The 121,896-nt window shown below is 39.6% G+C and overlaps 5 protein-coding genes across 8 annotated transcripts; 1 reads left to right on the forward strand and 4 right to left on the reverse strand.

Moving 5' to 3' along the window:
* Positions 1–10,475: 10,475 nt before the first annotated feature.
* On the reverse strand, positions 10,476–20,473 carry LOC309398765 (Golgi apparatus membrane protein TVP23 homolog B-like). 4 transcript variants are annotated; one of them, XM_081965958.1, is made up of 7 exons: positions 20,371–20,473; positions 17,937–18,019; positions 17,230–17,374; positions 14,813–14,902; positions 13,566–13,697; positions 13,345–13,473; positions 10,476–12,348 (listed from the first exon to the last, which is right to left on the reverse strand). In XM_081965958.1, the coding sequence occupies exons 1-7, from the start codon at positions 20,380–20,382 to the stop codon at positions 12,316–12,318; spliced, it is 624 nt and encodes a 207-aa protein (XP_081822084.1). In that variant the 5' UTR covers positions 20,383–20,473; the 3' UTR covers positions 10,476–12,315. The 4 variants fall into 4 exon arrangements, with proteins under 4 accessions (XP_081822084.1, XP_081822085.1, XP_081822086.1 ...); XM_081965959.1 differs by having other exon boundaries at positions 20,272–20,404; XM_081965960.1 differs by lacking the exon at positions 20,371–20,473 and adding an exon at positions 20,243–20,262.
* Positions 20,474–25,397: 4,924 nt separating this feature from the next.
* Positions 25,398–68,491, reverse strand: FBXW10B (F-box and WD repeat domain containing 10B). The gene is made up of 14 exons (XM_081965577.1): positions 67,813–68,491; positions 65,798–65,911; positions 64,596–64,799; positions 63,211–63,338; positions 59,981–60,094; positions 59,247–59,392; positions 56,433–56,636; positions 56,102–56,223; positions 55,069–55,217; positions 53,518–53,660; positions 50,442–50,600; positions 44,801–45,072; positions 38,463–38,618; positions 25,398–26,561 (listed from the first exon to the last, which is right to left on the reverse strand). The coding sequence occupies exons 1-14, from the start codon at positions 68,348–68,350 to the stop codon at positions 25,699–25,701; spliced, it is 3,312 nt and encodes a 1,103-aa protein (XP_081821703.1). The 5' UTR covers positions 68,351–68,491; the 3' UTR covers positions 25,398–25,698.
* Positions 33,626–35,737, forward strand: LOC309398734 (uncharacterized protein). Its single transcript, XM_081965896.1, has 2 exons — positions 33,626–33,783; positions 34,000–35,737. The coding sequence occupies exon 2, from the start codon at positions 34,024–34,026 to the stop codon at positions 35,230–35,232; it is 1,209 nt and encodes a 402-aa protein (XP_081822022.1). The 5' UTR covers positions 33,626–33,783; positions 34,000–34,023; the 3' UTR covers positions 35,233–35,737.
* Positions 68,492–70,294: 1,803 nt separating the features above from the next.
* On the reverse strand, positions 70,295–82,671 carry LOC309397581 (cytochrome P450 2C23-like; the record flags this gene model as incomplete). Its single annotated transcript, XM_081963709.1, has 8 exons — positions 70,295–70,482; positions 72,960–73,101; positions 75,458–75,645; positions 77,343–77,478; positions 78,989–79,165; positions 79,797–79,957; positions 80,528–80,674; positions 82,458–82,671. The coding sequence occupies 8 exons, from the start codon at positions 82,669–82,671 to the stop codon at positions 70,295–70,297; spliced, it is 1,353 nt and encodes a 450-aa protein (XP_081819835.1).
* A 22,140-nt stretch (positions 82,672–104,811) lies between these two features.
* On the reverse strand, positions 104,812–121,421 carry LOC309383064 (cytochrome P450 2F2-like). Its single transcript, XM_081935207.1, has 8 exons — positions 121,277–121,421; positions 119,056–119,202; positions 117,530–117,690; positions 116,388–116,564; positions 115,253–115,388; positions 112,848–113,035; positions 110,897–111,038; positions 104,812–105,110 (listed from the first exon to the last, which is right to left on the reverse strand). The coding sequence occupies exons 1-8, from the start codon at positions 121,386–121,388 to the stop codon at positions 104,923–104,925; spliced, it is 1,251 nt and encodes a 416-aa protein (XP_081791333.1). The 5' UTR covers positions 121,389–121,421; the 3' UTR covers positions 104,812–104,922.
* Between the last annotated feature and the right edge of the window lie 475 nt (positions 121,422–121,896).

Genomic DNA, 121,896 nt, shown 5'->3' on the forward strand with positions numbered 1-121,896 from the left:
TTTGCACACTGGCTTGGCACGGCTACTGCACATGCGGCAGCTGTCATCTTCGCCTTCTGAGCTCTCAGCCTCTGCAGCCTTGCGATGTATGCATGTGTTCTTTTGCGCATCTTGTGGAGTGCTTTGGCACTGCAGGGTTTCTATAGACTTGACGACCGATTCAGATGCCCTGGCTTCGTCCAAGGCAATTTGTAGAGTGAGGTTAGATTTGGCAAGTAACCTCCTCTGTAAATTAATGTCTCGCACACCACATATGATGCAGTCTAGTATAAGTTCTTCTAGGTCTCGGAACTCACAGTACACTTGCGGCCTTCGGTAGTGCCACAACATACTTGTTGATCGACTTGCCTTCCTTTTGTTTACGAATATTAAATTCGTGCCGGCGGATGTGCTTAGACGGCTTGGGAGCGTAGTGTGTCCTCAGTGTCTCTTGGAGCACTGACCAAGCGACCGATTGTAGCAGCATTGGCTCAGAGAGGTCTTTGGCTGTTTCAAACACTTCCCATCCACAGTAACCAAGGAACATGTTCTTCTTGCGGCCTTCAGAAAGGCCCATGAGGTCGTTGGCTTTGAGGAAGCAGTCGAACCTCAGCATATAGGAGTCCCAGTGCTCGGTGACTGGGTCATATGGAGTTGGTGGGGTGTGCATGGCCATTTTGTGTTCTGAGGGGGTTTTGAGTTTGCCGCTCAAAAATGGCTGCTTGAAGCCGCTCTGGGCTCTGGGCTGGATTTACTTGCTGGATTGCTATGCTCTTTTTGGTTCGCCTAGTCGCCTTCCAATCCCACTTTCGTCGCCAGTGTTAGATCGGGTAATGGAAAAGGCACACTCAGGCTACAGGCAACAACAGCTTTTTATTTTAACAGAACAAGTATGTACAATCCAGCGAAGGGTGAGTCTGACAGCAGCTCTTTTATAAGGAGCTGTCAGACCCTTCGACCAGTGAGATTAAACCTCTGTTCCCGCCGAAACAGAGGACCTTGGTAGAAACCATTATAGCTGTAGCTAGCATCTAACAGTAACATCCTCTAAGAAATGTCTCAAGGGGTATAAAGTCAATTAGGTTTCACTACCTGTTATCTTGGTAGCTAAGTCAGTTGACCTGTGGCAGGTAGATGCTTATTGGGTGTTTGAGATTGATGCAAATATGCTACTTCCATTCAGCCTCTTCTGTTGTCATTCAGCAATTCTTTCCCAAAAATGTGGACACAATTTGGGGTATGAAATATCACAAAACCTAAAAAATAATATTAATTACAGGAAATTGTTTTATTGCCAAGAAAACTAAACAGACATGACTGTGTGGCTGCAGGATTTAAACTTTATTTAATCAAGACTTTTAGGTTACCATTTACATGCAGATAACAGACTGGAGTTGGGGCGGATTGTCCTGAATAGTGCAGTAGTGCTAAGATCCTCCAGCTTGCTTTTACTCTATAGCCTTTTCTGGTTTTGCCCAAAGTTGAAAAAAATGTAATACTGAATTGATGGAAAGAGGAGGAAATTCTAAATAAAAATCCTTTCTCCCAGAAATAATTGCTAGTGGCACAATTCCCTTCTTGATTCTTTTTTCTTTTTTTACCCTTAATTCAATTTATGTTAGTGTTGGAGGAGGGACATACAAAGGAAGCTGGAGATGTACAAAGGGAACAGTATATATTTATCAAACTCCACCCCACCCTATCCCAGCTGTAATGGTTATGATTGTTGCCAACTCAGAAGATACGAAGGATGGAGAGGCACTAGAGTCAACCTATCTCTTTGCTAGCACAATGCCATTATGCAGTGGTTCTGAACAGAGGCAAGATCACAAGCAGTAATAGAAATAGGACAATTCATATTTTTTTTAAAAGTGGACTCAAGGCTAGAGTGATATCACTTTAATTCAGCAGTGTAAAAAGGCTATTAAGCTTTGAGATGCAGGCAGCTCCGAGCACTCAGATTGTACGTTCCTGATTTAGATAAGACAGCACAACGTACAAATAATCATTCAGCTATTGGACTGGGGTTCTTCAGAGCTTACCATAAATATTTGACTCTAGCTATGCCTGAATTTGCACATAATATAAAACAAAGCGTGCAAACCACATGGAGACTGGTGAGAAGTACAGAAGTTCAGGTTGGCCAAAAACAGAATTTGCAGACACAGGCTATGAAAATTGGGAAGTCTGAGCGCCTATTTCCACAACTCCAGATCTGCATCTGTTTTTGCTGAGTTAGATGGATTTTAAAAGCAGATCCCTGGAAGATAACCAAACCGCTCTGGGAAATGCAGAGAAAATTAGTCTCCCCTCCCCATCTTGCTTCTTGGTTTGTATTGAAAAAAATCTGGTCAAATAGGACTCCAGCCTGATTTTTTTTAAAAATAAGCCCTGTTAAGTAGGGAGCAGCGCTCCTCCCTGAAACTGGCACCTAAATGGGATTGAAAGCAGCTTGAAAGTCAAGCCAAATGTAGGTCTCACTCTCACTTACACCCTTCTGGTCCCAATTCGCTTCTTTCCACTCAACCAGTAAGCTCCAAGTTATAGCTTCACAAGCATTTCCTGCTTTGCCTCCATCTCAGCAGGAATGAGCTAGTCTTAGAGATGACAGAATATAAATAAAGACTATTTCTCTGCTTGGTATGCATTTCCTGTAACGTTCAGCAGCAAATGAGTGGGAATGGGATAGAGAACGTTAATACAAACCGACATATATTAAGCATACACTCTCTCACTACTTTGCTCTCAAAGTAGTAGCACATTTGTGTATGCCCCTTTTTTCTGCCACTGCGACTTCCCCTCTTCTTCCCAGAGAAATAAAGTTGGGACTGGCATGATTGTCTTTTGACACTTCTCATATTTCAACAGATCTGTGGAGCCATGAGTGAAAGAAGGAAAAATGCCTTCAAAAAGTCTCTAGGTATAAAACGTCGCCATTTTCTAGCCTGCTCTGTCTGCAAGTTAGAAAGGAGGAATGTGGTTCCCCCTGCTGGTAAAGATTTTAAATGACTCTGGATCTAATGTGACAAGAGAATTTACCATTTGGAAAATAAGAAGCCAAACAATAGTTTGCTTGTTTCTTCCTCAGGAAAAATCTTGTAAGAACTCTTGGTGGAATCCAGTCTACTCTGTTTCTGATGGTAGCCTTTTGCGTGTCTGGAGACGCTCCTTCCCTCCCTCAAAAGATTCATCAAACAAATACTGTGCAGATCTGACGTAAGCAACATCTGTACTTGAAGATGGGCTCCAGCCTGAATTGGAAAGATAGGAACGGTAAATCTCTGGTGACCGATCCAGATTCGATCTTGCAACGTTTTTACTCTCCCCTCCTTTCATTTTCTGCTTTCCAACTATCTTAAAGTGCTTTGGGAAACATGGATGCTTGTGCCTATTGTGTCACCTTTCGGTTTTGCCTAAGATGTTGGAATTTTCTACACAACCTGCTTCCTGCCATGCAATCAGGGGTGAAATGCTACTGGTTTGGACCAGTTCGCCTGAACCGGTAGTAAAAAATATTTCCAATGATCCGCTGTGACGCGTGATTTATATTAGCTAGAATCGTCAGATTTCCTGGTTTTTAGCTAGTCTAAATCATGTGGCACAGCGGATTCCCCCCCTGCTGTTCTACTTACCTTTGCAGACTCTGAAGGCTTCAAAATGTTCCTTTTTTAGCGCTGCGCGGATGTGTCTCAGGCATGCATATTCTGCTTACCATTTGCTGGCGACATGGAGCAACCAATACAAGGCCAGCCCCTGCTGAGGCAGGCTGAAATTGATCTAAGAGGTTCTGGCAAGATTGAAGCATTTTCCATCTTATGCCAGCAACCAACCTGCCATTCACAGACAATTCACAGGGAAGTGGAATGGTCTTCAGAGGTCAGTACACTGGCTGCAGATTGCTCTTTCCTGTCTAAACACTAGGCTTTGATCCTTTGTAGCCATTTGTGCTGTGGGCTTCTAAAGATACCAGACATCTCTCTTTGTGGCTGTTTTATTTCTCTCTCATGGTGCATGTGTGTATGTGTGTCAGAGAGGAGATGCTAATCGTATATATGTCCAAATACAAATCTTCCTGGCAGATAATATTGTGACATGGAATTAAAGTCTCGAGTATCCTAGTGTTCATATTGACATGCAAGAAAAAGAAATTCTTATATCCTCAAAAGACAATTGGAAGTCATCTTCAGAAGGTCTTTTTTAAAATTAGTATTTGTGCATTTCTCCTGACGTGTTACCTTAGATCAGGGGTGTCAAACTCACGGCCTGAGGGCCAGATGTGTCACAGGCTGGCCCCGCCCATCCCGTTTAGCGGAGGAGAAAGTCATGATACATCACATGACAATGTGACGCCGCAAATCTGACACCCCTGCCTTGGATGCAATCTAGTATGCTTCATCAATAACATATGTGATGAGATTGTCATTGGCCATTTGAGATTGCAGTGGGCAGGACACTCCCTTCCATTTTCTTGGCATTACTCTCCTTTTTGTCTTGAGATTTAGGACTCAGTGGACACCTGGATTCCCTTGAGGCTCCTTACTAGTGCTTCCTGAAGCCGTTGTCAGGGCTTCCATAGCATCTTTATATACAGAGGTTTAGCACTTTTCTGAGAAGAGTGGGTTGGACCTGTTTCTCTTAATGACACGTTTACTGTTCTTTAGAGAATGCTGCATAGGTAGATTGCAATTTGGAAAGAGAGCCAGGGTCTGGTAGGTGTGTATTGCTTGTTGTATTACCAATGAGTGCATTATAGATTTTCCACTGCCTCTGTTGATGTGGCTGTACTGTTTAATAATTTTATTACTGGGTGGGAAGGCTGCCGTTTAGTTCACTCATATTCCATTGCCTTCTTCCTGAATTACTTATAGGAAGGTTTCCTTGCTGCTCACCTTGCTATTCCTTTGTGGTACCTGTTGAGGACAGTGCTTGCTCTCCAATGATTGTTTCACCTCACACACACACAAACACTTTCACTTTTGGCTGCCTATTTTTGGATAGCACTGTTTCAGCAGCACAGTAAACCTGTGTTCAGAAATAGCCTGATAGACAGGTAACAAGTGCAGGGCACTTCTATGCTTGTAATTTGTTAGTCAAGCCACTTGACATGTGGTCCCACTAGTTCTAAGCACCTGATTACATCCATCCATCCCTATCTCATCATGATTGATGGTCACTTTTTCCACTGCCAGATGTAACTTTCAACAGGAAGAGAAACAAAGCCAGGGGACCTCACCAATCGCTTTCCTTAACATGTCCCGCATTAAACCTGTAAGGACAGCACCAGTTGCTGGTTTCTTTCCGAGTTAGAAGAGAGATCTGCAAAGAAGGCAGTGCCATTCATCGCAACATGCTTTTCTGCCTAATTCATGCTTTTTCTAATTCAAAGATAGCATTTGGTGGCCACCTAGCTGTGCTCTTAATTTATTTGATGCCAAGAGAAAATAGACAGGAGTAAAGAGATAACAGGAAATTTTTACTTTATGCTTTTTATATTGAAAATCCAACCTTGCTTATTTTGTGTGTTTTTTACTTCTTAAAACTGCCAGAAGTCATTTTGTTTGGGCATGATGATTCTTGTACTCTTAACAGATTGAGTGACATCCAGTGGGAATAGTTCATGTAGCATATTCCTTGCTTCACTCTTCCTCTAGGTTGCCGCTTCTGATGATCACATAATGCCTTTGAAAGCATTGCTTCTATTTCTATTATACCAAAAGTTCACCCAAAATCCGTTTTAATGTTTACATTCCATCAACTATCAAATTGGGTGGCAAATAAAGGCCACTGCATTCTCACATCATAATGCGATGTGTTGCTTTCCAATTGGCAAGAAAAGCAAGGTTAGAAAAAGGCTATAATTAGCTGATGTTATTATTACGTGGGTGGGTTTTGTGTTTTGCTCTGGGGGGAAAAAGTACTCCTAAGGAATTAAGTAAACACCACCACAACAAAAGAAAGAGGACCAAAGCCCTTCCCAACATGCCTTCACAAGATTATACTACCGTAGAATTTACCATATATATTTGCAAATGAATCCACCCATGGATAAACAACTCAATTTTGGGAGAATATTCTGGCACCTAAAATTCTCAGCTAATCTACAGTTACCTGCAAGGTATTAAGAACATTCAAAATCCATAGGCATGTGGGGGTCTACACGTTAGGGCTCAGCAAAAAAGATGCTGGTACTCTTTCCTTTCACGTAATGGTATTTATGGTCGTTACACATTTTTGGTGCACAAATTCCCCAATATTTAATCTATTCTCTAAATTTAGCTAAGAATGCTGTGGCTCAGTGGCTAAGATGCTGAGCTTGTCGATCAGAAAGGTCGGCAGTTCGGTGGTTCCAATCCCTAGCACTGCGTAACAGAGTGAGCTCCCATTACTTGTCCCAGCTTCTGCCAACCTAGCAGTTCGAAAGCATGTAAAAATGCAAGTAGAAAAATAGGAGCCACCTTTGGTGGGAAGGTAACAGCGTTCCGTGCGCCTTCGGCGTTTAGTCATGCCGGCCACATGACCACAGAGGCATCTTCAGACAGCGCTGGCTCTTCAGCTTTGAAACAGAGATGAGCACCGCCCCCTAGAGCTGGGAACAACTAGCACATATGTGTGAGGGGAACCTTTACCTTTCAATTTAGCAGCTTCAGCCCCATCATGGAAAAGTTTGCCAATCTGATATCTATTTTACCAGAAGTGCTATCAACTTAATTTATATACATCGATTCTTAAATGGAATATAAACATATTGTCTATGCAGTAGTTTACAGCTGCTTAACACCTCAGGGTTTCAGGGTCACCTTGCCAATTTGCAGTTCCATCTCCAGAACTAGGCTCCCTTAAATGAATTTAATCTGCCAATTCATTTTCAAACACCAGCCTCTCTGCCTGAGGCCAATCCAGAAATCTACATCTTCAGCAGCCAATGATAGTAGGGATTGCTTTTTTTAAAAAAAAAATGTGTAGAGGGGCAGCTGGTGGAACTTCATTGAAGGCTTCCAGGGCTGACTATCCTTCCCAGCTAAGAAAAAGCAGGTGGTTGGAAATAAAACTTCTTGTTCTTCTCAGCCATCAACTTTTCAAAATCTAGGTCACAGCAACACATGAGATGCAAAAGTTCTACAATATCCCCCCCCCCCTCCAATACTAGATAGAATAAAGCAGGGATGTCAAACTTGGATCTGCCCCGCGGAGACACACTGGAAACAGCAAAGGACTGGTGGTGCCTATGCCGTCCCAAGCTCCGTTCTTGGCTGCGACAGCCTCCTGCAGCCCTCTGCCAATGAAAACATGTGCGGTGTTCCTGGGCTCAATTTTTGCTGGCAGAGGGTTGCAGGATGTTGAGCTGGCCATGCCTACCCATCCCCACACCCACTCAGCCAAGGTCAAACACAACCGTATTGTGGCCCTGAATGAAAAAGAGTTTGACACCCCTGGAATAGAACGTGTGATGGCTCAGTGGTTAAAGACACTGAGCTTGTTAGCTGGCAAGCTGACAGCCTGGGTTCAAGACCAGAGTGCTGCACAATGGGGCAAGCTCCTGTTACTTGCCTCAGCTCCTGCTCACCTAGCAGTTCAAAAGCATGCAAATGCAAGTAGATAAATAGGTACCACTTAGGTGGCAAGGTAACAGCATTCTGTGTGCCTTAGTGTATAGTCATGCTGGTCACATAACCACAGAAGTTACTTCAGACAAGACTGGCTCCCTTGTTTAAGAAACAGAGATGAGCATCGCCCCTAGAATTGGATAGGGGAAACCCTTACCTTTACTAGATAGTATATCACAAATTTAAGAACTGGACTTTACCAGAAAACTGTACCTTCTGTTAATAGAGAATTCTCAGCACAGCTACCAAACTGATTTCTTAAGAGAAATCAGGGAAGTCAATGGACAAATTTGACCATTGTGAATCCGACAAGTAGATATATTCTGAGAACAGACTATAATAGGAATATTCTGGCAAATGGATGCCCTCTAGAAACTTTGAACTATAGCTTCTACAATGCCTTGCCATTTGCCATAGTGGCTGGGATTATTTAGGGAAAATTCCTTTTATGTTCAGAGAAAAATAAGGTGGAGGTTTTCACACATCTAGTTCAGAAAGTGCAGTTGTACAGACAATACAAAAAGTGTTTTTAAATATTCATTTGTAGATAGCTCTCTCACCTTTATGCATACAAAATATTTTTTTTTTCTGAAAGTGAACAAAACAGCTACAAACCTTATTTCCTAAATGATTTAAAATTTGAAACATTTGCACACATATCGAAAAGAACCTGAATTCTCAGAGATAGGGGCAAAATATCATGCTATCACTGCTGACATTAATTTCCTAACTCCATCTTATATAAAGAGATGTACGGCACGACTAACATTTCAGACATACGTGCTTCTGTTTCAGGGCTTTTCATCTGAAAAGATTGTCCCAGAACAGAAAGAAGATGGCGTGTTGGGATGTTGACAGAAGAATAAGGCTGTCTGGATGCTTCAGGAAATAGCTGTAGAGGGAAGCATGCACTGCATATGAAGATGTCCATCTAGAAAGAGCCAGAATGAAAAATGCTACCCATAATTAGTGGAAAATGTGGTGAACCATCAGGGAAGGCAATCGTCTGTGATCAGGAAACACAAATGAATACTAATCTTGAAAAATTTCCAAAAGTAAGAATTAAAGCAAAGCAACAATTATAGCTGAAAAGAAGCACAGCTTTGCCTTCTAATTTACAAGGAAGAAAGGCACTTTAAACAAAACTGCTCATTTTGCAATGCCTTTATATACTTTACAGGTGCAATTATCTATGGAATACTATCTGCCAAGCCCCAGACTCTCTGCTAGTAGGATTATTGGTGAAGGTGCAGAAAATGATTGTGAGGCTGGAACAGATTACTTAAGAGGAAAGGAAGGTGACAATGTTCAAGGCTTTTTACATAGAAATGAAAGGTAAAGCAGGAGGCAATAAGAAAAAAAATCAACTCAAACTTGACTAAGTGACTTCATTGGTAAAAACCGCCCACATAGTTTTCCTAGCAACAAATGGAAGCAAAAATTCAAAATATTGTTTGTTGTTATTGTTGATATCCTAATGTAGCCCACATCCCTATTATTTCCTGGGGGTGGGGTCTCCCTTGTAAGTAAAAATCAGATCTCATTTGGCTTAGATTTTGGTGATCAACCAGATTAGCTATGAAGAAGATATAATTACAGTGTAAATTTAGACATGCAGGCTTTCAGGTTTTTTTCATTTAATATAACAATTGATTCATTCCATAAATCTAAAACGTGGAAGAATCATGACAGAAAAAAAGGATTCTACAAACATCTATGCAATTTACTACCATATAATACAGCTGGAAAGTTAATTAACTTTAAAAGCAACTGGATAGATTTATACATTATAAGGTTATCAATGACTGATAGCTCTACATTTATTATGTGAAACAGAGGCAGTCTGCTCTCTAAACCCAGGTTTGGATGAAAGCTGACAATCATTTGATGGATATTTGCTTGGCATCTGATGGGCAAGTTTGGAATATAGGATGATAGTTTATTTGTTTATTAAATTTATATGCACCCATCTTGCTAGTTCAGCATGGTCCTTCACGTCTTACAACTATTGGGGAATTTGCCAGTGATTCAGTTTGCTATGTGAAAACTGTTGCCGGGAAAGGTTCAGCAATGAAAAGTTCTTTGATTTATTAGATGACTTCGTATAGAAGAATAAAAGGTTTAAGAAGAAATTATGTTAAACCTTAAGAAATGCAAAGACCAGAAAGATTGATGAGTGAGAAGAGATGATAGGAAATATAAGCAGCAAAAAAAAAAAACCCCGGCAAAACTGGGAGATTCTCAAGAATAGCAGCTTATGTACATTGTTACTTTAAAGCTTGAATACTGTTGATACAGTATAAGCAGAAACAAAACATCTCAAAGGTGATGTGATTCACACCCATGTAGGCAACAACCCTAACTTACTCTCTCAGTTAAATGGGTGAAAAGTTTTCCTAGAAACATTACATGTGCAGTGGTATGAATATTGTCTTTATGATATTCAATCTATTGTGACTCTTTTCAGGTAACAATAAAATTATTAGAATACGGTAGTTAGTGGGAAAAATGGATTTGCAATCTTAAGTCATTTTACAGTAGTGTCTACTGTTTGGGTAACCGGGGCCATTGAGGAACGCCGGCAACCAAAGTGCTCAACTAGACGGCTGCAATGTCCAGCTTAAGGAGATAAAGCTCAAGTTGATTCGCAAAATTATTAATAATGCACTTAGAAATAGACTTGTGCATCTCCGAAATGACTGCAGCTGCTTTCCCGGAAGATGCAGTTGCGAAAAATGGAAATGGGCAGAGCTCAAAAAGGCAAGGGAAACAAAGGCAAAGAGGGAGGACTATATGAGAGTAATGTCAAGATGTAAACTTGTCAATTGACATGACTGTAGTGTATCACCCGAGGCACATGATATTGGCACACTAAATCAAACCCATTCACAATTTCACAGCTTTAAAAAAATATATTTCTTTGGAAAACAAGTTAATTTGAAAGGTCCACAAACATGCACAATGCAAAACAAGAGATTTTAAATACATTATGTCTGTATTCCAAGAACCTTCACTTTTCATATCCAAATATGAACATTAACTATCAGTATTCATATAGAAACTTGCCAACCACTTTTCCTTTTAAAAATGAACAATAAACTGCCATTAGGCTTACATTAAGTTTGCTTATAATCGATACTTCTTTCCTAAGCTTAACTTATAAACTATCTGAACAGTAACTGTAACACAGCTTTAACTCCTGTTTAAGCATCTTGAGAAATATACAAATTGATCATGTTTGAAATGAAGAATTGGATGTCCATCCAGTAAACAGCAGTAACTCAATAAACTTTAATTCTGATTTTGAAAAGCAACCCAACTACCTGTAGCACACAGTGACAAGCTAGGCCCTGTGCATAGAACTCACTCTATTCAAAGCAGGACAGTTTGTAGAAATCTACCACATTCTTAGTAGCGTCTAAATTCACTGAAGCTTTGCTTACACTTGTAAAGATATATTTGCAGATGGGCTAAATCAGTGGTCCCCAACTTTTGCAGCTTGATGGCCTGACTGGAGGGGAGAAGAGGGGAACTGTCCACAGAAGTGGTAGGCCAATGCACATGCTCAGGCAGCTTGATTTGCGCAAGTTGATCTGCGCACACATGTGCACATGCGCCGGCCCACCAGTTGCACAACTCAAGCTGCACCCACATGCAGGCGTGCTGGCCCACTGCTCACACAGCCTGGTTCCGAATAGTTCACAGCCCAGTAGTGGGCCACGACCCAGGGATTGGGTACTCCTGACTTAAATCATTCCAGTGGATTACCTGGGCTGATTTTTCTAGTAACATGAGCCCCTTAAATAGCTCAATCTCTTATTTCACCAGTTCTGAAGTTTCTTGTTTGGGTTCATTATGAATTGGCACTAGGAATTTCAAAAGAGTTCTTCTATAATATCAGTAACTTGTTATGTGACACAAAGGAGCACACTCAAATCCTTCTTCTCTCTATAGGATGCTATGAATTGAGATCTACATCCTTGTAGGCTACCATAGTTGTAGCCTGAGAATTCTCTTTTACTCAGATAGTAAGCTGAACGGAACTTGCTCTTGCTTCTCGGGAAATCTCAATAAACAAGGCGGCTCAGATCAAAACCAAACAAGAAAGTTAATTTTTGCCAATCAACAGGCATCAGTGTTTTTCTATTCTGATTGTGAAACTGGAACCCTTAGTTCTTCCTCTCAATTCCTGATCTTTAACTGAAATTATACAATTGTCCAAATTATCTAATTGAGATCTAAAATACCTGCTTAAAAATACCTGATCTCGCAATAATGTAGACAGACATTAAATCGTGCATTAAAGGTTATATTCCATACTTCTCACACGAGGAAAGGTTGCTCAAGTCCTCATCATGAGATTTCTTGAACAAGCTGGTTTTGAAACAGCAAAAATATTTGACTGCAAAGTTCTTGGGGACAGTTCAGGCTAATTCAGGAATGCAATGTTATAAATAGTCACAGATGTCATCACTATTTTTTTAACCTACTTCTAAGTGGAGAATTAATTATTTGATTAATTAAAGAGTCCAGCAGTCAGTTGAGTTAAGAAGAGCTCTGTAAAATCTAAGTTGTAAGAAATGGTAACAATTAACACTTCTATGAGATATTTAATTACAAAAATCCATACACAATTATAAATTTCCTGTACAGAGCCCAAGATATAGTGTTCGTTCCCCCCTCCCATTCTCCTTAAGGACTGAAAATGGCAGGTAGCGTTTCTTCATGAACCTCAAGATACTGTTTGGTCGTCCTTGGGCGTGGTCTGTAAAAGAAATGTAAATAGCATTAGATTAGGAATTATACTGACTATAGTTAAACTCTTGAAAAAAAAGTCTTGTAAGCTACACTTGCCCCAATTCTGGAAAAAATATTCTCTGTCCCACTTTCTGTGGAAGATACAATGCAGAGGTGATATTCAGCAGGTTTTGACCAGTTCTGGAGAACCAGTAGCAGAAATTTTGAGTCCCACCTGATTGGGAGGGAATGGGGATTTTGCAGTAACCTTCCCCTGGAGTGCGGAAGGAATGGAGGTTTTACAGTATCCTTCCCCTGCCATGCCCACCAAGCCACGCCCACAGAAAACTGAATCCCACCACTGATACAATGACTGGACCTTTGCCTAGAAAAGGCTATTATCAAAGCAGAGTTTTTTCAAGGAAACAATACCACCTAAACAGTGTCTCCTAAGAAGGTTAAATGGAGCAAGTAAGGCTATTAAAGTCATGAGGATTGTCTAAGCTAGGGGTCCCCAAACCTCTGGGTCGCGGTCCACCTCTAGGCCATGGCCCATTCAGAACTGGGCTACGGAAGTGGCGGTGAGCACGAACGCAACCCCACACCTGCTGCTTGCGCAAATGGAACTGTGTATTCACCTGCTACTCACGCGGAACCATCCCTTCTCCCTCTGACACTCCACCAAGCCAGAAAAATTGGAGACCACTGGTCTAAACTTCAGACCCTCAAAGTAAAGATTTCTCAAAGTTAAGTCATACGTATTCAAATTAGCAGGAGAGAACACTGTGAAAGCTTATGTGACATCTTTCCTCAACAGGCCAAGGCAGTGCTATAATGCATACAACTGAAACAAGCACCCATCTCAGTTGTAACAGAACCTGAAGAGGCCAGTCTTGGACCTTTAATTCTTTAAATCTCTAGGCCTACCAAAAGTAGCAAAATCAGGAAATGAAGAGTTAGGTAAGTACCAAGGCAAATGCTGGGAGAAGGGAAAGAGAGTTGCATAAATAAAATTCCGACGTACCTGCCGCAGGAACTGCCTTCCCAAGTAGAAAGTTGCTGCGCTGGTCAGGTTCTTCCTGCTACCCACTTTGCACCGAATATAGCCATAAAGATTAGCTCCTTGCAATGCTACACCCATAATTACCACTGCCTATAAAAGGAGAGGAAGATATGTGAGAGAAGCAAGGCTTCCCTGTGCCCCAAGAATGAGCTTAGCAGGAAACAACTGAGCATTTTACTCACCAGCCACTTAACTTTGAAAGAAAATAGGGCACTGAAGGCAAAAATCACCCAGAGTAAAGGACACGTGATTAATCCTAGCCAGAAGATTCTGGACTCTGCTTCGGAAATAGCTTTCCTCCCATGAGCAGATGCCTAAAAATGAACGGCAGTAATATTTTACTTATACTGTATTTTTTTTTAAATTAAGCATAAAGCAACGTTACAAAAAGATTAGTTAAAGAGTGAAAAATCTCCCTGATGATAGTACAGCTTCTGAAGCAGCAGAATGTAATTATTCTTTAAAGAAATCATGCAACTGAAGGCTTTATATCTTTGGAGTTGTATATTTCTTCGGAGTAGAAAAAGAATGAAGTACCCTTTCATCAAAAAGGGGTACCAAGGGAAAGAGCCCTTCCTTGACCAACCCAGCACCCTATTTTACAAAGCCTCAGCTATCCCTGTCACTCTGTGCACTGCAGGCCCTGCCATGCCCAGCTGGCCTTCACTGTCTTAGTCCCACTGCCAACAAGACATGCCTGGCCTGGCTCTATGTGAGGCAGCCTCTGGCCTCAATAAACGTTTCTCCCAATGCTGCTCATGATTTCGAGAATGGCGTGAGCAGCCTTGGGAAAAGGCCTCTCCAACCAGGAGCTGCTTCACACAGGACAGACCTCATCAACAGTGAAAGATGGTGAAGGTGAATGTGGCAGAGGCATCTGGCCACTGTTTGGTGCTCAAGATAGCATTGTGCTGAAGTAGAGGCCCACACTCACCAGTGGTGCTGGCTGGCTGTCACTTCTGAAGGCCCCAAGCCACTACTTCAACCCCAGAATTGCTGCTTCTGCCAATAGGTTTTGTTGTACAGGACAGCCAAAAGGGCAGCAATGCCTCTGCAGTCATAAAGGCAGGTAGGGTATTGCAAAGTAACTGAATTCTAATCACGTAACCATAACTTCAGGAACGGGGCCTAAGTACCAGTCATTCAGCATTGCTGTAACTTCAGTCACTGAAACGATGGTTGTAAACTGAGAACTACCGGTAAAAAACAGTAAATACCATTGTTTATGGCATACATTCTATACATCTTTGTAGCCTAGTTTCCAGATCAGAGGGTAAGGCAGATTTCAAATGCACACAACTACTAACCCCAATAATTGTGCTGTGATTTGTATATAGTGACCTTGTATCCAATTCTGGAATTAAAAGTGCTCTAGGCTGTAGAGTACACCATTCACAGTCATTCCCTCAGCAACAGGGGAGATATTTACCTTCCTGGCTTCAAACACCCAGTGACTTTTGCCATCATCATCAACCTGATTCCACCATCGGAGGCCAACCATCAACCTTCCTGTGACATTCTGGAGAGAGTTAAATACAGCATGAAAGTGCTTCCTGCAACAGCAATCCTACATTTTGCTAAATAAGCTCCCCCAAATGGCTCCACTGTTTTATACACAAAACTCTAGTGAAACAAGAATCTCATTCCTGTTGTGCTGTTCAACAATATAACTACAGGCGGCTATTAGAGTCATAGTTCTAAATGAGCTATCAGTTGCTCAACTTGTACTAGTATGCCCCTGGGCCACATTCTCGGCAATCCTATTACGTTTACTGCAAATAGTTGCTTGGCAAGCAAAGTTATAATTTCAGTGACATGGAGACATGTTGTTACGAAGTCTCTTAAACCACTATCATGAACATAAGTTATATGCCTTCTGGTTATTTCAAATGCCACAAGAATAGTTTGCCATGTGTCTTCTTGCCCAAATAACTCTGGAATGTTTATAACAAGTGCCTGCTTTAAAGATATAAAACAATTACATGATGGAAATGCTTTTTTCAAACATTCAAACATATTTGTAATATCATCAGGCATAAAAGGGCAACACCACATATTTAACAATGTTATTACTCCTATCTCACTTCGACATGCTCTCTAAAATACGTTATAATAATGGCAGCATGACCAAGGAATAGAACTGGCCTCTACTTTGTACAAGGGAGAGTAGCTGTTTTGTTCAGTATCTGTAATAATGAGTAGTCCTAAGCAAGCAAAGGGACAAATCTGTTTTTCAATTGGAATATATACTCTACCCTCTTACGCCTTTGTTCACTTAACACATCATCGTGCTGTGTTAATTTGACTCTGAATTTAGTATATAAATGTGCATAACTTCCTTCTACAATGAAAGCTTCTTGCTTTTTCTTCTTTATGTTTTTGGCTCTATTCTGAGTTCCATGAATGCAAAAGAACCATGCACATTTTCTACAGGATTCCCATCCTCCCAGGTCAAAAACTCTGTAGTAACTTCTGCTTCTATAAAGGTTAGGAGAATACATTTTTAAAAAGTGCTGTCTCTTTTGGTGGCAGAAAGATCCCATAAGCATAACTCTGACAAAGTAATGTTCCAATAAAACAGTAATTAAAATCCACAAAAAGTAGTTACAAAGTATTATAGGGAGCAAGCCTTCTGCATGTACCATATTTTTCGTACTATAAGACGCTCTGGACCATAAGACACACCTAGCTTTTGAAGAGGAAAACAAGAAAAAAAATCTGCCTCTGCCTCCCAGCTATTTGCCTCCTTGCAGAAAACAGTAAACAGCCTGGTCAGCTTCAACACAGCCTGATTTAACATGAGCAGCAGATTGGCGGTTGGATCGGCCTCTCCCAGAATACTGCCGATCAGCTGTTCCAGCTGTGGGGATCGCTGCTGCCTATCGCCGCCACCTATCACCGCCTCCATACATCCCATTTTCAGCCTCCACGCTCTCCATTATCGACCTCTGTGTATCCCGTTTTTTGCTTCCATGCATCCCATTTTCAGCCTCCATGCATCCTGTTTTCAGCCCATTCCAGGTGCCTGGAACAGGCCAAAAACAGGATGTGCAGAAGCTGAAAATGAGTTGCATGGAGGCCAAAATTGGGATGCAGAGAGTCCGAAAATGGAGCACACGGAGGCCAAAAACAGGACGCACATAGGCCAAAACCAGCATGCACAGAGGCCAAAAATGGGGCATGCAAAGGCTGAAAATGGGGTGCACAGAGGGGCGGTAGGCAGCAGCAGCAATCCCTGTAGCCTGGAACAGCTCATCGGTGGTATTCCGGGAGGCTGATCCAACCGCCAATCAGCTGCTCGTGCTAAATCAAGCTGTCCTGAAGCTGACCAGGCTGTTTGCTGTTTTCTGCAAGGAGGAAAATTGCTGGGAGGCAGAAGCCAAAGGATGGAGGCTGGCAGGTAGGTGGGGGCTTTGGCAACATTCACTCTATTAGAGGCACAGAAATTTCCATCCACTTTTGGGGGGGGAGGTGCATCTTATAGACCGAAAAATACGGTATATACAAGGATGGTAAAATGTCTACGAATAGAATAAAGCGTAAAATGAGCCACCTTGTTATATTTAAGTGCAAATAAGTATAAACGTATATGTTCCTTCTATGTTAAGATGGAAATCACATTCTACACATGTTCTGATATAACTTTAGTAAAACAGTTCAAAGCACCAAAGAGCACCCTGCCTCAGCTCATTACTTTGATCTCTGTATTTGAGGAGCAGAAAGTAAAACAAGCTAAATGAAATCAAAATTAGTTTTTTAATTGTGATTAACAGTACTGTTCCCTACACTACCAATTTATCTGATAAGAAACATTTTGAAGTATCAACATGTTACAAAATGACTTACCTTCACTGCCCAAAAGTCACACGATAGAAGTAAGATAATTGTCACCATACAGGCAATATAGCTGTTGCTTAACAATTCACAAAGTAAGTAGACAATTACTGCACTGACCCGGAAGAACAAGTGGAAAAAGGAGGCTATAGGGTGTCTGTAAAAGATATAGGAAGAAAATAATTTGGTTATATAATCTGGCCAAATCAAGGTTTAGAATTTATGCTATTATTCCAATTTCATAAAGGCAGCCATGTTCTTATTAGCATAACTATATTATTATGATTGGTCACATAGTCAGCCAAGTGTTTAGGCTGGATTTGACATTTTTGTCCATCTATTGAGTCCTTCCCAAGGACCTGAGTTAGGCAGATGTTGTTTAATTGTATTAAAAGTATTAAATATGAACAAACAATTTTTTAACTTTAAACACCATACTCCACATCATTGTCTTGCAAATGTCTGCTGAGGGTAAAGAGATGTAAATATTGCAGTTCATTCAATGTAAGTCTCCCCCTAGATATGATAACAAAAGCAGAATCTATGCTGCTATTGATGAAAATATTTTCAACCTATACACCTACACAAGATTTCACCATCATCATAGTTACTAAACCAAACTATATTTGCAGATTCTTAGGAGAGTTAGGCCATGCCAGAACTTTTTCCCCCAACTATCCTCCCAAAAGCCCATTAAGACATAGCAACCTCAGATTTACCTTATTTTTGATTTCTTGGGCTTTCTGGACATTTCATCTTCTCCATCAAAAAGTGAAACATCTTCCGTCTCATCATTACTATCCTAGAGAGACAAATACAGATTTTAAAAATGGGTTTTTTTTTTAAAAAAAAAACAACCTGCCATTGTGCAATAATTCAACAAAAAACTCCAACATATGCTATTATGATAAAACTTGGGTGCCTGGCGATGAGGGTAAGGGGGAGCAGATGATAAAACAAGCATTGTGACATAAGCTCCATAGCCACGGGATAAGGAAGTGAGTCTTCTGTGATAAGCCGAAGGACAGAAAGAGGGAGTAGTGACCTTCCTCCCATATTTAGGCATACCAGGGGTTGTAACACAAATACATACCTATTTCCCTGGCTCAACTGATAAGGAAGTGAGCCCGTGGCTTAGTGGCTAAGACTTCTGCCTAAGATATATACAGCCCGGGTTCAAATCCCAGAAAGGGTATGGCTAGCTGATGAGAGCTAATTAGCTCGAAATAGATCTATACTAGTCTCCCTTTATTTATTTATCAGTACAAATACAACACACACACACATATAAATACAAATACAACACACACATATAATTCTGCTGAAAATGCCACATTCTGTGGTACTACTGGACGAAACTTAGAAAATTACAGAGACATGAAGAACCATTATATAATTTCACTTGGCAAAACTCTGATTAAAATAATAGCAACAAAATCTAAGGATTTTTAAAAATTATAAAACTCTATAGCAAAACATGGATTTATTTCCAGTTTAGTTAATTAATGTCATTATAAAAAAGGAATGCAATTGATTAAATAAAAATGTATTTTTCTTTTATTAAGAATACTTATTCTACATTAAACTAGAAAATATTTCATAGGCCCTTCAACAAGTTTGTTACAAGTTTTCAGGAATGCATGCATTCTTGAAACTGATACCATGTAATGTTAAAAAGCAGATGGCTAACTAAGTACACTGAAAACCATGTTTAATTATTTGCTACTTGAAGCCAATAGCAATGATGAAGAAATTTCTACTAGACTGTCATCCTCAGTGACAATATTTTTAGGGCCAAAAAATAAAACTCTGGATATTGGATCTGTTATCCATTTCTTAGCCTTCAATCAATCAATATAATTATTTCCGTCAAAGAAAGCTTAAAAGTAGTGATTAAACAATAGCACTATAAAGAAAACATCATTTTAAATGATTTTCTATTAATGTGTGCATAGCTATTTAGCATACCGTTATTAATAAGCTAAAAACACTTAAAACCTGAGCTAAGAATAACCGAAAATAAAGGATAAAATCATGGCATTGTTGAAAGACTATGTCCCTAATGAAAACCAAACATGAATCTGAAAACATTCTCTATCATTTTTTTCAGTATTGTTGAGAATTATTGTTCATAATTCAGAATCATTGAGAATTATTGTTCATAATTCTCTGGTTTAGTAAAAGTTTACATTTAGAGCCTCAGGTAACACTACTTGTATCCCTTCAAATATTTGAGAATCTCTAGCCTCAGTTAGCACCCCCATTAACTTTCTTTCATTCCAACCTACCCTGCAGGATGGTTGTTGCAGGGAAAATTAGAAGGGAGTTCAAAGTTCATTGCTTTGAGCTTTTGAGTGAAGGGAGGATTAAAGCTGAAAGATTAAGTTCATTTCATCACTAATGAATTATAAGCCTTCAGGGCCATCCACCCAATTTTGAAGAAATATAAACCCATAATTACTGATCTTTCAAATTGATTATGGGATGACTCTAGAAGACATTATAAATCACCAATGGGAAATATACTTAGTCACATAACTAAATAAAACAATTCTAAACGTAATGTTATGTATTCCAATTCACAGGCATATAATAGTGCCGCGAACCTGCTGTTCATGCCATATGTTAAGGCCACCTTACTATATTTGAGTTAAAAATGACCAGTAAGCACCAGCAATCTTTCCGACCTGGAATTTTCGCACCCTGCAAGTCTCAGTCTTCATAATTTGCTAGAGTTCATCAGAGGATTTTATTTCGACAATTCACAGTTTCATTCCAATTATACCCACGTTTTAATTTCCTGGGAGCTCCCCCACCTCAAATTAAAAGCAATATACAAACACATTTAACAGTTGGGGACAGGAAGGAAGAAATGCTTTGCGGGCATAAGCCCGGACATCATCACGGGAGAAGGAAGGAAGATGAGGGCAAGAGCCAAGCCCTTCTTCTTCTAACAAAGCAGCTGCAATTTGTGCAAGCTTAGGGTAGGCTTCATCGCCATGTACTTATTTCCCGCAGCCACGGCCTTGGCTTGGAAGTCCTCCTCCAGCTCACCTCCCTCTCCAATATTAAAAAGTCCCTTCAGTCCCGATGCGAGCAACCCACTCGGCGTCCCTGGCCCGCAATAGGAAATAATAGCCCCTGAGATCCCACCTGCCGCAACATCGCTTCCGCCTTCTGCCACGTCACAAACAACTCCCCCAAGCAAAGCCGTCTACGTCATCAACGCGCGACGGACGCCAGGCTATGCGGTGATGCCTCCAAGTCCAATGGAAAGCCGTCAAGCGTTGACTGATATAGATATAGGGCAAACAGCGTTCGTCTCCGTTTGCGATTAGATTATCTCTATCCCGAGTACGAGGGGCTTCTCTAAGCAATGTTTCTCAACCTTATCAGTTTTAGGATGTTTGGGACTTTTAACTGTCACAATACCATGCAGGTTGACGCTAAGGTTGATAAACACTGTTCCAGATAGACTCTCTTAAGGCAGAGGTCTTCAAACTTGCCAACTTTAAGACTTACGGACTTCAACTCCCAGAGTTCTCCAGCTAGCTAGGCGAATTCTGGAGAATTCTGGGAATTGAAGACCACAAGTCTTAAAGTTGGCAAGTTTGGGGACCCCTGCTCTAGAGAAAGTCGGGATTTTAATAGGGATAAGATGGAGAAATGTAACGTGGCACTCAAAATGAAACCTATTGCAACGAATCATTACATTCTTTTAGCTCTTAAGTTTTAAGAATGGGGCTGCCAGCATAGTGATTAGCTTTAATATAGATTATGTTAGTTTAGCGCTATGCAGCTTTTGCTTAAAGTCAAGACTGTTGTAATAGCAATAGCACTTAGACTTATATAACGCTTTCCAGCACTCTCTAAACTGTTACAGAGTGAGCATATTGCCCCCAACAATTTGGGTCCTCATTTTACCAACCTCAGAAGGATGGAAGGATGGTGAGCTTCGAACTGCCAAATTGCAGTCAGCCAGAAGTCAGCAGAAGTAACCTGCAGCAGAAGTAACCTGCAGTAAACCCTGTGCCACCACGGCTCCTAATATCTCCTGAACTATGAATTAGTTCAGTGAGATGAATAATCTGTAAAGCAAAGGGAGATTCTATGGAGATTCTCAGTCATCCAGGTCATGATTACCCCAAAGGTGCTTTTTCAAGTTTCTTGTTACTGGTGGGGTCTCTCTTCAGAGTATCATTGTCCTTTAGAAGTTTGTTCACCTTGGCCTTTTAGTCATCTGTGTTCAGGATGAGTCTGCATCTTCTTTTATCATCTGGCGGAACGGTGGTGATTGGGTGTCATCCTAGAAATATCACTGCTCTTCTTTCTTGAATTGTGAGGTTGGAAAGGGGTGTTTTTGTCTTGACAAAGGCACAGATGTTCTTGGGAGCAGTTTTTTAAAATATTTTTAGGGGTGGGTTTCTGTCTGCCTGTCTCTTCCTCCCCTCCCCCCCCCAGTGGTGAAATTCAATTTTTTTTACTACCAGTTGTGTGGCCGTGGCTTGGTGGGTGTGATGTGGCTTGGTGGGTGTGGCAGGGGAGGGATACTGTGAAATCTCCATTTCCTCCCCACTCCAGGGGAAGGATACTGCAAAATGTCCATTCCCACCCCACTCTGGGGCCAGCCAGAGGTGGCACCTGCTGGTTCTCCGAACTACTCAAAATTTGCTGGATTTCACCCCTGCTACTCCCCCCCCCCCCTTAAGGCTAGGCCAGGAGCTTGGCTTCTATGTATCTGAAGGAACCAGCAATTGTGCAGATGGAAGAGCAGCATAAACTTTTACTTACTTATCAAGGCTTTGCATAATTCCATAATTAGGCCTGCATGTGTATCAGTCTGGCAGCTGAGACCCATTTATTTCTGGATTCATCCCAATGCTGCCTTTGAGTCAGTCTTCACTCCTGGCAACGGCCTGGTTAAGTCCCTGCAATTTTACTGGCAAGATTTTTGGAAACTCCTTAAACATTGCAATAAAGGTTGTTTCCATTTCACTCTGAAGCTCTGTACAGCCTAGGGTCGTGATGGTGAACCTATGGCACGCGTGCCACAGGTGGCACACGGAGCTAATTGTTAGGGCATGTGAGGTGCTGCCATCACCTGGCCAGCGCGCCTGCGTGCTCTGGCCAGCTGACCTCAGGCTTCTTTTGAGGCCATTTTTCGCTCTCCGGAGGCAGAGTGCAAAAAAACGGCTCTAGAGGCAAAGCAGAAGTTCGGGAACTGACTTCCAGTTTGTCCGAAGTCTGTTTTTTGCCTTCCAGAGCCTTCAGGGAAGCTCCTGAGGCCTCCAGAGGATATCTGTGGGGGCGGAGGAGGATGTTTTCGTCCTGCCCAGGCTCCTAGAAAGTCTCTGGAGCCTGGGGAGGGCAAAAAGACTGCATCAAAAGCGGGGGGGGGGGGGGTGGTCGCTGGTTGGGTGCACATGCAGAGGGGGTGGTGGTGGTGCATATAGCATTATGGGTGAGGCATGCCTGCGCATGACACCCCGCCCTGCACTTCCCCCGCTTTTGGCACTGGAGCCAAAAAAGTTTCGCCATCACTGGCCTAGGGGCTGGTCATTTCCTGATTGGCCACAACTTTTTCTTCTTAAACTAAGCTTCCCTTCCCTTCCCTGCAGATGTATAGGATTTGTAGTAGCATGCCAAGACTCGATTTCATCAGTATTTTAAATACAACCAAGTATACAGATTTAGGAACTTTGCAGCTCTTTTTTTTTCTTTTTTGTGGTGCAAAGCACAATGAAACACTGAACATGATTTAACAATATGAGGAGGTCCCTGACAAAATCATCTTGGCTATATAAAGTGCTGGATGGCCCCTACAATCTGCAAGGACACTGACCGATATAACAACCTATTTTTGTCTTTTTCTGTAATAATCTTGTTCCATATTTTAGCGCCCAACCATTTATCTTATGTAAAAAACTGAACAATGGATGTCTCTTTCTGTGAAAGACCTGATAATGATGCAAAATAAAAAACATAGTTTTGTCAAAACAATACAATAGTGAATGCTAAGTATTTGAACTTATTTTTTTTCCTAACAATCTGCTCTAAGGAAGTATGTAGAAGAGTACAAGACCTATCTGCTACAATCTATTGGCAAAATAAAAGTTGTTTTTTTACAGGACATCCCAGTATGATGCCTATGAACGGCAACAACAACTATGTGCAGAGATTAGCACCTCGCCCTGCTTGACAGCTATTTATACTAGAGCTGTCAAGCAGGGCGACCAATAGGAATGCTCAGACATCCTGTGCTCAGCCAGCCGCGCCTTGGCCAATCAGGCGCAGCTGAGCTGTTGCTGGCTGTCAGTCGTAAGTCAAGGACTTGCGGCCGGTCGCAAGTCGAGGACTTAGCATAACCCACAGCAGTCTGCCATGAAACCGGTCCTACAGCGTCCATGAAAAAAAAGACGGCCAGGAAGAGCGTGAGGCGTGGCCAGGAGAAGACACACGGGGCAAGCCAACCAGTTCCTATATCAGTTGACTCCAGCCATCGGGTGATATGCTCAATACCGGTGGCAGCGACCGGGGGGAGGGTTCCGACCCAATGATAACGAAGCCTATCAAACCGTTTGTGAAACAGGTAGTGGTGGAAGCGGCCAGGCAACAACAATGTACAGCCCTGATCGATTCAGGGTGCAATTGTTGCTTAATGAATGCCACAGTCGCTGATAGTCTCGGGGTGGTTCTCAGGAAGTTGACTAGGCCGATGTGTTTTAGCAGATGGACGGGTCGTTATTGGGAGGCCAACCAGCCACACACGTAACTGATCAGGTGGTATTGCGGATAGGGCCCCATCGGGAGTTCTTGAGTTTTGTAGTGGTTCCACACATTAGAGGAGATTGTACTAGGCCTGGCGTGGCTGGATAAGTGGGGACCCACGATATGGTGGGGTGGTGGTAGTAGGCATCTCAGAATAGGCCTTGGTCCTCATGAGGCGTAAACCATGGCCCATGGTCCGGTGGAATTCCGAGCTACAGTGCCATTGGTACATACAGCTGGGGAGGAGCGATTCCCTCAGGTATATGCAGACTTAGAAGATCTATGTAGCGAAAAGGAATGTGATACTTTGCCCCTTCACTGCCCCACAGATTGTGCAGTGGAACTACTCCCTGGGGCTAAACTGCCAAAGCCCTGAATGTACTCTATGACTCCACAAGAGCTAGCAGAAATGAGGGAATACATAGAAAATAATTTAAAAGGGGGCTTTATTCAGCCAGCTAGATCAAGGGCGGCCGCCCCCGTTCTTTTCCGGGAGAAAAAGAATGGCGGCTTATGCCTCTGTGTTGACTTTTGGGGCCTTAATGCTGTCTGTGTGGAACATTTGTACCCTCTCCCTTTAATGAAGGACATGCTGGCTAGGTAAGCAGAGGGATGCATATTCACGAAATTAGATCTCAGGGAGGCGTACTATAGGGTATGCATTCGGGCTAGTGACGAATGGAAGACAGCCTTTAATTATCCTCTAGGCAGTTACCAGTTCCGGGTTATACCCTTTGGACTGCAAGGAGCCCCAGCGGTGTTCATGCAGCTAATTAACGAAGTGCTGCATGAGCATCTATATCAAGGGGTACACAAACAGCTGAGTAAATCTACAAAGCTAGTGATAACTGACTGACAACAACCCACGATTAATTGCGGGGGTGTTTGTTTTGGATTAGGAGGGGATGGGTGTGCGCACATGTGGGGTGCAGGTTGTCCTGATTACTAAGTAACTATAAAAGGTGGTGGAGAGCACCGGGTGGCAGTTGTGACAATTTATTCATTGCCTTAGTGCTTTGTTGGTCAGTTCGTGCCGAAGGAAGAATACAAACTGCATTTCAAACCGTTCTTATGTTTGGCTGTTTTCATTAACCCTTCAGAACTTGACACTTAAGTATCAGGCTAACAAAAAGGTATTGCTGGAGGTGTGATTTAGTTGCTCCCACTAAGCTTTTTATGTGAAGAGAAAGGTCACTTGCTGCAATTTTCTGTCCAGGAACATGCACAGTACTTCTACCCCACCTGTGTCATTTATGCCAATTATAAATAAAAGCATTCAAGGTACAAAACAAACACTAATTTCAAATTTTGAAAAATATTTTGTAAACATAATTTTGGTAACTTTTATAACTACACAGTGAAACAATTACACTAAGATATCAACTAAATAAGACACCTTAGGAATGCACACATATAATTTATGAAGCAAAATTTATAAAAGGTGTTATCAATCTTGTTAATAAATGTTCATGAACAGAACAGGAACTTTAATAAAATACAAATGTTGCAAACTGGAAATATTTTGGAAAGGGAAGGAAACTTTTCATTTTTGAAAACAAAGAAGGTCTAATTGTTTGATATAGTACTGTTTGTCACAGTCTCCCAAAAGAGGGAAATAGGACAAAATTTCAGAGTAGAGGGAATCAACAGTACCTGGGCTGGAATTTTGCATTTATTTTTCAGGGTTTGTCAGCTGTATTAAAGAAGTTAGCCTCAAATGAAAACATTAGCTCCAAGTTCAGGAGCAGCAGTTTTTCCCTCCTTAGTGAAGTCATCTATAGGAAGACCTTTAATTTTCCTCACCCAAGCATTTTTACACACCTTTTCTCTATTTGCAATAACTTTTGTCTTGGTTGCCTGGTACTCTGCAATCTTAGCTTCTTCATATTCTTTCATTTGTTGTGTAGTCAAAAGTTGGAACCCAGAATTATAACGATAAGGATTTGCACTAACGGCATTAAAAACTTTTCTGTGCCGTGAAGTTACATTGGTATCAGGTTGGGCAATCTTCATTCGTGGTATTTTGATGGATTCAGCTGAACTTGTAAAGCCACCAATGATATTACTCGCGGGGACAGCTGGAGATGAGATGTTAAAATAAGCTTTTCTTCTTGACAAGCTGCTGCAAGACTTGGAACGTGTGATAGAGGGGGGAGGAATGAAGGATTTCACAGCACTACCAAGCAAAGAATGCTTTGTATTGAGCTGTAGCATTTTGGTTTCATAAGGTGAGGAAATCTTTTCCATACCTAAAGTGATACCACCAGCCTTTAGTTGTTTCATTTGGGCTGCTAGATCTATTGCCTTGTACTTTGAGCTTTGAGCAGATAGAGTTGATTTAGGCTGTAATTTCTTGGACTGAACAGGTTCCCAAGCATCTTTAATGTTCATGTTGTATGCCATATTGGCACTGACATTATCGTGTTGATAGGCATGATGTACTGTACTGACAGTGAGGAGTATCTGATCATTAGATATGGGATCAATAGGATGCCTCTTCTTTAGGTGATTTAACAAAGCCTTGGTATTCTGGCTAAATAAGGAAATGGGTGGAGCTTCTTGTACTAATTCCTCATCTGTTTTAAAAAGGAAAAGAGAGAAAGGAGTTTAAAGCCTAAAATACTACCTACTGACATCAGAACAGGACTTGAAGACAGAAAGCAGGGGCAACTCAGCAGAAGGCCCCCAACCTGGTCTTCAAAAACGGACATAAAAAAATACTTATAGAATTAGAAAAAACAGAAGCTTTATTGAAAAACCCAGGAAACTGTTTGATTTATTAATTTAATGAACATATGGGTCATCTTAATCACAGAGGATTATAAGATTTAAAAGCATCTGATAATGATAATAAATAAACATAGAAACCATCAACAGTAATACCCAGTGGCAGGAAGAACAAAAATAAAACCCAATTACAACTATAAGACAGGGATTCAACATCAGGGAACAAGTCATAACTCACCCTGCTCCAGGGTCTATTGAGTGACTGTATTTGGGCTGATACTTGCCAAAGCAATGCATGACTACAGAATTATATACACTAAGCAAACAATTCTGATATTTAAAGAACAGGAAATGCAAGGAATATGCATATGTTGCATTGAATTCACCCATTCCAATGTTCCAATGCTTCTCTAACTCTTAACAGTTCCCCAAATATCTATTTTTTAAGGGTAATGCTTTGCAAATCATAATTTCAATCAATGAGCACTTACCTATAATAAGTTTATTGAATATGGTGAAACTTATTTCCAATAAAGAATACTTTAGACCAGTGATGGCAAACCTTTTGGGTTTGGCGTGCCAAAAATCTGGAAAATTCCCGACTTGATTCTGCTGATGTGTTATATTTTATACCCAAAGAAAAGAGAATCAATTCTCTATCTCCCCTCCATCTAGGCTTACCTTGAACAATGACACTTGACAGCAGCACAAAGACTGAGCCTGAAGTTAAGGCCTGGGCTTTGACTTCAACCCTAGCATCACCACTGCTATTGATAAAGAAAACCTTGCACCATGCCCCAAAGCCTATGAATCTTGGGGAACAGTGCAATTGCATCATGAACCAGCACTCCCACGGATCTACCATGTGCTTCTTACATTCAGTATTTTCTTTCTATTGACAGCCTACTTGAGGCTGCTCTGGGTTGCCAAGGACCTTCATTCTTGAAGTGGCTTCAGAGAAAATTCTTCCTCATCCTCTGCAGCCATTCTTGCATGACCTCTGCAGCCTCAAAAATCCCGCAAGAATGGGGCAATGCTTTCAAGAATAGTTGTTGAGTATTGGTGAATGCTGGCATGTCACCCAAAACACGATGTGTCATCTCTGACATGCATGTCCTAAGTTCTCCCTCACTGCATTAGATTATGGTGAAAGTCCACCATTCTCCTGTGCGCTGCTTGGGGAATCCAAGCATGGATTAACTTTGTCCATTAGCCTAGAGACTGAGTTATGTAAATTAGATGACCACGCCTCCTCTGCCTGGAAGATTCAGTTTTTTAACTCAGTCCAGCCTGAAGAGACGCAATTCTAATCTCTCTAGACTAATCGACAAAGTAATTAAAAGATTTGGATTCCTCTAAGCCTGGATTTACTCTGAGATCTTGGAAATAGAACGGAGCGCACATTTAGCAGCTCAGCCGAGACGCTGATCTCACCGGCAAAGCTCGCACAGCAGGAGATCGCTGTTAACTCCTCCGGCTGCATTAGAGGCTGGTTCGCCGCCTCTTTAGCCGCATTGCCGTGCTCAGGGGCTGGTTCGCCGCTCCATTCCGCGCCTTTAAGGGAGCGATCCACTTTGCGAAGTGAGATCTTTCTCCCAGCCCGTTGCCATCGTTATCTGCCTAATTTCGCTGCTCTCCGCTGCTGTTTGCAGAGCGCTGCAGTCAAGCCGCATATTTAAAAGTCCCACCTGAATGGCGGGCGCCATTTTGGTTTGATTTCTTCACGCGCTTTTGCAAGGGGAAAGGAAGGCGGAGCCTCCTTTCCCGCCTAATTAGCGACGCTGCGTCAACGGCTCTCTCCCATTTTTCTCACTTGCCTGGTTCGCTCGGCTAGAGATAGATTGTTGCAGCTGCTTCTCAGTGTTACTGCTTGCCTTCGTTAAAGGTTTTTTGTGAGGAGATTGAGCCTTTCATTTCATTCGGCTTTAGTATGGCAGAATCCACTAATTCGGGAGGTATTGTAAACACCACCAATGTGCCCCGATCTGAATCCGGGGCGGATGTTCCCCCCAGGGTGGGCAGAGCCACAACCAGGGCCTCCACCCAGGCTTCCCGGGCCTCATCTGTGGCCCCGGACAGGGCCCATAGACACAGGGACAGGCCCAGGGCAACATCCAGGGCCCCCAGGGTGGTCAATGCCTCGCCTCCGGTGCTAGCCCCTCAGGGGCCTACCTCGCGCTCCCCCCCCGCATTCGCCTGGCAATCGGGGCTGGTGTCCGGATCTCCCCTTGCCACAGGCCCGGGCATCCGAGGAGGGGGAATTGGGGGTCCATTCTCCCCCAATTTTACCAGAAGAAGGCATGGTTTCGATCCATGATCCATCCAACGCTGGGCCTTCCTCAACCTTTACTCCCACGGCTGCAGGCCTCAGGCCTGCGGAAGGCCAGGAACTGGGCCTTCCCCCAGATCTCTACCGCATGATTTCCGATGCCATCTCAAAAGGTGTGGATGCAGAGTTGCATTGTAGAACCAACACCCCCAGGGCCAAAATAGCACCTAAGGATTTTTCTACTTCCCAGGCCCAACCCTCCTCGCCCTTACCCTCTGACTACAGTGAGGAGTCGGCCTTGGTGGAGGAGGGTGAGGTGTTGGATATTGAATTATCCGATCATGAGGGCATACCATTGGATCAAACTTCCTCGGGGTTATTTCGCCCAACCTTGTTTAAATCCTTATTATTTAAGGCCAAGGCTACCACTAACATGGGTGGGCCCACCACCCAGGATAGTACAGCTGTGGGATTGGATGCCACTGAGCGCCTGTTTGCAGAACAGGTTTCGGAACAGGAAGTCATTCCCTTTCCCAAACTATTTAGCGACGTTATTCAGAAGCCGTGGGCGCAACCTACGGCTGTGCCCCCCCCCCCAGCAATGGGGACAAAAAATTATACATTTCCACCCCGGAATTGGAAAAGATCCTCCAATTTCCTTCCGTGGATGCACCCATTGTGGCTCTGGCTTCCCCAGCGCTCATCCCTTCAGAGATCTCTGAGCAGTGGTGGGTTTCTACCGGATCGCACCGGATCGTGCGAACCGGTTGAAGAATGAACCCGGAAGTAATTTCCGGCCCCGCCCCCTTGGCGTTTTTTTTGCATCGGGGCTGACTCCCCGCCGCCACTGCTGTTCCTTGTCTTCTGGCCCGTTTCCCAACTGGCCTTTCCTCGCTTGGAGGGCTTTGGAGGGAAGCTTCTGCAGAAGCCCGGGTGAGTGACAACAAGTTCCCGCCGTTACGAAGTGGAAAACAGGCGCGCGCGCACAGCTCAGAAAATTACAGCCTCCGAGACTTCGTAACGGCAGGAACTTGTTGTCACTCGGCCGGGCTTATGCAGAAGCTTCCCTCCGAAGCGTTCTGAGCCTCGGAGGCTGTAATTTTCTGAGCTGTGCGCGCGCGCTTGTTTTCCACGGCGTGGAGCAGCAGCGAGGCTCTGCGAGGCCGGCAATGACTCAGGATGCCATCCGGGAAGACGAGGAACGCGAGGGGGGACCGTTGACGGCCTCCGCAATCATCGCTCGCCTCGCAGAGCCTCGCTGCTGCTCCACGCCGTGGAAAACAGGCGCGCGCGCACAGCTCAGAAAATTACAGCCTCCGAGGCTCAGAACGCTTCGGAGGGAAGCTTCTGCATAAGCCCGGCCGAGTGACAACAAGTTCCCGCCGTTACGAAGTCTCGGAGGCTGTAATTTTCTGAGCTGTGCGCGCGCGCCTGTTTTCCACGGCGTGGAGCAGCAGCGAGGCTCTGCGAGGCCGGCAATGACTCAGGATGCCATCCGGGAAGACGAGGAACGCGAGGGGGGACCGTTGACGGCCTCCGCAATCATCGCTCGCCTCGCAGAGCCTCGCTGCTGCTCCACGCCGTGGAAAACAGGCGCGCGCGCACAGCTCAGAAAATTACAGCCTCCGAGACTTCGTAACGGCGGGAACTTGTTGTCACTCAGCCAGGCTTATGCAGAAGCTTCCCTCCGAAGCGTTCTGAGCCTCGGAGGCTGTAATTTTCTGAGCTGTGCGCGCGCGCCTGTTTTCCACGGCGTGGAGCAGCAGCGAGGCTCTGCGAGGCGAGCGATGATTGCGGAGGCCGTCAACGGTCCCCCCTCACGTTCCTCGTCTTCCCGGATGGCATTTGGAGTGATTGCCGGCCACACAAACCTCGCTGCTGCTCCACGCCGTGGAAAACAGGCGGGCGCGCACAGCTCAGAAAATTACAGCCTCCGAGGCTCAGAACGCTTCGGAGGGAAGCTTCTGCATAAGCCCGGCCGAGTGACAACAAGTTCCCGCCGTTACGAAGTCTCGGAGGCTGTAATTTTCTGAGCTGTGCGCGCGCGCCTGTTTTCCACGGCGTGGAGCAGCAGCGAGGCTCTGCGAGGCGAGCGATGATTGCGGAGGCCGTCAACGGTCCCCCCTCACGTTCCTCGTCTTCCCGGATGGCATTTGGAGTGATTGCCGGCCACACAAACCTCGCTGCTGCTCCACGCCGTGGAAAACAGGCGGGCGCGCACAGCTCAGAAAATTACAGCCTCCGAGGCTTCGTAACGGTGGGAACTTGTTGTAACTCGGCCGGGCTTATGCAGAAGCTTCCCTCCAAAGCCCTCCAAGCGAGGAAAGGCCAGTTGGAAAAGGGGCTTTGCTCCTGCTCCGGGCTGGAGGCTTCCCTCCGAAGTCTTAGGATGTTCTGAGGAGCCCCCCAAGGAAAAACGCCGCTGCCAGGTAGTTAAAAGTACCTCTCTGATTCTGTCAGACTCTGTCAGTCTCTCTCTGATTCCCTCTCTCACTCCCTCTCTGTTCCTCTCTCTCTCTGTCTGTCTGTCTCACTCACACACACACACACACTGTGGTCACCTTGTTGAGTGTTCCAATCACATTTGAAACACTCAACAACTGGCCTGCATTTATGGTATTTTGCAGCATTCTGCAGTCATAGGACCAAAATATATGGTTAAAAGCATATATTTTGGTCCTATGACTGCAGAATGCTGCAAAATACCATAAATGCAAGCCAGTTGTTGAGTGTTTCAAATGTGATTGGAACACTCAACAAGGTGACCACAGTGTGTGTGTGTGAGTGAGACAGACAGACAGACAGACAGAGGGAGTGAGGGAGGGAATCAGAGAGACTGACAGACACACACACACACACACACACACAGAGACAGAGAGGGGGAGGGAGGGAGAGAAAGATAGAGAGACACACACAGAGTGAGTGATTAAGTGAATGAGTGAGAGACAGACACACCCACATACACAGAGTGACAGAGAGAGAGGAAGGGAGGGGAGAGAGACAGAGGGAGAGACAGAGACAGACACACACACACACACAGAGTGAGTGAGAGACAGACAGACACACACACACAGAGTGACAGAGATGGGGGAAGGAGGAGAGAGAGACAGAGATACAGAGAGAGAGACAGACAGATAGACACCCAGAGAAAATGACAGAGGGAGACAGAGAGGGAGAGAGGGAGAGAGAGAGAAAGAGCCAGAGAGAGAGAGAAAAAGAAAAAGAAAAAAAGAAAGTGGGAGAGAGAGATGAAAGAAAGAAAGAAAAAGAACTTATGACCACAATTGAGCCCAAAATTTTGGTTGCTAAGCAAGAGCATCGTTAAGTGAGTTTCACCACATTTTCCAAGTTAGCCATGCCCACCTGGTCACATGACTGCCAAGCCACTCCCACCAGGTCACATGGCCGGCAAGCCACTCCCACAAAGGAGGCCACACCCACAGAGTAGGTTCCAAAAAAATTTGAAACCCACCACTGTCTCTGAGGTATTGAAAGCTGAGCATCACAAGGCCGAAATGGTCATTCGTAAAACACATCAAGCGGCGGCCTGGGCTCTACGCGCCGCCTCTGCGGCATCTTTCTTCAACTGAACATCTTTGGTCTGGCTCAGGCAGTTGCAGGCTAGGCTTGCCCCTGAAGACATGAGACTGCACCAGGACGTCACTAAATTAATGGCGGCCCTGGAGTTTTCAGCGGATGCCACTCTTAATGCGGCCAAATTTGCATCCCGGGCCGTAGTTTCTAATGTAGCATCTCGTCGCCTGCTATGGCTTCGTCATTGGCAGGCGGACGTACGCTCAAAGTGGCACCTGGCTTCCACGCCCTTCAAGGGCGAAGCCCTGTTTGGTTCAGTCCTTGACCCTATTCTTATCGAGACTAGGGACAAGCGTAAGGTCCTCCCTTCCACTGCCAGACGCAATGACAGGAGACAGCAACCATATAATAGACGCCAAAATTTCAGGGCGGGGGACTCTGGTTTCACGACCACTCCATATGTTCCCCAGTACAACAGGAATTTCAACCAATCTCAAGATAGAAGCCAGGACCGCTTCGGATCTAGGGATAGGAGCCGCCAGCAGTCCCAACCACAGGCTCAGACCAGGCGGCCATTTCGTGGGGGTGGCAACCGGTCCTTTCGGAGGTACCGGTGACTCCCATAGGGAAGGGGCCATAGGCGCTCGGCTTCTGGCCTACGCTCATCAATGGGCGGAGACCACAACCGACGCCTGGGCCCTTCAAGTAGTGAGGCAGGGCCTCTGGAGTTTCTGTCCCTCCCCCCAAGACACTTTATTCGTTGCCCTGTACCCAGGTGTCAGGAGAAAAGACGTCTCATGGATGCAGAAATACAACACCTCCTATCCATCGAGGCAATAGAGCAGGTTCCAAAAGGGCAGGAGGGGCTAGGATTTTATTCAATCTTATTTCTAGTCCCCAAAAGCTCAGGAGGATGGTGGGCCATTCTCGATTTGAAACGGCTCAATCTGTTCATAAAATACCAAAAATTCAAGATGCAATCTCTCAAGAGCATCTTAGCATCTATTCGCCGGGGCGACCTGATGACATCGGTCGATATAAAGGAGGCGTACCTCCATGTTCCGATACATCAGGCCCACAGGAGGTTTCTACGTTTCCACTATGCAGGCCGCCATTTCCAATATCGGGCCCTACCCTTCGGCCTATCATCGTCCCCTCGCACGTTTACCAAACTCCTCGCAGTTGTGGTGGCCTCGCTTCGTACAGTTCCCATACGGGTCAACTGTTATCTAGACGATATCCTGCTTCTTTCAACGACGCATATTGGGGTTTTAAACGGGTTTTAAAATTGTTTTTTAAGTATTTAAATTGGTTTTGGGATTTTATATACAGACAGTGTGTGTGTGTTGTTTTCTGCTCTATGTCTTATGTTATTTTCTGTTGTTTTGATTATGAATGGTCTGTACACCGCCCCGAGTCCCTACGGGGAGAGGGGGCGGTCTATAAATTAAATAAACTATAAACTATAACTATAGCATGCCCAGGCGGTACAGGACCTGGAGGTCACGATGGACACTCTGCGATGCCACGGGTTCGTCCTGAACCTCACCAAAAGCCATCTGCAACCAACCACGTCGTTGCTTCACCTGGGCACGATCATCAACTCCAGGACGTGCGAAGTGTTCCTGTCCCAGGACAGACGGCAGAGTATCCACGCTCTGGTGAGTCGCATATCATCTCAAAGACTCATACCTCTGGCCACTCTCTCCCAATTACTCGGGAAGATGATATCGTGCATCGATGTGGTTCCCTGGGCACGATTCCACTCTCATCCTCTCCAGTGGTTCCTGCTCCCCTTCCAGAGAGCTCACACAAGTCACACCCAGACCAAGGTGCGCTTACCACCCAAGCCACTCTGGTCCCTCCGGTGGTGGACTTCCTCCAAACTCCTCAGGGGGAGTCCATTCAAGGAGCCGGACCGCATCCAGGTGACAACAGATGCCAGTCTTTATGGGTGGGGAGCTCATGTTTTGGATCGTGTAGCACAGGGCCGATGGTCGAGCCAGGAACTCAACAACAGCATCAACTGGCTGGAGTTGCGGGCCATTCGGCTAGCCCTACTGGAATTCAGGGACATTGTGTCACACAACCACATACTAGTCCTGACAGACAATGTGGCCTCCAAGGCCCACGTGAATCGCCAGGGGGGCACCCGCTCCAAGGCCCTCATGATGGAGGCGGAGAGGTTACATCATTGGGCGGAAGCCAGACTGCTGTCACTGAGGGCGGAGCACATATCGGGCGACTCCAATACGCAGGCGGATTGGTTGAGCCGGTCAACGGTCGACCAGGGAGAATGGCAGCTGCACCCCAATCTCTTCCAGGAGCTAACTCACCGATTCGGCACACCGGAGGTGGATCTTTTTGCCCAGCCCTGCAATGCCCAGACACCTCGCTTCTACACCAGGTTCCAGACTCAGGGGGCGGAGGGCACGGATGCTCTACGCAGCCCCTGGCCGCCCGGTCTCCTGTATGCATTCCCACCCCTACCAATTCTTCCACTGGTCATCCAGAAAATAATCTCGGAGCAAGCGGAAGTGCTTCTAGTGGCGCCAATGTGGCCTCGCCGTCCCTGGTACGCCGATCTCATCCATCTGTCAATCGGCCGCCCCTGGCGCATCCCGGACAACCAGATCCAGCTCAACCAGGGGGCTCTCATCCATCCGAACCCCCAGCTGTTGCAGTTAGCTGCGTGGCACATGAGCGGGCTATGTTAACCGGTCTTCATTTCTCCAACAGAGTCATTGACACCATTCAAGCCGCCCGCAGGCCTTCCACCACTCGTATTTACGAGGCAATATGGCAGGCCTTCTGCAGGTGGTGCCGCAGCAATTCCATCACTCCGGTCAGAGCGTCGGTTCCACAGGTACTTGAATTTTTGCAATTGGGCCTAGATAAGGGATTGGCACCCAACACTCTACGCCGTCAGGTCGCCGCTCTGTCTACAGTCCTTAGTGGCGGTCGGGCCCGTTCGTTGACTCAACACGCACGGGTCAAGGCCTTTCTAAAGGGCGCTGGCAACATTCGGCCTCAGACTGTCCACCGTTATCCCACTTGGGACCTTCCGTTGGTGCTCAGGGCGCTTACATCATCACCCTTTGAGCCCATCCGCTCTATCAGCCTCCGCCTTCTCACATTTAAGACGGCATTCCTGGTGGCCATTACGTCTGCCAGAAGAGTCTCGGAGCTAGCCGCTCTCTTAATCCGGCCTGACCTATGCATATTCCACCCCAACAGAGTGGTCCTCCATTTAGATCCGTCCTTCCTGCCCAAGGTCAATACCTTGTTTCACAGGGCGCAGGAGCTTATTCTTCCAGACTTTTGTCCGCATCCTTCCCATCCACAGGAGCAGCAGTGGCATCATCTGGATGTTCGGAGAACCCTTCGCCGCTACGTGAAGCGCACGGCAGTATTCCGCAAGTCAGAGGCACTTTTTGTCTCTTTCCAACCTTCCTCCATGGGACAGAAGGTCTCACCCAACACCATCGGGCGTTGGCTAAAGGCATGCATTGTGCTTGCTTATGACTCTCAATCCCGGCCGGCTCCCAGGCGCATTACTCCTCACTCCACCAGGAGCGCAGCTACAACAGCGGCCTGGGCCACTCAGGCCTCAGTTGAGGACATTTGCAGAGCGGCCACTTGGTCGTCACCATCTCCATTCATTCGACACTACAAAGTGGACTCATACGCTTCAGCCGAAGCATCCTTTGGGCGGCGTGTGCTGCAACAGGTGCTTGCCTCCTCTGCGGGCCCTGACCAGCCTGCTTCCCGCCCTTAGGTCTACTGCTCTGGCATGTCCCATGCTTGGATTCCCCAAGCAGCGCACAGGAGAACGACCGTTGACTTACCTGAACGGTCCTTCTATGTGCGCTGCGAGGGGAATCCAATCCCACCCGCAGTTTGGGCTGGTCCGGGTCTACCTTGAACACTGATTCATGACTACTCTTATTCTGGACTTGACTTTATTCTGGACGTGACTTTATTCTGGATGTGACTTATTCATACCTACCGACTGAAGTCAGGATTGACTTTGACTCACATCTCCACCGGCTGTCCTTCGTACAAAACTGAATCTTCCAGGCAGAGGAGGCGTGGTCATCTAATTTACATAACTCAGTCTCTAGGCTAATGGACAAAGTTAACCCATGCTTGGATTCCCCTCGCAGCGCACAAAGAAGGACCGTTCAGGTAAGTCAACGGTCGTTTCATTTGTAAGGTATGAACTTGCTAATGCCTGCTTTCTTTCTAAGATTCTTCTATCTGCTCAATTTAGACTAGCAGCAACTACTAATTGTTCATCAAATTCTCAAGGCTATCAGTAAAAGCAGTACTAATTGTTATTAGCATCATACTGCAATGTTCCTAAGATAAACTGCCATGCAACAAGTAGTTTAAAGTAATTTGGCTTGGTTCTTTATGCAGTGGTCAATAATAGTAACCAGGTGGCAGTTTATGGTATGTCTGAAGCCTGGATTCTATTTTGTGCATAACGTAATAATACATAATAGATTATCTAAACATCAGTCAGAGTTTGTCTTTGGTAATGGTAAAAAGCTTTAAGCCTTGTGGAAACCAGGCAGACATTCAACAGGGCTCTTGATTTCTTTTGTCGTTTTTTTAAAAGTGTGTCTATATTTATTTTAAATAAATACAGTATGCACTTCTTGTGCCAAATTTGGTATTTAGCATTATAAATAAAAATATTGGATATAATAGAATAACAGAGTTGGAAGGGACCTTGAAGGTCTTCTAGTCCAACCCCCTGCTTAGGCAGGAAACCCTACACCACTTCAGACAAATGAATATCCAACATCTTCTTAAAGACTTCCAGTGTTGGAGCATTCACAACATCTGGAGGCAAGCTGTTCCACTGATTAATTGTTTTAACTGTCAGAAAATTTCTCCTTAATTCTAAGTTGCTTATCTTCTTGATTAGTTTCCACCCATTGCTTCTTGTCTTGCTCTCAGGTGCTTTAGAGAATAGCTTGACTCCCTCTTCTTTGTGGCAACACTTGAGATATTGGGACACTGCTGTCATGTTACCCTTAGTCCATCTTTTCATCAAACATATTTAATTTCTTATTGAATTTCTTATATTCACAGTGGCGATAAAGGCAATTAAAGCCAATAAAAAGATCTGTTTGGCACATAGCTCAAACCCATATCATTTTATTTATAATTCTGAAACTTTTCTTTTCATTCCCATTATGAGATCCTGGGTGTAGGGAAGGCTTGAATATCCATTTGGACTGAATGGTTTGTTTGGCATTGAATGGGGACAGTGCACATCTACATGGAGGGGACTGGAGAGAAAGCATAGGCACAGAGATGGATGAAGGTAAGGCTATAGCAAAAGGGCCAATTGAATGGAATGAACAGAGGAATAAAATTACCTTCCAAATCTTTTAGCTATCGTTTGTTTTCTATTTTAAGGGAGAGAATTCAAAAAGAAAACAATTTTGTTATAGGAAGATGTGGGGTGAAAAGAGTTATCCTAAAGGGATGTGATGAATGCCTCCAATTTCCAGCTGCAAGACCAGATACAATGCTTAATACCCCCTACGTCTTTCAGGGTATTTCCCATCATTAGCTGAATAATTAATAACTGGCTTTGCATACTCAAGGATCCTAGCTTATAGCATAAAAGTATAGGGAGCAGAATAGTCATCTTTTCCAGTTGCCTTTGATTTGGGGAAATCAGATAGGTCTGTGCAGACTTCAAGCCAATTTTCCCTTTTTTTTTTTACTCCCATTTTTTTTTTTAGAATACCCCACTTTGGTTAGAAATTGGGAGATCATGAGTGTTTATCCATTTTTTTGTAATTTTTTTTAGTTTTGCCCATAAATTAAAAATGCACTTTATTTTCTTAGGGTATTAATCAGAAGCCCAAAGGTGTATACAAGTAACCATTATAATTTTAAAAAATAATGCTCAAAAATTGTTTACCAGAAATAACTTTCATTAATGTTGAAGATTGCTGTTCCTGTAAGGCTTGATGGGCAAGTAGAGAGAGTCTTTGCTTTTGGTATGGATCCGGGGCCAATGCTGCCTTACCCTCCCTCTTCCGGGGTAAAGGAGTCTTCACGATTTCATAAACAAGGGCTAGAAGAAAATCATATGGTTAGCAATCCCAAATGTGGTGCAACAGAACGCTGTGGAGTAATTCTAATTAAATATGGCCTCATACGTTTAGAGGGTTAATTCCCACAGTGGGATTTTGTAGAAGAATGAGATTATACATCCGATGTATAGTTTGTGTGCATAAAGATCCTCAATATGGCAAGTTTTGAAAAGTATCAAATACCTTGGGAGAAAAGCATACCATACCAGACCTTTTCAGTCTTGAAAGAAATGTGAAAAGATAATTCATGGTGTTTGTAGATGAAACTTTTATCATATAATTATTCTGTTTCCCTGCAGAATTTTATAGAAAATGAAATATAGGTTTCATATCTTTGGCTTAGAATCTATTTTATCTTACTTTGTCTATGTTTTTTCCTATTAAAATATATTACAGTACAGCAAAATAAAACATCTATACAATCGTTTGACTGATATCCCCCCAAAATTGTCTGGAATCATTGCTATCTTATAATTCCACTTTAATTTATTAAAACTTACTGAAATATCTCAAGAATTAAACAGATATAATACTTAGTATAATAATGGAACCTGACAGTGTTCATTAAGTACAGAGCCGTGGTGGAACAGTGGTTAGAATCAGACGTGGAATGACAATTATTTTACTACCGGTTCGGGTGTGCTCCACCGCTACTGCTGGTTTGGCCGATCTGGGCGAACCAGGAGCAACCCATCTCTGGTTAGAATGCAGTATTCAGGCTAATTTTGCTAACTGCTGACTGCCAGCAGTTTGGCAGTTCGAGTCTCAAGGTTAACTCAGCCTTCCATCCTTCCGAAGTTGGTAAAATGAGGGCCTAGATCAGTGGTTCTCAACCTGTGGGTTGGGACCCATTTGGGGGTCAATACAATACAATAGTAGTTGGAAGGGACCTTGGAGGTTTTCTAGTCCAACCCACTGCCTAGGCAGGAAACCCTATACCGTTTCAGACAGATGGCTATCCAACATCCTCTTAAAGACTTCCAGTGTTGGGGGATTCACAACTTCTGGAGGCAAGCTGTTCCACTGATTAATTGTTCTAACTGTCAGGAAGTTTCTCCTCAGTTCTAAGTTGCTTCTCTCCTTGATTAGTCTCCACCCATTGCTTCTTGTTCTACCCTCAGGTGCCTTGGAGAATAGCTTGACTCCGTCTTCTTTGTGGCAACCCCTGAGATATTGGAACACTGCTATCATGTCTCCCCTAGTCCTTCTTTCTCTTAAGCTAGACATACCTAGTTCCTGCAACCGTTCTTCATATGTTTTAGTCTCCAGTCCCCTAATCATCTTTGTTGCTCTTCTCTGCACTCTTTCTAGAGTCTCCACATCTTTTTTACATCGTGGCGACCAGAACTGAATGCAGTATTCCAAGTGTGGCCTTACCAAGACATTATAAAGTGGTATTAACACTTCACGTGATCTTGATTCTATCCCTCTGTTGATGCAGCCTAGAACTGTGTTGGCTTTTTTGGCAGCTGCTGCACACTGCTGGCTCATATTTAAATGGTTGTCCACTAGGACTCCAAGATCCCTTTCACAGTTACTACTACTGAGCAAGGTATCACCTATACTGTACCTGTGCATTCCATTTTTGTTGCCTAAATGTAGAACCTTACTCTTTTCACCATTGAATTTCATTTTATTAGATAGTGCCCAATGTTCAAGCTTGTCAAGATCCTTCTGTATCTTAAGCCTATCTTCTGGAGTGTTGGCTATTCCTGCCAGCTTGGTGTCATCTGCAAATTTGATGAGTTCCCCATTTATTCCCTCATCCAAATCATTGATGAAGATGTTGAAGAGTACTGGGCCTAAAACAGAGCCTTGGGGTACTCCACTGCATACTTCCCTCCATGTAGATGCAGTTCCATTGAGGACTACACCTTGAGTGCGGTTAGTCAGCCAGTTACGAATCCATCTGGTGGTGATGCTGTCTAACCCACATTCTTCTACTTTATCTAGTAGTAGGTTATGGTCTACCTTATCAAAAGCCTTACTGAAGTCCAAGTAAACTATATCAACGGCATTCCTCTGGTCCACTAATTTTGTCACATTATCAAAGAATGCAATAAGATTAGTCTGGCATGATCTGTTTTTGACAAATCCATGTTGACTTTTGGCTATTACTTTGTTTGCTTCTAGGTGTTCGCAAATTCATTGCTTGATTATTTTTTCCAGAATCTTTCCTGGTATTGAGGTCAGGCTGATAGGTCTGTAGTTTCCTGGATCTATTTTTTTCCCTTTTTTGAAGATGGGAACCACATCAGCTCTTTTCCAGTCCTCTGGTAGTTCCCCGGTGTTCCAGGATCTCTGAAAGATATAATTCAGTGGTTCTGAGATCTCATCTGCTAGTTCCTTCAGAACCCTGGGGTGTAATCCATCCGGTCCTGGTGATTTGAACTCGTCTAGGGTAGACAGGTGCTCACTTACCATTTTCTTCCCTATTTCAATTTGTGTTCCTAATCTGATTGTTGTGGTGCTGCTTTTGATAGGTTGGACTGTTTTATCCCTTTGTGTAAAGACAGATGCAAAACATGAGTTAAATAGTTCTGCTTTCTCCCTGTTGCTTGTCACCTTCTTGCCACTTTCTCCTAGCAATGGACCAATTGTTTCCTTAACTTTTTTCTTGTTTTTAACATGTTGGAAGAAGCTTTTTTTGTTAATTTTTACTTTTGTGGCAAGCCTTTCTTCATTGTGAGCCTTAGCTTTCCTCACTTCATCTTTACAGGCTCGGGCTATTTGCTGATATTCTGCCTTAGTTATGTCCCACTCCTTCCACTTTTTATACTTACCTTTTTTGTCTTTCAGTTTGTCAGATAGTTCTTTATGCAGCCATGCTGGTTTCTTTTGGGAGCTGTTATTTTTCTTCTTCATTGGTATTGTGCTAGACTGGGCTTTTGTAATCTCATTTTTCAAAATTTCCCAAGCTTCTTGAGTTGTTTTCCCCTTGAGGATTCTCATCCATGGAATTTTTCCCAAGCTCTCTCTAAGTTTATTGAAATTAGCTTTCTTAAAGTCCAAGACTCTAGTTTGGCTTTGTTCTACTACTTGTGTTTGGATAATGTTGAATTCCAATATTGCATGGTCACTTGCCCCCAGGGTTCCTATGGCTTCAACACCTTCTATCATTTCCTCTCTGTTAGTGAGGATTAAGTCCAATATGGCTGATCCCCTTGTTCCCTTCTCTACTTTTTGGAAAACAAAGTTGTCTGCTAGGTTTCTTAAGAACCTGTTGGATCTTTCACTTGGTGCAGAGTTTGTTTCCCAGTTGATGTCAGGGTAGTTAAAATCTCCCATTACTATTGTGGTGTGCTTCCTACATACCTTAGTTAGCTGACTAGCAAAAAGTTCATCTACTTCCTCTGCTTGGTTGGGTGGCCTGTAGTATAGACTTATGGCAATGTCATTTCCCCCACAACCTTTAATATTGACCCAAATGCATTCAAGATAGTTCTCATCATTGTTGTGTTCTATTTCTGTAGAGATGTAGTTATTTCTTATATATAGTGCAACTCCACCTCCTCTTTTATTTGGTCTATTTCTTTTAAATAATTTAAATCCTTCTAGCTGTATGTTCCATTTGTCGGTTTCATCCCACCAAGTTTCTGTAATGGCAATAATATCGTATCTGCCCTCTTTTACTTGAATTTCTAATTCGCCCTGTTTATTCCTCATACTCTGTGCATTGGTGTATAGACATTTGAGCCATTTTGATTGACCTTGTGTTTACTGTCTACATAACCTGTGTTATGCCTGACTGCCCCTATTTTCTTGCCACTTGTGTGATTCATGCACATGGTATGGCAATCACTATTAAATGCTTGGTTTTGCTTGACAGCAGGAGGGATAATCTTACCCACACACACATCTATGTTACATGCACTTATAACCCTATGAATTTTAGTTTGCTGGGGACAGAAATGTTCTGTATCTATTAATTCTCTGTCCCCACTCTTCAGTTTAAATGTTTATCAAGAAAATCTGTGCATTTAATGCCAAGTAACTCAGTCCCTTTCTTGGATGGGTGCAACCCATCTCTTTTGTACAGTTTTTCATTGGACCAGCTACAGGCATCATGACTAATAAAACCAAAGCCTTCCCTTTTACACCACTCCTTTAGCCAAACATTAAACTCTGCTACACGCTGGCCTTTCCCTTTTTGTTCCTTATATACAGGTAAAACCTCTGAAAAGATAAGCCTACAACCTATACTATTAAGTTCATACCCCAAGTTCTGGAAATCATTCTGCACAGAAAGTACATCTTTTTGGGACAGATCATTTGTGCCAAGATGTATAATAGCATCAACGTCACAGTCCTTACTTGCATTCTTGACTATCTTAAGAATACACCTCTTGTCTCTGCTGGCAGTAGCACCTGGCAAACACCTGACCTCTTTTAAAACCTCCATATCCTCTCCTAAATTTACATCCCTTACGATTGAATCGCCAACCAGAAGGTGGCTTCTCTTTTTGCTTACCTTGCTCTTCTTCTGTGACTGATGTATGATACCTGGTTCCCCATTTCACATTTCCGAAGAAGGTTCTTCGTTTTGGACCACGATCCCCTGCTTATTTGAGTCATCATTATCACAACTACCTTGACCTATCTCTTTAGTGTCCCCATTAAGGTCAGCAAGGGCACTATATCTGTTTTGCTGGGTCACAGCAAAAGCTTTGTGTTTATGGTTCACAGCTCTCAACCTGCCAGATCCCACGGTTGTCCAGACTGCTCTTCTCCTGCAAGATCTTTGTGGCAGAGGGGGCTGATAGCATGGCATCTCCATAGAGTAGAATGGCTGAAGTAGACATCTAGTTTCTGCTTGGAGAACACAGATTACAGATTCTAGATAGGTAATCTGTCTATGTAGACTAGTAATTTGTTTACAAAGGGGACAGTATCCAAATTTGAAAAGAGTACTGCGAAAGACAGGTGCAAAACAGCTATTACATTGAACTAAGCCAGTCATTTTGAAATAAAATAAAATCACAATCTCAAGCACACTAATCCAGAATGTATTATTGCTATTTTGGTTTATAGATATATGATTCGCGCGCCGTTAGGCGCGCAGGCCCCCACCTCAGTCTCTTTCTTTGTCTTTGTGACTCACCCCCCTTCTATCCAGCAGCTCCAATCCCTGCTTCAGGAAGGTTCAAATGATATGGAGTTTAAGGGCCCCCACCTCAGTCTCTTTCTTTGTCTCTGTGACTCACCCCCCTTCTATCGAGCAGCTCCAATCCCTGCTTCAGGAACGTTCAAATGATGGGTCGAACGACTCTTTCACAGGAGTCGCCTAAATTCATTGGAAAACAGGTATTTTCGATTGTCTTAGGAACCGAGACACCAATTTTATGGTTGGGGGATCACCACAACATGAGGAACTGTATTAAAGGGTAGCGACATTGGGAAGGTTGAGAACCACTGACCTAGATAGTTGAGGGCAATATGCTGACCCAATAAAATACTTAGAGAGTGCTGTAAAGCACTGTGAAGTGGTATACTGTATAAGTCTAAGCGCTATTGCTATTAAAGTAATTCTACTTATCTTTGCTGTTTGTTTTATTGTTTGTTTTATTGGATTTATAAGCCGCCCTTCTCCCAAAGGACTCAGCGTACAATGTTAAAAAACACATATCACAAAAGTTAAAAGGAAATTAGATAAACATCCAAAAAAACAAACCCAATTAATATGACAATAACATTTTAAAAATTAGATAAAATTAACAGGCCAGGCAGGCTTGGCAATTGTCCCAAAATATGCACAACTGTATCACCCTAATTATACTCATTCAGAAATGATTCACCAGTGTGTAAATTTATATTGCCACTCGTTGGCAAAAAGAGTGCATTAGTTACCATGTGATTATTTGGATGCTATAGTTAAATGTTCATGTAATGAACATAATGTATTTTTCACTTTAATATAAGATGGAAGAAGAGTCAGAGCAATCACATCATTTCATTTCCTTCTAAGTGAAGTGTGCAAAATGCACGCTGCACATTTGTAGATGGTATTTATCTTATTGATCTGAAGAAAAGATTTCCTGTTGACCAAGCCATCCATCACCATCTGCTCGCTCTGACATAATTGTTGGCAGAAGGGGTACTTCTTGCCAATTTGATATACAGTAGATACATACATATACAATTATACCTACACAAATGTATATACCTGGGACACCTTTGGATAATCTTGTGGCATGCTGGGAAATATAATAGGAAAGTACTGTGTCATCAGCTTCTCTGTATAGCTTCCAATTTTTCTTTCTGGCTCTTTTCTCTCGTCCAGATTTTGAATATGGAGGCGGCTTAATTTGGGCTGGTACATCATGAAATTTGCTTATGACTGCTTGGTTAGGTATTTTATTAGGAGCTATATTATGATCCCATTCTACTTCCTCAAACTGGAACAAAACCACACTTCCTTCTGCGTTGATCAATAATCTAGGGAAGAAATTGTATGAGTGAGAAAACATTATAAAATCTGTCCACTGATTCAAGAAAATGATTTGTAATGAAGTGGCTTCAGGTTGCTAACACAACTATTCTTCCTTGCAATTAGGGCCCCCAAATTCTATTATTTAAAATCAGAAGATCAGCAATAATAACAATCATAGGAAGGGGAGGTTGGTCACTGCAAAATGAAGGGAAGGTCCCCCCCCCTTTTCTCCCCATCATAATCTGAATGAAGAAATATTCCTGAAAAGCTGTTTTTTGCATGGTCAAGGACATTTCCAGTATTTTCCTTCCAGTAGCTTTGGATGATTTTTCAAGGAAAAGAATCTTCTTCTGCAATTCCTATACACATTAAATAGGAATGAATTTATAGATCACTTTTCCTTAAATTGTCTTCTAAAAATGAGTATATAAAACTAGATTGCTATGTGAGTCACTCCAACACAATAGCAGTAACAGAAAACATATCACCTTGATAGACTCAGGCTTCTCTAAGTAAAAAGACTTTGATATCAAAGGCTATCCAGTAATCAGTTAATTCTTTAACTAGGGAAATCTTGTTTTAATTAATTTTTTTGAGGACATTTTTACAGATTAAAGACAATGCATTTTTTTTTAAAAAAAGTAGGAAATAAAAGCGAAAAGAACAAAAAAAGAAAAAAGAAGGAGGAGCCGAAGTTGTGATGACACAACGTGCGATCTCAATGCTCTGAGATCGCAGTCGATACTTTTGCCACTGGGTGGTCCAAATGGACCTAAACCGTCCCACAGAGATGGTGAACAAGAAGAATACATCTTGCTGATTTCAGGGACACCGCAAAGTCCCTGATTGATCCAAGAGAAGTTCTTCAGGCTGGTGACAAAAAAATCCAGCCATTTGGCTGATGAAGTCGGGGCGGCTCCAAAATGGAAGGATATGAAAGAGAAAGTGTTTCCAGCTAGTGAGGAATTTTTACTGTTTTAAAAGTGACTGCCTATAAAGAAACTTAATGTTAATTTAAATTGGAGAACAGAAGAAATAAGTGGTGGAATTAAATTTGTACTGGTTTTGGACAGTGGGTTATCTTACTTTTTAAACATTATTTTCACGGATGGAATTTGTGCAAGACTTTTAAAATGAATGGATTAAGTTTCCTTCTTCTATTTTTTTTTCTTTTACTACTCTCTGTAATCTATGGTCTAAAATTCTCCTCTTTCATTACTGTGGGTGTTTTTCTAACTCATTTAAGAATCGGACTTTTTAAAAACTTGAAATACAAAGAAGATACAAAAAGAAATAAAGATATACATTGTAACACTGCTACTCGGAGGCTACAAGTTGGTGTATTGGAAAATGAAACACCTTTTTACTGATTATCCTGGCTTGGCACAACAAGGTCTCACAGTTTGTTTATAGAGAGTGATAAAAAGAAAAGCACACAGATGTTACTTTGAAGTAAAGGTGAAATGTTATTGTGATGCTTAATTCTGTTAAAACCTTCTAAGCTAGAACAGCAGTGTTTGTTAGCTGGAGATAATGGCACAATTTCAACAGCAGAAAGAAGTTTTAAGTCTGCAAAAGATACTCTCAGAAATACAAAATTATCAGATACGTGTGAGAGGATAGAGAAGAAGTTAGAAGTTTTAGTGCAACTAACAGCAAAATATGATGAAGAAGTTGAAGATGCTAATCAAATGGAAAAAGTGACGGTTAAAATCCTAAAAATCGAAGAAGAAAATTAATATAAAGAAATTAAAATTGCTGATATTTATGGCAATTGGTTTGTCTCTGAAAAGAGAAAGAGTGGAATACTAAAAGAGGAATTAAATGGAGGGGAAATTTACCCCAGATGGCAAGATACAGAAGAAGGGAAAACAAAAGAATTTATGAATTTAAAGAGAGAAATTTTATTAGCAATATCATTGATAACAATATTGACAATCAAAGATAAGCTGATTAAGGAAACAGAAGAAGGGCATCAAAATTACATGAGAGAGTCTATAAGCAAAGAGTTGCTAAGATGAGTCCATACAAAGTTGTTTAAGGAGATGATTAGAGGACTGAGACCACAAATGGCAGAAGATATGAGACTATTTTGCTACTGGAAAGATACAGGTTGATAGATGGAAGAGTATAATTTAAAACTAGCTAAACTTAGTGAAATTTTGTGATAATAGATATAGTTAAATAAATAATTGATAATGATAATAATAATGTATACAATGTGTAGTATTATGATAAGTATTATGAATATTGAACGGTACCCATGAAAAGAAGATTAGAAACCCTTTTGGATTATATATAAAGGTTAATAAAAAAATTTAAAAAAGAATTAAGTTGGATTCAGTTAAGTCTTGATTATTAGGGGGGGAAATGATACGATGCAGGATATAGTCAAATAAAGGAGGGATAATGATAATATATATATATATATATATATATATATATATATATATATGTATGTATGTATGTATGTATGTATGTATGTATGTATGTATGTATATGTATATGTATATGTATATGTATATCTATATATCTATATGTACAACACAAGGAAATGGGATGTAAACAGTGATTTGGAAAGAAGGACAGAAAACTTTGTTATTAAATATTATGGATGTTTAGCTAGAATAAGACATAAGGATTTAGTGTCATTGGAGGATTTTAGAAATAGTAAATGAAATGCAGTATGGGTTATGTATTAAATCTTGGTATATTTTATGATAGACGTTTAAACAATTATAGTCAAATGAAAATGGAGGTATAATGACGGTAACATATATAAATATCTGAGTTAAAATACTTGAATTAATATGAATTATGCTTGGTGACTGTGGAAGAGATGCACAAAAGCCTTTTGTAACCAACTGATACACTTTCTACAGTATGTAAAGAAGGAAGATTTTATGTGTTGTCTTTGTTTTGAAAATTAAAAAAAAAACTTTATAAAAAAAGAAAGAAAAAAGAAAAGAAAAAGTAAATATAAAGAAACAGCTTCTAATTTTCTTTATAGCGATTGTAAATACATTGATATTTCAGTTCAGCATTAATATTTAAATTGTATTATTCTGTATATTTTAATCATTTTTTCTAACTTTTTACAAGTGAATCAGGCATTATAAAATGACCATTCACATTTACCATATTTCCAATATACATATGTTTAGCATCTTTATACATTCCAGAAAGTTTTCCTGATGTCATATACCAACACAGCATTTTACAAACATTCTCTCTTAAATTGTAACATAACGTGAAGTTCAGTCCTTTCAACGACATATTTTCCCATTGATCCATCTATATATTATAATTAAAGTACTTAGCCCATTTCATCATACACTCATTAACTTGTTCTTCTTGTTTCAAATTTCAGTAAAACACTTTTTTAGCAATTGTGCATAATGTTCATCATTTTCACATAATTCTCTTTCAAATTCTATCTTATATTGTTTCGTTCCTAAAAATCCTTTTGTCTACTTTAAATCTTTCTCTTTATTATTATTTATTTATTTTATTTCTTAGATTTTTAAACCGCCCCCTCTCCCAAAAAGGGACTCTACAGTTGAAAACTGTTAGAAACTAAATCCTTCTGTGTGGTCAATTCCTCCTTTGACCACATCTTATATATTATGTGCTCTTGTTTTAATAGCTATTTCAGAAAAGACATTTTCAGGCACAGCCTGAATTATATCTATTCCATTTGTATCTATTCCATATCCTCCGTAAGCACTTCTAATGTAATGATTTTTAAAATATACATTAACCTTAACGTTATCATATTATCAAAAATAATGCTATCCATATCTCAGGCCATATCCATATCTCTTTTAATTCTAACATTCTCTTATTTCTCAAAAACATCCATTCTTTCGTTCAAACAAAACAGTAGTCAATTTCAGATCAGGCCATCCCAGTTTTCCTCGCTCCTTTTCATCCTGAGTAAGTCTTCATTTATTTCTTCATATTATATCTTTTTGCAATTGCTTAAATGGAACATCAGTTGTCAAAATTGGTATTGTTTGATACAAAAATACATCACTCTAAAAATACATCACGCAATACATTCATTTTTATTCCAATAACAATTTTCCCCGTCTTAACATACCCTTCTTGAATTCCTCCTTGAAACGTTCGTATAAATAGCTTGAAATAACATATACCAGTAATTCATTTTATTTTTTTCTCAATCTGAAAATCCCAATGTCGGTTTTTACCATTCTTTTTGCTGGCATCTTCATTTTATCATTACTAACTTTAAAATTCTGCTATTACAACAAAATTGTTTATTTTTTCATTAATATTTCTATTCTTTCCAAAGGGTCTTCCAAAATTATCACCAAATACAATAATTTATATGTGTAATCTTCTCTCCAGCAATTCTCTCATCCCATTTTATGTCTATTCAATACTCCAAGAGTTAAACAAAAAACAATGGTGACAAAGGATATCCTTGTCTTGTTCTATTCATGGAATTCCAAAGCCTATAACCTTTTCCCCACCATATATGCAGTACTTCAGTTTTCTGTGAGATGGAAAATCCCTTCCCAAAGATCTGAAACCAGGAAAATTTGAAGACCTGTAGTTAAATTGATCCTAAATAGCTACATTTCCCATAATATGCCCATAAAATGTAAATATGTAAGCTTAGCAAGGGTATTTGTGACCTGTAAAGATAAGAGAGCGACTTCAAATGAGATTGGATGGCCTGTTCATATTAATAATGAGTGTAATACCGCTGCACTATCATGGGCGGCTGTCTAAGGTATGCATATTGTCAATTCTATTAGAGGAAGAGTTATATTTTTAATTTAGTTTGAAATACATCATGATTTTTCTTCCTCTTTCCCTCAAAGAAAAAGCAGTCAAGAGAAAAAAATACAATGAAGGCAGGATTCAAGAATTTAGAAATCTACCACTTTTTCTTCGGAAATAATAGCTGTTGAACGGAACAATGTTTAGCTATTTTTAAAATTCCGTAAAAAAGTATTTTGGAAGCAGAAAAACTCAAATCGTCCTTCAATTTTACATGAGAAGACCGAACTCTGGAACTTTTTATAGAAGGAAACAATAAATAAAAGATTCCTCAAAGACCCCAGTTTAAGTTACATTGATTTGTTTCCTTCAGTTATTTTGTTTGAAAGTGTACATGGAAGGTCAATGCATCAGACAATATGGTCAATATAATGGTCAATAGCCAGACTTTAAAAATACGTACCTCAGAAGTAATACCATCAGTTTTAAGTAAACTTACTTTTTAAGTATCTATAATTCAAGACTATGTTGCTTGGGGCAGGTTGGATTCACAGCATTTCCATATATCTCTTTTTTTCATTGCCATTATTATTATTGAATTAAGAAATAAGAACTTTCATCATACCTGTTTTCTAAAATACAGAAGGACACCACTGGGTCACCTCTGCTGTTTGCTCTCATAACCCTCAGACAGATTCCAGAGAAGAAGTTAAATATGCGTATCTTCCCATCAGCGCAGCCACTGATGACTCTGAGATAAACAAAGGCCAGCGATAGAACCTCCCTATAAACAAGATCAGCAATTAAAAACAAATGGTTATCTTTTTAATTAAGTTGATACATTATATTATTTTAAAGTAAATTTTAATGCAGTGATGTTTATTTAATATACTTAAAATTATCAACAAATATTTAAAAAGCTTACAGTATTGAAAGAAAAAAATAAAGATTCTTTCAGCATCACCACCTACCCACCACCATCTATAACGTTAAGTATTAGGATAAGATTAACTTTTCATCCAAAGATGAGTATAACTTTTTTCACTTAGATGTAGTACAGAGCCAGAACAAACTCTATGATAAAATAGATGTAAATAGATGCAAAATTTCAGATTATGTTCTGAAATGGTTTCCTTATTTGATGAAGGAGAAAACTATACAGCACAGACTTACAAGACTGATGTCACCATCCGGGATGGTGAACCTAAGGCACACGTGCCACAGGTGGCACGCGGAGCCATTTGTCAGGGCATGCAAGGCGTTGCCCTGTCAGCAGGCCAGCGCGCATGTGCGCCCTGGCCAGCTGAGTTCAGCCTTTTTAAAAGCCATTTTTCACCTTCCCCAGGCTCCAGAGACGTTATAGGAGCTTGACGAGGGCGAAAAGAGCCTCTCCTCCCCCAGAGGCCCTCCGGAGTCTTCAGGAGCTTCCGTGAAGCCCCCAGAGCGCAAAAAAACCCCAGCCCTGTGGGCAAACAGGAAGTTAGGGAACGGACTTCCGGTTTGTTCGTAGGGTCCTTTTTAGTCCTCCGGAGGCTTCAGGGAAGCCTCCTGAAGGTCTTTGAAGCCTCCAGAGGGTCTCCGGGGGGATGCTGTTTTCGCCCTCATCAGGATCTTATAATGCCTCTGGAGCCTGGGGAGGGCGAAAAAAGCATGGAAAAATGGGGGGGAGCGCCTCTCATTCGTGCATGCACACTGGGGGGGTCCTATGTTGCATTATGGGTGCGGCATGCCCACGCACGACCCCCCTATGCTCCTCCCTATGGCACATGAGCCAAAAAAGGTTCGCTATCGCTGAATTAGATCATAAAATTAACTCCACAGAATGGCTAAAGCTACTTTTATTGAGATTGGCCATAATAATAGAATCTTCCAAGTCTGACTGTTCTAATTTCCTAATTCACTGAGATAAGGGTCTATGTGAGCCACTTCCAAATGTTATTAGATGTTCTGGAGTTTAAAAAGTGCTTTAATACCTTTTGCCTAGGCAACAAAACCTGAATATCTCTGTCAGTGTCATCTACCTTACTTTATACAATGCGAACAGCTAAACATTCATAACCCCTTAGGTGCCATCTATAATTCTGACCTGACCAGAGTCTGTCCGGAGTCCAATTCGGATGTTTCAGGTTCATCCTTGATTTTTTTATGAATTAAAAAACATTCAAAATCACCTGTACTCACAAAACATTCTAAGAAGAAGAAAATGATTGTACAGCTGTACTAAGAGAGCAATTGCTAGAGAAAAAATTGGAATTTAACATTTGGAATGTGAAAAAATAACTACCAAAACAAACTGAATCTCTTAAATGAAAATCATTGTATATTATGTGGGCTAAATAGGGAGCTGCCTGAATTAGGAATTTATATTGGTTTCAGTCCTGTGTGCCAGTGGCACCTTACTCTAAATGCTAACAACAAAAGGAGCAATAAATCAGAGTAGAGAGGAAATATGATGCAGAGAAAATATTATTGCACCACTTTGTCAAAGCAAAGTGATGATAGATTAAAAGAAATATTCTCTCCTTCCTGTTTAGAGACCAATTAGTTATCAATTAACTGTTTCAGGTGCGAAATGGAAGGCAGGGAGATTCTAGTCAATGGTCTCTCAGCTTTCCTTGCAAACATAATTCATGTTTATCTATATCTATCTATCATCTGTCTGTCTGTCTGTCTGTCTGTCTGTCTGTCTGTCTATCTATCTATCTATCTATCTATCTATCTATCTATCTATCATCTATTTATCTATCATCTATCTATGTATCTATCTATCTATCTATCTATCTATCTATCTATCTATCTATCTATCATCTATCTATCTATCATCTTCTATATATTATTTTATATATTATACATACATACATACATACATACATACATACATACATACATACATATATACATACATAATACGTTCCAGCATAACTTTGGAGCGCCTCAAACAATTTCAACCACACTATGATCTATCCTTGGGAAAAAATACTGGTGTGTGTATGTGTGTAAGGACAGTGAATGTAGCGTCCCAGATCAGCAAGTGTCTTTGATGTCAGTTCCTTTGCAGCTTCCTCTGGAAAGCCAGCAAGGACATTCACCCTCCAGTGGACCAATGGGGAAGCGCCTGATGGATTTGGGGCAATGTGCCAGGATCGTAGACAGGGCGGGAAAGAGGAGCGCATGGGAGGGGGAAAAGAGAGGGCAGGAATAATTAGCATGGGAATAGGGGAAAGAAAGCCCCCTCTCAATGGCTCCCTGTCAGACAAACATTTTGACATGTATAAATACCCAGACAACGCAGGGGTTATCAGCTAGTTATATATATTTACTGGTCATGACCTCCATCTGATTTGAATACTCCTAGATTGCAGGCTTCTTCTTCCAGAACCATAATCAGTGTCAGGACTGGCATAATCCTTGAATCAGACGGCTTCTGAATTAACAACTGAGCATGTCCCTGTTTTTCTCATCTGGTTCCAGTCTCCAGTCTCTCGGTCATCATGACCTTGACTGCATCTTTCATTCAGCCAGAATGAAGTTAACTTCCTTCATGCCAGAAGACTAGTTTTCTCAATGGTTTCAAGATTTATCTCCCTCTTTCATGGTTTCAAAATACCTTCCCCAGTGGCTTCAAAGAACACAATGGTTCTTTAATGGAGTGATTGGTACAGTTTAAAATGCAAACTGTATTTTATATTGAAAAGACTTACTTGGGATGTCGGAAAGCCGTTAGACATCGCTTGTGTTTTCCCACCATGCTCCATGCCAAAATATATCCATCACTGCTTCCTGTCACAAGATGCCACTCATCAAATGACAAACATTTTACAGCATCTCGATGACCTTCTAAAACCTGTAAGAGGAGGAGGAGGAGGAAGAGGGGGGGAGGCTTCTCTTTCTGTACTTTTGATATAGTACTTTGATTTCTTTGATTGTGGCTGATTGTTTACTTTGCCAGTGAATATTGAAGCTAAAAGTGTGAAAGGCTTTCCACAGATTTCTTTTGCTAGCCTCTTTCCCAAATGTCACTAAGGCTAGCGTCTTTATTCGATTACAAAATAACCAAAGTGGTATTGTTTTTCCTGCTCAGAAGTATACTGTATAAGAAGCATTTCTAAAGCTTTGAATGATTTCTATTTATTGTGTGTAAAATGTTTATCAGATATTCCCTATAGAAAATAAAAAGATGTTAGATGTAAGATCCAGTAATAACTCTTAAACTGGAATAAATTGGAATAAACTCTTAAACTGGATCTTAAACTGGAATAACAGAGTATGAATCAGTGTTTCTCAACCTTGGCAATTTTAAAATATTTGGACTTCAACTCCCAGAATTCCCAAGCCAGCAAGTTGCCAAGGTTGGTGTACACTAGCATAAATAGCAATGCTGTATAACTATGGCCATAAGTGTCTCTATCCCATCATGATGTATTTCAGTTACAGAGTTAATAAAAAATATCCCCAGCAGATGTCTCACAAAGTGAGTTACACATGCTTATTCCCACAGGAGTATATGTTCCACATAAAATGAATTATGTTTGAGAAGAACAAGCCTTGCTAAAGAACAATGATCCCTATGGGTAGACATATTAAACATTGACTTTGTTAGAGAAAAAAATAGAGAAGGTAAAATAATTCTTTTGATTTCTCTTTGAGCCAGCCTTTCAGTTGCTCTGATACAAGAATGAAATTCTACTTTTTTTTCTCCTTAAATATCTTTACATTCTATCATTTTGGTCTTGCAATATGTTAAGATTTCAAGATGAAACTTAAAAAAACTTTTAACTTGTTTTTGATGATCAGCTTACCAAGTTTTTATTTATTTGGGGGGCAAATTGGTTTGCTTGCTTGAAAACTTTTCTCGTATAAGAAGAAATCCTAGAGTATCACGGGAATCTCAAAACTCTACAAACAAGATCTCAAGATTATTTCCCAATTAGTGATTTATATATCATGTTATAGAAGTATCCAGCCAGCTTTTGATAAATAACAGTAATGAAGACAGACTTTGTACCACTTTAAAGGGGACTGAATAGGATTTAAATTACTAGTGGAGAATTGACTCAGGGCTGAGACCAATCTCTCCTGGGCATGCCTAATTTATAGCATGATGCCTAAGGGGACTTTGCATTGAAATATATTTTAAGAACTTTCTGATTCTTCCTGTACTCCTGTCAGTTTGTAGGTACAATTGCACTGTTGGTTACTTACCTGAGTTTAAATGTGAAAGAAATTGGGCCAATATTTTGGAAAATTCATACCTTGATTAATACATATGACTCAGCATGCCAAACTTTCACGAGGCCCTTGTCACAGGAACTCACAATATAAACCTCATTCATTTTAGCAGCCCAAACATAAGCTTTGTGCGTGAAAGTTTTAATACATCGCGCAGTTCTCATGTCCCACACTGTAAAAAACACAAGAATATGTAGTAATTTCTTAGCACGTTGCTCATCCTGTTTACTCAGAAGTTAAGTTTCAATGCATTTAATGCAGCTCTGTCCAAGATAGAAAAACATCAATGAGACTTGTCTGGGAGGTTATACATCACATGTAGCAGAGGGTGTGATTTATCTATATTCACTGAATTGTGTTTTATCTATTTGAGAAATGCACTGCTACGTTGCTTATACTATGTTAAACCTTTGTGAGTGAATGGCTCAGAATATGATGTCGAAGTCGGCAGGGAGCAGAAGTAGCCTGCACTAATGCATTCTAACCATTGCACCACCACGGCTGAAAAATGAACCAAGTAGGATTTTTAAGCAAGGGAAATATGGCCCCACTGACTTTTCAAGTGTTGTTCTCAGCATGGTACGTTAAGCCTAGTGTAGCCCTTGGGCTGAGAACATCAGTGATGGGTTCCTACCAGTTTGGATAGGTTGGGCCGAACCGGTAGTGGTATGGCAGCCTGGGTCGTTGGAACCGGCAGTGACCCAGGCCTGTCATGTCCGGAACCGGTTCTCCGGTCTCTTCTGCTGTCGCCATGTTTTTGCGCATGAGCAGAACGGTTTTCAGTCAACTGCACATGAGCAGCAATGAGCAGTGGGGGCATGCGTGAACGCAAAATGCCCTCTCAGTGAATGGTAGTAAACCGGTTAGGAACCCACAACTGGAGAACATGCTTCTGATTTATGTTGGAAAAAGTCATGATTGGCTCATTATCAAGCAAGTCTTCTTTTATCATACAACTTACTAGTGTTCTTACTTTACCAACTTTAGCATTTTAGCTGAAGTCATTGATTCCCCCCCCCCCCTACTTCTCTAAGAGGGATTAAAGTTGATATTCACATTTTGCTGTGCAGTCTTTGGATGCAGACACAAATCTGGACTTGCACACATCCAAGCAAGTGATATTCCCTTTATGGCCCAGAAAAATCTTTATACAGGTCCCTTTTCTGATGTTCCACATTCTAAAAAAGAATTCAAGAGAATGGTAAACAAGCATCATGCAAACAGGAACTGAAAAAGCTAGAATGTAGCTAGAATAAAACAAGCTGATCTTCCTTGTTGCTGCATCAACATTCAACCCCACCCCCCAACCTCCCGAAATGGAAACTAACTCCTGAAAAAGGCAGATTAAACTGTCCTGGGATAAAGAAAGGACATTAAAAGCACTCACCTGATACTGAGATCATAGCTGCCACTCAGGAGGAATCCTCTCTCTTCATGGAGATACAAGGCTCTGATACTACCAGCATGCCCAGTGAAGACAGGAGGGACGTTCTTAATCTTCTGTATATCTAGAAAGTGGACTTTTCGATCTAAAGAACCAAAGGCCAATAACCTTCCAGTAGTGCTGTGAATCACTCGGTTGGAATCCAGACTGAAGTAGAAAGCAAATGTTAAATTAGGACCCTGATTTATTTTAACAGACATACTGTAATTTCTACATTCCCCCTTTCCTTGTCTCCACTGGTGCGGCCCAAAATAACCAAAACTTGCTGTTTCCAGACAAAGATGCTTCCACGAGCTTGGAAGGATAGTTCTTCCATATGTTTGAACAATTCTTATGGGTGAGGTGGTGAGATGTATCCTTTTTCAGGTTTCAGCCACATACACACCTATGGTGTGATTTGGGCATTTATCAATTTTACTTTCAGGCAGCAGAGTTAACAATGTAGCATGGAATATCAAGCAAAGCAATTTTGCTTTCAAAGAGGAGTGTGCAAGTTAGTTCAAGTTTCAAAGTTTCAAGTTTCAAAGGACATGATGGCTCAACAGTTCAACACTGAGCTTGCCAGCCGGAAAGCTGACAGCCCTTGTTCGACACACGAGCGCCAGGCAACTGGGTGAGCTCTGATTAATTTCCCCAACACCTGCAAACTAGCAGTTCAAAAGCATGCAAATGTGAGTAGATAAATAGATACCACTTCGGTGGGAAGGTAACAGCATTCCGTGCACCTCGGTGTATAGTCATGCTGGTCATATGACCAGAGAAATGCCTTCAAATGATGCTGGCTCTCTTGGTTAAAAAACAGAGATAAGCACCACTCCCTAGAGTCAGGCACCACTGGACAAGGAAAACCTTTACCTTCACCTTTTCAAGAACCAGGTCAAAGTTGTCAGCTAGTCTAAGGATTTAAGATTCAAGAGCAGAATTCCTACATGGGAGTCATACAGGAGACAGATATTGTTTCCAGCAAGGAGAACAGAGGCAAAGCAAGTCTCTTATATAGGCAGCAGCCAGATATCACTAATTAGAATGTTTAGTCCCTCACCTAATAGACTTTCTCTGTTCTGTTTTCCCTTCTATTCATCTAGAACCTGGGCCCATGACAAGATGAATGAGAATTGGATGAGGGTAAATATATTCTATCTTAGACACATACCGTATTTTTTATATGAGTATAAGGAGTATAAGATGCACCTTTTTTCCTCAAAAAAGAGGCTGAAAATCTGGGTGTGTCTTATACACCGAATACAGCATTTTTTTGCCTCCCAAAGCGCCACCCCTTCACCAAAATGGCCGTGCACACCCTTATGGAGGCTTTCAGACAGCTCCTGGGGGCTGGGGAGGGCAGAAATGAGCAAAAAAGGGGCTGTCCCCCCCCCCGCCAGCCCCCAGCAGCACTCTATAAGCTCCATAAGGCTGTACATGCAATTTTTTGACAAAAATGAGCCCGTTTTCATGAAAAACGGGCCATTTTTTGCTCATTTTTGTCCCCCACCCAGCACTTTGCAAGCCCCCCCCCCCCAAGGCTATTCATGCCTTTTTTTGAAGAAAAAAATGGGCCCGTTTTTGGGAGGTTTGCAGAGTGAAAAAAAAATTTTTTTTTCCTTTTGGAAAGCTCTTTAACTGATTGATGAGAATTACATTGATCAAGTGCTGTGCCAGCAGAAACACCTACCTATCTACTGTATTTCTCTCTCTCTCTCTATCCCTTTATCTACCTACCTACCTACCTAACTAACTAACTAACTAACTACTCTCTCTCCCTACCTATCTACTGTATCTCTCTCTCTCTCTCTCTCTCTCTCTCTCTCTCTCTCCCTTAGCTCCCTACCTACCTACTTACCTAACTACTCTGTCTCCCCCCATCTATTGTATTTCTCTCTCTCTCTATTTCTCTCTCTCTCTCTATCCCTTTATCTACTTACCTACCTACCTAACTACTCTCTCTCTCCCCCCCTTTCTATTGTATTTCTCTCTCTCTATTTCTCTCTCTCTATCCCTTTATCTACCTACCTACCTATCTACCTACCTAAATAATTAACTAACTACTCTCTCTCTCCCTACCTATCTACTGTATCTCTCTCTCTCTCTCTCTCTCTCTCTCTCTCTCTCCCTTTAGCTCCCTCCCTCCCTACTTACCTAACTACTCTCTCCCCCCCCCTTTCTATTGTATTTCTCTCTCTATTTCTCTCTCTCTCTATCCCTTTATCTACTTACCTACCTACCTACCTACCTACCTACTCTCTCTCCCCCTATCTATTGTATTTCTCTCTCTCTATTTCTCTCTCTCTCTCTATCCCTTTATCTACCTACCTACCTATCTACCTAACTACTCTCTCTCTCCCTACCTATCTGCAGTATTTCTCTCTCTCTATTTCTCTCTCTCTCTATCCTTTTATCTATCTACCTACCAACTTACCTACCTAACTACTCTCTCCCTCCCTCCATATCTATTGTATTTCTCTCTCTTTCTATTTCTCTCTCTCTCTATCCCTCTTCCTACCTATCTACTCTCTCTCTTCCTACCTACCTACTGTATTTCTCTCTTTCTTTCTCTCTCTCTCTATTCCTTTATCTACCTATCTACCTACCTACCTATCTTACTACTCTCTCTCTCTCCCTACCTACCTACTGTTTTTCTCTCTTTCTCTCACTCTCTATCCCTCTATTTATCTATCTACTATTCTTTTTAATTTGCCTCTTCAAAACCTCAGTGCGTCTTACACTCCGGTGCGTCTTATACTCCAAAAAATGTGGTACCTGTTTATTAGAATACGAACATTGTAGCCACTGCAGAAGACATTCCTTTCTTCTAATTGGATAGTGTCTGTCTCCTGGCCGTGATATGCTTTCTGCATGTATTCAATTTCTTCACTTTGACTTATCATTTGTTGCTGGTCATAATCCTTCAAGCAAAGCAAACAGTGACAGTGATAGATAATGAGAAAGGCAAAGCAAGTAGCATACATGGAAATATATGACTTCTTACTTAAGCTGACAGAAATGCTGGATTTCTTTCTCTCTCCAAATCTCCTCCTCCTTAGCAGCATAACCAGAACAAAAAGTTATACATATTCCAATAATTATACACTGACATTTCTCCCTTTGGAAAGAGAAACAGTACAGTTAAGGGCAGCAAAGCTCCACCTTTCTATGTTGGATAGTTTCCATCTGCTACACAGCAGTGAGAAATTATCATCAAAATGCCTTGAGACCAATGTGCTGGACTCATTCATGAAGGTTTATGTACAATAGCACAGAAGTAATTTACCATGAAAATCTGCTAGGATTTGGTTTTCTGATTTAATCTGCAGCCTTAGAATTCCTTGGTGGTCTCTCATGCAAGTAAAAATTAAATTTATTGAAACTTAGCTCCCAAGCCCAGGCAAAATGAACTAGGCTCTGCCACCCATACATAATAACTATGTAAAATCCTGGAATTCCCCATCAATCAGTTCATGGAATTCCAAGAAGGAAAAGTATCCACAATTTACCTTGAATTGCTTCTTAGCTTTGGTTAGGACTATATCACCATTTGCTGTTATGCGAGGAATAGCAACCTTTACTATTTTGGCATAGGTGGAAATTGCTCCTTTAGGACATAAGCCCTGCAACAGATAGCAAAATTGCAAATTCATAATACTGCACAGGATACAGTTTCTTAAATAAATGTATTCCTGAAAAGGTAAATCCAAAATGCTACATACAGTACACGTTTGTGAAAAGTCAAGATCAAATTTAGAGATGGCTTTGCTCAATCTACTGTCTTTAACGGTGCAGGGAGATTTTAGCACTGATATCGTTTCGAAACAACCCATCTAATTCAGAGCAAGAAAACAAGCAGTTGGGAATTAAGGTATAATTGTGGCCTCATCAAGTTTTCCTCGTCACATTTACTGTGAGAGAGATAGGCAGATTTAGTTGGAATAATGGCAGATGACTGGCAATAAAACAGAACCCTCTACCACACTTGAAGGAAGCATAGTAAGAGAGTCTTTTCTTCCTTGCCCTTTGGAACATCATAACCTCCAATGTAAGATCCGCACCCTCCCTTTTGACCTTCCATAAGGGCCTGAAGACCTGGCTCTGCCACCTGGCAGAGCTCCAAGTGAGTTGCACCATTCTAGAGGTAGTTATTGGATTAGGAAACACCCCACCTCTCTCCATCTTCTTTTAACAATGTTTATTATTCTTTTTTATAAGAGACGTGGTGGTGCAGCGGTTAGAATCCAGCATTGCAGTCTAATACTACTGGGTGCCAGCAGTTCTGTTCTGACTGGCTGAAGGTTGACTCAGTCTTCTATCAAAGGCGGGTTGCTCCCGCTTTGCATCTGTTCGGGCGAACTGGTAGTTAGTGGTAATTGGGCCTGGGTCACCGAACTGGTCGTGACGGCTGTCTGGCCACACCCCTGAACCAGCTTGCTTCGTTTCCAAAGAGAATGAAGGGGGTGCGGTGCACCCAGAGCCGCCGCTTCTTCGCAACAGCCAAGGATAGAAGAGGAGTGAAGGAACTGCAGGGAGCCTCCTACATGTTGCACCCCCCTCCCAGCCTTCACTCACGCCTCCGAGCTGTTTTCAGGCGCCCAGCTTGCCGCCCCCCCCATCCCCATTGTATCTACAACAGCGGTAGCTTCCGGAGATGGGCCCCCCTCCCCCATCTAGCTGCTTTGTGCAGTGATGGAGTGGTGCGAGGTGAGTGTGGCTGGGGAGAAATGAGGGAGAGGGGGAGGAGAAGGCTGAGCTTCTGCTAGGGAGACGGGAAAGGAAGCCAAGTCACCTCAGCGAGCACCGCTCTTCCTCTCAGTCACCTCTTGAGGTTGACTGGGTTGGACCCGCGACTGCTTTCGCCTGCCCCACTTCTCCTCCTCATGGTTAACACCATGTTTTGTGGGAATAAAAGTGAGGATGCAGAGAGAACCTGGAGAGGAACAAGCAGGTCCTGAGCAGGCAGGCGGGCACCCTATATATCTGCGTTTTCCCCTCTCCACTTGCCCATCCGCGGCCACCCATGCTCTGGCCTGTCCGCTCCCCCTGCTGGAGCGAGAAAGCGACATGGAAGTTTTGGCTTGATGGCCTGTTGTCTGGGAAGGGGTAGAAAGGAGTGGAAGCGCCAAACGGGAAAATGTCTCCTTTGGCTGCCTTCAGCCGCCTCTCCCCTTTAGGCTTGCTGGCTCTAGGCCCTCGTTTTCCTACTAGAGAAATTCCAGAAATCTGGAACCTCGAGAAGATGGCCTTGGTGCTTTGAAGACTATGTGCATTGTGGTCCTGCAGATGCTGCCTCAAATGTATGTATCCTTTATTATTTATTTATTTATTTATTTATTTATTTATTTATTTATTATTTTCAGTATTTATAGACTGCCCCCTCTCCCCGAAGGGACTCGGGGCGGTGTACAGGTGTGTCATTAAAACGAATACAAAAGACGAGTCTGCCTTGAGTCTGGCAGTCTCAATTCCTAGTAGAAAGTGAGTGGCAATCTGCAAGGTTGTGAAATTCTGCCCTGTGGGGAATTTTCTGACATTTTGCAAGGCAGCTATCAAAGAGAACGAAGCAGCCCACCCAGAGCCGCCCCTTTTTCTTTGCAACAGCCGAGGACGGAAGAGGAGTCAAGGAACTGTGAGAGCCTTCAGTGTGTTGCACCTCCCTCCCAGCCTATGCCTGTGCCTCTGCACTGTTTTGGGGTGCCCAGCTTGCCGGTCTACTGTCCGTCCATCACGGTTACAATGGCACCGGCTTTGGGAGACGCTGGCTGATGCGGAGGCACAGGCAAAGGCTGGGAGGCGGGGGTTGACACTGAGGAAGCAGCAGCTGTGGCAGTAGAGAAAATGAGGCTTCTTTGCCAGCCTCCCAGCTGGCAAAACATAATTTTTTGCCGGTTTGGTGGGCATGGCTGGGGGGGGGGGCAGGCACATGCCCCTCCCACCTAGTCATGCCCACCGAACTGGTAGTAAAACTTTTTGAAACCCACCCCTGCCTTCCATCCTTCCACAATCAGTAAAATGACCCAGATTGTTGGGAACAATATGCTGATGCTGTAAACAACTTAGACAAGGCTGTAACGCATTATGAAGTGGTACATGTACAATTGCTATGTTTTCTTTATTATTTTAATGTGTGATAGTTTTAATGTTTGTAAGCCACCCAGAGTCATCTTTGGACAAGATGGACACCACATAAATTTAATAAATAAATAAAATTAGAGTGGGAGAGACCTGATGGTTTCCTGAGCTAGTTGCTTTACTCTGCCTAATGATAAAACCAGCCCTGCAATCACAATTTCCATTGTTAATTGGAGGAAAGAAACACCCACACTAGAGAATAAAATCATTGTAAATCCCTTTTTATGACCCTGTAAACTCTTAATTCAGGCAGGAGATTGAGCTTAGCATTTATAAGATCCTACAATGAAAGGCAAATATTTCATTGGAAATGAGTATAATGTTCACATTAATAACAAGTCACTGAACATTTGCTATATATAATAAACATATTCAGTCAGGCAGATATGTTCCAGGGGAACACTCTTCCAGACTTTAAGCTGGTCAGCTGTCAAGCTTAAAAGTTGCCTTCTCAGATGCAGCTCGGAGGAAGAAGAAGAGGACAATAGTGCTAAGTGGAAAGGAAGCTAAAAAGTCCTGCTCTTTTATGAGGCAATTACAAGGAAGGAATTTTCTCCATGCATGTCAATGCTTGGATAAGAGGAAATGATTCTATTACACATACCTGAAAAAATGAAATCTGACTTCGGAGGACATAATTTGCTACTACGTCACATTTAACTTGTTTGACCAAAAAGTTCCAGTGCGGACTTACAGAAGCACATCGTGTTAAGGTTTTCATGTCTAACATTTCTGGAAAATCCAAAAGAAAAAAATATTGATTTTGACCAAAATTACTATTTCTCCCCCCCACCCATCAATTTGGGCCCCATCAGCTCAGTAGAAGAGCAGGGTAGTAACTGAGATGGCCAGTTTGTTCCCTGGTTACAATAAGTTAAAAATGGTTTGACTATACTATAAGCAGAATGCTCCCAGATTTATTAGAGCAAAATGTGTTCTTGGGATCTCTGAGACTTTAGAGCAGGAGTGTCAAACTCAAGGCCCATAGGATGGATTCGGATTGCAGGGTGCTTAGATGTGGCCAGCAGGGCCATCCTGGAAACAGCAAAGGACCACCCTGTGGTGCCTCTGCCCATAAAAATGGAGCTTAGGAGAGCTGCGAGAGGACCTTGCGAGCTCCATTTTCACTGGTGGAGGTTTGCAGGAGGCTGTTGCAGCCAGAAACGGAGCTTGGGGGCCTGTTTTCGCTGGCAGAACACTCGGCCCACCAGAGGCGCCCCTGACACAAGTGAGGCGCCCCTGACACAAGTGAGCTGACCATGCCCACCATGCCCACCTTGCCCCTGGAGGTCAAACACAACTCTCTGCAGCCCTCAATGAAGTCGAGTTGGACACTCCTTCTTTAGAGCCATAATAACGAAAACAAAATTGAGATAAACATAATAAACTTCAGATTCTAAACGGAAGAATGATTCCATCTGCCATCAACAGTTTTAAAACAACAAATGCAACCAGTAAAACTAACCATCACTCTTACAAGCCTGAACAGTTTTCATACTTTCTCAGACTCAGCAAGGACGGTTCTTGATGCTAGTATATTTTAGGGTTTCCATCAAGGAAGGACTTTAAAGCCATTGCTAAATAGCTGGGCACGTCCTGTAAATAATTCCTAAACTTCCATGTAGCTTGGATTATTTTCATCTTGGCAAACCTTGTTCCTATATCTCTTATGGTTGGCCTCTCTTACCACTCTTCTGTGTTGTCAATATAGCCCTTTTAGATCTCTGGATCTGGGAGAAATACTGGCCAGTTCACTCCTTGCTTTTCCCCCTCTAAGTCACTTTTGATTGCTTTGTTTATCTACTTGCATACTTGTTAACTTCCGAGGAACATGGAACATTTATAGTTTATTCAGCACTGTTGCAGACAGCTAGGGAGCTGGGTTGATTGAATGGGCTCCTGCAAGGAAAGCATCCCAAATCCCAGCGGGGAGGGGGGAGGAGTGGCTGTTGTAGAGAAGAAAAGGTTGAGGAGATATAAGATCCTTACTCAAAATGGATTTTGATAAGTGGACAGGCAGATACCGGATGAAATCTTTGGATTTGTTGGGGGACTGCTGAGGAGAAGCAGGTGGAGTGGTTGGGTGCAAAGTCAGCACTGCAAAATAGTTATTATCGCTTTCCAGCTCATACAGTGCTTTTTTGAAGATATTATCTGATTGTTTGGACCAAATCTTTTGTACACGGAAATTACCTGTGGTAAGAAAAGAAAAAACAAGGTACAAGTTATAATGTGCAGGGGCAATAAGGCATTAATGAACCCAAATGCAAAACCTGAATGATTCATAGATGAACTACTGGATTCCGCATTGTTTACCAGGTGCAATAGAGAAAAGTGACATAGGTCTGCCCCTCTTAGAAGAGATGTTGGGGAGGCAGGCAAGCTAGAATCCTGTTAGCCTTTTTCCAATAAACCCTTATTTTTTCAATCTTGACAACTTTTAAGATGCATAGATTTTTACTTCCAGAATTCCTCAGCCAACCTTCCAGCCCTCAACCAGTCCACACACGTGAAATTACCAAGTTTGAAAAACACTGCAATATGTATCGCATTGCACTTGTGTCAGATGCACCGAGGCACTTCTGGATTAAAAAGATTAGCTGGTGACATAAGCATTGCTGATGCATACCAATTGTGGGCCCTATTCATGTCCCCGAAGGAGCTGGAGCAAAGCTCACCCTGCTCCACGGCAGCACTCGGTTCTCAAACACAAGCTTGTTGCTTGTCAAAACAGTGTCCTAACCACGAAGCCACTCTGCTCCTCATAAACTATCCAAATCCATAGTATTTGTCACCTTACTTGCTAATGCTTATTATCATTATAGGTCAATCTATGTTAAGGGAATGAAAGAGGTATGTTTGTGGGGAGAAATATGCTGCATAATTCATTTCCTCTGCACAGGCTTCACCTGTACATGTGCAGTAATCAGCCATTGTAAGAACAAGTTATATACAGGTCTTCAGTCTAATCCAAAATAACATTGCTATTTCCTTATGGGAAACTCATGCTGACAAATAGAACATATACAGAAGTGGGCATAGATTGACCATACTGCACTGGGAATTTTCATTTTCTCAATGAAAACAATAGTATTGTTATCCATATAAATGTGTTGACATAAAGAAAACTGCATGTTAAACATGACTTATATATTGTATATACTATACGGTACATAAAAATCAAACCATACCAAACACGCTGCTTGCTTTTGAAAGAAACTGGGTTTCAGCCATTTGGGAAAGTGTAGATCTCATGGGGAGAAGAGGACGCATGTCAGATTTGCTCCGCTTTACATATTCTTCTTCTGTCATAGATTGAAAGATGAAAATAATTGAGCAAGAACAAAAGGGAAAGCAGAACAATTTCACAAAAAATATGGCTCCAGATGGGAAGACAAGAGAAACCAACTTCTTGTTCTTCAGCTCTTCTACTGAGATTTGGTCATTTAGCAAAAGCAATAGCACTTAGTCTTATATACTACTCAATAATGCTACAGTACTTTAATAGGAAAAAATAATCTGATACCGTTCCACACCCAACTTTCAGTTCCAGACAGCATGCCAGGAATGAGAATGAACACTGTAAATAGTTGCTTCTTTATTGTTGTTTACGCATTTACAAGAATCTCTCTAGACTAAGTTGCATTCTCTTGGGAACAGCCAGATAAAGGCTTCTAGTTGTAATTGAACATGTGGCAGAAAATGGATATAAGGCTGAGCTCACCACTGAACAGTCTGGCAGAAGTTCCCCTCATAGGAGTTTGAACAAACAAGTAATTTATTTCGTTTACTGCCCTTGAACTCACAATATTTCTGGGCTCAAAAATTATATACACAAGAATACACGTTTGAAACGGTGACATGACAGGATGAATATTTTGAAAAAAAATGTTATATTTGTTGTATACCTTAAGGAATGCTGAACATAAGACATAGACAAAATATGGAAATAAAATTGTAAAAAATAATATGTTTTATTTATCCCCCCCCCCCCCCCAAATGTATACAGTCGTCCATTTCACAAAACAAGTCACTCTGGGTAGCATATAGCAAATGTATTTTATTGTGGGGTCCTGGACACTCTCTGAATTTGGCTGATTTCTTGTAGAAATTTCATTACCCAACAGCAACCTCGAGAGCACCAAGGACCCCATTGTTCAACCTGAGCTGAAAATATTCTCTTCAAAATGTATTGCACATTATTTATGAAACTCAGCAGCAGGAAATCCAGGTGGCACTTTCTCTCCGAGTATTTAGGAATGTGATAAAAATGAAGTTCCAGAGAGCTTCTAAGGATTAAATGTTATCAATAGGATATCCCTGTTAGTTTAATTTTGATAATTCAACACAGAATAAAAGGCTGTAATGTTAGGAAAGATGGAAGGAAAAAGATGAAGAGAACTAGCAACAAGGTGGATGTACTCAGTTCCAGTGGCAATAGATGCATTGTTGGGAAATTGAAAGAACAGGTTGGGGATATATCCTGATGAATAAAATATATTTATGTGGTCGCTAGGAGTAAAAAAATAACTTGATGGCACACAATTTTATTTTTTGTATTGTGTTTTATGTTTCACAGTCTATCATCAGGAGTTTGGTGGGAGTATGGTGTTACAAAAATTAAGAACATAAATTATTACAGGTAACTACAATCCACACTACAATTTATTTTCTGGATATCAATTTATGCTGCAGTCACATTATATATACATTATTTACCTACTGGCCATGGAATCATTCCGTTTGCACCCTGTATTTTTCCTTGAACAACAGATATAGGATGGTATTATAAGTATGATACACAGCAATGCTGCAAGATAACTGATGATCATTAGATATTTTGAGTGATGAAAATGGGATAATGCCTTGGGTAAACTTCATTGTTTATTTCTTTATTAGATTTTAATCCCATCTTTATTATCTTTATAAATAGTTCAAGGCAGCAAACATGCCTTCTCCTATTTTCTCTGCAACAGCAACCCAGTGAAATGAGCCCAGAGAGAGTGACTGACCCAAAGTCATCTTTTAGGCTTGCAGCTGCAGTCTAAAGCAGGACTAGAACGCAAGACTCCCAGTTTTTAGCCTGATGTTTTAACTACTAGACCTGATGGTGGAACATCAACAACTAAAACACTGGCCACCTCCCCCTTCACCTCGCTGGATGCTAAAAATAGCTCCCGCAATTGTGGCAAATAGTGAAATTTACCTTTTCCCATGTTTTCAGGCATGGCATTCTCCTGTTCACCTAAGAGAATACGGATCAGAGTAGCAGCCATCAGCAACAATTGCGAGTCGCACATTTGCAGCAAGATAAGTATATAGTTTGCTTTGGTCCAGAAACAGGCGCCTGCGAACCATCCCCAAAGATCCGCCATGGATTGCGACAGTTTCTGTGGATCCATTGCCCGATCCAGAGCAGAAGAGACTCTGAAGGTGGAGCTGACGCTGGAACGGGAATAGTTAAAATCCTTGGTATCGATAGCCTGTAGGAGGTTCCATGAGTATTTCAGGAGGTCGTAGCTTTCGAACCGGTTGATGATCCCCATCACGAACGTCCTCTGAGTTGCTTGGCTGGCACGAACAAACCACTCTCGGGTGGAAAAAATCTTCCAGGACAAGATGCAGGATTTGCAGCGGTAACAAACCGGAACCAAGTCTGTTTGCTTCTCACATCTTAGGTCTGGGGCATACTTTAATTTATATTCTTGGGTTAGCTCATCCTCCGCAACTGAAGGTGTCTTCATGACAGCAATCTCAGATTCACGAAGGAAGTGAATAGGTGGAGCAACTGGTAAAATGCAACCAGCCCCTTAATCTCCCCTTGCCTAACTCTAATTCGACTCCAAGCAACAGCAAGCCAAAACTGTCAATAAGAACCCCGGCTAGTTTCTGTTGGTGGAACGCTTTTAAAAAAAACTCCTAGGAGACCCAGTTGCTACCGTAATTCTCCTAAAATGTGCCTGAGTGATACTTTTACAGTAAGCATGCCACGTAAATTCCATTAGACAAAGGGCATCAACCAATTAATACAAAGCAGGAAGTGGAATTAAACAACGACCAGCTTCAGAATTATCTGTTAACTATTTACTATCTGTTAAGTGTCGGTAGATGTTGAAGATCGAAAAGATGGCTGTTAGGTAACTGGGATTAATGTTATTTTAGAAATCCTAAAATCCCTAAGTGGAGAAGTCTTGGAAAGCCAGTACTATCCATTGATTCATTTTCTATAAATGAACCAAAGGGAGTTATTTTTTTCTCCCTCTGTCACATTCATTTCATATCTTCTCTAAGGCAAATCAGAAACAAAATAGAATTGTCTCAGACTTACCAGTTTGATGGTGCCAAAGTTTTCCAAGTTTCAGCCATTCAAATTATATGAGTTTCAAAAAAGGTCTTTGTCCCCCCCCCCCCCACTCTTTAAATGGGAGAATGGGAGAGAGACCATTTAAAATAATAAATAAGGAAGTTTCCCTTTGGAGAATCTGGCTGGCAGCAAGTAACCAGCGTGCCTGCCATCCCTCACCTAATGTTTCTTTTTTTTTTCCCGTATTCATTTCATGTATCAAAAATCATGTTTTTATTTTTATATGTTGTCTAATACATGCTTGATGAAATAAATAAAAAATAAAAATAAATAAGGGGAAGGCTTCCTCCTTGGAATTGACATAGTTTTTTTTTAATTAAAATTTTTAATAAATTTTACAATTATCACCCCCCTGGAATTGACATAGTTTTGATCAGGTACTGAGAAACAGGTCATACTACGTCCCAACAGTTTGTAGTACTGAGCTTGCTGTAGTGTCTTTCTTTCCAAATTCTTAATACCACATTTTTCTTACTCCCTGGCACTGCTCTCTTTCCCACAATGAGCCTCCAGTGCGGGGGAGAACTATCTTCACATTTCTGTTTGAAATGTTCTTCTTAGTATGAATTCAGTTTCATCCCTTTTAGTTTTAGAAATTTCTGCTATGTCTAAGGTTTAGGAAATACCGTTAAGTTTCATTTTGTTCATATTGTTCATACGTTTTGGCTAAATAAACAAGCACAATCAGCATTCAGGTCAAAAACTTTTATTTGTTGTAGATAATAGTAAGAAACTACTCTCAGATTACATTGAATCATTTTATTAAAATCAATTAAAAGTTATATTACATATGATTCATATTATGAAACTCTGATTCTGTACTATGGTGGCTGTGTATTTCAACAGACAAGAAAGCATGGATTAGATTTTGGTTACCAGCGTCACTAAAATGCTTTCATAAAAGGATGCCAAACGGCATTTTTAATGACATATTTTTTTTAAATAATTCTTCAATGTTAACTATTTTTCATTTATTTTAATTACATTCAAATTGAACACATCTTAATTTTTGGCATAGTTTCAGTCTAAAATTGAGGTTATGGTCCTGTCATACCACTAAAAAAAGTTAAATCAATCTTTAGCTTGAAAAAGTTTGTGCTTTTGTGAATCAGATTCTCTGGATGAAATCAAAATTCAAGCATCAGTAGAAATAACTGTAATGGTAGTCATGGTGCTATTTGTAGTAGAACAGTCATTTACTGAAATATACTGTATTTTGAATGCTTTTATTTTTCAGCACTCAATTCATTTCTGAAACTTTGAACACAATATTAGAAATTTAGGGCTGGGATGAAGGAATTTTTTTTTTGAGACAACTGCTAATTTATATTTTACGTTTGATTGCCCGAATGTACCGATGCTTCCCATCCTCTCTACAGCCCATAAACAAGTTCTCTAAATCTATGTCATTAGGGTCTGAAGCCAATTTAAAAGTGAAGTTCTGGAGCAGATTGGTAAATGACATGAAGATTTCCATATTAGCCAATGATTCTCCTGGACATACTCTCTTCCCTGTGAAAAGGGGAAAAAAAGAAGATAAATAGATGGAGGGAGTGTTGGCTATGTTTGTCATTTTGAGTTATTTCTAAAAATTACAAAGGGGGGGGGATGCAAACAAACAAACAAATTAATTATCCACTGTCTTTATGCTACCCAGAAAGTAAGGCTTCATCTCAGATTAACAGATCTATAACAAAGACCAAATAAAAAATATAAAAGTGACATGGCAAGGCAAATATTACATGGCCAGTACATTAAAAAAAAAAGAATAGCTGGCAAAGCAAGGTAACAAGAAGACCTGACAATGGCTAACAGCAGAAAAATAGAAGAAAGAGACTAATTCTGATTGTGTACTAGATATACATGTATAATGCATACTACGCAAGAATTAAGAAGACAGCAAATGCCAGCTCTATAAATAAGCTGAAGAAACAGTGGACCGCCTAGTTATCTGCTGCAAGAAAATCACATTCTGTTCATGGAGTAATAGAATAGACTGACAACAAACAGCAGCATGACAAAGTAGCAACAATGGTGCTTTGGAAGATTAGCAAAAAATACCATTTATCTCCAAGCAAGAACTGGTGGGACTATAAAACAGACAAAGTAATAGAAAATGAAGACACTAAATTGCTTTGAGACTTTAGAATTCAAATAGATAAGCACCTGCCACATAACACTCAAGAGGTGACAGTTATTGATAAGAAAGACAAAAATATTGATAATAGATGTAGCAATGCCTTGACACAGCAGAATAGAAGAGAAAGACCTGGAGAAAATCACAAAGTATAAAGACTGCAAACAGAACTAGAAAGTCTTGTAGCAAAAGAAAGCAAAGACTGTAACAATGGTAATAGGCACCTTAGGTGCAATCCCAAAATAACTAGAGCACCATTTGAACACCGTTGGCATTGACAAAATCATCATCAGTCAATTGCAAAAGGCAGCTTTACTTAGAACAGCTTACATCCTGTAAAGATGTCTTTAACATCATCAAACAAGAGTGACAAGAGTGACAAGAGTGTCAAATTCAGTCTAAATATTTGACTGACTATGCAACCAAACCATGATAATTAAAAAAGAAAGACAAACTTTCTTAACAGACAAGACCTAACAATATTACCCAGATAACTACCCTGTAGACCTATATGACTTACATTCACATTGGCAAAGAAAATAGTGCCATGCAGATGACATAATCAGGTTTCCTGAATCTTCCCAGAATCATAAAATTAGGGAAGAGTGCATTATCAAGACTACAACACGGAAGAGACATTAACTCTCTGCCTCAATTTCTCCACACTACAATAGGTGGAGCCTCTCCTCCCTGCTGTTCTCTTCAGGGAGTAACAAAAACTAAGAGTAAGAAATAAGGAACTAGAAACAAGTCAGAGAAGTTTGTTTTTATATATGACAACTGCAAGACTATTATAAGCTCAAAATTGGAAACATTACCCACAATGGAGGAATGGTTGGTGAAGATGATGGAACTTGCAGAGATGGCTAAATTAATTTCTTTGATTAGAAAAAAGACAATAGCTACATTTATTAGCCACGGTGGTTAAGTGCAGTACTGCAGACTACTTCTGCTGACTGTCAGCTGCTTGCAATTTGGCAGTTCAGATTTCACCAGGCTCAAGGTTGACTCAGCCTTCCATCCTTCCGAGGTGGGTAAAATGAGGACTCAAATTGTTGGGGGCAATATGCAGACTCTGTAAATCGCTTATAGAGGGCTGTAAAGACTGTAAAGTGATATATAAGTCTAAGTGCCGTTGCTATTTATGGCTGTATGAAAACCTCTTATAGTCTTTTTGCATGAAAAGAGAAAAAAAATGACTTATAGTTTCAATTATTAGGAAAAAATAGATAACAGAAAAAAGTGAGTTTTTTATTTTTAAGGAAATAACTTTATAATCATTCTTGTATATGCTGCAAAAGAAATTGAAAGCTTTTTAAAAAAATCATTTTATTCTTTTTTCTTCACTTTTGTTTTTTCTTTCTTTCTTTCTTTTCTTTTTAGACTGAATTAGTTTTTATGTTATTTTTAAAACTGTTAGTAAATGCTTTTATTCACAAAAAGAAACAGGCAAAGGAACAGCATCAAGAAAACTGAAAAGAAGAAAATATTAATCTCCCCCAGTGTTTTGGTCCTATCCTGAACTGTATCTCCTTGCTCTATGCTACTTGTTTGTGGCTTTTCAAATATAAAAAGTCATCCTTCAGTGGAGGAGTTGATTAGCAGTCACTATGTATCTTCTGGTTCTAAAAAGTTCAAAAATTTTCCTTCATGATTGAATCAGATTCTCTCTGTGATTTCGCCATTTACCTATGCATGTTCTGGGCAGGCTCATCTTAAAACTAATACAGATAGTGTCAAGGGCAGCCAGGAAGAACAGCACCTATCAACATAGGTGAAGTAACATTCAGCAGCCTTACTGACCAACCCTGAAGATCCCAGATCACTAAATCAGCCATAAACCCTCTGTTACCTGCAGAGAAAGGCAAGTAGGCATCCCTCTTTTGGAATTCACCATTCTTATCCAAAAAATGAGCTGGATCAAACGTCCTAGGATTTTCCCAGCAGAGAGGATCAAAATGCACTGAAGCCCACAATGGAAGAACAGTTGTGCCCTATAAAGAGACAAGAAGATACAAAGAGCAAAGGTGGATTTTCCCCCATGTTAATTCTTTCAATAATGTGAATTATTCGAAGATTAAAAAAGTTAAACATTGATGCAATTTACAAGGTACCGGTGTTGACCACTTCATATTCACATGTTTAAGACCTTACATAAAATTATATTAGTTGTATTAAGAATATAACAAGACTGAATTGTCTTCTATGTTTCACAAACATAATCTATATTTATCCATATTTGTATTATTAAACTTTACAACTTTCAGATTATAGGTGGAATTCAGGGTAATTCCTAAATTCTGAAGCTTCACTGTTGTGATCTAAATTACCAAAATAAATCTAGTCAAAAGGAGTGATGTTATTAAAAATTCTTGAGAAATTTAAAGTTAGCTATTTAAGGTTTCATTTGTTTTCTTCATCAGAAAAAACCTTATTTTCAATTATTTTTGAAATGGCCCTTGTGTTCATACTGTGCTGCCTTGGTATAGTAGCCCCATTATAATTTAGTGACTTGGATACATTTCTCTATGGTGTTCTTGATCCAGAATGAAGTTGGAGGATTAAAACATCCCAAACCAACACAGAAGGCCAGAACAGAGACAATGTTCACTGATAATGTTATACTTGGCCTTCACCATTCTCTGGCAGACATTTTTTTTCAGCTTGGTTTTTCCTGCAGGCATTTCATTATCAGATTAATAATATCATCAGCGCTCCAAAGTGGAGAAATTAATTGGTTTGTTGTTTACAGCATTCTGTGGAGATTTTTTTTCCTTGACTGTTCCTGTTTATTTGAGTTGTTAAAGGGTGTGTAATGGGGAGGATCTACTCAGGGCTGCTGCCTCTTGCTTTCATCTTTATTGCTCCTTTTGAAAGATTTATCAATTAGGTTTGTTACTATATTATCTGATGATAGCTCATTTTTCAAGTTCCAAACTTCTAAGAATTCTTTTGCATTCTGAATCCTGTCCTGATCTAAGTTCTCAGTTGAAATTGTGGTTGAACCTGCCTGTGTGTTGTGAAATTAAAGAACTTTTGTCATATCTTCTGATGAACAACTGAGATTGAGATGTCCAATGTGCGTGTGTTGAAGTGAACTATTGCTATATCCTATTAGTATGCAACTATATTTAACTATATGGCATTTTATACAATGACAGTAAAAATGATAACAAATGAGAAGTTTGAAACTTTAAAAAAAAATATGGATACCTAAAGAGAGTTTTCGTTAGAAATCAAAAACGTAGGAATTGGTGGTTCAGGATGGTGCTTCTTTTAACAGAGGAGATTCTGAAATATTGTTTTATTATTTTTATCTTCCCTTCAATCGTGTCTAATTCTGTGAGATTTTGAGGACAATTCCCTGCAGCTTTCTTGGCAAGGGTTTTCAGAAGTGGCTTGCCAATGTCTGCTTCCTAGAGCTGAGAAAGTGACTGGTCCACAGTCACCCATCTGGCCTCCCAGTTTCAAGTCTGCTGCTTTAACCACAAGACCACACTAGTTCTCTAATATTACTTATATTCATATTATGTTCATCTTATAATATTTATAGATTCCATAATCTGACATAAATGTTTCATTATTATATTATTTTACAACATTAAAGCATATAGAAAACATATTTTTATTGTATATAAAATTTTAACTATATTTTAAAGATGATGTTTTAAATATGGTTTTGGCAAAACTGTTGAGGGAGGGAAAGCTACTACGGTAGGAATATATTTTTCCATACTTATTTCCATTCTTTGTCTATTTTTCTCTCTCAAAATTAATTACCTGTTTTAAAAACTACAAACGTGCCCATTATCATTTATTTGGGAAACAACTTATTAAAATGCCTGTAGATATGAAGATGAAAAACAGATTCATTACTCTAACAAAATATTACTTTTCTTCTATCAGGAAAGCAGAATTTTAGAATCCAATAGAGGCAAGCTAGATTCATTAATCCATCATTTTTACTGATAGTTTTGTATCTTTTTTCTAATCTGGGAGAAGATTTCCATAATTATATTATGAATAAAAGTTTAACAATAAAAAGCATTAATCACCTTTCTAAACATCCTTAGCTACTTGGTGCAAGAAGAAAATAATTTTTATATATATAACTAAGAACCTTGAGGGAAATCAATGAAATTCTGCAGGATAGAAATCGCCAAGAATTATGAATAACATTTGCCTTTGCAAATAAGTAGAGAGTTCTGTAAAAACCTACTGTCCCAAAAATTCAAATGATATTCAGAAAATATATGCAGAAATTATAGCAGAAGTTTAATCATTCTGCAATTATGGTTACATACTGTATCTCTGCACAAACAGGATCTCAGACTTCAGGATTTTTCATACCTGCGGGATGAAGTGTCCCTTGAAAATCACATTCTGGGTTGTTGTACGTGGGAAGTTCTCACTACTCCCAGGCTGAAAACGTAGCATCTCATGAGCAAATGCATTGGTGTATGGCAGCTTCACCTTATCCTCCATGGAGGGCTGGCGGTTTGGACCCACAACCTCATCGATTTCCTGTTGGATTTTTGCTGCAATGAATCACACATTGTTATAGTCCAGACCTAAATCACACTCATCTTTATATAGCAGATAATCAAAGATGCACAATATGCCCTTAAAGAATAGTTAAACAAGATATCCTATACTACTCTCCATTTACTTCTCCACTTGATACTTAAGAACAATGACTAGCAATTTTCTCTGGCTGGATGTAGAACTTGGGGAAATCTACTCCCAATTCCCATGCAGAATATGGGCTAAGCTAGTTGGGTAATTTTAAAGTTCATTTTCCCACCCAATCCTTTTCTCCACCTCCAGTACAAGACATTTAACTAGGTAAAGGTTTCCCTGTCCAGTTCAGGGGTGGATTCCAGCTGGCTTTACTGCTGGTTTGCTCAGAACTAAAAAACAAGATGGCGATGGCGGCTGGGGAACAGCAGCCCTGGGTCGCTGCCAGTTCCAGTGACCCAGGCCATCATACCACTATCAGTTCGGCTGAACCGGGCCAAACCAGTAGGAACCCACTACTGGTCCAGTTGTGTCTGACTCTAGGGTGCAGTGCTAATCTCTGTTTCTTCACTGAGAGATCCAATATTGTTCAAAGACATTTTCCATGGTCATGTGGCCAGCATGGCTATATGCCAAAGGAGCACAGGCAGCAAATTCTTCATCTCTTTAACTGTAAGATAATGGTCATCCAAATTTATACAATCTGGATGCAGCTGCTGCATAAATGTTCTTGGAGTCAGAGTTGAAGACTGATACTTTGGTGCATGAAAGGACTTGTTTTCTGCTAGTTTCATACAGGTTCTCCAAATGACAGTATATATCCTGCTTCTGATCACAGAAGAGGGTAGGAGAATACAAACATGGCTATATTTTGTAGTTTTATCTGAACCTTACAGCCATAATAAGAGTGAGCCAGTTGCCAAATATTCAAATTACGGTCATGTGACCAAGAAATTGTTTGGATGGCTGGTCCTTGCTTTGAGGACTGCTTGTAAGTACCATTTATTTATATCTATCATAACCTTAATGGATTTTGAATGAGTCATTGTTAAATGAGAATATCAGTATTTGAAATATGGCATACATTTTCAAACATTGTTAAAATTATTCAATTATATTCAATTTCAGCACAAATTAATGGGGGGGGGAAACATTGATAAATACTTCTGGTTCTCAAATTACCATATACATTTTTTATGTGGAGGCCTTGAGGGTTCTTCCCTTCATTACAAGATTGATTCTTACAACATGTTTGTTAACACAGGTATGGTACATGCAAATCACCAAGAAAATATATTTAGAGTTATATAACATTTATATTAGGTTCCTACTATTTGAAGTTTTGTTAGTAGACTAACTGGGAAAACGTGATCTAGCAGTTAAGGCACCAGGCCGGAAGAAGGAGACTGTGTTTCTACTCCCACTTTGGGCATGAAAGCCACCTAGGTGATATAGGCCAATCACTCTTTCTAAACTCAACCAGTCTACTCTGTTATTAGGGGAAAATAGGAGAAGGAAGGAAAATTTGGCATGTTCTCCATCTTGAATTACTTCTAAAATAATAAAGAGCACATAAAAATCTAATAAATAAATATTTGGAAACATGGAAAAATCACAAGAACATGCCAACTCATAGTTTTTCTTTGCAGGATAGCTGGGAATCTATATTTTAAAAAGAATATATAAATATAAATATTTAAAAAATCATTTCATATACCTTGGACTTCTGGGAACCTGGCAAGAAGGATAATACCATATGCAATAGCATTGGCTGTGCTATCTGTCCCAGCAATTAAGAGCTCAAACACAGTCATGACTAAGTCTTCCATACAGATTAATTTAGAATGTTGTTCCTGTAAAGTAAGGTAGAAAAATAAATAAAAGGCAGAAGTTTATAGTGTGTAACTTCATCATCATGTCATAAAATTGTCCACCTACTTCTCATTTTACTTTTTTTCTAGACCAACTTCGAGGGGAGGCAGGGAATAATCCAAAATGTAATTCAATGTAACTTAATAGATGTTTGGATCAGACAGATCAATGTTTAAATGAAATAGAAAAAGCTGAGATGCAAATGAAACAAAAAACATATTTTTCTCTCCTGTGTCGTTTTCTCCAGATTCCTTCCAGTTATGAAGCCATTGTAATGCAGAAGTTTCCTCTTATCTCCTCTTCCTCGAATCTCCTCTCCATCTCCATCTCACAAACTGAGCTTTTGAAATTTGGCTCTAAAGCATTATATTTCATTCATAAACTTTCTATTCACTGATATCCCCTTCCATAGTCCTTTTCATTCTGGCCAAAAATCCTTAATGTTTAAAGGACATTTCTTATCTCATGACTCAAGGCATCCAGATTAATCTTGCAATGAATGTTTTGCTAGCCCCAGTCCAGCAACCTGGCACATTATTTTGCTCTTTCAGATAGTACCAAAAAGCCTAAAAAAACCAACAAAAAACAAATAACAACTACAACCTCCTTTGCCAGCAGAAGGGACACATGAAGTTTTCCAGGTACTGTCCAATAAGGACAGGGACATTTTTTACCCCTCTCCTCCTTTATAAAGAGTAAAAAATGAGAAAGAATCATCTGACAGAAGCATTTTCCTATTTCCACATTTTAAAAAAGAATTCAGTGCAAAGTTCCAGAATCATACTATTGATTTTGTGGCTGTTATTTTGTTTTGATGTGGCTTGGAGGGTTACAGGATTGAAATAGGAAAATGCAATGCTCCCAAAGGCTCCCAGTCCTTTCCTAAATTTGACAGAAATTAACAAAAAAACAGCATCCCAAACTAGCCATTCTGTCAATATTCAACTTCTGAAATGTTTTTCCAAGTTTGCCACTGAATTATGTTTAAGTGCAATGACTGAATGACTAGGTAATTATTTAATTTGTTTTAAAGCAATTAATTCATATTCAGTTCTTGTCCTGGCCCCAATCATTTTAAGGAACACATCAAAAGCCCATTCTCTACAGGACTCTCAGAGCACCAACAGATAACATTCCTCTTCTCTACAGGTTTACCTACTACCAAATTGGCTTTGCTAACTCATGACATGATATAGACATGGGCTATGGCACTTCCTTCAGTGCTGAAAAGGACACTATAGGCAGAGCCACACAACGGTTTCTTAAGGAGTGAGTTTGTTTGTTACAAAGATCATTATTTCTAGGAAAGCACCATTCCTAGGGGCTGCATATTTTATTGCAGTATTTGTGGCACAGGAGGGAGGCACTATCGTTTTGCTTTCTGAAATCTCAACAGTACAAATTTCTCCCATCATCAGAGAATGGAGCACAAGTGCATAACTGAAGCTCTGTCCCTTTTGTACTTGTGTGCAAAATATCCTTGCAATATACCTTTTCTAATTTAATAAGGAAGCAATCAATAAAGTCTCTGGGATTGTCTGGATCCAGGGTCTTCTTGTGAGATTCCACTCTAGTCCTAACGTAGTCACAAATCTTGATACAGTCAGTGACAGCTCTATTGTGAGGTCCAGGAAGGAATTTCATGATATTTGGCATAGCGCTGTACACCTGTAACGTGATGATAGTAAAAGTTAGCCTTTCTCAGTTCATCTCTTTGTGTTGCCTTCTGTACAGCTGTACTGAAAAAAATGTCTTTCATATAAAGTGTCCCCTTAGTTCTATTTTTTAATAAATAAAATAAAATACAAGACCAATATAAACATTTTCACTGTAATGTGCAGTGCCTGCTAATCAAATGAATATAAAATATAAGCTAATGGAATCAAGCTTATTTGGTCATGATTTCTCTTTAGTTATAGCTCCTCAATTACTATTTGAGAAATAATGGAATGAAAGCCTGGGAGTTATGGAAGATTTAAAGAACAATTATTTATGAAGGCCTCTGAAATAACAATAGTTAGAGCTTTGAATAGTTAGCCGAGAAGAAACAGGACTGAATCTTATGCATCTTGAATAACTCTGGAAAGAATCACTGCTAAGTCACAACATGTGAACTAACCAGAAGCAAGATGAACAGTCACTTGCAAAAGAGATGCAGGCTGATTCTCACAAACATATTTTTTAGGTCACTTTAAAAAGCCTCCAATTTTTGTAAGTTGGAGGGAACTAACTGAACCAACACTCTTAGTCTTAAACAAAGAGAAAATCCTGCTTGTAGAGTAACATAAAGTTGGCATACCATTCCAGGAGCACTCAAAAAGAAACCTATGAATTCCTTCAAAATGTCCAATATTTGAATGAACATTTTATCATCGTAAGAGAATCGTTTTCCAAAGACAACAGCACACATCACATTAGAAACAGCAGCTGAGATGGTTGGGAATACATCAAAAGGCTGATCTGCAACAGCAAAAAGAAAGGGGAGATGATGTGACCGTGTTTTGCATCCCCCAAATCCTTTTCTCTAGTGACTTTGTGAATTTTCTTTTACACTACATTCTGTTTAGACTTTACACACATGTGGAATCTTTATGGTTCCAATGACACCTGCCTGGAAATTTCTAGTGTACAGTCTGCTTCTACTATATGATGTCATGGTTGTAATTTGTGCCTCTTTGAAAGGCAATGAAAGTGCAGATGGGCCATTTTTATGAATTTCTCAATCCAGTGAACAGATTCAGGAAGTCAGGATTCAAGACACCATGTGCCATTCAGGTAGATTTCAACCACTTTTTAATTGTAATCAGCTACCTTCAGAAGTATAACCAGAAAGGCGGAGTATTAATTCAAGAAAGAAAAAAAAACAAGCATTTGCTTCTGAATTTAAAGATGAATAAATAAACACACCATCACACAGTTTTTGTGAAGCAAATGGAGGCAAGAGCATTATGTACACTATCTTGTGTTGTACACATAAAGGTGGGATATAATTCTATAAATCAATAAAAATATTTTGCAATGTAGGATCACCTTCAAAGCTTGATATCTTCTCTATCAAACAGAGAGCCTCTTCTGACATCCGTTCAGCCATCGACTTCTTTCCCATTCCAAAGTTCCTCAAAGTGGTGAGAGTAAAGCGACGCAGAACCTTCCATCTTTCTTCTTCACCAATAATCCCTGAAAGAATAAAAATTGCAGTAACAAACAAACAGGCACAGCAGCATTTTTTAAAGAACAAAAAAAGCAGTCTGCCAAGTAGTCTCCCTCACCGGCAAAACATCTACCCTTCTCAAATGTAAAAGTAAACATGCATTTCTTTTTCCTTGATTCATTGATAATTTGGCAAAAAAAAAAAAGAATTTTGATTTGCTCATGAGTTTGTACTCTATTTATTCAGATTACATCTTGAGCAAGGTTACAAAGTATTTTGATAGTCATATTTAATATTTAAAAGGGATAGCTTTTTTTCTGAATATTCCTGTTTACCTGCTTCCTACCAATAGACATAAACAAAAAAGCCATACTTGAAAAACAAAACTGCTATTTTCCGTTTCTTTGATATTTCCTGAAATTTGACATCTTCAATTCTGGAATTTGACAATAACTGAATGAGAATGGAATTACTGGATAAAGTTTGAAAAGGACTTCTGATTGCAACACCTACCTGCAAACTATTAATCTTAAAAGGTTTGAGTCTAATTTGTAAAGATATGTCCAACTTTGAAAGAGTGCTTCAGTTCAATAACTTTTTTCAGTTAATTCACCCTCAAAGTAGATTTGCAGATTAGGGAGATGAATATTTCAAGCTACAAATAGTATCTAATGGTTTCAAAGTATTTTATAGCCTTTTGAAACACCTTAGAGGTTTGATAGCTTTAGGATTGCTAAATATTGTAGCTTTGGTATTGAAATGTATTTCCTTCCTTCCTTCCTTCCTTCCTTCCTTCCTTCCTTCCTTCCTTCCTTCCTTCCTTCCTTCCTTCCTTCCTTCCTTCCAATAAAACAGTATTACTACTATGCTAAAATGTACTATTTGAAATAAAACATATATAAAGTGATGGGAAAGCATCTAGCAGAAACTTAATAAAGTTAATGTCTCCTAAAAGATCCACCATTCCTATTATTTTTGTCTATCTTTCAGGTTCAGGGATTTTACAATTTCCTCAGGATAATTAATGAACACTCCTTCCTAATCTAATTTTAAAGCATTAGACTGTTCCTGAATCTCTCATCAAATCATGCCTATGAAAGTATGTGACTAGCATTATCTAGTCACAGATAAAGGGGACATGCATAAGCGCACCAGCGTACCTACCATCCCTACTGTCCCATTTATATGTACTCTTTTTATGTGTTTATGGCTATGTTTTGCTTATTTTTATTCATTTATTTGTGCCAATTTTTTCATATGTTTTTCCTACTTGTTTCCTTGTACTTGTTGACAAATTAAAATAAAATAAAATAATAAAATAAAATAAATAAAACTTAGGTGTTTTAAAGTGTATTGCTAGAAGTTTCTGTTGGTTTCTGACTGATTTTTTTACTATTTAAATTTTGAACTTGGTTCTGTTTTATCTAGTTCATTTTTAAAGTTGGCTAAAACAGGATTGAGGACACTGCAGTTCAGAAATCTGTTGTTTGTGAGGGAATATTGAATAAAGGGTATAATTTCACTCAGACCACCCAAGTGGCTACCATATTATTTGGATTCTAATGCCAATCAGCTGAATGTAGGATAACTGACTTCTGTCGTGCTACTCTTTCTTAGTTTGGTACTTTATTCTCTAACCAGAGTTTTGATTGAACAACTTTTCAAGTACCTCCAAGAGCTGTAGTATTTTATTTTTCCTTACTTAAAAAAATGACCACCATCACTTTCTTAGAAAAGTTAATATTTTTATCTTTCCTCTAGCAATTGGAAACTACATCTCAAATTCAAGTGAAAATAATCTGCACTCACCGTAGCCCTTGGTTACTTCATCAAGGATAGGTACAGGAGATCGTCCTCCAAATTCTTCACTATGAGTTATCAGGGCATCTTTCACTGCCTCGTATCCACAAACTACAACCAATGGGTTTGGTCCTAGCCAGATAGTAAAAACTGGACCATACTTCTTAGCAAGCTTCGGACAAGAGACATCAAAGTTGTGAATTAGTAGGATTTGAGATCTCATTTTTGGATATCTGATTAATTAATAGCTTTGAATACATATTCATATTTATCACTTAACTGTAAAAATATTACCAATGTAAGAGCCAAACAGATAGACCTTTTCCTAATCTAACAAAAATGATTTCAAAGTGCTATGTTAATTTTCATATCCATTAGTATTAGAAATATCCTTTGGATCAAGTTTTCCCAACTTGAATTTTTTCCAGTTGAATTTCAATTTACTATAGTTAAAAACCTTGATGGCCAAGAATTATGGTAGCTGGTCCAAAATGCATGGTTCAAAAATGGTGCAGAATAAATTCATTGTGAATAAAATAAACAGATTCATATTAAAAGTGACTTTGCTTTCACATTAGAGCTTCATTCTGGGTTGTCCATTAAATGTCACAAGTATGACATTCAAACATCATGCTACAACATGCATTGTTTAATCCTGGTTTGTTTGTTTCTTTATTTATTAAATTTAACTACCAAACTCCCCATAGCTCTGTGCAATTCACAAGTAAAAATAATGAAACACAAGAAAAAATACAGCAATAAAAAAGTGACAAAGTTAGGGGAAAATAATCAAAGGAATAAGCATGAAAAAGAATGGGAGCACATAACCAAAGGGAGCTTCCTTGTCAAAGGTTTAGGAAGAGAGGCAGGCATTTAAAAGTCTTTGAAATGCCAAAAGCGTGAGGGCCATTTAGATCTGGATATTCCAGAGGGCAGAGAAACATGACTGGAATGAATCTAGATAATTCATTTCCTCCATGGTGCACATTACTTGCACATTACCCATCATCTCAACAACCTTCTCCAGAAAGGGAACATATAGTTATTGAAAATATTGCATCCAATGGTAGACTATTGCCTCTTTCACCTCCTCAATCAAGGATGCTGACACACAGTAAAGACCCTATCAGGAGAACACAGGATGGGCCCAGATGTCAAACTGATGGCAAAGAGAATTTTGCCAGTAAACAAATACCAAATCAAGCTATCAGGCCAAGCACCTGGTTTCTCAGTTGATCCTGCCCTCCAAGAGAACATGACAGAACAGATCTGAGGCATTTTATCCATCAGGTAGCCTGATTTCTCTTCACAGTACCCCCCCTTCCCATAGCAGCCTCACCCTGAAAAAGACTGCTAAAAAGCTATTAATAGATATAGTAAAGTTGCAGAAGTATTAAATGTCCTTATAATCACAAAGTATTCCCTAATATGGGCTTTTACTTGCATCCAGCCCCTCTTCCCCCAAGTCCTACCATGCTGCCTCATTGTGGCAGAGTGTTCCTTGGAGGGATGAGAAAAGAATGTTGGGAGTGTATAAATTAACTATGTATTTTCAGCAAGGTCACCAAGGTGCAAAGACTGCCTTACCTTTGGGTAGGTTTTATACAGAGGGAGAGCATCTTTTTGTAGTAGATTCCCCAGAAAGAGCCATGGCTTGGGGCCAGGAGGGAACCTGGCTCTTTCTTGCTGAAATCGAAAGGCCCAGAATATGAGCAGAAAAAGAATGAACAGTATTATTGTCCCAGGGATCAGCGCCAGTTGCATGTTTATTCTTCTTGCCTGGAGGGAGTGAAAGAGATGAGACTTACAGCTGGAAATGAGTCTGGGACACACAGAGAATGAGAGAGAGGCAAAGTCAAATGTGATTGTTTCTCTAGCTTTCTCTCTTTCACTCTCCAAGTTGTCTTTTCACTTTTGCAGGCTATCAATTATTCCAGAACATGAAATGCTGTTGTTAAATATATGTTTTGTTACCATGAGCAAACGTAGAGCAATTGAAGAATTACTCTAATGGAATGTTTCTAACTAAATAAAGGTTATTCAATTAATCCAATTTTCTAGATTGAAATAGGTATCTTCTGGTTGTGGGTAGACTTTGAATGTAAAATGCTAAATGGTACTAGAGCAAGTATAAGGGCGATAGCATTGGACAATCACATTCTGGGCAAGCAACTGAACTTGATAGATTTTACAATAAGAAAATTGTGGTTGCAAAATGAACTGTCAATAGTTCAGCCAACAAAAGAAAGAAATAGATGTACAGATGAGCCTATCTGAATAAGCATCGTGGGAAGTATTTATAAATTTATATAACTGTTAGTAATATTGTGTAGGAAATCATATGTTAGTTAACCTAGGTCTCCAATGTAGTGACTGATTAACAGCCTCTGAAATCCTTTTAAACTTACACAAACTTAAGAATTATACAATTATTTCAAATTGTAAACACATATAAATAAACACACAAAACTCAATTAACACAATGTAAACATAAACAGAATTATAGTTCAAGTGAAAAGACCCAATCACATTACTTGATTACTTGATTTAATCAGCTCCTTCTCAAGAGTCAACACGTACACACACCAATGCCCCTCAAGTATCACACACACTTCTACACCACTCAAGATCTATACCAAGGACAAGCTGTCCTACAAACAATCTCTCTGTACCCCATTTTCTCTGTAGCTACCCCTCTAGGCAAACCTCTTTGATTTTGTCTAGTCATTCAGGTCATAGTTGTCCCAAAGGTGTTTCTTCAAGAGGCAACTGGACTTCCTTTGTTTTTTCTTGAAGATGTTTTGCTTCTCACCCAAGAAGCTGAAGAGGCCTCTTATCTCTTGCAGAAGCATCTTTGGGACGCTATGCTTTTGAGAATAATTAATTCCCCTTTTCTCACAGATGTCTGAATTTCATTTTGATTTATTCTTGCACAACCCCAACTTGAGTTGGAACCCAATTTATTCTTCTGACAGCCCACAAATAAGGCTATCTTCTGCTCTCATCATCAACAGTATCAACTGGGCAGACAATGGAGACATAGGAGAAGGAACAGCCTGTTGCACTTTCCAGATGTTTGGACTTCAGTTCTAAGACTGCATAACTAGCATAGTCAGTTTGGTCTAATGGTTACGACACCATATCACAAAGCAGAAGATCATGAGTTCTTGTCTCGCCATAGCCATCAAAGCCAGCTGGGTGTCCTTGGGCCAATCACTCTCTCTTAAGACCAACTCACCTCACAAAGTTGTTGTGGGGAAAACGGGAGGGGGATGGTGTGTTGGATATGTCTTCTGCCTTGAATTAATTATAAAAAATAAAATAGTCAGCAATAAGAGACTGTGAAAGTTGCAGTTCAAAAACATTAGATTTGTTATCAAACCCTAGCTGACAATACTGAATTCAAGTCAATATTCCTGTTTGATACCTATGGTAGCTCATTAAAGTGTGCTATCCTTCAGCTACATCTCAAGACTATTACAAAGATAATGCAAGGTAAGAGAAGATTGATAGCTTTTTATTGTTTAAAAAATCCCCAGAGCAATCAAAGAATCAACAGTTAACATGAATATGTAAAATTCTGAAGGGACTTTCACTTTGAAGAAGGTCCATGGAAAGCATCTTCATGAAGCTGCTTCACAAGACAATGACACCTCTCATTCCCTTCTCAAAGTAAAGCAGGTTTATGGCATTGAGTTGTGTCTGGAGAAGTTCTGACTCATGAAGACAGTGATGGGGACTCCTTCTATGCAAGCCTCTTCTGGCTACTGAAACAGCAGGATGAAGCTCCAGAAGCAATATCTCAATGAGGGAAATCATATCCCATCTGTTCCATGGCAACGAAATTGTGTTGTTTTTCATTTGTTGAAACACAATTCAGTCATGTCACATAGGTCTTGGGCATTTGTTTTTTCAAGCTGTCTCTATGAATAGTCACAGTATCTAGTCACAGGCAATACACCATAGATTTTCTTTAAAATAACCCATGAACATTATAACAAGAAACATATTTCTGTGGCTATTAACTTTTTTCTTTTACTTATTCATAATCAGTGAACATATTTCTGCATTTAGCAAGGTGTCAAAACTATAGCAAAACAAACAACCTAAGCAATAAAATCTTTGAATTTATCTTGAAATTCAACCTAAAATTGTACATGCATGCCATGCATTTACTAATTTTTGGTAAGCAACAGAGAAACATAATATTGCATACACAATATGAAATCTGAAGTCCCAATAACATTAATGGCACCACTTGTAGAATAATCAGAGTGCACATACCTTTCAGCAATCTACTTGTATCTTGTCCTCCACAGTAATAGCCCCAAATAGTTTCTCTTTGCATGAACATCTGGTTTTATACCCCATGCTCTCTCTAATCTCCCCCTCTTCCTCTTTGTCCCAGCCAATAGTAGCAGAGATAGAACTGCACATTATTTCAAACGTCATAAACAATACCCCTGAAATAGCTCCATTTTATCTGGAATGTCGTATTGTACTGTGATTTCAAAACTTTTGAAACAGTTGTTTTGTTATGGCCTCATTAATTTTTGAATTTCAACTTTTGTGAACTTCTAAGTTATTATTAACTGCATGTATCTCTTTTCCTAGCAAAAACTTGATTTTTGACAAGGAAGCTCTTACTGGTTTTCAGGCAGAAAAATTGAAGAAATATCAGTTAAGATCTTGTGCTAGTTGCTTAACCTTTGCTGAGCACGTTTAGCAGACAATTTTACTACCTTGAACATAGTTGTTTATCTACAAGACCATCTTTTTTGCAATATCATGAAAGTTAATATATTATCAGCATAGTTGTTCTAATGAACTTGGACAAAATGAGAAAGAGTTGTAATTATCTCACTTTAGGAAATAAGACTACTGTTTATAGGACACCATGATGCAATTAAAACAGATAAGCAACAGGAAAAACATTTCCACCTGAACAAAAAACAATTGCACACATACTCGATAGATAAAAAGAAAGCACAAGCCTATACAGAATAATTAGATTTAAAGGAACAAATGAAAGCTTGTCAATATTTCTGTGTTAGCTTGATTGTACTCATTTTCAATAAAGGTACCACAAACTATAATTTTGCATGGATTTTATGTTGCATTGATGAAACTGTAATTAAAAACTCCAAGTAGGGTAACTGAGTCAATTTATTGTAGTGAAAAAAGAGAAGCGTGTTTGGCATTTTAAATAATTATTTTGAAAAAAAATAGGAATGAAAGAATAAAGTTGCTACTATAAAACTGTGTTATTTGTTCATTAACAATACTGCAGCAAATATCAAAAAACTTTTAGTTATGATACTTACGATGTTACTGCTTCATTCATGTGAAGCTATTTAATATCTAATGAAGGTAATATAATACTTATATTCTTACATGAATATAAAATTGATACTTTTATTTTAAAAAGGGCTATCCTCTGGTGACTGGATGGACAAATCATAAATTTGAACTGTCTCCATTGTACATGTCGTACGTGTATGTCTATGTTTGCGCACAAGATAGTAAAATATAAAAATACTCAGTAGATAACACTCCCTTCCTTAAGTAAGTATGGGTTTATCAAAACAAATTCATTGGGTTCCTCATAACTAATTGATACTGAATATAACAGGATTCTTTCATTTTTTTTAGTCCAAATCTCAAATCATGAAATGATTTCTTATCTGTGCAGAAATAGCCCTAATAATCTGATGTTTAAAATATGAGTGGGTTTTTTTTTTTTTTTGGTGAAAATTGCTGTCAGGCCTGCAGTCATATTCCTTTTAGGATATTTGGCCTGCCACACTCTCTATTATTTTCCTATGCTGTTTCATTAGTCTAGTAATTGGGAGGGGGAATATTAAGGAGTAGAAATGTAGAATGTGTTGTTGTCATTCCTTTCTAGAAGCCCAGGGTCATTCTTTGTCTCTGCAACTCTGTACCTGACCGGAACTAGATGGGTGGAAATGCCAGTGCTGCAGAGGAAGATTGGACCATGTGATGAACTTGTGGGTGTGGGAAAAGTTATTGAACTTTCAACTGGGTGGGAACCCAGGAAGTTTCAGATTTGGGATCCCACAGATGTGCCAACATGTCTGTCTTATTAAATTGGAACTTTAAGGATAGCTCTGCCTTGGGCTCTGATTTAATTCTGCATGATATTTGGAATGCTGACAATTGCTTTCTGCTCTTTAAACAATTTAAACTGTTCTTTAAACATTTAATTCCACTACTAATACTTGTAACAACTCATCATGTCTGATTGAATAGCACTTCTCCATAGTTGTTTCTTATTTGATAGTACAATTTGTTGAGATATTTATATCTGATAGTATCAAGTGGAAGTTTGAATTTACATTGTCTGATGAAGGTGTGGGTAATAAATGAAGTATTGTCTTAGCACAACTTAATTAAAGTACCTCCTGAATGATTGTCTTACCCAGTTCAAAATTTCCAGTGGATTCCAGGGTTCTACATCACTACAACTTAAGCATTCCTATCACCCTTAGTGGTGTGTGAAGCCAGATGCTTACAATGCTGGGATAGTTAGAAGTGCACAAACATAAACTGTGTTCCTTTGCAAGTAATCAAAAGAAAGAAGATGAGAAGGCAAACAGAAAAAATGTACAGCACAATAAATAATCTATGTATAAAACTTTAATGAACCGAGAAAAGGAAAAAAAATGTGGTTTTCAGTGTATATTCAAGAATTTTTCCAAGAATGTTTGTAATATGTCCTCCTCTACTTTGCAAGTCTCTTTCTGGATTCCATATGTCTAAGCACATATTATTAATGAGAATAACATGGACTTTCACAAAATTGGACATAAATCGACCAATCCTTTCCAAACATCCAATGGGATGGTGTGTTATGGAGATACAGTCACAAAGATGTTCTCTTGAGAGGGAATATAAGGAGAAAGTGAGGCAATGTGTATTGTGATGCAGAGGTACAAATTCTACCATTTATGTACTTGTGCTGGAAATGTTGACATTTAGGCATCATTGTGGTTTGGGACGCAGACCTCAAGACATATGTACCATTGTCTATCTAGCTTGGTCATGAAAGGCATTGCCATTAGACTATGGAGTGCAGGAGAGAGGTTGGTCCTCTATTTATCACCCAGGGGTCCTGCAGTACAGAAATACTAAGTCAATGTCATGTGACAAAGAAGAGAGATAGAAAAGCATGTACATGTATTGTTGGGAGCCCATTTTTATTCCTTTCTTTATTTACGTATTTATAGGTCGATGTATATGAGTGCACAGGAGCAACACATTAAAATTGCATATATGTTTTCATATACACCAAATATATCAGTGTACCCAAAATGGTTGCTTACCTTTGTTCTATTCCCTTCAGCAACCTCTAGAGGTGACTGATTTGTAATGTTTATGAATGAGGAAATACAGTATGTGCCCAAAGGGAATATTTCCTTGTTTCCCAATGTAAGCACTAATTAGCAGTCCCATTAAATACATGCTTATCAGAAAAAGCCATTGTTATTTGTTTCAGTGATCTATAATCTTAAACTTCTGCATATTTTCCAGAGGTATGTTAAGCCTCTCCAATCTGTCCTGACCTAAAACCTTGTAAATTTATTTCTGTTTATTTCTGATTGGTTGGGGGCAATCTAATCCAATTTCATTTCTGGTCCACTCATCATTTAGTTTAAAAGCCTGTATATTGCTTTAATGTTTGTTGAGGTTGTTCTTGTTATTATACATGGAATTGGATGAATTTTTTAAAAAGAGCTAGAAGATCATAGGAAGAGAACACAGGCCAAATTTTGTAGAATTCTTTGCAGGTTTTCTGGTTGGACAATGAAAATCTGAAAAGTTACAATCCAAGACAGAGTGAATCTGAACCTTTTCTCCACCAAGCAGCCTGATTTAGCTTCAGTTGTTCTCATCACCCACAACAAACCTCAGTCATCCTGAACAGGGTTACAGAACAGATATCAATGGACAGAATAAGAGAGTAGAAACATTGGTATTTTAAAGTCCTTATAACTATCCCTAATATGGGCTATTACCCATGTTGAAACACCCCCCCCCCCAACACCCAGTTCTGCTGTGCTGCCTCTTTGAGCAAAGCATGTTGGAAGTGTATGCTAAGATTCCAGCAAGCTCACCACAAGATGTGAAGATCATATCAGCTGTCCAGCTAAAAAAACAGGCACTTATACTGCGTTCCTGAAATATAGGAAGAAGCTGGGGATAGATGATAAGGATAAAGGCATCCATTCATACCGCGTGGGGAAAGACAATGATAGCCTGCATTTTTAACAAATAATCTACATGGGTAGAAGAAAATATCAAGTGATTAACAATATTGTGCCAGGTGATTGGCCCTCCAAGCCATTGAAGAAATGCTAAGGAACTTTCAGAGTAAGAATATTTGTGATTAATGGCTAGATTAAAGTTAATAGCTAGTTTAGTTGCTGATGTTACCATATAGGAAAAGAAAATCTAAAACTGCAAAGACAGAATTACAATAAGAAGATGGAATGTGAAAACGAACAATGTTGGCTATAACTAGACAATCCATGGGTCATCATTTCAGACATACTTCCTCACCTAAATAGAAAAACCAAATGACCAAGGGTGGGAGCAGGAGCAATTTCTGACTTCCTGACAGTTTCCTCATTGAGTTTCCTTGTGGCATGGAGCATAATAAATGTCCCTTCCCTTCCCCAAGTATGTGGCTGCTGCTAAGGAAGGGACGTGGGTAGGGAGCAATATATTGGGAGACTGGATGAAAAATGATCATGGAACATTGAAAATGATGATCATGTGACCATAACAGCTGCTCGTCAGCCCAGCAGCAGCCAATAGCATAGAAGCAACCACAACTTTCGCAAATGTCATACTCTTGAGATTCATGGATCCTGAATTATGGACATATTCTGTACATTAGCCCATTTAAGGTACCTTAAATTGTTGAAATATTGTTGCTTTATGGTGTACAATTTCACATAATTATAAAGGTCACACCAATGAGATTTTAGTTGTATGTAGATATACAAATGGAACATTAGGAGAGTATGTGGTTGAAATGGCTTACATCTATATTATTATATAATTTTAAAAAGTTTTTTTCCCTAAAATAATGTGCTTTTGGTATGTGATTCCAGAAAAAGTGTCCCAAATATATAAAAGTACCTCAAATCTATGCTACTAATGTGTCATTCCCATGCTTTTCTTGGCTTAAAAGATTGCTCACCTCTTCATAAAATAACCAACAACAAACAATAAATTGTGCCATAAATAGGTAAAATACAAAATATCCATTTTATAGATATAAAATATTATAAAATAACTAATACAAGCCCAGGCTATTTCTTTATTCTTTCCAAACTAATAGGATGATGGAGGAAAATTATCTGTCTACCCATCTGTCATCAACAGAATAAAGCTCCCCAAACCGAATACAGCTGGATAAAATTTTGCTTGTGGGCAGCAGCTGGCAAAAGGAATATTGCATTTGAAAATGAAGCAGTTCAGGCTTGGGCTGTGGAGACAACACTATCTCAAAAAAAAAAAAAAGTTTCCTCCAGGCAATTGGGCAACAACTGGGAATGTTTATTATTGCTTCCTTCTAAGACCCGCTTCTTCCTCCCACCTAGCCATATGATCAAGAACCAAACTAGTATTAAGGCATTGGGAAGAATTCAAGAAATGATGCTCTGCAGGCTTTCCTTGTTTTCAATCTTCTGGTATCTTGTTCAAATAAGGCAACTTTTTTGCAGCAACAGCAAACTTTGCAACTTAGTTCCTGGTTAGGGAATTAGTGGGTGACTGGAAACAGTTAACCAACCAACTGCTTTATTAAAGATTGTTCCTCTGCAAGATAACAGGAGGTAATTATATATTTCTCGGAAAAGCTGGGTCAGAAAGAAAGCACAAGAAATATTTTCAGTTTTGAAGCTTCTAGAAATACATAAACGAGTTCCGAGTACTTCTATTCTGTGTTCGCCTAGAACAGGGCTGTCAAACTCGTGGCCTGCAGGCCGGATGCATAACGTTGTGAACAAAAGTCCTGATACACCACATGATGCTGCCATGACAACACAAGTTGGACAGTCCCAGCCTAGAGCCTTGTTTGTTGCTTTAATTTTTAGATTCCCTCTCCAATGAGTATCAACAGTAAAAACTATATATTTATGATTAGCTACACCATTTAATCCTTAATAAGGGTAAATAGGGAAAAGTTTTCCAACCCTGAATAGTCATCAAATGCAATAAACAAAATAACAGAGTTGGAAGGGACATTGGAAGTCTTCATATCCAAGCCCCTGCTCAAACATGAGACACTATACCATTCCAGAAAAATGGCTATTCAGTAGGGCAGTGATGGCGAACCTATGGCACGCTTGCCACAGGTGGCATGCGGAGGCATTTGTCAGGGCACGTGAGGACCTGCCTCTAGTCAGCTGGCCAATGCGCATGCGCGCGCTGGCCAGCTGAGTTCATCCTTTTTAAAATCCATTTTTCCCCCTCCCCAGGCTCCAGAGGCTTTATAGAGTCTGGGGAGGGCAAAAAGAGCCTCCCCCATGCCCTCCGGAGGCTTCATGAGCTTCCCTGATGCCTTCGGAGCGTTCAAAACGACCCTCCAAGCAAACCAGAAGTCACTTCCTGTTTGCTCGGAGGATCGTTTTGAGCGCTCCGAAGGTTTCAGGGACCGTCCGGAGGGCGTCCAGGGGGGCGAGGGAGGCTCTTTTCGCCCTCCCCAGGCTCCTATAAAGCCTCTGGAGCCTGGGGAGGGTGAAAAAAGCATGTAAAAAGAGGGGGAGCCCCTGTAGTGCGCGCATGTGCAGTGGGGGAGCGCACATTGCATTATGGGTACGGCACACCCGCACACGATCCCCCCTGCGCTCCCCCCCACTTATGGCTTGCGAAAAAAGGTTCACCATCGCTGCAGTAGGGCATGCCAATTTTTTCAACTTCCAACTTCCAAACATTACGGGTGCTCAAAAGTTGTGACATGCCTTGGGGTTTGTAAATATATTTTGGTTAGTTTAATATAATTTAGATGTGTATGGAAATTTTTGAACGGATTTCAAAATCTTCTTCAAAGTATAAAAGTGACAGCATTTTTAATAATGGTAAATTAAATTACAAGCCTCACAGCAAAGGAGGAGGAGGAGGCAGCTTTGTTTTGGAAAAGGGGGAAATTTTCATGCAAAATGTTAAATTACAATAGCAAAATGCTTTGTATGATTAATAAAACAACATTGAATCCAATTTTCTGAATGAATTCACCTTTATTCCTAGACTGTCCCCTTGTTAGGAATCTCAAGGACTTAGTTGAGGGCACTGGATAACAGGAAGTTTTGTTTCTTACTGTCTCGGTGAGGTTTATGGCTGGAGAGGCAGCAATTTTTAGACTTGTGGACTTCAACTCCCAGAATTCCACAGCCAGGCATGCTCAGTTCTGGTTTAAAGCGACAGCGTTTGTTTTCCTTCTTTCTTTTTCTTTTTCTTCTCCCTTCCACTCCTTCCTCCCTCCCTCTCTCCCTCCCTACCCCCTCTCTCAAACACACACACACACACACACACGACCAAATGTGGGAAAACAATACTCTAGTATTGCTCATATTAAAAAGAACTTGAATATCAGTGAATACAAATATGGAAAATAAAGTATACTTTATCAATATAGTTGATAAAATAATTTTGGCTCATAAATATATAAAGTTTATCAAAGAAATTGGTCCCTGTGTTTATTTTTTTACAATTAAGTCCATTACACACTGTATCTCTAATGATATCAGAACAAATATAGCTTAAACATTTAAGAATCAGAAGAGGAACCATTTACTGAAAAACTATTGTGACCTTTCCTTCCAGCCATTTAAATGTTTGGAGGAAAAAGCAGATACAACATTTGAGAAGAGAGCTGATCACGAGATAAAGACAGATCATGTTGAAGAGCAAGTCCTGCAGCTAAGGGTTATGATGTAAATGACCTCTGTCTTGCAATCTTACTAAGAAAATACTTAAAATGGCAGATGATACTAAAAAAAAATACAACTTTTAACCCTAAAATATTTATTTGACTATAAATCCTATCATAATTAAATCAACCTCCTCCAATCTATCTGGTATGAATTATGGTCACAGTTAAACATCGCAGTCACCATGGATTGTGAAGATATCAGGCTGGAGATTGAAGGCATCCGCTTTTCACTTTCTCTCTCAACATTAACAATATGTAAATTGTAAATAACATGATATGTTCAAAACCGCAAAGTATTTTTAGTACTATTTGAAAATAGATAGGCATTTGAGGAAAGAAAACTCAGAACCAGGAGAAGGGCTTCAGAAATGATCATCAGGTTATTCTTCACTCTACTGGAATTAATAGAGAGACTACACTATTCATTCATTCATTGCAAAAGATATGGAAGATTTGATGATCCATTTGGATAGAAATTCCTTGTGGATAAGTTAGAAGTATTTCTTTGAAAGCTCATGTTTTAAATTAGGTGGCTTTGTGATTTAAGCTGCTCAGAGTTAAAGAAACTGAACAATGTTGTTCTGTAGGGAGAACGAGGCAGACAGGGACTGAGGCAAAGCAGGTTGAAGCTAACACAACCTTTATTAACAGTGACAAACAGCTCATATGTGCGGCAAACCTCGAACCGGCAAACAGCAAAGCAATGGACAGCTGACAGCTCTTTTATACTAGAGCTGTCAGACGCTTAGCCAATCAGGTAGCTGGAATCTCCCGTCCGGAAGGCTGCTCGCGTCTCAGCCAATCAGGAACTAGCAATGTAAGTCAATGGCAGGGAACTTCAGTACTCAACAAACGTAGAAACCTAAGAAAGCAATAAAATATAGATAGTCCTCAACATGACGTAATGGAGATTGCCTGTTACAGTAACATGTCACAATGGTCATTAAGAAAAGCATCTCATTTAATGATCCCTCATCCCAGCTCTCCCCAGTGCAGTCATCAAATGAATGTACAGTTTGTTAAATGGAGCATGGGGTGCTTCAGGGGTGGGAGAGGCTCTTGCAGGCCTAGCATAGGCCCAGGACCACCTGCCCCAGCCCTTTCACTCCTCCCAGACATCCTATGTTCTGCTTCCAATCCCTGGAAGCCCCAGAAGCCTTTTCCAACTCCCCACCAGGTACCTCTGGGTCTTAGGCCTGATATCTCCTCACTTATCTTTTGAAGAGCGCTGAGGCCTTTCAGAGTGCCATAACAGATCATAGATCATGCTGCAGAAAGCTTTCAGAAGCTTTCCAGTTGAGCAAATACAAAATTAACCATTCAAAATAACAGCATACATCATAACCATAGTCAAATAAATTGAATGCGTATTCATTTTTATTTACAAAACAACATTATAATTATTTAGATGTTTGTTGATCCTTGCTACAAATTACTTCATTGCAGTCTCAATCTAAGAATAGAAATTGTCAAAATTTTCTCTGGGATTTTCATTTTTCTTTCCTTTTTAATTTTTAAAGCCTCATTCAATGTTCTTTTTATATCTTTTTAATATATAGACTGTTCCCAAGAAGACACAACAATAGCTTGCATATTTTTTTCCAACACAGTCCCCATGCAGTTTTTGGTGAAGTTGCTCAAAGTTATCTCTAAATGCCATTATAAATTGTGTGTGCGGCCGGCGTGAAGAACAGGGCTGCAATGACAGCAGTTTTTTTGGCGCGTTCGAGACCTCCGGTAATTTTCAGTAGCCTCTAGCCAGCCGCTGTTGCCAAAAAAGAGAGCTTCCTTCCGGAGTCTGGAGCAGCTGCCACCGGAGGAAGGTAAGCCCAAAGAAAGAGGCTGTCATGGTGGGGGAAGCAGGACTAGGGCCAGGGCTTCTGAGGGAGTGGAAATGGGATTGGCAAAGGGAGAGTGGGTGGCATGCAGGAGGAGGTGTTTGACAGATTAGGCCAGGCCTGGGCAGAAAATAGGTAGATAGGTAGAAATTCAATTTTTTTTCCTACCAGGTTCTGTGGGCGTGGCTTGGAGGAGGGGTGTCATGTGACTGAGTGGGCATGATCATGAGTGATATCAAGTTGCCATGCCCACTCAGTCACATGACACTCCCCCACCAAGCCACGCCCACAGGACCGGGAGTAAAAAAAATTGCATTCCACAACTGCTTTGAAGTTAGTCTCTTTTTATTTGTGGTGATGAGAATCAGCTGGGCAAAATAGTACCCTTTATGGTGGTTGTTTCCATCACTACATAAAGAGCTTCCTCCTGCACCCTCTCACACATTGTTTACTTCCCCATACCTAGATTTCACAAGGTAGGCAGTGTGAACTGGTGCACTTCCCTCCATTTGTCTCATTCTTGCTTTTCCAAAGGTTTCCAAGCATGTTGCTACTTGTCTTCCTTTAGGACTCAACTTTTGGCATGGCCTGTTGTTTGCTGCACATCTCTGCTTTAGCCACTTTTTCTTTTGAGCTGAACTTTTTCTTCAGTTTCTCAAGGCAAACAAGTTGCAGAAAGATTTTTCTTTCCTTGCTTACTTCCTTTCCTCTATCTTAAGCATGGCAGCACTCATCAAGATAACTAACTTATAGATTTTGTCACTCTTTCCAGACATGTAGTAAATTTAGTAAATTAGTTTTCTAAAAGGCATCGGGATTGGAGGGCAGAGGAGTTGCATTTAGTTTCAGTGCCTAAATGGAGAGGGGAGGGGGAGGGAGAGAAGAGGAAGACCAAGAAGCCTCTCCCGCCCATCTTTTTTCTTTATTGAGGAAATGTGGATTCCTGGGGGAGGGAGGGGTTGAGCAAGGGAAAGATTTTGGGAAGCTCACCCTAGAAGCTTCCGCCTTTACATACAAGCGGTAGGCTCCCACAAAGCTTAACAAGAGCCGGGAGAAGTTTGGAGTCTCCTGACAGCCAGCTGATCAAGGCAAAAAGCTCTGTAAGCAGTTGTCATTTCCATAAGGAATTGTTGAAGAACTGAAAATGGCAGCTGCTTCCAGGAAGCATGGGGAACAGCCCCAAGTGCTGTGGTGTTCCGGTGAGGTGGGATGAGGGGAGAGGTGGGGTATGTGGTTGAAACAGGGTCAGATGCAGCTTTTGGGTGATCTGTTGTAAGTCTGAATGCCACTAAGTAACCAGTTTATTGTGAGGACTACTGTACTGTAGTTTCTGGTGAAGGTGAAAGAAGTTGCTTCCTTCCACAATTGACCTACAATTGTAAAATACTTGAGGATGTTAAGTGAGGCACCCATATCATTGCATCCCATAAGAAGACAATCCCTATTGCAATTGTTAAGTGACTACGCAAGTTGCTAAATGGAGCACGGGATGCCTCAGGGAGTGGGAGACCTGCACTGTAATGCCTCCCCATCTCACCTATAATGGGCCACCTGGGCCTACCTCATCTCTGAGGCATCCCTTGTACAGCTTTCCACCCCACTTGATCTCACATGCTTCTCCCCATCATGCCTGACGGCATTTACCTCTTCCAAAGATCTTATTTCCCAGCTGTTGCAGAGGACACTTTGCACCATTCTGGAGGTAGGCACCCCTTGCCCTATATCTCAGAAATTGCACCCATCTCAGAAAAGATCATGAGAATGGCAGCCATTTCCAGAATAATGCGAGACAGTCCATATAAAAGACCATGCAGTGCATCGGCCGATTCTCTTTCTGAAATTTGATTTTCAGAAAACATCTTTTCGGAGTTAGCCAATACACTATGTGGCCTTCTTATAGGAAAACCATGACATGTCATTCTAGAGTGGGTGCCCTTGGGAATTAGACCCCAGAGATCCAGAAAGGCAGGTTGGTCGTAAGCGTGGGTGGATTACCAATTGTCATCAAGTGATCGGGAGTGGCTGCAGTGGCTGTAATTTTGGGTACGTCCCAAGTCCCTTCTTCAGCATTGTCAGAATTTCAAACAGTTGCTAAATGGATGGTTATAAGTCAATGTCTGTTATCTTTTAAAATAAAAATGAATGAAGTAATATTTTAAAGTAAGGGAAATATGGCTCCACTGACTTTTGGAGTGTGGTTCTCAACACAATACATCAAACCTACTGCAGCTCTTAGGCTATGTATATGGCTCTGATTTATGTAGGAAAATGTCATGGTTGGTCTGATATCAGGGGAACATTCTTCTTTCAGATGACATTTTCTCCTTCTTCTGACTCCCTCTGTGAGAGTGATGTGCGTGTGTGCGTTTGTGTGTGATGTTTTATAATGGTTGGAAGTATTTTACAGGCTACAAAGCACCTTTTCAAGTGCTGTCATAACTTTGAACTGTCACTAAATGATCAGTTGTAAGTCAAGGTCTACTTTATATTTTATGGCCCCTAAAAATTATCACTACAGGTGTTTCCAATTTTTTTTTCATATAATTAATTCATAATAAATTATAATCCCAGAGTGGTGCCTTTTCATTAATTTAATCATTTTTGATTCAGTGGGAACGACCTTCTGCATCTTTCTGTTAAAAATGACAATCTTATTATAAATTAAGTTTTATTTATTTCAGATTTTTTCCCCTTAGCCACTGGATATAAAATCCTGTGATTTTCTTTGGAAAGTTATATGTGTAATTTTTGAAGTTGCTAATAAATCTAATTTTCAGGTTGTACTGTAAGTGTCCCTTTAAGTTAACCATTCATAGTTTTGGTTAAGTAAATACACAAAAGTGTTTGTTTTAGACAATAATAAAAAACTACTCTCAGGTTACTTTGAAATCATATATCAATGAAAATTTTATTACATGGGAATCAAAATATGAAACTGATTCCATACAATGTTGTCTATGTAATATAAGAGAGACAAGGCAGCATTGATTTGAATTTCATTATCGGAGTCACTGAAAATATTTCTGAAAAAGCTGCCAAATTGTTTTTTAATGACATAGTTTTAAAAGATTGTTAAATGTTGAGCTTTAATTAATTTTATTTTAATTTCATTAGAATAAAATAAATGTTAGGATGTTTCATCCTTGTTCCATACAATCTAAAATTGGGATTGAGGGGCCACTGAAAGGTCAAAAACAATCGTTAGCCTGGAAAAGTTTATACAGTTGTGAATCAAACTCTCTAGATGAAATCAAAATTCAAAGATCTATAGAAGTAATAGTAATGATAGTAATACTGATATTTGTAGTAGACCAGTCCCTAAATATTTCTACTTTTCTGATTTCATGGATTTGTGATACTTTTTTCTGATAGTTTTTATTAAGGTATACAAATATAGGGATGAAAAAGTAATGCAAACTAACAATATAAAAAGAAAAAAAGAAAAATAATTTGTACAGAAAAAGAAATGAAAAAATAAAGAAAAAATTACATAAAGAATGACTCCCTCAAAATAAGTACAAACCAGTAACTTATCACATTCTGCAGCATTTCAATACAAAAATCTTTTCATTCTATATTTCATCTCTTATCAATAAACAAATTATAAAATAGTCCTAATCAGAAAACACCATTAAATTTACACAAATAATAACCTATATACTTAATCAAATCAGTTTTATATTCCTTTGATGTTTTTAACACAATAACATATCAGTTTCTAAAAAAAAAACCCCAGCAGAAAATATTTCTGTATCTTATTTGTTATCTATATCCTTTAGAGCCAGGGTGTCAAACTCAATGCCCACAGGCCCAATGTGTCATGTGCTGCCCACGCCCACCATCAGTTTAGTGAAGGGAAAAAGTTGTGATACATTGCACAATGACGTGATGCCGCAAGTTTGACACTCTTGCTTTAGAGCCTTATTATTTGGTCCAGAGATGGGTTTCAAAATTTTTTACTACCTATTCTGTGGGCATGGCCTATTTTGTGGACATGGCTTGGTGGCCATGTGACTGGGTGGGGTGGCCAACTTGATGTCACTCACCAGGAGATGTCATGGATTGGGTAAAATGTGGTGAAGCTCACTTAAAAATGTTCTTGCTTAGCAACCAAAATTTTGGGCTCAATTGTAGTCATAAGTCAAGGACTATCTCTGCTTTCCTCTGCATGGCAGTTTTGTCCTAGTAAACTCCTTCTCCTTTCTGGCAATTTTCCTCTCTGTTAGAGGCACCAAAATAATCCAAACAATGTACGATTTCCTGCTGCAGCAGGGGGTTGGACTAGATGACCTCTGAGTAGCCTTCTAACCCTAAATTGCTGTGTTGTTTTTCTTTCTTTCTTTCTTTCTTTCTTTCTTTCTTTCTTTCTTTCTTTCTTTCTTTCTTTCTTTCTTTCTTTCTCCCTTCCCTCTGTGGGAAGCAACCCCCCCCCCAATAACTGCTATATGTCACTTTGCAAACCTCCTTCTGAGCAGCTTTTCAATTTAAAGCAAGACTCCAAAGTTTCAAAGTTTGCAGCTTTAAGACTTGTGGATTTCAACTCCCAGAATTCCACAGCCAGGCATGCTCAGTTCCAATTTAAAGCGAAAGCATTTGTTTTTCTCCTTTGCTGAATCTGAAGGAAAAGTGAGTTTCCTTCTTTCTTTCTTTCTTTCTTTCTTTCTTTCTTTCTTTCTTTCTTTCTTTCTTTCTTTCTTTCTTTCTTTCTTTCTTTCTCCCTTCCCTCCCCCCTCTCTTACTTTTTAAAGCTTTTTTCCACCTTGCCTGAACCGGCAGGGGAAAAAAAAACTTTTTAAAAAAGAGCTTCTGGTGAAGCTTCTGATGGGAGAACAGATTCGGGGTTGTGGCCAAGCCACCATTATTCCTACCTGACTATCCACTATGCCAGATTTTCATGTCCTCTTCTGGCGTACCGGACAGGACCAGGAGGAACCCACCCCTGATTTGGTCCCAGTAAAAAATATTCATTAAGAACTACAATACCAAAACTGTATTTTGTATTCCTTCCATTCACTTTTAAGATCTTTAATCCCTTCAAATAACTTTTCCTAAAAATTGGTTAAGTAACAATTTTTTTCTCCTCTTAGAATTTTTTTCACAAAATGGCTCCTCCTCAAGATGGCGTAAACAGACTTTTACAACTTTTCTCTCCCCACTGTTGTTTCACTGTTTACTATTAAATTACAAACTACTTTTTAGCTGTAAGGAGGTTTGTGGTGGGACACAGGATTATACTATACAGTTTTCTCCTTTTAGCTTTTTTTTTTTAAACAGAGCCTTTATATTTATTTTCTAATTTTTATAGGAACATTCTCCTTGTTTTTGTTGTTGTTGTTAGTTGTGAAGTCGTGTCCAACCCATCGTGATTCGCAACCCCATGGACAATGTTCCTTCATGCCTTCCTGTCCTCTACCATGCTCTGGAGACCATTTAAGTTCACGCCTACTGCTTCGGTGACTTCAGCCACCTCATTCTCTGTCATCCCCTTCTTCTTTTGCCCTCAATCTTTACCAGCATTAGGCTCTTCTCCAGTGAGTCCTTCCTTCTCATTAGGTGAGCAAAGTAATTGAGATAAAACACCTTCCTTTAACCCTGGAGAAAAAAACTCCCTTCTGTGTTGATGTTGGGTTATGACTTATCTGCTTCTCTTATCCTTGAAAAAGAAAGAACAGTATTTATCGTGCCTCTAAAAGGAAAGGAAATTTTTTTCGGGGGGGTGGGCAGTTGAAAAAAGAATGCTTGCTAATTTAGAGCATCTTATTTGAAAATGTAATGGGTCAATAATGGTTGTGTAAACTCAAGATGATATCCAAAAGGAGTCAATAGTTGGATTTGATTTACAATTTGATGAATTGGAACCTGATCTGTTGCTGTCAGATGTGAAGAAGAAAGTATTTGATTTTAAAAATATATAGATCTGCCAGAAAGATTGAGAAGAATATAAAAAAATCTGAGATAATGGATGTGATGAAGGTTGGACTGGACTTTCTTGGCAAGAGGAATGTTCTGTTATCAGGGAGAATTATTGAACAGTAGAGCTTACAGATAATTATAACAGAGATTTATAACAAAATATTTAAAATCTAAGAAAAGGTTTCAATATTAACAACCAAATAAGGGTACGTGATCCTGGACTCAGAGATAATGATTGTGATGATTTGTGGACAATAAGAAACCATGTAGACTTTCTATGAGTAAATTACAATAATAGACTGTTAACAGAGTGCTTTGTACTTTAACTTTTGTTATTTAACCTGTTAGCTATTTTTTCTTTCATTAATGTAGGACATGTCAAGATTATAAATTTTGGGACTTTTTTTGCAAGAGAAAAGCTATTATTGTTGCAATAGATTTGTCAATGTTCAACTAGGTGCAATAACATGTGTTTTGTCCTTGTTAAAGAAATTCACATTTTTTAAGGTTTTTATCTAATTTTGTTTTTTCTCTGCTTTTTTCTTTTGTATTTCAATCTTTTAAATAAAAGAAAAAATGTTAAAAAAAGAAATTATTTCACAAATTTAAGTCTTTTGTTAATCCAAGATAAAAAAAGCTGTCCAAATCATTCTTCTGATTTATTATTTCTATGTCCCATTTAATTATGACATCAGCCAGCTTCGTTTGTATGTCCAATGTAACATTGTTTTCCATATCGTTCTTCTTACCTCTCATTGTTTTGTTCTATTTTTATCTTATTCAAGTTAAAATACAAAACTCCAAATTATTTTAAAAGCAAACAAAGAAAATACACAAAACAGTGAAACATTTAAAAAGTGCATTAAAAAGGAAAAAAAAACATCTAAGACATATACACATATTATCCCACCAGCTGAATAGTAATAATACATTACTACATTATTAGTTTTCCACCCCTTGCAAAATAGGCCCCAAAATTTTGTAAACCACTAAATCTATTTGTGAATCATTATCCTGCCATCTATATATTATATTAATGACAAAATAATCATAATAAAAAGGCAAGATTAAAATTGTAAAACCCTGGTTAATAAACTGTTATTGTAATCAACTCATAGAAAATTTACCATGCCATTTTATCAATCCCAAATTAGTAAATATCCTTAATCAAATATCCATGTTTGTTTCTTAATACCATCTCTTATCAATTATTGTCTGGTTTAAAATAATAAATTCAATCTCCAAAGTCAGTTTATCTTTCCCAAAATATCCAGATGAAATTGTTTTCCAGTTAAGTGTGATAAATCCATTCCCAATATTTTTCATCCTCCTAGGGAAAACCGCTTTATCACTTCAACTTAGTCAGGTTTCTGCTGTTGTAAAAGAATGCTGGCTTGAACTTCTGGGAGGTATTCGCAATCAACTCAGTTCTAAGTCTGTACAGGCCATACTTCTTTCCAACGAATCTGCTGCTTTCAAATCACATTCCTCTTGTGAATCTAATTTATCCAGAGCTACATCCATCTGAATTTTTCTGCAGCCATTATCTTTTCATCAAATGATAACAGATTTAAAAGCTTTTAAAAAACCTTTCAACTAGTTACTGCAAGTTACCACACAGTCTCTTTTTCAGATATCAGCCACATTTGCTTGTCTGTAATCTGATACACTGTTGCTCTGTAAAACTTAGCAATGATAGATAAGAGGAAACAGAATGTTGAAGTGAAGAAATAGATAAAGAAGCAGGGAAGATAGTTTCTGAATATTTTGATTCAAAGTTAAAATATTTTTTTTAAAAAAGCTTCAAATGTTTTCCAAATTAGTAAAATGCAAAAACCCTTTTTGTGAGCGTCCAGTATAGATGTAAGTCAAATGAAAGCACTTTCATTATCCATGTTTCCTTATGGAAAAGCAAAAGTTATTACAAACAACAACATAAATCAAAGGGAAAAAGAAAAAAAGAGAACAAAATCAACCAGGGAGTTAAATCAGCATTCAACCAGCCAGACAACTTTTAAAGATAAAAAGCAAAGTGAAACAAAAGATTCAAAAAGTGAAGTTAAAACTCAGAGATAGTAAAGAAAACAAATTGCCAAGAGGAAGATGGATAACCAGTAATTTTCTGACCACTGACATGGGAAACTGGACTCTTCAAGATTCCTATTCCCAAGTGGGTCCTCGGCTATCCAAAAGTCATCTTGGGTCATTGGGCCATGGTAGTGCCCTGTTTAGAATGCAGTATTGCAGGCTAATTCTGCTGACTTCCAGCAGTTTGGTTATCATCGGCTCAAGGTTGACTCAGCATCCTTCCGAGGTCAGTAAAATGAGGATCAACGGCATTGAGGGTCGCTGACTCTGTAAACTGAGTCGCTGACTCTGTAAACTGCTCAGAGAGGATTGTAAAGCACCCTAAAGTGTTATATAAGTCTAAGTGCTATTCCTAAGTGTTCCCATTCAAATCCAGGGAGCAACACTCGGTTTTTGGCAGCAAAATCAGCAGAAAAAAAAGAAAAATTTCTACTGTTCAGCAACCATCTTGGGGAGAGGTCTTGTAATTTGACATTTGAAAATACATGGTACATCTACATGCAAATTAACCACAGTCTGTTTCATTTACTAAAAGTTGTCCCTTTTCCTTATTTAACTCCTTCTGGCCACTTAATTCAAAACTTTCTGATACTTTTAGAAACTTACATTTAGCATTAGAAATGTAGGTGTGAGTATGAGAAAGTTGGAACATTCATTTATTTCTGCTACTAATTTAAATTTTACGTTTGATAGCCCGTAAGTAGCGATACTTTCCTTTCTTCCTACAGCCCAAATACAAAGCTTCTAAGTCTATCTCTTCAGGGTCTATTGTCAATTCAAAAGTGAAATGCTGAAGCAGAAGGGTAAAGTACAGGAAGAGCTCCATATCAGCCAATGCTTCTCCTGGACATGCTCTCTTTCCTGTATAAAAAACCCAAAGAAGATAGTTAATTGTCAATTAGTTGGTCAATTGTTGAGACGAGTAACCAAACATATCAAATCAGTCAATAAATATCTGATGCATTTATGCTAGACAGAAAGTAAGGCATATTCTCGCATTAGCACTGGAAAATGAAAGTCAGAATACCAAAAAGAGCATATTGTAGTCTGAGTGCTGGGAAAATATCATAGCCATTCCAAAATATCTGGATCTTTTGAAATGGCTACCATTCAATGTTTAATTTGTTTTTTAAAATAAAAAATGCCTTTACACCATTAATCAACAACGTCTGCCTATCCTAGGTTCTTGGAAAGGACTCAATAGATGGATAAAAATGCCGAATCCAATCTAAAATCTGGCTGACTTTGCAACGAATCATAATAATACTGAATTCTAGAGAGAACATACTGGCCTACAATGAAGACCAAATGGAGACTAGAAAAGACACATAGCAAGGCGAAATACTACATGCGCAGTACATTAAGAAAATTCAGGGAGGCTGATGAAAAGATCTTGCAATGCCTATGAGCAGGAAAATTAAGAAAGAGACAGAGAGGCAAATTCTGCCTGCCCAAGAAGAAGCTTTAAGAACAAATGCACACAAAGCCAGAATTGAGAAGACAGCAACAAACAGCAAATGTCATCTCTGCAAACAAGCTGAAGAAACAATGGACCATCTGGGTAGCTGCTACAAGAAGATTGCACAGATTGAGTACAAACAAAAGTATGAAAAAGTAACAAGAATTGTGCATTAAAAGATTTGCTAAAAATCTCATTTGCCTGCAAAGAAGAACTGATGGGACCATAAAATGAAGAAGGTAAAGTGCTCTGGGACTTTAGAATTCAAACTGACAAGCACCTACTACATAACATCCCAGACTTAACAATTGTCAATATGGGGAGAAGGAGCTGACGTCGCAGCCGATACTTTTACCGCTGGGTGGTCCATCTGGACCTAAACTGTCCCGAAGAGATGGTGACAGGGAAGAGTATGTCTTGCTGATCTCAGGGACATCGCAAAGTCCCTGATTGATCCAAGAGAATCTCTTCTAGCCAGCAATAGAAGCGCAGCCCCAAGCTGCTGAAGTTGGGACAGCTCTGCAACCGGAGAAAAGCGGAAAGAGAAAGTGTGTCCATCTGGTGAGGAAATTTTATTTTTACAAAAGAGACTTCCCCAAAAAGATTAAAACCAAATTAAACTTGTAAAGAAAAAAAAAGAAAATAAGTGGCGAATTTAAGCTATTTTGGACAGTGTGTTATCCTTTTTTAAAATCATCTTCTATGGATGGAAGTTTTGCAAACACTTCCTACTTTTTAAAGTGAAAGTATTGGCTCTTCTTCTTCTCCTTTTTTTAAACCTATGAATTAAATCTTTTTTTTTTACTTTCACAATACTGGCTTGGATGGGATTTTTTTCTGTTTATTTTGTTCCATTTAAGAGCCTTGTTTCTTTTAAGCTTGGAATATAAAGAGGATATAAAGGAATATAAAGAGAGCAGTAACATCAGAAGGAAAAGAAGTTACACTGCTACTTGGAGGTTGGAGGCTGAGTTCTGGAAATATTTTTTTCTCTCTTTTCTTTGATCATTTTAACCTTGCACTTCAAAAGTTTCAGCTTGCAAAGAGATAAAATGGGTTGTTTATGCAGGTGGCCTTTGGATGTCTCTTTGGCAGCAAGAGGGAAGTGAAAAACAAAGCTTTGTTTTCCAACTAGAGTGGCAGTGTTTATAAATTGGACAATGACACAATACCAAGAAGAAACCATAACATTACAGCAGATTATGTTTGAAATTCAAAAATTATTAGAAACATCAGAAAGAATTGAGAAAAAATTGGAAAATATAGATGGTAATATAGCAAAATTTGATGAAATTGAAGATAGCCAGCTAATGGAAAAAGTGGAGGTTAAAGTCTCAAAAACCCAAGGAAAATGAACAAAGAGGCAAGATAACTCTGGATATTGACAGTGATCTGAGCGTGGTTGGAAATGGAAAGAATGGAACATGGAAAGGGAAGAGAGATGGAAAGGAGCTCTACCCCAGATTTCAAGGTATAGAAGGAGAAAAAAGAGAAGAATTGATGGATTTAAGGAGAGGAACTTTGACAAAACCACTACTGATAACCAAAGATAAGCTGATTAAAGAAGCTGATGGACGGTTTCGAGAATTTATCAGATATGCAACAAGCAACAAGGTGCGAAGAGAAGTCCACACAAAGTTGATTAAGGAAATAACCAGAAGATTAATCCCACATAAGGCAAAAGAAATAAGATTGTACTACTACTGGAAAAACACAGGTTAAGTTATGAAAACTATTAACAAAATACTAGCTAAATAGTTAAAATTAGAGCATTATATTAAAAATGAAGTGATAATGGATATAGTTAGATAAATAATTGATAATGATATAATGTATACATATGTATTGGTTTGACAAGAGAAAATTTGGTATAAATTTTAAACGGTGACCATGAAAGGAAGTTTTAAAACTTAGTTATATACGAAAGGCTATAATATTGAAATTGGATATAAATTGTAAACAGTGATTAAGAAAGGAGGTTTAGAAACTTTGTTATCAAACATAATTAATTTTTATTTAGAACATTTCACAAAGATAGAATGTTGTTGGATGATATTGAAAATAGACAATGGAATGCCATTATGTGGTTTTGCTTTGAATTTTGGAATATTTGTTATAAAGGGATGTTAAAACAACTATAGTCATATGAAGGATGAGGTATGATGATAGTAATATATATAAATATATTTGATGTAAAATATATAATTTGATATGGATTATAGGTGATGACTGTGGAAGGGATGCACGAAAGTTCTTTGTAACCAATTGACACACTTTTTATCATTTGTAATGGAATATGTTTTTATGGTGTTTGTTGTGTCTTGTTTGTTTGTGTCTATTCAAAAATAAAAAAAGTTTTTTAAAAAAACAATTATCAATAAGAAAAACAAAAATGTCCAGATAATGGGTAAGGCAATACAGGTAGTCCTTGACTTGTTGTTAAGTGAGACAGTAGTTAAGTGATATTTACCCCATTTTACGACCTTTCTCATCCCAGTTGTTAAATGAATCACTGCAGTTGTTAAGTTAGTGACACAGTTGTTAAGTGAATCTGGCTTCCCCATTGGCTTTGCTTGTCAGAAAGTTGCAAAAAGTGATCACATGATCCTGGGGACAGTGCAACCATCATAAATATAAATCAGCTGCCAAGTGTCCGAATTTGGATCATGTGACCTCAGGGATGCTACAACGGTCGTAAATGTGAAAAATGATCATAAATCACTTTTTTCAGTGCCGTTGTAACTTTGAATGGTCACTAAATGATTGGTTGTAAGTTGAGGACTGCCTGTACCTGGAGATAGTAAAATAGAAGAGAAAGCACTGGAGAACATAACAAAATACAACAGATATATGACTGTGGTAAAAGAAAGTAAAGATGGTACCAATAGTAGTAGGTGCGTTGGGTGCAATCCCAAAATAATTGCAGCATAACCTGAATTACCATTTGCCCTGACCATTTATTGGGAGCAGCTTGCATATGGCAGTGATACCTTTATCATAAAACAACATCTGCCTATCCCAGGTTTTTGAGAATGACTCAATAGGTGGATAAGAGTGCCTAATTCAGTCTAAATATCTGGCTGATTGTACAAGCAATCATAATAATTGTTTTTAAAAAAACATGAGGCAGACAAGCTTTCTTAACAGTCAAGACCTAACAACTGTATCTAGATAACTATCCTGATGACCTGTATGACTAACGTTCACATTGCCAAAGAAAACTGTGCCATGGAGATGACATGATTTTTCTTCTTCTTTAAACAAAGAGACCACTTTTCTGCTTTGTTTAGATTTCTCTTTTTCCCCCTTTCACTTGCTCTGCATCTAAGCAGAAACCTCTGGCTTTTTAAAGAGCTTAATAAACAGGTGAGAGGCACATTCTCCCACAGCATTTGCCAAATTTTTTGGTGAGCAGTGTCGGGAAAAACTAAGCTCTGTTCTTCAGGAGCAACTGCTTCTGGAGAATATTCAAAGGAGCAGCTGTGAAGCAAAATAAAGCCAAGCAATGTTTTATTCTGAGAAGTGAGAGGACCATGCTGCGTCATGAAATGGTTTTGAGGAAGTGGCACTGAAACTAATTTGATGGCTAGAAATGAGAAAGGCGTAAGGAAATTTCTTGTTGAAGGTTAACTTAGAAAGAACAGAAGCTACTTTACTGTTTAACACTTTAATAACGTTCTAAGATTATGCCCGCAGATAAGACCAACCAAATAAAAGTGGTAGAGGAAACTCTAGCAGATTTTACCTTCTAGGTTCAAACCTTCACAAGGATATCCCAAAGGTTCTTTTTCTGGAAGCAACTGGACTTTCTTGTTTTTTTCTTTTAAAGACATTTCGCTTCTCATCCAAGAAACTTCTTCAGCTCTGACAGGATAGTGGGGAAATGGAAGGATCTACCCTGTCAGAATTGAAGAAGCTTCTTGGATAAGAAGCGAAACGTCTTCAAAAGAGAAAACAAGAAAGTCCAGTTGCCTCCTGAAAAAGCACCTTTGGGACAACCATGACCTGGATGACTGAAAATCTTACAGACTTTCACAAGAATAGTGATTGTAATCGTGAAATAAAAAGATATCTGCTGTTTGAGGAAAATATTATGACAGATACTTTAATATCCTTGGAATATTTTAGTAAATTGATTTCAGCTTTTAAGACCAAACCAGATCAAGGGAGTCGAAATCAGGTTTCCTGCATCTTCCTGGGATCTTAAAATCAGCCACCAGAGGGAAACGGTTGCTACGTATTAAGACTACAGCACTGGGAAGAGGCATTAACACACACATACCCCAGTAGGTGGAAGCCTCTCCTCCCTGTTCTTCCCTCTCTGAGGTAACAGAAACTAGGAGTAAGGAATATGAAAGAAACAACTAAAAATAATTCATAGAACATTGAACAAGATTATTATAAGTTCCAAAACTGGAAACATTACCCAGAGTGGAGAAAAGGTTGGTGAAGATGATGAAACTTGCAGAGATGGTTAAATTAATTTCTTTGATTAGAGGGGAAAAAAAACTATATATACGCTGATGGAAAGCCCTTTCAAGCACTTTTTGCACGAAAAAATAAAAACATGCAGTTATGACATGGTTTCAAAGATTAGGGGGAAACATAGATAATGGAAAAAACCTTAAAGGAAGAGATCACTTTGTAATCATATTTGTATTTGCTACAAAAGGAATTGGAAGCTTCTTCTGTTGGTTTTCCTTTTCTCTCTCTCTTGTTTTGTCCTTTGTAGTCTGTATTAGTTTTGGTTAATTTTTATGTTCTCATTAAAACTTTTAATAAACATATTAAAAAATTATCTAGGGAAAAGAGAAACTGAATTAGGGAAAACAGTAAAGAGGAAAATACTAATCTCCCCTTTTGTTTTGGTCCTAACATCATCCAAATTTCTCTTCTTCCTCCTGTGATTATTTATAGCTTTTTCAGCAAAAAGTCCCTTTCAGTGGAGGGGTTGATTAGCAGCCACCATGTCTCTTCTGAATCCAAGAGATTGAACATTCTCCTTCATGATTCAACCATATTCTCTCCATGATTTGATGCTCATTTTGAAACTAATACAGATAGTGGCAAGGGCAGGCAGGGAGAACAGCATCCATGAGCATAGGTGAGGTAACAGTTCAACAGCCTTACAGGTAACTGACCAACCTTGAAGATCCCAAATCATTAATTCAGCTATAGCCCTTGTTACCTGCAGAGAAAGGTAAATAGGCATCCTTCTTTTGGAATTCACCCTTCTTGTCCAAGAAATGAGTTGGATTAAAATTTTCAGGATCCTCCCAGCAGACAGGATCAAAATGCACTGAAACCAACAATGGAAGAACAACTGTGCCCTTTAAGGAGACAAGATGATACAGAGTGAAAAGGTGGATTTCCCCACCCTCATAAAGAAATAGAATGTTCTTAATTCTTTCAAAAAAACAAGACTCCTTGAAAGGTATATGCAATTTACAAGATTTCTCCATACCTGGTGTTTTCATATTACCATACTCCTTTTCTCCAACAAAAGAATTTTTTTATTTTGAATTATTTAAAAAATGCCCTCTAGTTGTGTTAATACTGTACTACCCTTTGATATATTTGTATATCATGCTCTTTATCCAGAATGAGGTTAGGGGATTAAAAGCATTACAGAAGACTTGAACAATGGATGACTACTTAGTTCATTACAGTGGTTCACTGGTAATGTTGAATGGTGGCCTTCACCATTCTCTAGCAGACCTTCCTTTCATCTTGGATTTTTTCTTGCAGGTATTTTATTACCAGATTAATAATGTCATCAGTGCTCCTAAGTGGGGGATTTAAGTTGGTTTGCTGTCCACAGCCTTGTGTGGATTTGGGAAGATTTTTTTCCTTGAGTGTTCTCCTTTTTTAGTATTATTTAAGGGTGTGTATTTGGGAGGATGTGCTCAGAGCTGATGCCTCTTGCTTTCCCCTTTGATTGTTCTTTTTGAATGGTTTATCAATTAGGTTTATCACTCTATATCTGCTGATGGATATTTCTTCAGAATGATAAATGTTGGAATTGTGTTGCATTCTGCAACATGTCTTGATATAAGAAGTTTATACCTTCCAAGTTGAGATTCTGGTTCAATTGATCTGTATATTGTAACTTTAAAAAATCATCAGGTCTTCTGAAAGACAATTGAGAGGTCTTCTTTGTATCTGCTGAAATGAGCTGTTATTATGTCCTGATATAGCTAGAAGACAATTATATCTACTCAATTATATAGCCTTTTATACAATGACAGTAAAAATGATAGCACACAAGCACTGCAAAACATTGTGTGAGATGAAATGTTTTTAAAATATGTATGGATACCAAAACACATTTAATTAGAAACCAAAAGATAGCAACTGGTGCTTCATGGAAGCCTCTTTAGAGAGGAGATCCCAAATTATTGTTTTATTAACTATTTTTCTTCTGTTTAATGATGTCTGGTTCTCAGAGATTACCTGGACAGCATTGCAACTTTCTTTGCAATGATTTTTTAGAAGTGGCTTGCTATGGCCTCCTTTCTGAGAGAAAGTGACTGGCCTAAAGTCATCCGTCTAGCTTTGTGTCTAAGTTAGGAGTAGAATTCAGCCTCTCTGGTTTCTAGCCTGATGCCTTCACCACTATACCAAACTGGCTCTATGGCTTTATGATTGATGAAACCAAATGTAAATAAAAAGCATATTCAGTACTCCTACAAAATATTACTTTTCCACTATCAGGAAGGCAGAATTCTAGATTCCAAAAGAGGCCAGCTAAATCAATTAATCCATCATTTTTACTGATGACATTTATGCTCCCATTTTGCATTCTCGAAGAATATTTCCAAAAATGTATTATGACTAAAAGTTAAACACATAGTGCTAATTTTCTTATTAAACATCCTCGGTTGCTTGTTACGAAGAAAAAGGAATTAATTTTTATAGTTAAGAACCTTAATTGAAATCAGTGAAGCTCAGCAGAATGGGAAATGTCTAGGACGGTTGATGACATTTGCAAATAAATAGAGCATTCTGTAAAATCCAGGGGCCTAAACTAACATTCACAAAATATAAGCAGCAATTACAGCAGAAGCTTAATTGTACTGCAATTGCAGTTACATATTTGTATGCAGAGAGAATCCCAGATATTGTCTGATTTTTCACACCTGAGGGATGAAGTGTCCCCTGAAATTCACATCCCGAGTTGTCATACGTGGGAAGTTATCATTAGAAATGTGTGGAATACGCAGGATCTCATGAATAAATGCGTTGGTGTAGTGCAGCTTCATCCTATCCTCAATGGAGGGAGCACGGTTTGCTCCCACAATGTCATCAATTTCCTGCTGCATTTTTGCTGCAATGAATCATACTTTTTAAAAACAAACAATATTTTTTAAACCACTCCAGACCTAAACCACATTCATCTTTACGTAGTGGATAATCAAAGATGCACTCTAGTTTCTTACTTCTCAATTTCACATCTCTTTGGGCTCATTCACCAAGCTATTTGGCCTGCTTTCCTCCTACCTAGAGCTGGGAAGAAAGCATATCAACGTAAAGCACATTGCCCCACTTTGTGCCCTTAATGGATAGCTAAACAGGCCATTTTGTACCACTGTCCATTTGGCTTCTTCATCTGACACTGTGAGGGCAGTGACCATCAATTTTCTCTGGTTGGATGTTAAAATTAGAGAAAGCCATCACCAATCAGCATACAGAGTGGACCAATCAGGTGCTTAAGGGTTCAGGCATTCCATCCAATGATTTCTTCCCACCCTCTTCCCTACTCCACCTCTATGAGACAATTAGCCCATTGAACCCTGAATGACAGCTAATTCTTTATCTGCATGTATTTAACTGCAATATAGCAGTAGTTCAGATGTGTGTAATCCAGATGCAGCTGTTGCATAAATGTTCGTGGAATCAGAGTTCAAGAAAGATACTTTACTGCATGAAAGAGACCATTATCTGCAACACTCACATATGTTCTCCAAAATTATTACTGAACTGTTGATTGATAGTGGCCAGCAGCAAATGGCTAGAGTTTACAACCAAGCACAGAGAACACCCAGGACCCCTCATTTCAACCCTGAGCTACTAATACAGATAGTCCTTAACTTATGACCACACTGAGCCCAAGATTTATGTTGCTAAGCAGAATAATTAAATGAAATTTGTCCTATTTCATGACATTTCTTGCTTTTCTTGTTAAGTGAATCACTGTAGTTGTTAAGTTAGTAACAGGGTCATTAAGTGAATCTTCACTAGTTTCCCCATTGACTTTGCTTGTCAGAAGACAAACTGAGGAGTCAGAGAACTGCTTCATTTTAGTGCCCTAGAGCAGTACTTCAGGCTAACTCACTGCTCACTCTAGGAGTTTGATTCTGAATGGCTCAAGGTTAACTCAGCCTTCCATCCTTCCAAGGACAGTAAAATGAGGACCCAGATTGTTGGGGGCAATAGGCTGACCCTGTAAACTGATTAGATTGGGCTGTAAAGCACAGTGAAGCAGTATGTAAGTCTAAGGACTATTGCTATTATCTGAAATTGAGGTTGTATGAAGGTTGAATCATTGCAACTGGACTGATTTCCCCGTTGACTTTGTGGGAAGCCAGTAGGAAAAGTTGTAAATGGTGATCATGTGATTGGGGAAATGGCAACCATCATAAGTGCTAGCTAGTTGGCAAGCACCCAGGACACAATCATATAATGGAGATGCTGGGAGAGGCAGAATTTTGAGGATCCATTGTAAGTACTACTTCTTCAGTGCCATCATAACTTCAAACGATTGCTGAACAAGTGATTGTTAAATAAATCATTGACTACCTGTATTTAAAATATGGCATGTATGTTCAAACTTTGTTAAAATTGTTCACCTATATATAATATTCCAGCACAACCTGCTGGGTGAAAAAAATATTGGTGTATGCTTCTGGTCCATAAATTACTACAAAAAGTTTAAACACAATATTTCATAAGCCTGTTGTGAGTCCTTTATGGAGGCCTGTTGAGATCTGCCTTCATTACAATGCTGACTCTTGCTCTATTCATCTATGTAGTGCTAAAACTCTCATTCCCATAACCTTTAACTGGGTGAAACAATGCAAAAATAACGCTCAATTGAGGGCTCAATGGCGCATGGTTATTTGGAGTTCTTCTAAATGTGATCTAGGGGAACATGTACAATACTAAGAAAACATGCTTAGAAGAATTTAACTTTTATATTGGGTTCCTATTATTTGAAGTCTCTTTAAAAGGCTAATTTGGAAGATGTCTTTAACACATTGGATTGTCACTTGAAATAGCTGGAAACATAATGAAAAATGGCAGGAAAATGTCAACCTGTAGTTTTTCTTTGTAGTGTATCTGGGAATCAGTGGTGGGTTGCTAACCAGTTTACTACCTGTTTGCTCATGCATATGATCGCACATGCACAGAAGCGTTCGGGCAGAGCTTCCCGCCACTGCCACTACCAGATCAGCTAAACCTGGATGAACTGGGAGCAACCCACCACTGCTGGGAATCCATATTTGAGGGAGAAAATATGAACAAAGTTTATCACATCATATACCTTGGACATCTGAGAATCTGGCCAGAACGACAAGGGCACATGAGATGATACTGCTTGTGGTATCTGTCCCAGCAATGAAGAGCTCAAACACAGACATGACCAAGTCTTCCATACAGATTAAGGAAGAATTTTGTTCCTGTAAATTAAGGTAAAAATAATATAAAAAGACAGAATATGTAGCCATATCACAATGTCATCAAATGTTCTCCTATTTCTTCTCATTTACTTTTTTTCTAGACCAACTTAGAGGGCAGGCAGCAAATAACTCAAGATAGAGTTCTCTATATTCTCTATATTAATTTGAATACCCAATTCAATTGAATAGATGTTTGGGTCAGATGGCTCACTGTTTAAATGAGGGGGAAACAGCTGAGTTCCAAATAAATCAAACTGGTTCTTTTTCTGCCCTGTATCATCAACTCTTCCCTAGAACCCTACCAGCTATGCAGCTATTGTAATGCAGAAAATTCTTTTTTTCCTCTCTTCTACAGGGAATTTCCTCTCCATCTCCAACTCACAAGCTGAGCTTTTGAAATCTTGCAAGCATTTCATTCATAAACATTCTTTTCCCTGATATCCCCTTGGACGATCCTTTTCATTCTTGCAAGCAACAGCCACAAGGCTCCGCTTCCCTCAATGCTCAAAGGGTATGTGCTATCTCATGATTCAACAGCATCCAGATTAATCTTGCAATGAATGCTTTCCTGGCCACAACTAACAACCTGCCACAGTATTGCATTCTTTCAGATGGTACCAAGAAGCCTAATGCATAGGTAACTTTCTTTACTAGCAAGAGGGACAGAGAAGGTTTTCAGAGACAGTACTAAAAGGACAGGGGCATTTTTAACCCTCTCCTCCTTTTTTAAGAATTGAAAAATGAGTAGGAGTCCTCTGATAGAAACATTTCTATGTCTACATTTCCACACAACAGTTTCTTAAGGAGTGAGTTTGTTTGTTTACGGAGGCCACTATTGACTTCATATTTTGCTGCAGTTTTTGTGGCAGGGTTGCAAGATATCAGCCCTTTTTGCTTTCTGTTGTCTCAGCAGTACAAATTGCTTCCTCTCCTAGATGTCATCGAAAAATGGGAATGTTGTTCTTTGTGTATTGTCTGCTAAATTTCCTTGCAACATACCTTTTCTAATTTAAGAAGGAAACAATCGATAAAGTCTCTAGGATTGTCTGGATCCAGGGTCTCCTTGTGAGTGTCCACTTCATTCTTAATGAAGTTACAGACCTTTCTACAGTCAGAGAAGACTTTCTTATGAGGGCCAGGAAGGAAGTTCATGATATTTGGCAAAGTGCTGTATACCTGAAACATGGTGATAGTAAAAGTTAGCCATTGCCAGTTTACCTCTTTTGCTTTTGCTAGTTCTCTTATAAAGTGCTTGATTGTTTCTTTTTTCTTTTTTAAATAAACTATATGATGATGTTCGTCCATCGTGTTCAAAGAAGACCTCTTTGAACTATATGCAAGATTTAAAAAAAAAAACATTTTCATGTTATTCTATAGTGTCGTCAGACCAATGGTGGGATTCTACCGGTAGTTCCAGTGAGCAGTTGGTCCTGCCCCCCCACCCCTACCCTTTCCTGTCCTATATTTCCCTGTTTTTTAGTTCAGCTGATTCACGTGGCACAGTGGATTGCTGCCCGTCAGCTGTTTTACTCACCAGCACTGACATAGAAAGTAAGTGTTGAGTACTGAAGACAGCGGCTGACAGACTAAGGCGAGACCATTATAAGTTCTTAAGCGTAAAATGGGCAGTTTTTGAACTCTGTGCACATGCTCACCAAACCGGTTGTTAAACTGGTAGAATCCCACCACTGCTTCAGACCAAATAAATATAAAACATGAGCTTATGGACACCAAGTTTATTTAGTTATGATTTTTTTTCTCTTTGATTATATTCCCTCAGTTGCTATTATGCTAAATAATAGAATGAAAGCTGATTTGTTATGATATACTTAAAAAGCACTTATTTATCTATGCCTCTGTGAAATGGGCAGTAATTAGAATAGTTAGCTGGGAAGAAGCAGGGTTGAAGCTGTATACATCTTTGATAACTCTGGAAATAATCACTAAGTAGAAACACCTGAACTAATCAAGAGAAAGAGGAACAGTACTTGATCCAGAAATACAGTGTGATTCTCACAAACTCACCATTTAGAAGTGGAAGTAGGTAGAGAGGCCACTTTGTTTTTAGGTTGAAGGGAACTAACTAAACACTCTTAAACAAAGATAAAATTCTATTGTAAAAGTACATAAACTTGACCTACCAATCCAGGAAGGCTCACAAAGAAAGTTACAAATGCCCCCAAGATATCCAATAGCCCAATGAACTTTTTATCATCATAAGAAAATCGATTCCCAAAGATAACAGAGCATATAACATTAGAAACAGTAGCTCTGATAGTTGGTACTATATCAAAGGGTTGACCTGCAAAGAAAGTGAAAGGAGAATAGACATTGTTTGACTAGGTTTTGCATCTTCAAATCTTTTTCTGTAATGACTTTCTAAATTTTATTTATACAGGTAATCTTAAACTAACAACTGGTCACTTTAGTGACTGTTTAAAGTTACTATCTCCGTGGAAAAAGGAGTTATGACTCTGTTCTGAAATTTTGATGATCGCTTCCTCCCCTCCCCCCTCTATTATAGCACTGTATTTTAGACACTCAGGAACATGGCTGCATATATGGCCATTTGTAATGTCCCATGACTGTGCTTTATAATGGTTTTGGCAAACCATTTTGACAAAACCCGCCATATTAAACAACGATCAGTGTGTTCACTTCATCACCCTCAAAATGGTTCTAAAATTGGGTCAGTCTTGTGACTGATTTATCATCATTGCAACATATAGTCATAATGGGCAGGCTCCATTATAGTCATACAGTACGTCAAGGACATGTTATATTCTGCTGGGAGTTTAACACGTATGGAACTTCTTGATTCAAACAACATTTGCCAAGAAAAATTCCCATTGTACAGCTTGTCCCAAAGGTGCTTTTTTCAAGAGGCGACTGGACTTTCTGGTTTTTCTTTGATGACGTTTCGCTTCTCATCCAAGAAGCTTCTTCAACTCTGAGCCTCTTGAAAAAAGCACCTTTGGGACAACTATGACCTAGATGACCGTAAATCACCGTAGACATTGTACAATTTAATTCTAGTAAATCATGATCATGATCATAATCTGTGCATCTCTGAAAGACAACGAAAGTGCAGATGGGCCATTTTTCAACCTAGTCAACAATACAATAATACAATACAATAGTAGAGTTGGAAGGGACCTTGGAGGTCTTCTGGTCCAACCCCCTGCCTAGGCAGGAAACCCTATACCATTTTAGACAGATGGCTATCCAACATCTTCTTAAAGACTTCCAGTGTTGGGACATTCACAACTTCTGGAGGCAAGCTGTTCCACTGATTAATTGTTCTAACTGTCAGGAAGTTTCTCCTCAGTTCTAAGTTGCTTCTCTCCTTGATTAGTTTCCACCCATTCCACCCATAAACAGAGTCTGGGAGGTGGGATTCAAGGCACAGGATGAACCATGCAGGTAGGTTTCAGCCCCATTTTTTAATTGAGATGGGCTATCTTCAGTAACATATCTCAATAATATCAATTCAACAAAAACCAAGTGTTTATTTTTTATCTTATAAATAAACTATCTTACAAAGTGGTTGTGGTGAAGCGGGGGCAGGAATATTATGTACACTGCCTTGTGTTGTGCATACAAAGGTTGGATATAATTGTATAAATAAACAGATATATAAATAAAATCCCCTGCAACATCAGATCACCTTCAAACCTTGCTATCTTCTCTACCAAACAGTGAGCCTCTTCCAATATCCGCTCAGACATCGACTTCTTTCCCATTCCAAAGTTTCGTAAAGTGGAAATAGTAAAGCGGCGCACCATCTTCCATTTCTCATGTTTGCTAATAAGCCCTGGAAGGATAGACATTGACAATAACAAAGAACAGACACTGCAGCATTTTTTAAATAATAAAAAAGAAACTTGCTCAGTAATCTCCCTCCACCCCAAAAGTATTACTCTTCTCAAATAAATTTACATTTCTTCTTTTAGGAGTAATTGGTAGTTTGGCAAAAAGTAAAGAAACCCAATTTGCTTATGAGTTCAGATTCTTCTTATTCAGATTATATCTTGGGTAAAGATACGAAACGTATGAATATTTTGAAAGGATAGAAGAGCTTTCATTTTTCTCAATATTTCACTTCACCTGCCCCTCACCCATATACATAAACCAAATCCATTCTTGGGGGGGGGGGAACCTGTTGTTTTTCATTGCTTTAACATTACCTGTAATTTGACATCTTCAGTTTTGGAACTTGATGACAATTGGTTTACTGAATAAAATTTGAAAAGGTCACCTGATTGCATCACAGACTTCCAAACTTTTAGCCTTAAAAGATTTGAGTCATCCCCTCAAAATAGAGTTGCAGAATAGCAAATTAAACATTCCAATCAATCAATATCTGATGACTTCAAAGTTTTTTGTAGCCTTTTGAAAGATTAGGAGATTTGAGAACTTCAGTATTACACAATATTGCTGCTTTGCTATTGAAATATATTCTAAAAATGGCAAAAGACAGATCTTTCTTTCTTTCTCTCTTTTTCTTCTCTTTTTAAATTTTAAATATGGGCCAGTTTTAATTTAAATTTGGCTAAAACAGAATTGAGGCAGTGACGTGCAGTCAGGTGAGCAAGTGAGGCACAGCCTCACCGCTCTCATCATGAAAAGAAAAAAAAAACATAAAAGGAAAAAGCTGAGCTAGTTTCTGCCTCACCATGGATGACTCTGCTTACCTGTTAAAAAAAGCTTCTAAAAAAGCACCCTCTACAATGAGGTAGGAGAACTGCATGCTTCATCTAGTCTGACTTTAGGTGTTTTATGATCACTCGAGCAGAGTTAAGCAAGGGTTAAAAGCCTAAAAATTCCTGACGTAGGGGAGGCAGCAGTTCTCCTGCCTCATATTAGAGGGCACTTTTTTAGAGGCTTTTTTTTAACAGTTAAGCAGAGTCATCCACGGAAGCCAGGCAAAGAGCCATGCTGTAGCACACACACTTTCCCCCAGCCTCTTTCTTTTGGAAGGCTCGGATCGGCTCCCCTCCAGCTTCTCTGTCTCTCCTGTCATCCCAGCCTACCAGCAGGAGGTGAGTGGGTGGGCTTTATTGCGTTCCAGGCATTTCCCACCCAGACAGCAGGCTGCATTTGCAATGGTGGAGGTGTTTAGGGAAGGCAGCAGGGGAATGGGGGTGGGGTGGCAGAGGAGATGCTTTCAAGCCACTGGAAAAAGATATCCAATCCAACTGTGTGTGTGTGTATGTGTGTGTGTGTGTGTTTGTTTGTTTGAGAGTGAGTAAGAGAGGGAAGGGAGTAGGAGAGATTGTCCAACCCAACTTCTGTGTGTGTGTGTGTGTGTGTGTGTGTGTATGTTTGAGAGAGGGGGAGGAAGGGAGAGAGTGAGGAAGAAGGGGAAGGGAGAAGAAAAAGAAAATGAAAAAAGGAAACTTATTTCGCAAAGGAGTAAAACAAATGCTGTCGTTTTAAATCAGAACTGAGCATGCCTGGCTGTGGAACTCTGGGAGTTGAAGTCCACAAGTCTAAAAATATTTGAGACCCACCACTGTGTCAGTGCCTCACCAGCCATAAACCTCACCTCACGTCACTGAATTGAGGAGATGGCAGTTCTGAAATCTGTTGTTTCTGAAAGAATACTGAACACAGGTTACAATTTCAGATCACCTAACTGACTACTATATCAATTGGACTCTTGTGCCAACCTCTAAATAAGGGATTTCAGTGCCCTGCTGTTTCTTCTTTTAATACTCTGTCATAACCAGACTGAACAGATTTTCAAATACCTATAAGAGATTTAGCAATTTCATTTTTAAAAATTTCTTGAAAAGAACAATGGCCACCATTTGCCTGGAAAAGTTAATGTTTTTATCGTTTCTCTAGAAATAGGAAATCAAAATGAAAATAATATGTGAACTCACCAAAGCCTTTGGTTACTTGATCAAGTGCAGGTACTGGAGGTCGTCCACCAAATTCTTCACTATGTTTTATCAAAGCATCTTTCACTGACTCAATTCCACAAATCACAATCATTGGCTCTGTTCCTAGCCAGACAGTAAAAACTGGACCATACCTTTTACTGAGCTGAGGAAAAAATCCATCAAAAGCATGAATCAGCAGGATTTGTAATCTCACTCTTGGATATCTACTTCAATTAGTGGCTCACAATATCTTTTACTCATGCTATTGCATTCTGTAATAACATTATTAGATTTTTAAACAAGAAAAAATAAAACTTACAGAAACTAATATTTAAGAGAAAGAAAAAAGTAGAACAGATTAAAGCTAAAAGTATAGCAAAAAGAAAAAAAATACTAAGTAATAACTTCTTATTTTGTTTTGCATAAATTATAGATACAAATTTACATTAAAATTTTACTCTATGATTATAACATAACTTTAATTTTACTATCATACTATTTTTCTAGCGATCAAATCCACATATTATTTCATTCCCCCCCCCCATTTCATGCAAATTATTCTAAAGTGGCTTCCACTGGTATTAAACTTAATTAGTATCAATTAAGCCATTTCTGCAAAC

This window comes from Natrix helvetica (assembly GCF_964273705.1).
Source record: "Natrix helvetica genome assembly, chromosome: 1".
NCBI classification, from domain to species: Eukaryota; Metazoa; Chordata; class Lepidosauria; order Squamata; family Natricidae; genus Natrix; species Natrix helvetica.

Excerpts from the sequence above, each read along its gene's own strand:
- LOC309398765 (XM_081965957.1), bottom strand. The coding sequence starts at position 19,940 with ATGAAGACTGAGACTTGCAGGGTGCGAAAATTCCAG. Across the intron at positions 17,375-17,936 it reads CCCAAGAAATCAAAAATAAG|ACACCCTATAGCCTCCTTTT; the intron begins GTAAATCTGAGG and ends TATCTTTTACAG. Across the intron at positions 13,474-13,565 it reads CTTTCAAAGTTAAGTGGCTG|GCAGTGGTAATTATGGGTGT; the intron begins GTGAGTAAAATG and ends CTCCTTTTATAG.
- LOC309398734 (XM_081965896.1), top strand. The coding sequence starts at position 34,024 with ATGGACACTCTGCGATGCCACGGGTTCGTCCTGAACCTCACCAAAAGC.
- FBXW10B (XM_081965577.1), bottom strand. The coding sequence starts at position 68,350 with ATGAAGACACCTTCAGTTGCGGAGGATGAGCTAACCCAAGAATATAAA. Across the intron at positions 60,095-63,210 it reads GTCAGATTTCATTTTTTCAG|GGCTTATGTCCTAAAGGAGC; the intron begins GTATGTGTAATA and ends TATCTGTTGCAG. Across the intron at positions 53,661-55,068 it reads AGTCATATGTATTAATCAAG|GTTTTAGAAGGTCATCGAGA; the intron begins GTATGAATTTTC and ends CTCCTCTTACAG.
- LOC309383064 (XM_081935207.1), bottom strand. The coding sequence starts at position 121,388 with ATGATTGTGATTTGTGGAATTGAGTCAGTGAAAGATGCTTTGATAAAA. Across the intron at positions 116,565-117,529 it reads TTGTGAGCCTTCCTGGATTG|GTATACAGCACTTTGCCAAA; the intron begins GTAGGTCAAGTT and ends ACCATGTTTCAG. Across the intron at positions 105,111-110,896 it reads CTATTTACCTTTCTCTGCAG|GAAAGAGAGCATGTCCAGGA; the intron begins GTAACAAGGGCT and ends TTTTTTATACAG.